The following is a 143,768-nucleotide window of genomic DNA, read 5'->3' as shown; positions in this document are numbered from 1 at the left end:
AGCCATCAGAAAAACACAAAACTCCGATACGCCTACTAGCATGGCTAGAATAAAAAAGTGCTGACAAAAGGAAGCGAAGCGGAAACTCCTTCGCAGTGCGGATGGGACAGAAAACAATCTTAACCCTGCAATTCTGCAAACATGCCGCCATGCAGTAACTAGTAAGCAAATGTTCACAGCCATGGTTTTCATAAGAATCAAAGACAGAAACAACAGAATCTTTGAAGTGTTATGTGGGTTTGGTTCTTACTTGTAAGTCTAGCATCCATTCTGAGTTCATTTTTGTATGTGTCGTGAGGTTAGAGCCTGTTCCTTTGTATGGAACTATTCAATTGTCTCAGAACGAATTGTTGAAAACTGTTTTCCATCCATTGAATGGTCTCGGCATTCTTGTTGAAAACAATTGACCAGGTATCCATGGTTTCAATCCGGACTCTGAATTCTAGTTCCCTGACCTTCATCAGTGCTGCCACATCTTGATTCACTCCTGCTTTATGATAAGTTTTCAAATAAAGAAGTGTAAATCATTCAATTTTGCTCTTTGTTTTCAAGAATGATTTAACTATCTGAGCTTCTTTGAATTTCCATGTGAATTTTAGGATCAGATCATTAATTTTTATGAAGAATTCAGTTGGAGTTCTGATGGTAATTTTATTAAAAGTGTAGATCATTTGAGGAATGCTGCCTTTTGCCAATGTTACAGTCCTGCAGGACTGCATATAGAATATGAATATATATGTATATGAATATAGAATGTCTATTGTTGAGATTTTTAAAAATATATTTATCTAATTTTATTGTAAAGTCAGATATATAGAGAGGAGGAGAGACAGAGAAGATCTTAACGTCTGTTGATTCACTTTCCAAGTGACTGCAACAGATGGAGTTGCACCGATCCGAAGCCAGGAGCCAGGAGTCTCTTCCAGGTCCCAAGGCTTTGGGCTGTCCTCTACTACTTTCCCCGGCTGGAGGGAAGTGGGACCACCGGGATTAGAACTGGCACCCATATGGGATCCTGGCATGTGCAAGGCGAGGACTTTAGCCACTAGGCTACCGTGCCAGGCCCTATTGTTGAGTTTTTCTTTCAGTTCTTCTAATGATGCTTTATAGTTTTTATTGGATACGTTTGACACTTTTGTTAAATTTACTCTTGAATAAACAATCTTTTTAAAATTACATTGTACTGTTTCCTTACTTCCTTTTCATCGTTGCTGTATAGAAAGAGAATTGATTTGTGTCTGTTCATCTTGTATCCTGACACTTACAGAATCTGTCAACTCTAACAGTTCTGAGTAACACTTTAGGGGTTTTCCACACGCGAAGTTATGTAATCTGCAAACATGGATGGTCTTACTTTTTTCTTTTCCAGTTGAAATGCCGATTTCATTTTCTGGCGTAATTATCTGTCTAGAACCTCCAGCACAACACCGAGTGGAAGCAGCGAGAGTGGACATCTCTGCCTTGACCGTGACCCTCTCAGTGGAAGACGCCTGTTCTTTCACCTTGAGCATGATGTTTGTTAGCTGTAGGCTGCCTTTTTCTCAGCTGGATATTTTGGTTTGCTAATAATACTGTTAAGGAATCCTGCATTTACATTCAAAAGATATCTTGGACTCTTTTTCATTTCTGAAAGCAAACTTGCCATTTGCTATCAAGGTTGCCTCTTTGAACGAACAAGCTATAATTTTTTTTAAAGATTTATTTATTTTTATTGAAAAGCAGATATACAGAGAGGAGGAGAGACAGAGAGGAAGATCTTCCATCCGATGGTTCACTCCCCAAGTGAGCACAACGGCTGAAGCTGAGCCAATCCGAAACCAGGAGCCAGGAGCTTTTGCAGGTCTCCCACGCGGGTGCAGGGTCCCAAAGCTTTGGGCCGTCCTCGAATGCTTTCCCAGGCCACAAGCAGGGAGCTGGATGGGAAGTGGAGCTGCCGGGATTAGAACCGGTGCCCATATGGGATCCTGGCACGTACAAGGCGAGGACTTTAACGATTACGCTATCTCACCGGGGCCACAAGCTATACTTAGAGCAAAAAAGTCCTATAGCAGTTCTCTCTACTTTACTGCCTTTTCTTACTGTTAGGGTTTAAAAGGTTTGACCGACAGCTAGAGTACTAACACACACACACACACACACACACACACACACCCTATCTGCTGATTCATTTCCCAAATGCCTGCAATAGCTAGGGACTGGGCCACGTGGGTCTGGAACTCCATCTGGGCCTCCCACATGGGTGACAGGACCACGTACTGGAACCATCATCTGCTGCCTTCCCAGGATGCAAATACTAGGAAACTGGATTGGAGAAGAGCCAGGACTCAAATTCAGGCACGTAGATATACAATGTCTTAATCACGGGGCCAAATTCTCACCCTGCGTATTTTCGTAAGTTGCATTATCTATGAACTTTTTCAAGCTTACAAACGCATACGTAATCTTGATGCCTGGGTGCCACCCAGTGTTCAATTTCTGCAACTGCTGATACTAGAAATTCAAGTCCAACTTCTTTTGTTTTTGATTTATTTATTTAATTGTGTTATTATAAAATCAGATATACAGAGAGGAAGAGAGACAAAGAGGAAGATCTTCCGTCCAATGATTTATTCTCCAAGAGGCCACAAGGGCCACAACTGAGCCAATCCCAAGCCAGGAGCCAGGAGCCTCTTCCGGGTCTCCCATGTGGGTGCAGGATGCCAAGGTTTTGGACCATCCTCTACTGATATTCCAGGCCACAGCAGGGAGCTGAATGGGAAGTGGAGCATCTGGGACATGAACCGACACCCATAGTGGATCCTGGCGCAATCAAGGCACTTAGCTATCACCTGGCGGCCGGAAGTTTTTGTGTGTTTGTTTTTTCAACCCCCTTATGCCGTGGAAGCATGCTGGGGCTGGTGTTTTGTCTCTTGGCTAAGATGCCCATTAAGATGCCTGAACTCGGGCCCAGTGCAATAGCCTATCAACTAAAGTCCTTGATTTGAATGTGCCAGGATCGCATATGGGCACTGGTTCTAATCCCGGTGGCTCTGCTTCCCATCCAGCTCCCTGCTTGTGGCCTGGGAAAGCAGTCAAGAATGGCCCAAAGCCTTGGGACCCTGCACCTGAGTGGGAGACCTGGAGGAAGTTCCTGGCTCCTGGCTTCGGATCAGCTCAGCTCCAGATGGGCTCACTTCCCACCTGGGGAGTGAATCATAGGACAGATCTTCCTCTCTGTATCTCCTTCTCTCTGTAGATATGCTTTTGCAATAAAAAATAAATAAATCTTTAAAACAAAAAAGATGCCTGGACTCGAGCCCCAGCTCCAATCCCTGCTACAGCTTCCTGCTCATTACCCTCTGGGCACCAGGGATGCCTTCCAACAGTAACTGGGTCTTTGCCGTCCGTACAGGAGGCCCACATGGACTTCACTGCTCCTGCTCTGGCCTGGCCCAGGCCCCCAGTTGGTGAGTGACACTGCAGAGGTGAGCTTTCGGTCACTCTGCTCTGTGTGTCTCTCTGCCTCCAAAAACAAAAAGTTGAAAAATAAAAAAAAAAATTGTTTAAAGTGCTTCTAATTCCAACTTTCAGAGTACTTGGGCCATTCTGCTTTGACGCCACTTCACTCACACTGAGACTCGTTCTTGCTCTTCATATCCTGAGGACTTCATTTCTCAGGTCCTTTGGGTGACAGGGGGCCGTTGAGAGCTCTGATGGGCTGTTGAAGAGTTCTAGAATACCCACGGAGTATAAATACAATTCTGAGAAAAGGAAACCCATTCTCTGTTTGCTCTCCCCTGAAAGGCTGCTTCCAAAACATGGTTTGAAAGATGGGGCTGGACTCCGAATTCCTTCTTATGTCAGAGTTGGTCTTATCCCACGTATCTTCAGGAAGGAAGACGAGGCAGGTTCGGCTCATATGGTCATAGAATTGAAAGCAGTTTTCACAAGCCCAGCCCAGCCCAGGAAATGATAAATGAGTTGCAGGGAGAAAATGCCGTGGGCGGGCTAAGAGGCAGGAAAGATGACCTCTTCCACCAGAAATGTGCTAGCAGCTGGCCCGGCTTGTCTGGTATTCTGTGAGCCAGCAGCGGGGCTTGGCCCACGGAAGCACTTGCCGGAAGCAGTTGCTAAGGTGTGCTGAAATTCAGAAAGCACGCTGTCTTCTGTGAGTGTGACGGCGTGAGATGCTTACAAGAGAGAAAGGGCAGATACATGTGTTCCCCACGCTTGTCCGAACAGGATCCTGAGGTGTGGAAGTGCTAGGGTGAAATATCCCTGTGATGTTCAGTCCAGCAGTCCTGGTAAAAGCTCACAGCTTACTATGTGGAGGGTAGGCTCGGAAGGGTGCACACTGATAAACTCTACAATGAAACTGGAAGGAAAGATGGCAAATTTCAGTGAACAGTTTTTATTGTGATAGGATTGTGTCTATTTTCTAAAACTTTGTTTGTGGGATTGCGCGATGACTCAGTTGGCTAATCCTAAGCCTACATGTGTCAGTATCCCATACGGGTGCCAGTTCATGTCCTGGCTGTTCCATTTTCCATCCAGATCCCCACTTGTGGCCTTGGAGGGCAGTGGAAAATGACCTAAAGTGTTGGGACCCTGCACCCACATGGGAGGCCCAGAGGAGGCTCCTGGCTCTTGGCTTTGGATTAGCTCAGCTCCAACTGTTGCGGCCACTTTGGGAGTGAACCAGAGGATGGAAGATCTTCCTCTCTGTCTCTCCTCCTCTCTGTATATTTGCCTTTCAAAAAAAAATCTTCAAAAAAAAGTCTGTTTTGATCAATATCATCAAATAACTTGATAATTTAAGAGAGGCAAGTGAAAAATATGCATTTTCTTATTGTAATTAAGACTTAGCTGCAGTCTTTCACATTTTATCATTACCTATAAAGCCCCAAAGCCTAATAAATGCTATCTAACACCAGATCATTTAAATTACAGTGGGGAACACCTGTGGCCAAACAATTTGTGAAACTGTTAATTTGTGCTTGTTCTAAATTTTCAGTCTCCAGGCGGACCCTGTGGAACAGCCTGGGCACAACCACATCCCATATTAGAGGGCGTGGTTGGGCTTCTGTTTCCATCTTCCTTTTAACGCAGACCGTGGGAGGCCTGCAGGTGATGCCCAAGTTGTTGGGTCCCTGCCAAGCAAGTGGGCGACCCATGTGAGTTTCAGGCCCAGTCCTCCTAGTGGTGGGTGTATAGAAACAGACTTAGCAGGGGAAAGGTGTCTATCATTGAAATAAAATGAAAATAAAATGTTTAGAAGTTAATACAAACTATTTTCCGGTACTCAGGGTTTCCAGATTTCGTGGATTCTTGCCAGCGATCCAAGTTTTCCTGGTAGTTTGTAAAGGCGCAGACCAGCGAAGACACTGGGGTCTTTGAGGATCGGGAAGCTGGGATCCCAGCGGAGGGGAAGGGCTGGAAGAGACCCGGGGCGGAGGAGATCGCCCCAGGCCTTGGCTGTGGAAGGGCTGAGAGCACCTGTGGAAGGCGAGGGGGTCCCAGAGGGCAGTTCTCTAACGGCGGCCTCGCCCTGCCCAGCGGCAGCTGCAACGCTCCGTGCCCGAGGCGGGCTGAGAACCCAGGGCATGGAGAGTGAGTGCGAGTTTGTGGCTTTAGCACCCAGCAGAGGAGTGGGCAGAGAGAAGAGGAATCCAGTGGAAGCACTTAAGGCTGCACTGGGGCTGGCAATACCACTGGAGTCAGAAGTTCTCCAACCCGAGTGTACGCCACAGCCCCGCAAACCCTGGCCAGAAACCGGGCCTGCTGCCGGCCCAGCCCTAAAGATGGCCTGACTAGGTAGCCAGGGTTGAAACCTGAGAATGGGCGTTCCTAGAAGGGTCTCAACAAAGCCTGCTGGTGCTCATCCCCTGTTGAGTGTACTGTGACTGTACTGTGGAGCTGGTCCATCTGCAGGTTCGCTTCCCAATCATGGGGGCAGCGACAGCTGGGAACAGACCACGACGCGATTGGCCCAGACCCAGACCCAACTTCCTCAGTCAGCACTGCTGCCTTGCAGGGTTTACATTAGCAGGAAGCTGAACGGCAAGTGGAGTGGCTGAGGGCTTCAGCCAGGCGCTCTGACCTGGAGGGGAGTGGAGACCAACCCGCAGAAAGGAGGTGAGATGTGAATGGGAGGCAACACGCGAACTGGACTTTGAGAGAAGGACATCGCCATTTTTCGTTTGTTGATTCGAAGGGAAGGGCAAGCAGGCAAGCAAGCACAAAACTTCCAGGTCCCCGCTTGTGGCCTGGGGAGGCAGCGGAGGACGGCCCCAAAGCCTTGGGACCTGCACCCACATAGAAGACCTAGAAGAAGCTCCTGGTTCCTGGCTTCAGATCAGCTCAGTTCTGGCCATTTCAGCTACTTAGAGAGTAAACCAGAATATGGAAAATCTTTCCCTCTGTGCCTCCTCTCTCCCTAAATCTGCCTTTCCAATCCAAATAAATAAATCTTTAAAATTTTTAAAATTTAAAACATTGATTCTCTGATGTGTCAGAAATTTCATTTTGTTTTTTGTTTCCTTTTTATTTTTTGTCTGAAATGAGTTTTCTTTTTCTTTCTTTTTTTTTAAAGATTTATTTATTTTTATTACAAAGTCAGATATACAGAAAGGAGGCGAGACAGAGAGGAAGATCTCCCATCCGATGATTCACTCCCCAAGTGAGCCTCAGCGGCCGGTGCTGTGCTAATGTGAAGCCGGGAACCAGGAACTTCCTCCAGGTCTCCCACGCAGGTGCAGGGTCCCAAGGCTTTAGGCTGTCCTCGACTGCTTTCCCAGGCCACAAGCAGGGAGCTGGATGGGAAGTGGGGCTGCTGGGATTAGAACTGGTGCGCATATGGGATCTTGGTGCGTGCAAGGCGAGGACTTTAGCCGCTAGGCCACGGTGCCGGGCCCTGAAATGAGTTTTCATACATTGTGTGAGATTTCCTTTATTTTTTGCTTCACAATAGAAATTCTATACAATAACCTGTGATGTTTCATCAAGTTGGACAAAGGCTCTGGTACCTCCGTACTTACTGGTTATTAACAGATAACTATGGGATGGGTATGGTACTGCAGATACTGGTCTGAGTCCCAGCTTCCTTTTAATGTGCCCAGGAAAGCAGCATACCAAGCCCAAGTGCTTGAGCCCCTGCCAGCCATATGGGATTCCCAGACACAGTTCCCGGCTAAGTTCCAGCTACTCCATTTTTTGAGTACCTTGGAGGGCAGTAGAGAGCGGTCTGTTTGCTTGGGCTCCTACACTGAAAGAGGAGACCCAGAAGAGACTCCTGGCTCCTGGCTCCAGCCCCGGCTCATTTGGGGAGGGAACCAGCCGATGGAAGACTCTCACTGTTTGTAGCTTTCTTCCCCCATCTCTCTTTCTCTGTAACTCTGCCTTTCAAATAAATAAATAAACCTTAAAAAACAAATAAAACAAAACAAAAACAGGATGGGGGAACTATTGTGATGGATTTGGAAGAAGTTTTATCCTAATACACATGGTACTACTTGTTCATTGTAGGAAATTCAGGAACTATGGGGTCGTGACCCTTACTCCCAGCAGTCTCAGGCCCGCTGCACTCCCCACTCCCCAAGGAGTAGTTTTCCAGGACCACAATCTCTTCTTTCCTGTTATCTGCTGAGCTGGCAACCCCAGGGGCTCCTGCTGACCTCAGTTTAAGTACCTGAGATTGCAGACCATCCTTGTTGACCAGAGAAGGATGGAGTTCAAAGGGAGCCTGATTTTTCTCTCTCTTGCCTTTTGGACCTTACACAGGATTACACCAACAACAAATCTCCATTCCTTGGGACATGCACTGTGGCTCCAGAACCCCATAAGCCGTCACCCCAGACCTCTCAGCTGAAGCCGCAGCTTCCCCCTTGGCCTCCCTTTCTCAGCTTTAAGAGGCAGCAGCTGTGGACAGGCTGGCCCGTCCTCCCATACCTTGCTGGATTCTGACAGCTGGAGGCAGTGTCTTCCCACCTGGAGAACACCAGCGTGGTCCTGAGCCCAACAGGAGCGCTTCCTGTTCTGTGGAAAGAGCGAAAGAGCGCACTTCAGATCTGACTCTGCACAAGCAGAAAGCAAGATGACCGCTTGGGCTGAATCTGGGGGAAGGGCACTTCCAGTTGCTATCTTCAGGTTTGGGCTTTTTTCTTTTTTTTTTTAAATTTTTAAAAGATTTATTTATTTGTATTAGGAAGGTATACAGAGAGGGGGAGAGAGAAAGATCTTCCGTCTGTTCACTCCCCAAGTGGCCACAACGCCCAGAGCTAAATCAATCTGAAGCCAGGAGCCAGAAGCTTCTTCCGGGTCTCCCACGCGGGTGCAGGGTCCCAAGGCTTTGGGCCATCCTCGACTGCTTTCCCAGGCCACAAGCAGGGAGGTGGGTGGGAAATAGGACTGCTGGGATTAGAATCAGCACCCATATGGGTTTTCGGCGGGTGCGAGATGGGGACTTTCACCGCTAGGCTACCACGCCAGGCCCTCTTTTTAAAAATTTTATTGATTTTTATTTGAAAGGCAGAGTTACAGAGAAAGAAGGAGAGACAGAGAGGAAGATCTTCCATCCACTGATTCACTCCCCAACTGGCACAATGGCCAGGAGCCCCCTCTGGATCTTCCTTGTGGGTTCAAGAGCCCAAGCACTTGCGCCATCCTCCACTGCTTTCCCAGGTCATAAACAGGGAGCTGGATGGGAAGTGGAGCAGCCAGGGCCTGAACTGGTGCCCACAAGGGATACCTGAGCTGTAGTCAGAGGTCTAGCCCACTACACCATGGTGCCAGCCCTTGGGATTCAGCTTTGTTCTTTGGAAAAATTAAAATGTTATTATTTCAGTAGGACTGTTCAGTAGGACTGTTTCTGGGACTAAGTATATAAAAAATCACACTGTAGGAATGTTATTTATTTATTTCAGAGACAGAGAGAGAGAGAGAAAAGAGGAGACAGAGACACAAAAGAAATCTTCCATCCAACAAGGCACTCCCCAGTCGGCCAGAATAGCCAGGCCTGGGCCAGGTCAAAGACAAGAGCCAGAACTTGATCCCGGTCTCCCACATGGGTGACATTGACCCAAGCTCCTGGGCCATCTGCCAGTGCCTGGCCAGATGCGTCAGCATGGAGCAGAGCAGCTGCTCTAAGAATATCAGTGTCTCAAGCTGTGGCTTAAGGCACTGTGCCCCAATTCTGGCCCCAGTGAAGGGGTTTTAGGGAGCAGTTATATTTTCTGTATACTTTAGAAATATTATAATAAAATACACATGTCGCAAATGTCCCCTGATAGCCACGTTTGAGGGCACATGCTTCACTGATGACAAATATATTCATGCTGCCAATCTGATCTCCAGAATTTTTTTTCATCTGACTAAGCTGGAGCTCTAAGCCTATGACTCATCTCCCATTTTTTTTAAGATTTTTTTTTTTTTTAAATTGCAAAGACAGATACACAGAGAGGAGGAAAGGCAGAGAGGAGGAAAGGCAGAGAGGAAGAACTTCCGTCCGATGATTCACTCCCCAAGTGGCCGTAATGACTGGAGCTGAGCCAATCCGAAGCCAGGAGTCAGGAGCTCTTTCAGGTCTCCCTTGTGGGTGCAGGGTTCCCAAGGCTTTGGGCCTTCCTCGACTACCATACCAGGCCAAAGCAGGAAGCTGAAAGGGGAGTGGGGCTGCCAGGATTAAAACCAGTGTCCATATGGGATCCCAGTGGGTGCAAGGCAAGGACTTTAGTCGCTGGGCTACCACACCAGGCCCAGATGTATTTGTTTTTATTGGAAAGGCGTATTACAGAGAAAGATATTGTGTCTGCTGGTTCATTCCTCAAGTAGCCACGATGGTCAGAGCTGAGCTAATCTAAGACCAGGAGCCAGGATCCCTCCTAGGTTTTCCCATGTGGGTGTAGGGTCCCAAACCTTTTGGGCCATCCTCCACTGATTTTCCAGGCCACAGGCAGGGAGCTGGATGTTGAGTGCCCTTATGGGATCTAAGAGCATGCATGCCGAGGATTTAACCACTGAGCCACTGTGCCTGATCCAATCTCCCATTTTGTTACCTTTTCCCACAGCTCCTTGGTAACCAGCATTCCCCTTTCTGTTTCTGTATGTCTAGTCTCAGTATTTCGTGTGAGTGACTCACGGCAAATGTGCCTTCTTGGATAATGTCCTCAAGGTGCACCCATGTTGTAGCATGTGTCAGAGTCCTCTTCCTTTTCAAGACTAATTCATTCTCCATTGTTTTCCAGTTTAGCCATTCCTTGACGGATAAACCTTTGGGTTGCTTCCACCTTTTGGATTTGGGGAACATTTTGGTTTGAAGACCTGCTTTTGTGATTTGAAGACAACATTCATTTGGAGAAGAATTTGGAAAGGGTTTCCATGCTACTTTATGGTATTTGTACCACAAGCAGGTGTTCAGATAAAATTCTTTTCTAGTACGTTGAGTTACTGCTGGTGACCCTCTAGTAGCTGATCACTCTCCTAATACATTCCCCAGTTCTTCAGGGCTTCTGGTCCAGCTAGATGTGAACCCTGTGGCAAATTTGGGGTGGCTCAGACAACATAGCAGCATCCAGCATGGGCACAACACTACATGTTTTGCTAATGCTGTGGGATCCATTGAATTAAGCAAGGTCAATGTCCTCCATAGGGCAATGGATGTTCTAAATCTAATAGAAGATAAGGTGACAGGTTTACTCCCGACCTGGAGTCAGGGCAAGAGGCAGACAAAGGGTAGAGTATGTGATCTCCATTCTCTTCCATGGAATCAGTGTGCTAGGAAAGAAGAATGTCACCGAGAGTACAAAAAGGGAAAAAAAAAAGAAAAAGCAGCCGGTGGACATGTGACTTTCAGTTCCTCAGTTAAATCCAGCGCTCTGAGACAGTGCCTCAGCTGCAGTGTCCCCAATGAGTCACTCGCTCATTTGCCAGGTGAACAAACACCAATCAGATGCCTCCGTAGAATGGCAGCCGGAGCCAGGGCAGCCCATGGCTAACAAGTGAGAAAGGCAGCTGAATTACACCCCAGGAGGTAGCACACACACCTTCAGTTTGCAGACTCAGGCCTGGTCAGTGTGGTAAGAGTGGGTAACCTAGATTTTAAAGGCAACTTATCCCAAACTAAACGAAATTCCCAGCAGGGCAGTGTCTTGCTTGCAGGCCTGAGAAGTGTTGGATTTCACACTTCAGCCACCATTTCATCTTTTCTCTGTATAGCTGTGCCTTCTTGTTCTCAACCATCATGCAGCGCAGCAGGTCCCCACGTTCTTACGTTAGCTCTCTCTTCCAGCTGCCGTTGTTGTTATCCTGCGCTTTTACTGCTTTGCCTGGGAAACCTGGTTTCCTTTTCATCTGGCCTGTCTGTGGAGCCTGGTCTTTAACTGAACCTTACTCATGCCCTCACTGCTCATTTCAGTGTGACTACGGTGTCCTCCAGCATTCAGTATCGGCCTGCACCCAATCATACATTGCTTCGGAGCTTCTGTTGACTCTTTTCGCGATGCTACAGAGCCGGTGAGGAGGCTGAACTTTATTTTTTTTAAGATTTAGTTATTTTCATATAAAAAAATAAATAAATCACAACAACAAAAATATTACAGTAGATAGAGAACAACAAGGAAAGCTTGGAACCAGAGAGGAAACAGCGTAGACTCACACATACCTTACTAGGCAGGACACAAAGATAAGTTACTCCTCACTAGGGCATTGGAGATTTCTCTGCACACCCCTCCTAGAACTGTTCTGCACCCCAACTGTTGATGTATGCCTTGTTAAGAGTTATAAGCCAGTTTGGACTACCCTAAAATTTGCCGAGTTCAGTAAAAATGATGTTTCAAAACTATAAACCGGTAAATACTAAAATGAAAATAGACGCGAGACTGCTGAATAGTTCCCTATAGCCATATTAAGGTGTATAGAAGCCAGTTGTTAATAAACTAAAATTGAAATGTCAATGAAGTAGTCACAGGATGTGGTTAAGAACCTGCATCTTTTAACATATTGGTTACTCAATGCCATGTCAATGAATTCCATAATGTTGTAAATTGTTGTGGATGTTATGTTATGGCTTTTCATTGGCCGGGATGATATTCTGCCAGCTCAGTTTTCAGACCAGAGATGGTCTCCCCAAGAAACCGTTGAATGTATCTGGACAATATGATGCTGGACTCTATGCTTGGTTTATGCCTGCATTGAAGGAATCTGTACTGGATTTGAACTGTGATATTGCAACAAGGTGGAGGAATCCGCCATGGGGGGAGGGCACAGGGAAGGGTTGAGGGAATCCCAGAGCCTATGAAACTGTGTCACAAAATGAAATGTTAAAAAAAAAAAAGATTCATTTCTTTTCATTGGAAAGTCAGATATACAAAGAAGAAGAGAGAGAGAGAGCTGATTTACTCCCCACGTGACTGCAAAGGCAGGAGCTGAGCTGACCTGAAGCCAGGGGCCAGGAACCTCTTCTGGGTCTCCCATGCGGGTGCAGGGTCCCAAGCCATTCTGGACTGCCTTCCCAGGCCACAAATAGAGAGCTGGGTGGATTGTGGATGGAGTTTCTGGGATTAGAACCGGCGCCCATATGGGCTCCAGGCGCGTTCAAGGCGAGGGCTTCAGGCTAGGCCACGGTGCTGGGCCCTAGCTGTGTTTCTTAAAGGCACACAATGACCAAGCATGGGTGCTAGGTTTGACATTTTAAGACTTGCTTCCCCAAAATGAGTATTTCTTCATATGTCTCTTTTCTTCTGAAAGTTCCATCAGTGATTTGTCTTGGAACTTCCTCCCCAGACTTGGATCACGTGAGGATACAGCCTGTCACTTGCACTGCCCCCACTCCCCTGTGCTTCTCTCTTGGCCTCACTGTGTTTCAATCTAAGCTTTTCCAAGAATTGGAGCTAAAATTCCTGAGACTGTGCTACTTAAATGACTGCAATTGTGACAAATGAATTCCTTGTTGGAGTTCATCACACCCGTAATTTTGACAACAGAGAGCTGAAGAAAGGTCTCAAACCAACAATGCTGTATTTCATCAAATCTAGGCAGAACCACTGTTTCATGTTTCATTAAGAAGGGCAGAGAATACTGCTAATGAAACATTGACGCTGTCTGAGCTGTAATCCTTAGGCAATGATTGCTCATACCAACCTCTCATTGCCTCGACAGTCCTTTGCTTTATTCTCAGAGCTAAGGCAAGATTGCCAAGCTGACTCAGGTGTGCTTCCTGGCATGTGATAGGCAAGTGTTTCTCAGACTCGACAGTGCACATGAGTCATTCCCAGGTCTGGGAAAGGTTGGAGTTCCACCTGTTCTAGTAAGACCCTAGATGATGCCATTGCTGTTGGTTGCAAGAACAGTCAGTGGGTTGGCAAGGCCACACGCACTCTTTTATACATTCCTTTAACAAACTCCGAACTCTTCCTTATCTACTTGTGGATGCCTCTTCCAGATCCTGTAAAATCCTTGCTTTGTTGCTTGGCAAGAGCACAGTAACAGTTGCTCCTCCGAACACTGAATATTTCCTTTACAGCATTAGGCCTTTCTTTGTATACATGTCTCTTTGTTTCAATATCTAATCATACTGTCATATTTTTGAAGAACTTTTAAAGGATCATTAAGCTGAACGCATTCATTTGGAACAATGCACCCAACCCAACAGAAGTGAAAATAATACACCCCAGTTGGAGGCAGCTGCCCAAGTTGCCTTGTGCCTAAATAAGTGCTATACTGCTGGGAGAAAAGCAGCCAAGAGCTGGCTGGCACTCTGGGCCTGGTTAATGCCACATATGTGTTACCTTTACAAGTGTGCCAGCATAATTGCCTATTCTGTTTTTCTTTCAAAGATTTACTTATTTCTATTTGGGCCCCACATATCTTTAACAAACAACAAGCACAACAACAACAAAATCCAGGGCAGTAGAGGATGGCCGAAAGACTTGGACCTTGCACCCACATGGTCCCAAGGCTCAGCTCTGGCTGTTGCACCCATTTGGGGAGTGAACCAGCAAAAAGGAGATTGTTCTGTTTCTCCTTCTCTCTGTAAATATGACTTTTCAACGGAGAAAAAGAAAAGATTTATTAACAACAAATATTGGGGTTAGGGGTCGATGTGATGGCTTAATGGCTAAATCCTCACCTTTCAAGCACTAAGATCCCATATGGGCACTGATTCATGTTACTCCACTTCCCATCCAGCTCCCTGTTTGTGGCCTGGGAAAGTAGTTGAGGATGGCCTAAAGCTTTGGAAGCCTGTGCCCACTTAGGGGACGCGGAAGAGCTCCTGGGTCCGGATTGACGCAGCTTTGGCCATTATGGTCACTTGGGGAGTGATCAACAGAAGGAAGATCTTCCTCTGTCTCTCCTCCTCTCTGCATATCTGACTTTCCAATAATAATAAAGTAGATGAAAAAAACTATGCTTATATCTGGAGAATAATTTTCCCATGGGAGATGAAGTTAAGAGGTTTGGGAAAATATCTGGTCTTGGTATTCAGTAACACCGGAATTAAGTTGGATATTTGAGCTCTTCGCTCTTCTTGCTTGCTGTTAACAAAACAAAGTTAGGAAAGAAAGACATACACTGCATCTGAAAAAATGTTCTTGCTAATTACATTTTTCCAGCTGAGAAACATTTTCTTCTCAGTGAATTTAATAATTTTCACATAACAGAGGAACTGAAATGAGCGTTTTGTCTGGTTCCTGAAGACATAAGTTCTGATTTTCAGCCACCAGGTGGAGACCAAAGAAAACTAAAGGTGTGTATGTGTGTGTGTGTGTGTGTGTGTTGTGACTTAATACTGAGTCTGAGCAAATCCTGAGTCTAAATCCGGAATAAGGAGAATTTTTGTCTAATGTAAGTTGAGCTGCTGATGTCCTGAAGCAAAAAACCTTCCCAGGTCAAAGGTCAGTTGCAAATGAAGGCAAATACAATTTGTTAAACGCAAAAGAATGCTCCCATTTGCAAATGCGTAGTTCCACTTCTGTTTGCTTTAAATGGACTTGATAAGCTAGTTTGGGAACTGCTGCCATTTTTCCCATTTTCTGCAGAGAATGTATTTTCCAAATTATGTATCAAACAAGTCACCGGTTTTTAAATAACCAGCTGTTGTAAGTTGGAGCCACATGTGCAGCGGTTTTTCTACAGTTGTATATGTAGTGTTTTATAGCAAAATCGAAACATACTACCTTATACCACAACAGAGATATGAATACTTTGCAAAAATCAAAGTTGGAAACAAGTGTATCTTTAAAAACATTTAATTCAAGTAAATAGATTGCCATGCTCTGTTATAGCAAATTAGGGGAGACATAAGATGAAGAGAGAGAGAAAAAAAAAAGAGGAAGAGAGAGCAGACTTGGAGGCGGAACGGAGGCAGAAGCAGAGAGGGGAGCCCCACCGGATGGTCAGATGGGGGCCAGCGGAAACCCCAGATCCAGCGGGCCTCTGGGCTGCGATCCCCAGACTCTTCCACACATCAATGAACCTCCCATGATCCTCTGCTCGAACTGGGGAGTGGGGGTGCTTTCACTTACCAAATTCAAAGTCTATCTTTAAAATTCTTCTTTCTACCACAATGGAAAACTATGAAAGGAATTGCTAGAGTTATCAAAGCTCCCTCTTTGTAGGCTCGGTAGCCTAGTGGCTAAATCTGCCTTGTATGTGCCGGGATCCCGTTTGGGTGCCAGTTGTCTCAGCTGCTCCACTTCCCATTCAGCTCCCTGCTTGTGGCCTGCGAGAGCAGAAGAGGAAGGCCCAAAGCCTTGGGACCCTGCACCTGCGTGGGAAACCGGGAAGAAGCTCCTGGCTCCTGGCTTAGGATCAGCTCAGCTCCGACATTTGAGGCCACTTGGGGAGTGAAACAGCAGATGGAAAATCTTTTTTTTTCCTGCCCTTCTCTCTGTAAATCTGCTTTTCCAATAAAAATAAATAAATTTTTTTTAAAGAGCTGTCATTGGAGGTGAGCTATTTGATATTTCTAAGTAGTTCCTTTCTTTCTATTTAAAAATTTCTTTGACAGAGAAATCGAGTCTGGAGTGCCCCCATCTGCCAGTTAATCCCCCCTCATCCTCCCCAGCACAGTCTTCCATCCAAGTCTCTCCCTTGGGTGGCAGAAACTCTATCCCCAGAGGCACCCCTTTCTGTGTCTGAAGCCTCCCTTGGCAGGAAGCAGGAGCCAGTGCTGGGAGCTGAACCGAGGCGCTTAAAGCTCACTCCTTTCACTGCCTTTAGAAGTCACAGAAATTCTAGTGGTTGTATAATATTTCTGAAACTTAACCTTTCGTTCTCTGTGTGCACGTGCACACACACACAGGATGTGGTAACAATGACACACCTGTATGCCTAGTTAGGCTGTGGAGATGTTCTATGAAAGGAACAAAGAAGATCCCCCTCCCAAGCCCCCTGCCGCCGGGAACCCAGGGTAGCAACAGACCCTGCGTGTCTGGACTGGGTTCTGCAGCTATAGCTCCGTCCACACAGGGGGAAATGGAACTCGACTCAGGGAAATTTAGGAGCCCGATCTCAGTCATGATCACAACTCCTCCTTGAGGTGTCCCTGTTCAGATGACATGCCTGAAGCAGTTGTCACAGTCAGGAAACCTGTCACAGTCTGAACCAGCCTGTATCGGAAAAACCATTCTCCTGGGTACTGTGAATCACCACCATTGACCATAATTGGGGCTTGTGTGAAATCATTTCGTGTGAAAGTTGGCAGCCTTTGACAAAAATGTATTGATGTTCTTTTTCTCCCTCTAACACTTTGGGATTAACAACAGCAACAACCAAAGACGGTGAATGGAGCCCAAAGCTAAAAAGCTAGTACTGCCTTTGTTATTTAGAATTAGCTACTTAACCACTTGAGCAAGACCCTCGGAGCATGCCCCACATCTGGGACCTGGGGTGGGTGGGAGACTGGGTGGGGCTTCTCCCTTAAAATCCCCCTTTACATCAGATATATTAAGGAAACAATACGGAACTAATTGTTTTGCCCATCTTCCTGTAGTGCTTGAACCTTTTTACCCTAATTATGTCAAGATTGAAAAAATAAACAAATTAAAAAAAGAAGAATTAGCTACTTAATTTTTAAGGTGTTGAAAATAAGGCCCATTGCGGTAGCCTACTGGCTAAAGTCCTCATCGTGCACACACCAAGATTCCTTATGTGCTCCAGTTCTAATCCCAGCGGCCTTGCCTCCCATCCAGCTCCATTCTGTGGCGTGGGAAAGCAGTCAAGGACATCCCAAAGCCTTGGATCTCTGCACCTGCTTGGGAAACCCGGAAGAAGCTCTGGGCTCCTGGCTTCAGATCGGCTCAGCTCTGGCTATTGTAGCCACTTGGGAGTGAATCATTGGATGGAAGATCTTCCTCTCTGTCTCTCTTCCTCTCTGTATATCTGGTTTTCCAATAATAAATAAACAAATCTTGGACCTGACATGATAACCTAGTGGCTAAATCCTCACCTTGCATGTGTATAAGGGCGCTAATTTGTGTCCAGTCTGCTCCACTTCCCAGCCACCTCCCTGCTTGTGGCCTGGGAAAGCAGTCAAGGACTGCCCAAAGCCTTGGGACCCTGCACCCGCGTGGGAGACCTGGAAGAGCTCCTGGCTTTGGTTTGGCTCAGCTCTGACCGTTGCAGCCATTTGGGGAGTGTCCCACCCAAGCAGTGAACAGAGGATGAGGAATACAAACAAACAGGGGCTACCTACCCTCAGAGTCTGTGGGAAGCCAGAGCAAGCAGGCGCTGGAGAGGCCAAGAGCAGGAGTGCCAGAGCCATGGAAACACGTGCGAGCCCCTCCCCATCATGGGGCTATATGGGCGCTGGCCAGGGGAGTGGTTACACAACAGTGCAGTACCGTCCCCTCTCAGGATCCAGGTGATAGGTGAGCATCACAGGTGAGCAGCAGGGATTGTAGGTGGTGGGGGAGTGGCTTCCAAGCTTGTGACCCGGAACTAGCTGCCTACCCCACAACATCTTCCTTTCCTCCCCTCCCACCACATTTCAGATAAGTAATAAGAAGGAAACATGAAGGCGAACACAGAGCTGACAGTATGCTCTGTCAGTCTGATATAGTACCTTGGGAATGTTCACTAAAACTATTAAGTTAAAAAAAAAAAAAGGAAAAAAGCAATGAATTAGGCTAGCTCCAGTATAGTTCCAAGTTCCTATCCACATTCTGCTGTTGCATTGTGCAATCAACTAACTGGATTGTTTTTTTTTTTTTAAGAGCAAAATAAACGGTCGGCACGTGGCAGAGCAGTTAAGTGCAGCTTGGGTGCACACAGCCTTTATTCAAGGGCATGGATTTGTATCCTGTCTCTGTTTGAACGGCAGCTGTGTGCTAATGCTCTGCACCCCCCGTTGGAGGTCTGGGTGAGTTCCTGCACCTGACTTTGGGCAGGCTGCCGTCCTTGGCATGTCCATGGAAAGTACATTAGTGCAAGAACCTTCTTGATCCTCTGCCTCTGTTGGTCTGGCTGTCTCTTTACGCTCTCCTGCTTTGCCTTTCAAATAAACAAATATTTTTCAAAAGAAGAAAGACAGTCAAGATGCAGGGTTCGTAGTAAGAATTAAGTCTTGTTTGTAAAGTTTTCCACTTGAAGATGTGTAAGTACTGGGTTCTGATACAAAATGAACTTTCCTGTTGTGAACTGTGATTGAACGTATTGAAAGCAACTGAAACTAGAACGGTGGGTTCCAGCGTGTGCTTTCCGGCGCTCCCCCGAGCTGAGCTCTTTTGAGCTTAATGAATCTTGATGCTGCTTCTCTTCGTTGGGGAAGTTCTCAGTCATCATTTCTTTAAATAATTTCTCTGTAACTTTGTTCTCCTTTTAGGATTTCATAATGTGTATATTGGTTTGCATAATGATGTCCTATAATTCACTCTTTTTTAAAAAAAAATTCTGCTCTTACTGGAAAATTTAAAAAGATCTGTGTTTGAATTTGCTGATTCTTTCTTCTTGATCAAATTTCCAGTTAAACCTCTCTTGTGGATTTTTAAAAAGATTTATTTTGTTTTTATTGGAAAGGGAGAGTTAACCAGAGAGAAGGAAAAAAGAGATATCTTCCGTCTACTGGTTCTCTCCCAAAATGGCCGCAATGACCAGAGCTGAGTCAGTCTGTAACCAGGAGCCATGAATGTCCTCTGGACCCCTATGAGGGGTCCAAAGACTTGAGCCATTCTCCACTGCTTTCCCAGGTTGTAAGAAGGAAACTGGATGGAGCAGCTGGGATATGAACTGGTGCCCAGATGGGATGCCAGCACCATAGGCAGAGGATTAGCCCACATTCCACAGCACCAGATCCCTCTAGTGAAATGTTAGCTGTTATTACTTTCCTTCAGTTCCAGAATTTCTACTTTGTTCCTCTTTCCATTTTCATATCTTTTTATAAACTCTTTTGTACATGAATAGTCACTGGTTTATTCCGGTTGTCTGTCTTGTAATGTGCTGACCTTTTTTCAGATGCCTACGGTGTCAAGCCACTCAAAGATCTCCCCAGCTTTAGAGTTAGTGGCTAGAGATTTCTTCTGTTCATTCCACTGTGTTATGTCTTCCTGATTCTTCATGGTCCTGTACCTTTGCATTGATACACACGCCCTGGAGAAACAGCCCTCTCGCCTCGTCTTTCCGAGGCTTGTTTGAACAGGGTAAGCTCTTCATGGTCATCCAGAGACTCCGAGTCTTTGTCCTTGACTTTCCCTTCTCCCCTCCCTTCCTCTTCTTTTCTTATAATTAGAATAATAAGAGTGAAGTCTTAAATAATCATACTAGAAGAAGAACACAGTGCATTGATGTTATGTGCAATATTTTGATGTTATGTTTTATTATAGAATGCATCACAGAAGCAGACTCTTAAAAGAAAAATACCGTTTGGGTGCTGTGTTATCACATTGCTTAATAGCTGCGATATTGTTTTGGATGAAAATCCTTTATATGTTAGAGTGTTACACGTGTTGCTGTATTTCCTTCACGGAGCACAAAATACAGGGCCCGGCATGATAGCTCCATGGCTAAAATTCTCACCTTACGTACGCCATCAGTGTATCCATCAGTGTCTACAAGTCTGCACAAATCTATGGAAAATTATAGAATTAAGATTTTTTTGAGGTTTATTTTATTTTTATTGGACAGTCAGATATACAGAGAGGAGAGACAGAGAGGAAGATCTTCCATCGGATGGTTCATTCCCCAAGGGGTAGCAATGGCTGGAGCTGAGCCAATCTGAAGCCAGGAGCCAGGAACTTCTTTCAAGTCTCCCGCGCGGGCGCAGGGTCCCAGGACTTTGGGCCATCCTTGACTGCTTTCCCAGGCCACAAGCAGGGAGCTGGATGGGAAGCGGGGCCGCTGGGATTAGAATCGGCGTTCATCCCATATGGGATCCTTGCGCGATCAAGGTGAGGACTTTAACCACTAAGCTATCAGGCCAGGCCCAATACATTCATTTTTTTTATGTGTTGAAATACTTTACTCTTCTAATTCAGCCTTTGAACTAGAGGGCTTAAAAAAAAAACTGAAGCTTTCTTCTTTTAGCCTTTGATCTGTGAATAACTTGTGTGTATATTAGAAGTACTTAATACTATCATAAATGTTGAATAAGAACCTCCAGTGTGTGTGGCAGTAATCTGGCAGTGGCCCCTTATCCTGGCTTGCAGTGAGGTGGGTGTCTGCTGTCCAGCACTTGGCAAACAGCCCCAGTATTTGTTCCTTTAGCTGGAAACCAGTTTTCCTTACTTGTTTGAATTATGGGTTGTAGGTTAAATTACATCTCCCACCCACTCGACCTCTATTAGACTATATATATCCCTACTCCAGAGTATAACTTTATTGGAAAGTAAGATCTTCACACAGATAACCAAGTTAAAATGGGACCATCAGAGAAGTTACACCCTCTATGATTGATATCCGTATATAAAGGGGAAATGCATATAAACATATCCTTCCACCTCCACATAATTGGTATCCTTATGTAAAGGGGACATTTAGTCAGTGGCAAGTCTGGAAGGAAGCCAGTGTGAAGCTGAGTGTGACAGTGACCGAGGCAGAGGTGGACCACACAGGTACAGTGACTGGCTGCTGCAAAAAGGTAGGAAGGGGCAGCATGGAGTCTACTCTGAGGCTCAGAAGGAACAGGGACCTGCCACCACCTTGATCTTGGCCATGGAGGTTCCAGAATTTATTTTTAAAGATTTGTTTATTTTTTATTGGAAAGTCAAATGTATGGAAATAAGGAAGATCTTCTATCCATTAATTCACTCCTCTCGTGGCCTCAATGACTGAGCTGTGCCTATCCAAAGCCAGGAGCCTGGAGCTTCTTCAGAGTCTCCTACATGGGTGCCTAAGGCTTTGGACCATCCTCTACTGCTTCCCCAGGCAGGGAGCTGGATAGGAAGTGAGGCGCTACCCACTGGGCCCAGAGGCTCCAGAACTTTAAGGTAATAAACTTGTGTTTTGTTAAGTCACCTGGGTTGTGTTCGATTATTTTGGCAAACTAATATACTTATTATATAAATCAAATTGTAAAAGTATACATATTGGGCTGACATTTGGCTTCATGGTTGGTTTAGCGTGCTCCTGTGCCGTATCAGGGTACCCGGGTTCTACACCTACTTCCAGCTCTCTGCCGGTGCAGGCCCCAGTCCTGCTGATACAAAGCTGACGGCTCAAGCTCTTGGGTCCCTGCTGGGTGTACAGGAGACATGGGCTGAGTTCTCTGTTCCAGGCTTCAGGCTCAGCACAGTTTGGGCCATTAAAGGCATTTGTGGATAAACCAGAGGATAGGGCTACACACTCTTCCTCCCCCTCTAACTGTAAAACAACTTAAATAGTGTGACACAGGACCATGCCCTTAAATGTTATCCTGTCTCAGCTCGACACTGAAGAAGCTGCTTAAGATGGGTATGAGCCCCAGGACCTCTCTAGTGAGGGAAGAAGGGTCAGTGTTACACCAGGTTCATTAGCTCTAAGGGCTGCCAAGTAGAAGAAACGAAAGCTCCATCGCCAGAGGAATGGATACACAAAAGTACGGTGTGGACATACAATGGACAGCTCCTCCACCTCAGGAAAGAAGGACATTCTAACCCATGCTCCAATTTGGATACAACTGGAGGACATTAGGAGAAATTAAATAAGCCAGTCACATAAGGACAAGGACTGTGCGACTCGGGTGTTTTGTAGTGTCATCTGATTGATAGCGACAAAAGGTAGGGTGACGGCTGCCAGGCGGAGAGAAGCAGGCTCGTGGTACTGCTGGGTGAGAAAGGAACTCTGGGTCTCATACACTTAAAGGACTAACGTGGGCGCAACGTGCTGATAGGAGTACAAGAATGTCAATGTAGGTAGTACCATCACATTTCACACTTGAAAATGCTACTGTGGCGAATTTTATGATGCTATCTTACCACCATTAAGAAAGAAAAATGTTAAGAGACGTTAAAGTCACAGTAACAAGATACAAAGGTGGCCACCTTGATCCAGCCAGGCAAATTAACAGTTATTAAAAGGCCCGGTGCAGGCCCGGCGGCGTGGCCTAGTGGCTAAAGTCCTCGCCTTGAATGCGCCAGGATCCTATGGACTAATCCCGGCGGCTCCACTTCCCATCCAGCTCCCTGCTTGTGGCCTGGGAAAGCAGTAGAGGACGGCCCAAAGCTTTGGGACCCTGCACCCACGTGGGAGACCTGGAAGAGATTCCTGGTTCCCGGCATCGGATCGGCGCAGCACTGGCCATTGCGGTCACTTGGGGAATGAATCATTGGATGGAAGATCTTCCTCTTTCTCTCTCCTCCTCTCTCTATATTTAACTTTGTAATAAAAATAAATAAATCTTTAAAAAAAAAAGGCCCGGTGTAATAGCCTAGTGGCTAAAGTCTTCACCTTGCATCTGCTGGGATCCCATATGGGTGCCAGTTCGTATCCCAGCAGCTCCACTCTCTATCCAGCTCCCTGCCTGTGCCCTGGGAAAGCAGAGGAGGACTGCTCAAGGTCTTGGGACCCTGCACCCGGAAGAAGCTCCTGGATCCTGGCTCCGGATCGGCTCAGCTCTGGCTGTTGCAGCTGCTTGGGGAGTGAATCATCGGATGGAGGATCTTCCTCTCTGTCTCTCCTCTCTGTATATCTGTCTTTGCAATAAAAGATGAATAAATCTTTTTTAAAAAGTTAATGAAAATTTGAATGACTTTCTACGTGATCATATTGTTTGCTAGGTAAAAACCTACACATCACTTAAAAGCCCCTCACACCGTGGGCACCCCTACCCAACATCGTGGAAGAATTTTCTCCAAGTTCAATACCCTGTCTTTCCAACCCAAGAGGACTTTTCTTCGACACAGTCACACCTGGTGTTAGGTTATCACCACAGAACAAACTTGGAGTCCAGGACCTTTGGTTAGCTTGGTGGAGGCTCTGGGGAAGTGGTCCTCTCAGAGTGCTTTTGGTGGCTGGTGTCATTCATGTCCTTGAACTTCAGGACTCAGGTCTGGCATCTCCTGTTGTCTTGCTCTCAGGGGCTGCCGTGTGTCCCTACAGGCTGAGTGTTCATCTTCAAGCCAGCAGCAAGCCTGTCAAAGGTTTCCCTTTCCTCCTGCGTTTTTTTTTTTTTTTTAAGATTTATTTACTTTTATTGGAAAGCAGAGTTAAAGAGGTGAGACAGAAAGACCTTCATTCTGCTGCTTCACATCCCCAAATGGTTGTGACGAAGCTGGGAGTCAGGAGCCTCTTCCAGGTCTCCCACAGTGTGCAGGAGCCCAAGGAGCTGGGCCAGCCTCCTCTGCTTTCCCAGGCGCATTAGCGGAGAGTGCTAGTTAGCATGATTCAAAGTGGAGCACGGGAATGCCAATTGGTGCCCATAAGAGCTGCCGTTGCTGCAGGCAACAGTGTTACTAACTTTGTTCCATTTACTTGAAAGGCCAAGTGATAGAGAGGAGACAGAGGTCTTCTGTCTGCTGGTCCACTCACTAAAAGTCCACAGTAGCCAGGGCTGGGACAAGCCAGAGCAAGAAATACAAACTTCCTTTTTGTTTCCAGTCTGGGTGGTAGAAGCTCATGTACTTGGGTCATCAGCATCAGCTGCCTCCAAGGCACAGTAACAGGAAGCTGGAGCGGAAACAGAGCAGCAGGGACTTGCACAGGGATGTGGGCCTCTTCACGTGCTGCCCCACAACACCCGCCCTGCGTCAACTACTTCTAATGCCTTGGGTTTCTGGCTTCCCTTTCTGCCACCAGCAAGAACAGACTTTCTCCTTTGACAGGTTATCATGTGGATAATCTCCCTTGCTGTAGAACATAACCCCACCGCAGGAGTTGGACACACATTCTATTTCCACTCCCAGAGCAGCATAGAGTTCTGCCTGTCACAACCCCGCTGCTGATTTCTACTGACCAACTAAAGAAGAAGCTGTATTCATCCTTTACAAACTCTTGGAGAACATGGAGGAGCACCTTGCTAGCTTATTCTATGAGGGCAATGTTGGCCCTTGCAAAGACATCAGAGCTAAACTGTGTACCAGCATCCCTCATGAACACAGACACAAAAATCTACAACAAGAGCTGGCATGGTGGCATAGCATGCTAATCTTTTTCCTGTGGTGCTGGCACCCCAAATAGGTGCAGCTGCTCCACTTCTGATCCAACTCCCTGTTAATGTGCCTGAGAAACAGTAGAGGATGGCCCAAGTGCTTGGGTCCTTACACACATGTGACAAACTTGGAAGGAGTGTGTGACTCCCAGCTCTGCGCTGGCCCAGTGCTGGCTATGTGGTAGACTGATCAGCAGTTGGAAGTTCTCTCCCCCGCCCCCGGAACTCTTTCAGGAACAATAAACATATATATTTCTTAAAAATCTATTTTTATTGGAAAGGCAGATACGATTTATGGAAAGCACGAAAGACAGAGAACGTTTGTCCGTCCACTGGTACACTCCCCAAGTGGCCACAACAGTTGGAACTGAGCTGATCTGAAGCCAGGAAACAGGAGCTTCTTCCAGGTCTCCCACGTGGGTGCAGGGTTCCAAGGCTTTGGACTCTGTCCCCTCCTGCTTTCCTGCAGGCCCCGGTCTCCCAAGGATTAACTCCACAGCTCAGCTTGTTTCTCAGAGGGAAACAGGATGAGCAATTTTGGCCTGATACATCTAGCCACTGGCTTAACCGCAAGTTCCTGCTTCCTATTTGTCAAGTTATCTGCCAAGGGATTGGATAAAACTCAAGGGATTTAGGGTGGCCACTAGAGGATTGGATAAACACTGGGAGGAACTCAAGGGATTGAGGGTGGCCACTACTGGGAGGAACTCGAGGATTTAGGGTGGCTCCTTGAGGACTGGATAAACACTGGGAGGAGCTAGGGAGAGTATAAAAGAAAGCCTGGAGTTGCAATAAAGATCAATCTATCATCGATCGGCATTCTGTGTACTGCGTGTTGCCTTGTGTTGTCTCTCTGAGTATTGTCTTTTGTGTAACCCTAGTCCCTCCGCTCGGCTCGGATTACGTGGCGACGCGGGCGTTGCCAACACTTTCCCAGGCCACAAGCAGGGAGCTGGATGGGAAGTGGAGCAGCCGCCCCACGCACTGACACCCACATGGTATCCTGGTGCCTGCAAGCTGAGGATTTAGCAGTTGAGCCATCGCACTGGGTGAGTTCACAATAAATAAATCTGAAAATCTGCAGTAGTGGGCCCGGCGGCGCGGCCTAGTGGCTAAAGTCCTCGCCTTGAAAGCCCTGGGATCCCATATGGGCGCCGGTTCTAATCCCAGCAGCTCCACTTCCCATCCAGCTCCCTGCTTGTGGCCTGGGAAAGCAGTCGAGGACGGCCCAATGCATTGGGACACTGCACCCGTGTGGGAGACCCAGAAGAGGTTCCAGGTTCTCCTCCTCTGTGTATATCTGGCTGTAATAAAATGAATAAATCTTTTAAAAAAAAAAAAAGAAAGCAAAAAAAAAGAAAATCTGCAGTAGTATGTTAATAGATCATCTCCAGCAACATGTATAAACAATCATACACTATACCCCAGTGGAATTTAAGATGAACAAACTATACATAGAATAAAAGAGAAAAACCACACAATCATCTCAATGAGTCATAAAGAGCATTTGAAACAATCCAACATCCATTCTAGGTAACAGTTCTCAACAAGCAAGGAATAGGGCTTGGCAGCGTGGCCTAGTGGCTAAGGTCCTCGCCTTGACCCCATATGGCCACTGGTTCTAATCCCGGCGGCTCCACTTCCTCTCTGTCTCTCCTCCTCTCAGTATATCTGACTTTGTAATAAAAATAAAATAAATCTTTAAAAAAAAAAAAAGCAAGGAATAAAACACCACTGCCTCCAGTGGATTGCATGTGCTTCTGTAAAATCCAGAGCCAAGAACATACTTCACAGTTGAAAACTGAGTGTTTTCTCCCTAAGATTAAAAGCAGAACCAGGATATCTCTTACTACTATTCAACATTTTCCTCGAGGTTCTGGTCATTGTGATAAAGTAATGTCAATTAATCATAAAACCACCCATATCAGAAAGGAAAACATTAAACTGTGTGTTTTTGAATACAACCCCCCACACACTGTTGAGACTAATAAATGAGGGCCTGGCATGGTGGCCTAGAGGCTAAAATCCTCTCCTTGAACACACTGGGATCTCATATTGGTGCCGGTTCTAATACCGACTGCTCCACTTCCCATCCAGCTCCCTGCTTGTGGCCTGGGAAAGCAGTTGAGAATGGCCCAAAGTCTTGGGACCCTGCACCCGTGAGGGAGGCCTGGAAGAAGCTCTTGGCTCCTGGCTTCGGATCGGCATAGCACCGGTCGTTGCGGTCACGGTGGGAGTGAATCATCGGAAAGATCTTCCTCTCTGTCTCTCCTCTCTGTGTATCTGCCTTTCCAATTAAAAATAAATAAATAAAATAAATCTTTAAAAACAGACTAATAAATGAGATTAGCAAAGTTTCAGAGTGCAAGATCAACATGTAAAATGTAACCACGTTTTTAGATATTAGTGATACCGAGTCTGAAAAAGAACCTGAAATATTCCATTCAGAAGAGCCTCATAAGGAATAAAGGAAGTAGGACTATGTTTAATGAGATGAATACATACAGTGCACTCCTCGCAATTTTCCCCAAACTGGAGGAGTAACAACTTCAACACAAATCCCAGCAAAATACCATTTATTAATATTATTATTGCTAGAAAGCAATCAGTAATTTTAAAATAGAAATGAAGAGCACTGAAAATCACCAAAACAAATTTTGAGAAGAAGGAAAAAATCTTGGCACTTAGACTATCCAACTTAAACCCTTGCTACAGGAAACAATAGTTGTTCTGGCATAAAGTTAGACAAATGGACAAATGGGATAAGATTCACAGAGTTTTCATTCGCATTGTGAAACCTTTACAGTTATAGACGTTTTGTTTTGAAATTTTATTTATTTATTTGAGTGAGAGGTCAATTGGATTTCCCTGTGTAAAAGAGTAAATTTATAATCTTACTACATCTTGTATACAAGCTCAGAGGGGATCATAAACAATTGTACAAGCTAAATAGATGCAGTTTCTTGTAGAGAACAGAGGAGAAAAATCTTTAGTACCATAAAATAGGGGAGGAATTTTTTTCTTAGACTCAAAGAACAAAAACCATAAAAGGAAAATCTAGTGAATCATTTTTATATATTTTTATTGCAAAGACAGAGTTATAGAGAGGAGAGACAGAATTTTCACCTGCTGGTTCACTCCCCAAATGGCAAATGGTGGCAGCGACTGGAACTGAGCTGATCTTAAGCAAAGAACCAGGAGCTATCTCTGGGTCTCCCACACAGGTGCAGGGTCCCAAGGCTTTTGGCGGTGCTCAACTGCTTTCCCAGGCCACAAGCAGGGAGCTGGAAGGGAAGCGGGGCTTCCGGGACTAGAATTGGCGCCCATATGGGATCCTGGGGCGTTCAAGGTGAGGACTTTAGCCACTAGTCCACCACGCTGGGCCTGAGCCAAAGATTTAAACAGATATTTCACAAAATAAGATATGTTAGAAAGCAGTAAGTGCCTGAAAAGAGGTTGACATTATTAGGTGTTAGGGAAGTGCAAATTAAAATTGCAAGGGCTATTCCTTTGAAGTCTAATCTTAGAAGGTGACAAAAAGCAAATTCTAGTGAGGCTCTGGAACAGCTGCAACTCTCAATGAGAATATAAAATTATGTCAATACCTTGTGAAACAGCCGGCACCCTTTTATCATGTTAATATGACACCACACTTAGCCCAAGTATTTAGCCAAGATAAATGTAAACGGTATATCCACACAAAGTCTTAGACATAAATGCTCATGCAACTTTTTTCATAATGATCCCCAATTGGAAGACATTCAAGTATTTGTCGGCACTCACAGGCAAATGTGGCACAACTCTACGGAGTACCATTTAGCAATACAAAATTAATTACTGATACAGAAAACCTCGTACGGAACAAAAGAAGACATGACCAAAGGATTTCACTCCTACAAAATTCAAGCCAAGTAATCTGTCAAAGCAAACAAGTAAGTAAAATGGCCCAAGGCAGAAGATGGGTGCAACTCAGCACAGGACACGAGAGGGAACTACTGCTGTGATAGCCCCGGGTTCCCTCCTGGCTTTGGATGTGGGCCCCTGGCTCTGGACACCTGCCATTTCTCTTGGAACCATTGATCTAGGTGGGACTCTTAGTATGTACCTTATATCTTAATCAAATCGATTAAAATATAGTAAGAGGATATTTTACATGTTCCTTTGCTTTGATTAATCTACTTGGATTGTAAGAATTGAATGTATTTTGCTTTTGTATCTATACAGTACCCCCTGGAGTAGACAGCTTAGGTAACTAAGAGGAACAGAGCAACACAAGGAGGTCAAATAAAAGACATGCAACTCTTTGACATCGTATTATTGGACAATTACCGTATTTGTAGGATAAAGGGAATCTGTTTTTGGGCTAAGAAACTGGATGTCTGTGCTCATATATTTGTGTTAATTATAAACCTCATTTCTTCAAAAATTTTTTCATTATTTATTTGAATGGCAGAGCTACAGTGGGCGGGGGGGAGAGTGCACTTCCATCTGTTGGTTCACTCCCCAAATGGCTATAATGGTGGGAGCATAGCTGATTTGAAGCCAGGAGCCAGGAGCCTTTTTCTCCGGGTCTCCCACATGGGTGCAGGGTCCCAAGGGTTTGGGCCATCCTCAACTGCTTTCCCAGGCCACAAGCAGGAAGCTGGATGGGAAGTGGGGCCGCTGGAATTAGAATCGACGCCCATAAGGGATCCTGGGGTGTTCAAGGTGAGAACTTTAGCTGCTAGGCCACCACACCAGGCCCTATTTTGTTTAAATCTTAAAGGAGCCTCTGTTTGATTATCACCAGCTGTGTGTACTTATAACTTGAAACTCTGGGATAAAGGGTGTGCCACTCCTTAACCTCATTCTTCTAATGAGTCTCAGGTTCAGGAACTCTGCCTGCTCCTACAAACTTCACATTTGAGGGAGCCCTCACTTGAAGTTTCTCAGCTGTCCAGCTCAAATGTTCACCACTCAGCTCCTGCTCTTTAAGATTTGGACCCCTCCTGCTGTGACCTACCTAGGTGGTCTACTCTCAGACCCCTGTGCAGGTCTCAGGCCCCTGCTGCTGCTTCTCTTGCTCCCCTAAGGGCCTGTCACCCTTGGTGGCCACAGTTGCCTCTTCAGGGTGGGGGCTGCCTTGAGGGTGTGATGAACCGGGCTGAGAAGCCTCCCAGAGAGCAGCATTCCCAGTTGAGTCAGCCTTTACCTGCAGCTAACCCGGGTCGTGCTGGGGAAGCCCCAGGCAGCAGAAAAGCCAGTGCTGACAGGTATGGGACTCAAGGTTGCTGGAAGCCATGGTCAGGTCTTCATCAGTCCCAGGCTGAAATAAGCTGACCTTCCCAGGAAGGGAATCCTGTTCCATTGTTTTCATGGAGTCCTGCCAGGCAGAGCGGGGAGACAGTGCTTGCTGAGGAAAGTGGGTGAGTGAGTGGCTACCAGGAAGGCCACACAGCCCCGGGTTCTTGTGCCAACTCCCTGTGTTCTAACGCTAATTATCAACACCTGAACTCCTTGCATTCAAGGGAAGACCAGAAGGATGATCCAGAAACGGGCCTTTGGGGCTGGCATTGTGGAGTCGTGGGTAAAGCCGGTATTTGCAATGCCAGCTCTCCATACGGGCATTAGTTTGTGTCCCAGCCGCTGCTCCACTCTCAGTTCAGCCCCTTGCTAATGGCCTGGGAAAAGCAGCAAAGGACGGCCTGAGTGGCCCCTGTCACCCACATGTCACAATCATGTGAAGCTTATGGCTCGTACTTTGACCTTGCCCAGCCCTGGCTACCGTGCTCATCTAAAAAGTGATCCAGTGGGATGGAATCTCTCTCTCTTCCCCTCTCTTTGTAAGTTTTTCACATAAATAAATGAATTACATTGTCTTAAAGAAAAAAAAAACAGCCTTCATGGAACACAAGGCATGGTTAACAGTGGGTTTATCACAAGTGCTTTGTTCGTCATGGCCCTGCTTAGAACTCACCTTGCAATGCTGAATGTCCTTGGCGTTTCAGTAGACTTTCTCTGGCCTGTTGCCCACTTGTAAAGAAAACGTGCCCAGTCTTCAGGGGGCAGGAAGTGAGTGCACGAAACTCCCCTGCTGGCCTGGGTCATTCTTTGCTGCCTGGCTCCTCAGGGAACCCTGATCTGCTTTTTCCTTTTCGCTTCTTGTGAACCGGGCCCCACTCTGCCCAGACACAACCCCCAACCCCTCACGGATCACCCGACCCAGAAGTAACTCCAAGCTCCAGCAGTTCAACAGATGCAGCGGTTCAAGTCTTTACTTCCTGTCATCAACAACTTGTGCTATTATTACAGGACTTCTCCCTACCAACATCTCAATCACTGCATCCTAAATGCCCATACTGTATTCTTTCTTCCCTCTTTCTAGAATAAAATGCCAGACTAAGGCTTCCTATATCACTCCATATTTATTTATTTTTATCCCTTTCTAGAAACTCATTTATTCTTTCAAGATTAAAAAATGAAACAATTGAGTCCTGGTCTTTCATGTAGGAATCATGGGGTACCCAATTAAGGTAAGTTTCTCTTCAGAGAAGAATTTCATCCATGAGTGAGAAGGGTTAGTGGGTCCAGAAAGACCGACCAGTTCTGCCAACATCATAAAACAGAAATTACCAGCTGACACTTGATAGCATATAAATATCACTTATGAATTGCTTTTGACAAACATGAACCTGACCCTGATTAGGATCTAGACCTAATTTTTAGGAAGTACAAGAGAAAAGACTATAGGAATGCAAGCAGGAAAATTCAGTCTGCAGGACACACAATCCAGATGTTTAGAAATTCAAAATGAAAAGATTCAGAACCATGCCCACCAGTTACCATTCCTAGGGACTATTTTGGTTCAGGGTCAAATAAATGCACGATGAGAAATCAACTAGCAGGGCCTGGCGGCGTGGCCTAGCGGTTAAAGTCCTCGCCTTGAAAGCCCCGGGATCCCATATGGGCGCCGGTTCTAATCCCGGCAGCTCCACTTCCCATCCAGCTCCCTGCTTGTGGCCTGGGAAGGCAGTTGAGGACGGCCCAATGCATTGGGACCCTGCACCCGTGTGGGAGACCCGGAAGAGGTTCCAGGTTCCCGGCTTTGGATCGGCACGCATCGGCCCGTTGCGGCTGACTTGGGGAGTGAATCATCGGACAGAAGATCTTCCTCTCTGTCTCTCCTCCTCTGTGTATATCTGGCTGTAATAGAATGAATAAAATCTTAAAAAAAAAAATTTAACTAGTGGAGAATCAAGATGGTGGAATAGGGTAAGGACACGTTTATGCGGACGGAAAAACATTTAATCAGGATGAAGCACAGAGGACATATTTCAGGAAATAGGAAGGGACAGAACAACAGCAGAGGGGTACCTGGAGACTGACTGATACAGGAAAGCAGCGGACACAACGGTGCGGTGTTGCAGAGACTGATACTCCAGCACGGCGTTCTGACCTCCACCAGCATCCGGAACTCCACCAGCAACCAGGTGGGAAGGGACTTTCACTGAGAGCTCGGGTGGTGAACCCAGACAAAGAACTGTCCGTTCTGCTGGTCCGTTTGATTTGACCAGGAGCAGAGACAGAGCAGCAGATCTCAGACGGGCAGTGCGAGAACAGCGTGGATTTCACAGCCCAGTCAGCTCCTTAGAGCTGAACTGGGCGCCATTTTCTGAAAGGAGGAAAGGGCAAGGGAAGGGACGGAGCATGCGCTGAGCTGGGAGTGAGCTCATTTCTGTCTCTGGGAACTGCAACGACATGGCATTCTACGGATTCCACCCAGGACAGGTCTGGGTAGCCTTTGGATCTGACGGCCAGCAGATCAAGAACTGTAGTGGTTGTATATCAGGCGCTGTTTTGGGCACTGTGGCAATAGCTTTGGGACTGCAGGGGACAATAGCGAACTGCGCATGTGCTAATCTCGCGAGAACTTGCTGAAGTCCGTGATTGCACTGGTAGCACAGGAAAATAATACTGACTCTGGCAGCATACCGGTCAAAATAGGTCCGTGTGGCACCCAGACCTAAAGTTCAACAGGTTCCAGCAAGATCAGCGCCACCAACAACCTAACTGTATAGGACACCTGGTGTCTCTCTAATCCTGGGACCTGCTCCAACCAGAAGTGGGAGAAAGGTAGCAGAGACAACAGTGCAGCCTCAGCACGGTATCATAGGAGGTGGAGAGTGGTGAGACAAGAGCTGGGGCTGTGGAGACCACGGTGGAAATCTGACGTAAGAACCCTGACCTGGAACTCGCTGGATTTTGTGGCACAAATGGCTGCAAGCAAAAAGTTGTGTACCAAAAGCAATAAGAAAAATCGCATCGTAGGGCCCGGCAGCGCAGCCTAGCAGCTAAAGTCCTCGCCTTGAACGTGCCAGGATCCCATATGGGCGCTGGTTCTAATCCCAGCAGCTCCACTTCCCATCCAGCTCCCTGCTTGTGACCTGGGAAAGCAGTCGAGGATGGCCCAATGCATTGGGACACTGCACCCGCGTGGGAGACCCGGAAGAGGTTCCTGGTTCCCGGCTTCGGATCGGCACACACCAGCCCTTTGCGGCTGACTTGGGGAGTGAATCATCGGACGGAACATCTTCCTCTCTGTCTCTCCTCCTCTCTGTATATCTTTGTAATAAAAATAAAAATCTTAAAAAAAAAAAAAATCGCATTGGGCCCTGCGGCGTGGCCTAGTGGCTAAAGTCCTCGCCTTGAAAGCCCCAGGATCCCATATGGGCGCCGGTTCTAATCCCGGCAGCTCCACTTCCCATCCAGTTCCCTGCTTGTGGCCTGGGAAGGCAGTCAAGGATGGCCCAATGCATTGGGACACTGCACCCACGTGGAAACCCGGAAGAGGTTCCAGGTTCCCGGCTTCGGTTCGGCGCATACCGGCCCGTTGCGGCTGACTTGGGGAGTGAATCATCGGATGGAAGATCTTCCTCTCTGTCATTCCTCCTCTGTGTATATCTGGCTGTAATAAAATGAATAAATCTAAAAAAAAAAAAAATCGCATTGTAGACCTGTGGGTGACAAAGCTTAGAAACCTGCCCCAAGGAATTCAAGACTCTGCTAACCAGAAGTGCAATGACCAAGAGCAAAAGAAAAGACAAAAGCACAATGAATATTAATGAAGACTCTCCTGCAAAGGAGCAAAACCCTATGCCAACCTCAGAGTTAACTGAGGAAGACATCGAGAAAATGAGGGACACAGAATCCGTAAGACTCATTTTAAAGATTCTGATCAACAAATGAGAAGCTCATGCAAGAGTTCAAAGAATTTAAGGAAGCAATAAAGCAAATCAAGGCTGGTATATCAGAAATTAAGAACACAGTAGAGCAAATTAAGAGTACAGTGGAGAGTCTCCAAAATAGAATGAAGAAAGCAGAAGAAAGAATCTCAGAATTGGAAGATATTTCCTGTCATCAGGACGAAGCAAACAAAAAGCTGGAAGCAGAGCTGGATCAGGCCAAAAAAGAGTATTCAAGAATTGAAAGACACTATTAAGAGGCCAAATATAAGAGTTATGGGAGTCCCAGAAGGTGCAGAAAGAGAAGCTGAGTTTGCAAATGTATTTAATGAAATAATAAAGGAAAATTTCCCTAATCTGAAGAAAGAATTGGGAAACAAGTTCCAGGAGGGGCACAGAACTCCCAACAGGCCTGATCCAAAGCGATCTTCACCACGACATATGATAATCAAGCTCTCTTCAATCGAACATAAGGAAAATATCCTGAAATGTGCACGTGAAAAAAATCAATTGACATATAAAGGAATGCCAATTAAGCTCACAGGAGATCTCTCACAGGAAACTCTACAGGCAAGAAGAGAATGGAGAGACATATTCCAGATTCTAAAAGAAAAAAATTGTCGGCCCAGGATAACATATCCAGCTAAGCTTTCTTTTGTCTTTGAAAATGAAATAAAATTCTTCCACAGTAAAGAAAAGCTAAAACAATTAGCCTCTTCTAAACCTGCCCTACAAATGGTACTTCAAGAAGTTCTCTTGACAGAAAAGAGGAGTGGCACCCACCAAAACCAAAGGCAAAGGTGAAGAATATCCCAGTAAAATGACAATAGAAGATCAAACCAATGAACAACCCATTCCTAAAATGACAGGACCAAAGTAACACCCATGTATATTAAACTCTGAATGTAAATGGCTTAAGCTCAATCAAACATCATAGATTAGTAGACTGGATTAAATAAACAAAACCCATCTGCTTAATGTCTGGAGGAGACACACTTCAACAAAGATCAGCGGAAACTATATCACATGGGTTTTGTTGTTTTCATCTCTTCAAAAAACTTCCTTCTGATTAAATCATTGAATGACTCGTAGATCATGCAGTGGCATCATTTTCTTCAAGAAGGTTCTTGATTTTCATTTCTTTAGCTACACATTAGTCATTTAGTAGCATGTTATTTAACTTGTTGATGTTGTTAATTTCTTTTTTCTCCCGGAAGTTGATTTTGTTTTGTGGCTCTTCATTTAAGGGGATGTATAGTAACCGTGCAATGGAGACTGTCATATCTAGTAACATGTCATTTAACTTCAGGCATTGTAAATTTCTATTTTTCTTTTTATTGTTGATTTTGTATCATGACTTTTCATTTAAGGGGATGTATAGTAGCTGTGTAATGGAAACTGTCATGTCTAGTAACATGTCATTTAACTTCATGGCATTGCAAATTTCTTCTTTTCTTTCTATTGTTGATTTTGAATCATGACTTTTCATTTAAGGAGATGTACAGTAGCTGCGAAATGGAGACTAACATTCACATGTGAGGATATAGTGTGGTAAGCATTTCTACTTCCAGACAAAAATAGACTTACAATAAAACTGTTTACTATATCTTTTTTTTAAAAAGATTTTATTATTATTATTGGAAAGCCGGATATACAGAGAGGAGGAGAGACAGAGAGGAAGATCTTCCATCCGATGATTCACTCCCCAAGTGAGCCGCAATGGGCCAGTATGTGCCGATCCAAAGCCGGGAACCTGGAACCTCTTCCGGGTCTCCCACGTGGGTGCAGTGTCCCAAAGGTTTGGGCCGTCCTCAACTGCTTTCCCAGGCCACAAGCAGGGAACTGGATGGGAAGTGGAGCTGCCGGGATTAGAGCCGGCGCCCGTATGGGATCCTGGGGCTTTCAAGGTGAGGACTTTAGCTGCTAGGCCATGCCGTCAGGCCCTGTTTACTATATCTTGATAATAGGATTCTGGACTCTTTGCCATTGTCTATGCCCGCAATGATGGACATATGACTGAGTATGAAGAACTATATGTTAGTAATGATATAGAGCAACTGGAGGGGAGGGAACTGGGAAGGGGATAAGGGAAACTGTATTAAAAAATAATAATAATAATAAAATGTATTAAAATATATATATTAAAAAATGAAAATTGCTTTATGCTAAAAAAAATCAACTACTAGGAAAATGTAGTTGCTGGCCAGATTTTAAGTGGTATTACTGATTCTGAGATGGGATCATGCTGTTGGGGATATTAATATTTCTTAAGAATCTTTAGAAACACATGCTGAAAAAATATGGATTAAATCTACCTTGAATTTCCTTCAGAACAATGCAGAGGTTCATGGGAAAATGGGTGGGAGGGTAAATGATTCATGATTGGTCAGGAGTAGCTAAATGTTTAACCTGGGTGATAGGTAAATGGAAACTCATTAGGCAATTTCTGTAATTTTTGCAGAAAGTTGAGAATTTCCACAAAAGATGAACTAGACTGTAAGGTAACCACTGGAACAATGGACATGGAATACAGAATGAATAATAAAACGATCCATTTAATAAATCAGAAATAACCTAGAAAACATGTTAAGGAGAAAATACAAAATAAATAGGTAGATATGCATATAAATCTAACAGTAATAAGAATTAATGAAAATGACTAAATGAATCTATTCCAAGACAAATTGAGCCAAACATTTTACTATTGTTATATACCTTTTATATGGGAAACTCCTATAGTTGAAAAGGAAAATAGAAAACTCTTAGATTCATCAAATGATAGTAAAGAGAAATTAGCTAAAACAGGTGAAAGAAAGTAAAAACTGAAATGTGTGAGCTGGAATTAGCAGCAAGATGGCCACTGGAGAGCCTGGCAGCAAGCTTCCATGGCTCCGTGGGGCCTAAATCAGGCTGAGCTGTAATAAGCTCCGCAGGCAGTGGGGTGAGGAGGCGGCAGACAGGCAAAGAGAGGGCAGGCATCTCGAGGCAGAAGGGGGGTGATTACTGAGGTAAAGCCAGAGCAGGGCAAAGAAGAGAGAAGTGGGGGAGCAGAAAGGTTCCCTAGCACGCAGACAGCCCCACAGCTGAGATTTCTCTACTACACACTGCAGCTTCCTGCCGCTGTGGTTTAACCAAAGGCAGGGGTCATCTCTGGCTTCCTTGGGCTCCTGCTACTCAAGTGCTGGCCTCTGATTGAGTTGCCAGCTCCAGATTCCGTCTCAGGCCAGTTTGAGCTTTTGTGGGCATTTGCCACATGATTCAGTGAATGAGAGCTCTCTTGGTCTCTGAATTCCAAAAATAGAGAGAATTCCTGAGAGTAGAGAAAGCTGAGGATGCTGAGAGCCAGGGCCCCACAGGAGACATCAGCGGAAGACAAGAAGATAACACCTGTTTTCTTTTATTTCTAATTTATTAACTGGTCATTTCACAAACAGTATATGAATGCATATTCAAAAACATCAAACAGTACAGTTAAAGGTAATGCACACCACCAAACTATCGTGAACTGTTTGGTTAGTATCCTTCCAGAACTTCTATCTTTATATAATACACGAACATGTACTTAAGAAGTGCAGTACACAGCATTGAGTGCATTTGAATGTGTGTAGCATGTGATTGAACACCAATGGTATTATGTGTTGTCCTTTAACTTTTTTCCTGCAAACTTTCAATAAAAACGTTGTATTCTGGAGAGCTTCCCATGTCAGCACATCCAGGTGTCTCCTATTCTTATCAATTTTGAAGTGAATTTCCACACAAAAAATTTTGCATGGAACTAGATTGTGTAATGTATACCGTATTCCACCCTTTTGATGGGCATTTGCTTTTTTGTATTTTATAAGCAAAAGTGCAGTTGACACCACTGAACAATCTGCTTTGCGAATCTAAGTGTTTCTTTCGGTTAAATGTGTTAAGAATTCAAATGACTGCGTCACAGGGTATGCTAATTTTGAATTGCCATAGATAGTATCAGGTTGCTTTTAAAAGGCACCATACTGATTTGTACACTTACCATAAGCCCTTTAGGATTTCTTGTTTTTCCACACCCTTGCCAGAGCTTAACTTACACGTATTTTTAATGCTTACCAATTGGACCTGAGATCATGTCTGTGTTCTAGTGTATAACTTCTTGATTTTGCCGAGGTGGAAATTCTGTTACCACATATTTATAAAACTATTTGCTTATGTGTTTTTACAGCTTTTAATGTTTCAAAGGAATGTCCCATCAAAAAGTGACAGACTCATTATTTCCTTACTGGTTTGAAATGTCATTTCATCATTTACTCAGTGTATATTTGTGTTTACTTCTGGAGCCTCAGCTCTTATAAGAGAATTTTTTTTTTGGCTACAGGCACCTGAGTTATTCTTGATTCACTGAATGGGAGCGGATTTTGTCAGCCAAGATTGACAGTGGTGCTTCTGAGACAATTGGTGATATAATTCCCGACACACAACTCCTGTTCTAGTTGAAGTTTGATCTAAATCAGCTCCATTAGCTACAGACTTAACATATTAAACATGTGTAAACACCTCTTTCAGATAGTTCCTCCTCTACAGGGGCCATCTCAGAGGCTTTTACCAACTCCCCTTTTTCTAAAAGTTTTATTTGAAGGAAAGCTGTTTTGGTGATTTTTAACTTGCTTCCTGGCAAAAGGTTTTCACATGGCAATATTTCTGTTGATTTATATGAACCTTTTATCAATGACATGAGGTCTACACATTATGATATATATTTAGAGTGAAGTGAAATAGAGCAGAATTGCATCTCAGGAGTGTTTTTTGTCCATGCAAGTATACCACCTGATAGTGATTAAATAATAAAAGTAGAATTCAACACTGATTGTATATCATCTCTTGCCCAAGGATGGGGCCATGTCAGGTTCCCTGGCCGTCCAGAGAAAGCCTCAGATGTGAGCTCATCTACAGACCCTTGCTTGCTTTTGAAATGACAGCGAGGCCTGTGATCCTTCCAAACTGCAGTGGCCAAGAGTGTTTTGTAGAAGTTATGTGGAAATACTGCAGGAGTGCAGGAGACTCACGTGCACAGGTGGCTTGAGCTTTTTGGAGGGCCAAGTGAAAGGGCAGCATTGCCTTGTTTTGAGTCAGTTATTCTTAGGGTCTGAGTTAGCACACCCTTTGTTTCCCTCCTTCAAAGGGATGCCTGTTCCTGAAGACAAGGTGTTGGTCTGTAAACTTGAGTAAGTCTGGTCCCATGGTTTCAGATGGTCGGGAAATTTCCCCTAAACTGCCTAACTCTATAAAAGTTAATTCACCATCCAGGTATATAAAAGAAATGCAGTCATCAAGTGCACTGTACCAATGCAAAAGAGCAACTCTTTCTCCATTACTAATCTCAAAAGGCTTTATTTTTTGATGATTCTGTTAAAAAACAAAAAGGATGTCTGTGAACTTACACTTGCTTTGTATAGAGCCCCACTCAGTATTTCTTGTCTGTGAACACAGCAGGTCATATCAGTCCCACTCTACTAGGTCAACAGCCACGAAAACGTTTGCATAGCAATTCTCCTATCTACAAAGGAGATACATGCATTAAAAGAGGTCTTGGGACAGCAATGATATGAACTGGTATAGAAAAGTATTAGGGATGTATCCTGGAATGTCCCAAAGGGTAGATAAAGCTGTATATGTATTACTAGGGAATAAACTCAGTATTGCTAGAAAACAGAAAATTGGATCAGTAGGTGCTTTGCGGCAGAAACAATGAAAAGGATGGCCCCGTTCTGCACAGACAGGGAATTTATGCAGAAGCTGCCTGCTGAGATCAACCTTTGTCAAAGCATGAAAAGCAAACGCCTAGAAAACCTTCCTCACTCAGGCTGTCATTATCTGCAACAGGGCCAGACCCCTTCTCCTTTACAGGGAGCAGGGGAAAGCTCTTACAGCCTTTGGAGCTCTGCTAATCCTAGTCACTACAAAAGCATTCAATTTTGTTTACCTTTAGGGTTAAATTTAGAGAGGAATAAAGTGACCACCAAAGTGCTTCTATTTTTCCCCTACCCTCTTGTTCTTGAAATTCCTTGAACCTGAAACAAAGGCTTTCATTCCATAGAAATACAGTCTCAAACTTTAAAGTATGAATCCCTCCTCGCCAAGGGGCAAGAAAACAGGGCACCTGATGTAGGGAATGGCTTGATCCTCCTGGAGGGGGAACTAGCACAGTGACACACAACAAATTTCCTTCCTGAGCTTCACAAAATTGCCTAACTTTGCCTTTCTAGTTATCTTTTTTGGATCACTTGCTGTATCTCAATTATTTCTTAGCTTCTTTTCAGCTCTGTTAATCTAACTTCCATCTGGCACCATGCCCCATTCCTTAAAATCACTGGTTTCGGAACAGATGCCAAAGCCGGGAAGGTTGATGGGGAGTTGTGCCGCCTCCCAAGGAGCCTTGTTTGTTCATGCTGTCCTTTAATCATCCCTGTGCTTGGCAAGTTCTTATCCTGGGCTAACTGGATCTTCTAAGACGCAGGAGTCACCTTTCAGAAAACCTACCCTGACAAAAACCATCCACCCTGGAGGGCATAAAACGGCCAATATTCCTTGCTGAGTTGAAGCAGTTGGCCTGTCTATAGCCTGGACTTTGTCCTTTTATCAGAATTATCGAACAGAACAGAATCCATTTGTAGCCACTATGCTATAAAACTTTTTTTTTTTTTACTTCAAGATCATCTTCAAGCGAGCTATTTTATTTCTGAGTAACAAATACTATTTCCATTAGTAACAGACATGCTGATTAGTAATGTTGAAACTTAAAAGTATTTCACACTGATTTGTGAAAGTTCTCATAATGGCAGGGACAGTCCCCACTATCACTGGGGACTTGCTTGTAATATATACTGAATACTTCTAATTAGAGTATTAGAGATCAACTTCAATAAATTCAGTTTTAACTTAGTTACATTAAAATATCCGAACACTTAATGCCTCCCACTCCCTACTTTTGTATGCATGTCAAACTGTGATTACATTAGAATTATTTTAAATGGATTTTCTTTGGGGAAGGTAGGCCTAAATCATAATTGTATTCCTGAATCAGACAGATTCTTGACTCAACAGTGCTCCATGGTCATTGTACCGAGAATGTGAAAGCAGGCGGCATTCCCATGTACTTTCAACCTGGTACCTGGGCCAATGATCCCCCTCTGCAGGGCAGGACACCCTAGTTCTCCAAGGGAAAACCATAGAGACCAACCAGTTGGACGCATGCTTGAGGTTTCCATAAACAGCGTATCGGTGAGATGCTGGAAAGCCTAAGAGTTGTCTCACTCTAAATTTGTTTTCATGTTGGACAGTGGGTGTGTCTCCCGAGGGCAAATCTGGATGCAAAGGCTTCCTCGCACAGCATTTCCTGGGTGAGGGGGAGGCGGGTGCGCAGGCTCTAAGGACGGACGGACGTATGGGAGAGCAGACACCAGAACAATTTTGCGCTTCTGAATATTGCACGAGAGTTGAGGATCTTCTTACATCACTGAAATGAACTTTATTAATATTTAAGGCTCTTGAAACATATTGCCAAGTTACTTTCATAGTACACAGGAAAGCTTGTCTTTCTACACTGCCCTGTTTAACAACAATTTGTCAAGAATGTGAATTCACATCAGGTTCCAAGTGCAAGCTGAAACTTCAGGAACTGCCATTATTTCTTACGTGAGCTACCCATGCTTTATTTCCTTTACATTTTCTTAAATGTAAAAACAGTAACAATTGCTTAGTCTCAACTTTAATCCTTCATGTATCAACCAATTCCTTGCTGAAAGCTATTATTCTTAATATAGAGTTTGTATATCTTCAGAATCAAAGCTTATCTTTTATTTCCACAAAAATTCCAGCTCCCTTCTGCTCTAGTTTCTCTGTCAGTGTGCCACACTGGTAGTGGTACGGAGGCACAAACCTTTGACCATTTAAACAGCAAAGTCTCCCATTTTATTTCACCTACGGTGGACTCAGCATCTCACTCCACATCCTGTGTACTTATTCCTTTTAATTATTTCTAATGTAAATAATGAACATTAAAAAAAATCTGGTAACTACACATCTTGCAGCACAAGAACATAAAACATTTGGGCAATCCCACGTACACCCTGATTTTAGGCCTTTTGTTTGTGGCTAACATGGTTTTTATTTCAAAACAGACACAGAACGCTTACCCCTCTGACACGGAGAGCTAACTAACCGAGTCTCCTCAAGTCCTGATTAGCTAGCTGGCGACAGACACAGCGTGTGTGGGTTTCTACAGGCACCTTTCTGAATTCAAGTAAAAGTTTTGGTAGACAAGGATTTCCTATTCATATCATTAACATAATATGAATATTGAGTACAAATATTGCTCACCATTCTTGCAATCTTTAAATTATCTTACTTTGAAAATTCAAGAACTATGATTAAGTCACTAATAACAGAGGTTTTCATTTAAGTAATACTTTGAACTATGAAAATACAAACCTAGTCAAATTGTGAACACATATGGACCCAAATATTTCAACAAAACTGCAGTTTAATTTCAGAAAATGTGTTAAAATATATATTTATACATCAATTTCTGACATACACTTAATGTGTTAGTATACACAAAATGATGCTTTTTCTTGAAACTGTATTTATGAAATGTACATTTTAATTTAAATACTCAGTATACACTGCACTTAATCTGCATGTTGCATTTATTAAATACATTAAAATCTGCAATGTAACAAAACGTGTTCTGCATACGAAATTCGAAACACCATTTTAAATGAACAAAGGCTGGCTCACTTCATGGTTTTTTACACCTAGTGTATTGCACACTAGCTCAGCTCCAGCAAACTACCTGTCCGTTCTTTTTGATTTGACATTGTTCACAGACTAGTACACTTTACAATAAGAGTGCTGGATAAAAACATGAGGTACGAAAGTGGTTCAAAGATTATAGGTCATGCAGATCATGCTAGACAGCAAAGAAATTGTGACCAAGGAAACACTAAATAAAAATACATAAAGAATGTGCATTATAAAAAAAAACAAAAACAAAAACAAAAAAGAAAACTCCATTACACAACTTTGCTTCTTTGGTTACAAAGTAGGTTGAACAATTTCACAGCTTTTTATTCCCACCCGAAAAAAAAGTCATACGAAATGTCGAAAAGCAGAGGAATCGTGGCAATTTCTCTATTAGAAAGTAGAAACAAATGAACAAAGTTTTCTTCATCAAAATAGCCCAATTATTTATTATATCACAATAACTGGTGACTACCTGTACAGTTGCACTAAGTTCTTCATACTTACACTATACAAAATTTACATTCAAGCTGGCTCTTTACTACTGGAAATAAATACCAAAGATAATTGCCATTAGTGTTAGAAATATGCCAGGATTCTTTTGTTCAATTATTGCCTAAACGGTTTATCTATTAAATGCAATCCTGTCTCTCAATCCCTTTACTTATACTTAGAATCAAAAAAATTTAAAAAGTTCTGTGACATTGTTCATGTACATTATGAAAATAGCAGCCCTGTAATAAATAAAACACAAATAAATGAAAACTTACTTAGGCAATGTTACTGATAGTGAAAGACAAGTGGCTCTCTGGGTGAACTGTTATTTATAATGTGACAGGAAGGCTCCAGGCAAACGCATGGGAAAGAGGAAACATGGGAGAGCCACCAGAATTCTTAACGATCCCGTTCATGCGCACCAGGGAAAACGCAGACTGCTCGCTTTACTAAACCCCATCTATTATTTTCCTCGTGTACTGATGACACAGAACTGGAAACCAACAGTGGTGTGTGACATCTCAGAGAGGAAAAGCTCCTGGAGAATGATTGTCTAATACTGAAAAGGCCAAACACACAACCGAAGCATGGCTACTTGCGTTCGTACAAAGTGGAAAGAACACCAGTGGCACACAAGGATAGGTTGCTCTCAGTTTTTGTCTTGCCGAGGCGTAAGGAAGCTTTATGCTGAGGAGACATTGGGCTGCTGCGGAGGCTGCTGCGGAGGCTGTGCTGTGGCTGCCTGCTGTTGGGAAGTGCTGCCAGGATTGGCCGGCGGGGCTGGGAGTTGGGATAACTGATCGTTGTTGGACAGAGATTTTAACAGTGCATTTTCTCGTTCAAGTAAACAGTTTCTTTCAACTAATTCTTTTATTTGTTCCTTTAGAACTTCCACTTCTTCTCTTACTGCATACATCAAATGGCTTTTCACCAGATCCTGTGGGCAAAAAAATTAGGAATGTAAAAAAAAAAAAAGAAAAAGAAAGTTGGAGTTATTTGCTTCTAGCCTACATGGTGCCTTATAAATTGTGTTTTTATATTAGTTTTCCTGCTCCTGTTTTTAATATTCTTCCTGGGTCTTTCCTTGGCCTATGGGAAACAAAGTACAAACATCCACTTTCTGACTAGAGCAGGAAGGCAGGATTTGCTCACGGTAGAAATCAGAACCAAGAACTACCATATTTTTTAACGCTGAATAAACAGCGCCTGAAATGATCAAATGACGACAGAGCTATTCCGCTGACGTCCTCACTTCACACGGGGGCTGCCTACTCTGAATACTAAAATCTTCTGGGAACATCCTCCTTCAAGCAGTTCTTCACAATGAAGAACTTATTTTTGTTCCAAATTGGAAAAAAATTCATTCAACTGGTTTTCTGAATTAAAAATTCTCATTGTCCTTGCTTCTTCAACTAAATCACTACTAAAATCTATCATTTAGTTATCTTTGGTTTCAAGAAGTTAGATGTATGTTTTTTGGAACTGACAGAAAGCAGGTGCTGCACACAACCAGTAACCTACGACCCGAGAGACTGTACATGCCACTTACCATTGCTTGTTCTATTTTGTTGTCAATGGCTACAACACCTCCCCCAGACGCACTGGAAAAAATGAGAATATTTCAGTAAATTATTCTAAAAAAATGTAGATGTCCTTCCAAATTTAAAAGAATGTAAAAGACAACTGGTTTTACACAAAGTTAAATACAGTGATTTAAAATAGCTTATTAAAGTCTATTCTCACAAGTTTAGTATTCATCAGAGCTTTCATTTTAAAAGTGAGGGTCTCAGTTAATAGATAACTTTAAAAAAAACTCAGTGGTTTCAACAGTTTTTAATTCACATAGGTTATATCTGTGTGTGTGTATATATACATATTTTTTTCACACATAAATGCTACTTTAAAAATAATTTTTAATTCCTGGAGTTTCCAATTTTAAGTAGTCTTAACACATTTTGAAAGAGTTCTGTCTTTATCTCATGAATGTCACTAAATCAGTTCAAACTGCCTTTCATGGTTATTTATTGATTAAAACAGATGATTTTTCTTCTATAAAATTTATTATTTGGCTTTTAATTTTTCAATTAGTAGAACTGGCTTCTCCAAATAAATCAGATGGTTTTTGTGCAGGACTGGTTAACAAGCTTAACATTCAGGCAGACCCACATGCTTTGTATGTTTTACTTGCTGCAAAAACCAAAACCAAAACCAAAGACACCTTACAAGTTAAGTGTTTTAGATTAGTTTTTCCCTGAAAGTACCGAAAGCAATTTAGGTAGTAAATCCACATATCGTTTTAGCATTTATATGATGACACAGAATACTGAACTGTCCTCAGAAGTTTCTATTTTGTCATGGAATAAAAATTTACATTCTGTTCTTGGGATTTTTATACATTTTGAATAAGTTACTAGAGCTAGTATTTAAAAAAATAATTTTTGCAAATAAATATCTGGTACTTTACTATATCAATACAAAAGTTAAATTTTTTTTTTTTCAAAATATTATTCCTCTTCATCAAGTATCTTGTCTGGAAAGATGTTAGATAGAATGTTTTACACAGATGGTGTGCCACTGTAACATTCTATCAGATGTAGGCCTGGAGACGCATTTACATTATAACCCGGGAAGATCTGGTTGTAATCCTGGTTCTGCTATTCGCTTCCCCTGTGACCTCCAGCAGACCTCTTTACCCTTCCTGGACCCTGGTTTCCCCATCTGAAAAGTGCAGAAGTTGGTGTCAAAGCCTCAGTGAACGGCCCGGCCCGCTTCTCCATCCCTCACATCCCAATCCCAGCTGGCAACATAAGCCTGTCTACATCAAGTATAGCGCCTACTCCATTTGCTGCAATCTTACAGAAGGGATTCTGTATATCGAATAACTGAAAAGACATACATCATTAACACATATTTTATACATGTTGGGCTTTAAATGTTTCTAGAGTTGTGTAAAACAAAGTATGACTACACAGAACTAAAAACCACAGAAGTACATAAACCACAAGCTTTAATGTAAATAGAGTAGCAATGCCAAATACCATATATTTACCGCAAATACCAACTCTAACCTGGCAAAAAAAGTGACTGGTTCAGATATCCACTTCAGAATCTGAGATTGTATTTTTCTCTTCCATGTTAGGAATTTACTTTATTTCAAGACTTTTGATTCTTTAACTCATCTGGTATAAATGAACTACTTCAGGGCCCAGCATTGTGGCTCAACAGGTTAATCCTCCACCAGGAACTGCCAGCACTCCACATGGAGTTCATGTAGCAGCTGCTCTACTTCCTATCCAATTCCCTTCTTGCGGCCTTTGGCAGCAGAGGATGGCCCAGTTCCTTGGGAACCTGCACCCACGTGGGAGACCTGGAGGCGGCTCCTGGTTCTGACCACTGTGAACCAGTAGATGGAACATCTATCTGGCATTCCTCCTCCCTACATATCTGCCTTTCTGATAAAAACTAACAAATCTTTAAACTAATTAACTGCTAACTCACTAACAGTTTCATATGCCATCAAGCAACTGAAAAAAAAATACTGCTTCATGTTTTTGATAATTAAAATTATCAGCAAATTATCCAAATCATTCTTACAGATAAGGAATGATATTTAATGCTGACCTAACCAACCGTTTTTCTGATTCAAACAGGCTCGCAAGGTATAAACGGATCATACTGGAGATGTGCATCTGTTAATGAAGTATTCACCTCTGCTGACTGCTATGCACTAACAGAATCTGTTACACATACACTGGCATTACTACAATGACTTGTGACTAAACAGAAGCTATTATTCAAGAATGCACCAATCTATTGCAGTGGGATCAAACTTTAGTGTACACTGGTCATTCAGAGATCTTGTTAAAGCACATTACTGGGTAAGTTTCTGATTCAGGAGGGCAAGTTCCCAGGTAATGCTGATTTTGCAGTCTGATCATGGTTTGAGAACCACTGGCTTATAGAAATCAAAGTTACAGGAGAATGAGTACAAAAACAGAATTCTATTTTTAAAATCTCTTAGCTGAGTATACAAAATCTTCATAACTTGACCTCTGTCTTACAAGGTCTCTTTTCCTCTTAGACTGCTGGCGGTTTGCTGTGTAAAAACCTTGTGTAACTCTGCAATACCTGGAACATATGTTCTGTCAGGTTTCCTTGGCATCACAGAAACTGTTCACTCAGCTTGGAAATACTCACAGCTCCAAGTTACCTGGCCATCTCTCATTTTTATGCTCCAGTGATCTCTTCTGATTTCTTAAGGTAGGGCCAATCACTGCACCCACCCCTGGCCCAACACTCACAAACTCTTACAGTGCAGGAGGGCTGTTTCATACATACATTGTATAGATTCTGGAGAACATGTAACCTTCCTCACAGCTCTTTCCATCTCAAATAAGGATTATATGTCCTTATTCATAAAACTACAAGGATTAAATGAGACACAATATTTGTGGTCCTTGGTACGCTGAGCACTGAACAGCTGATAGTAACTTATATTTTATGCTAGCCCTAATGATTCTGTTCAAGACTAGACTTCTTCAGGGAGGCTTCACCTCTGCTCCACTTCGTGAGGAAGGACAAAGCGCCTGACAGGGGCTCAAGTCCAGATAAATAGATCTGCAACAATCGATGGCTAGATGAGCAAGCCACTCACATATTTCAAATTTAGATACTCTGGCTGTGGTAAAATCATAGTCTGGATCACAAGGCTCAGCATCACCTGTGTACTTGTTAGAAATGCAACTATTCTGGGGTCTGGGTGTGACGAAGCAGGCGGAACTGCCCTTTGCAACGTCACCTTTTATACTGAAGTGGCCTCCCAGGTAATCATCCCTTCTACCTCCCTACTCGTGTGTGTGGAGACAGACACTGGTCCAGGTGTGAGGCCCTTGCACCCTGGGGGACTAGGTAGGCTCCTGGTCTGGTCCTGGATCAGTTCTGGCCTTAGTGGTTATTTGAGAGAGAACCAATGGATGAAAGGTCTGCCCGTGTCATTACACCTTTCAAATAAAAAAAGGGAACCATGTGGACTCACAGTTGGGGTGGATCCTGATCATCTACTTGAATAAGATCATCAGGTGATTTCTGATAGAATCTAAGTACTGGGAATCAGTGCTTTAAATTGTCAGTTTGACAGTTAAGATGCCAACAGGGCAGTCTTAAAGCAAGTAAGAGAGTACTCTATGTCAAGATCCCAGAACAGTGTTTCAACTGTGGTCCAACAGTGGTTCACTGAGGGGAGCAAGGTTTTCTATTGTGCTGTTTCCTTCACTTGAATGTTTTATTTTGCTTGTCTTTTTATTATTACATTTACCAGGTAACATTCTGATGGTTAATCAGTTTCTGAAGTTCCTAAGGGAAGGCTTTTTTTTTGTACTCTTAATATATTATGAGGCTCCTCATAATGACTATACCATAAAAAATCAGATACTTCAAATTAAGACCGTCTCATACCCACACAGCCTGCACATATGCAAGCTGAAAGAGGCAGTCTTTAATCCAATGTTCTGATTCTTGCCACAGAAGCCGAGCAGGATGGAGTGCTCAGATTCTTCTTGTTTTCAATTTCCATTATGGTAAACTAAAGCAGCGCTAACTAAAGCAGGAAAGACTGCTTTTTTTTTTTTTTTTTTTTAAAGGAGGAAACTTTTCAGTGGGCCACTCTTTTTTTTTTTTTGGTAAAGATTTTATTATTATTGGAAAGCCGGATATACAGAGAGGAGGAGAGACAGAGAGGAAGATCTTCCATCCGATGATTCACTCCCCAAGTGAGCCGCAACGGGCCGGTGCGCGCCAATCCGATGCCGGGACCAAGAACCTCTTCCGGGTCTCCCATGCGGGTGCAATGTCCCAAGGCTTTGGGCCGTCCTCGACTGCTTTCCCAGGCCACAGGCAGGGAGCTGGATGGGAAGTGGAGCTGCCGGGATTAGAACCAGTGCCCATATGGGATCCCGGGGCTTTCAAGGCGAGGACTTTAGCCGCTAGGCCACGCCGCCGGGCCCGGTGGGCCACTCTTTTAAGAATAAAATCAAACTGTGATTAGGATTTACAGAAGGATCAAAAGTTGGGAATATGGAGGGAATAGACAAAAATATAAAACTATGAAAAAAGGTAACGACTATGTAACATTTATATTATCATTTCCATCTACTGAAGCCACTGCCAGGAGGAAGCAAATGGGATTGAATTTAGTGTTTGAAGCGAACTGCAATCACATTCATGTGAAAAGGAACCCCACCTTCCGCGGCCCTGAAACAGCCTGCTTGTTAGGCTACTCAGATTTCTCTTTCTAGCAGGCTCTCGCCATAGCTTTTTCTTCCAGGTTCCATTTCTAATCATGAAGTGATCATTTGTGACTTGAGTGCAAAGACCAGAGGCCAGGGAAGAATCTCCGAGCTTGAGGTGGGGCAGTGGCTCAATAGGCTAATCCTCTCCCTGCAAGTGCCGGCATCCCGTTTGGGTGCCAGTTTGTGTCCTGGCTGCTCCACTTCTAATCCAGAGTCCTACTTATGGCTTGGGAGGATGGCCCAAGTCCTTGCACCCCTGCACCCGTTCAGAGGCCAGGAAGAAGCTGTTGGCTCCTGGCAGCCTTTGGGGAGCAAATCAGAGCATGGAAGATCAGTCTCTCTGCACATCTTTCAAATAAAGATACATAAACAAAACAAAAAACAAAACAAAACCAAAAACTCCCGAGTTCAAAAAATAATGTCGATGAAGGCAAGGGGTAATCTAATTTGATCTCACATTAAAAATTAAACAAAATCAGGGCCCGGCGGCGTGGCCTAGCGGCTAAAGTCCTCGCCTTGAAAGCCCCGGGATCCCATATGGGTGCCGGTTCTAATCCCGGCAGCTGCACTTCCCATCCACTTGCCCTGCTTGTGGCCTGAGAAAGCAGTCGAGGACGGCCCAAAGTCTTGGGACTCTGCACCTGCAAGGGAGACCTGGAGGAAGTTCCTGGCTCCTTACTTCGGATCGGCGCAGCACCAGCCGTTGCGGCTCACTTGGGGAGTGAATCATTGGATGGAAGATCTTCCTCTCTGTCTCTCCTCCTCTCTGTATATATGAATTTGTAATAAAAATAAATAAATCTTAAAAAAAAAAAAAAGAAAACAAAATCAAAAACCAAACTTCTTTCAAGATAATTCTTTATCTGCTGTAACGCAGACAGAAGCATTATGGGTATCTGGCTAGGATCGTACACTTTTTTCTTTTTCTAAGTGGATATATTTTAAGCTCTTTGCCTTCTTTTTGATATAAATGTTAATCAACAAAGCATCAGGGAGAGGAAAATAATACTCAAGGAAGAAATCAAGGCTAAGTAACTTGCTCAAAGATTGTTAGGGACAACATTCAAACCTAGCCCAATGTCAAATGCAGGGTTTTCCTTCCACAACTGTAGGACTGCAGAAGAAATGAGCTATAATAATCTAAAATAAATCCTGAGTTGTGTATTTGACAAAGAGTGCTTTAACTAAGCACCAAATGTGAGTTGCAAAGCATAAGCATGGATCCAAAGATGAAACCATGTTCGTAACACAGCATTTATCTTATCTAGCACTTTCCTGGAAGAGGTTCCACTCCGCGAATAAGGGAGGGAACTTCTTGGAAAAGGCACTTGCTCGGTGATCTTTGGACAGCCAGAAGAGTTCACCTATTCACGAAGCTCAAATTTGTTTTGGTTTGTCAGAAAGCTAAGGTTGTTTTAAAATTCTTTGGATTTGTAAGTAAAATAATATAAAACCCCTGGCTTGCTATAATAAAAGGTCTTTGAGACCTTGGTATTGAGTCACAACTACAATTAAAAACTTATTAAAGAAACAGTCTAAACTATTCACATCTTTTTTATAATAGGAACTCCTCTGAGCTGGTAATCTGATGTTTCATTCTCAAGCTCCCTTTCTCAAAAAGCAAATACAATGGATTTTTTCAAAGTAAAACGGAGCTGCAACTCTTCCTGCTGGCCAACCCTGCCGTAACATCATTGTTACCAAAATGCCTCAATTCTGACCTGCATATTTCATTTGTTCGCTAAGAAACACAAAGAGCAAATTAGATATAACTTAGCAAGCCTGTGAAAGTCAAACATACTCAGTATCTACTACTTTCTGTAAGAGGGGTCTATACTTGCAGCTTAACGATTAACTTAAGAGCACCTAAAATCTAAGTCTAAGTAAAATACACTCTGGTCAAATGCAAATCTCTATGATTAAGAATAAAATATCAGACAAGATAATGGTAAAATAAAATCAGAATTCAATATTTTATGTGAGTACAATAAAAAAGTTCATAAAAAATCAAATTAAAGTTAAAAACCAAGGTTGGGCTGGGCAATTGGTCTAGCAGGGATGAAGCTGTTGGGGCTGCCCCTCGTGTTACTCCCAGCCTCCTGGCCAGGCACATGGCACAGCCTAGGAGGCAGCAGGCAAGCGCTCAGGTCTCTGGGTCCCTGCCACCCACATGCAAGACCAGGGCTGTGCTCCTGACTTCTGACTGTGGACTGGGTGAAGGATTTGGACAGTCAAAGAGCAGATGAGAGATCTGTCTTTGAAATAAACTTCAAGATTATTTTAAAAATAAGTTCATTTTGGTGCAAAAAATATGAAATCCATGCAAACTGATCTTTAATTTTCTCCAGCAAAATAAACATCTTCCAATTTCATTTTTCCATGAACTTTCTGAAGTGCTGTTTCATTCTAACAGCTGATTCTACTAATGTAAAACAAATATTGCTTAACTTAGAAAACTCATAATAATGCCATGCGGCAAATTTTATTAGTCATAAAATAAGTAATTTTAAAGCTATTATTAATCTTGGGGAAAGCAGATTAAAAGGCTACTTAGAAAACTTAGTATTATTTTCTAAAGTAGTCAATCTTACTAGAGTAAATAAATCTTATACCAAGGGATGATTAAACACTATTAAACTATTCATAAAATGACTGATAACTACTGTTAGCACCTCTTAAAAAGAGGTGAATTCATGAAATTTCATAACATATTGTATACTTATCTAGTTAGTTTAAAGTCAAATTCGTGGTGGTGAAAAAATATATTTAACAAGAAGAAAAAAGGATGTATATATTGGAGCCTGCCAATGTCAGTTTCCTGGATTTGTTACCACACTAACACTAAATATTAGCACTGGGGGGGGCTCGGCAGCGTGGCCTAGTGGCTAAGGTCCTCGCCTTGATCCCATATGGCCGCTGGTTCTAATCCCGGCAGCTCCACTTCCTCTCTATCTCTCCTCCTCTCAGTATATCTGACTTTGTAATGAAAATAAAATAAATCTTAAAAAAAAAAAAAAAAAAAAAAAAAAAAGCACTGGGGGAACAGGGAGAACTGGGTAAAAGTACAGGGATTGTCTGCACTTTTTTTTTTTATTTCAATTTCTTGTGAGTTGGTTTCAAAATAAAAGTTTTTTTTTTTCTAAAGATTTACTTATTTTTATTGAAAAGGCAGAGTTATAGAGAGAAAGAGGGAGAGAGAGAATCATTCACTGGTTCACTCCCCACAAGGCCACAATGGCCAGAGCTGGGCTGGTCTGAAGCCAGGAACCAGGAACTTTTTCCAAGTCTCCCATGTGGGAGTAAGGATCCAAGAATTTGAGTCATCCTCAACTATTTTCCTAGGCCACCAGCAGGCAGCTAGATCAGAAGTCCAGCAACCAGGCCTCAAAATGGTACCCATGTGAGATACTTGTACCACAGGTGGGGGCTCACCTGCTAGACTGAAGTGCCACCTCAAAAACTTTTTTTAAAGGAAAAATTTATATGCTAGAAAAATTAAATCCAAAGCATATATGTAAAAATGTATGAAGTAAAAAGAAAGAATCTATGAAGTCAAAAGTATCTTTCCTAACACTTTGTCCAGAAAGTCAATCATACTGTTTATATTAAGGACCTTAAAAACAGTCCAATTAGGAATAAATTCTATAATACTCCAGGGTGGGAAAGGCAGATATATTTATATACCTGAAAATGTAGGGGGAAAAAAAAAATCAAACATCTTCCATATTTTCCCTAAAATATAAAGTACTTCTAGAAACTTAAAAGTTCAAAAGCACAACAACAACAAAAAAATTTAGCAAAATGCCACTGAAAATTCAGATAAAAAAAATCCAACATTTCATTCATAATAAAAAGATTAAAACTAAATGGAATATACTTAGGACCAGTGCGTGGCCTAGTGGCTAAAGTCCTCACCTGCAACACGCCGGGATCTCATAGGGACACTAGCTCTAATCCTGGCAGCCCCACTTCCGACCCAGCTGCCTGCTTGCAGCCTGGAAAAGCAGTCGAGAACAGCCCAAAGCCTTGGGACCCTGCACCTGCAAGGGAGACCTGGAGGAATCTCCTCGCTCCTGGCTTCGAATCAGCTCAGCTCTGGCTGTTGTGGTCACTTGGGGAGTGAATCATTGGATGGAAGATCTTCCTCTCTGTCTCTCCTCCTCTCTGTATATCTGGCATTGCAATAAAAACAAGTAAATCTTTAAAAAAATATTTAAATGGAATATACTTTTTTAACATTTCCTCTTTTTCTCCTTGTCCCCTCCACATTTAGTCACTCTGACCCAGCAATATTAAATCTGGAAACTTGTCCTACATTTTGCATTCATAGGAAACAATGTATTTAGAAGGTTACTTATTATAGCACTGCTTATACAGCAAGGCTTCTCATAAGGATCTACTTAAATAAATAAATTATGGTACAACCACCCACTTATTTGAATAGAAGGCACCTATAGAAACCGAAGCCTTTCTATATATTGAGATGCGAATCTTTCTATATATTGAAGCTCTCAAAGGCAAAAGACAGAAGGACAGAGGTTACCGCTTACTGGGGAGAGTATGTGTTTGTAGGGTGTATTAACTGTGCACAGGTAAACAGAAACTAACATAGCACAAATGGGCGGAAGAGCTGGAAGTGAGAGTATTTTCATTGCATCTTGGAGAATAGTAAGAATCACATTTCAAAATGAAAATGACTCATGAAGCAGTTATCCTATCTAGGGCAAATTCTAACCAATCAATAATAGGTTAGATAACATCCATTATTGCTATTTATGCTTATTCCAAGTAAATCTGGTAAGCAAATAGTGAAAATTTATGGTAAATACACATAACACAATAGGCTATTGTGGGATTCCAGGATTTTGGTCTAGTGGTTAACCTGCTTGGGATGTTCTCATCTCAAGGAGTGCTTGCTTTGAAGCTACGACCCAAATGTTACCTAACGTGGACCTTAGCAGGCAGTATATGGAAGACCTTGACAGTTCCTGGCCCTGGCCTCAGTCTGCCTCCTACTCACCACTATGGGTATCTGGGGAACAACCAGTGGATGGGAAATCACTGCCTGCCTGCCTCTCAGAGCAATTTTAATGCATTTCAAAGCAAATATAGTAAAAAAAAAAAAAAAAAAAAAAAAGATTCTGACACAGTTCTTTCTTAAGTCACTGAAAGAAAAGGTGCTGGCTTGGTGGCTAAATCCGTCTTGCACATGCCAGGATCCCATATGGGTGTCCTGCCTGTTTCACTTCCCCTCCAGCTTCCTGCTTGTGGCCTGGGAGAGCAGTAGAGGACGGCCCAAAGCCTTGGGACTCTGCACACATAGGGGAGATCCAGAAGAATCTCCTGGCTTCGGATTGGCTCAGCTCCAGTTGCTGTGGCCACTTGGGGAGTGAACAAGTGGATGGTAGACCTTTCCGGTTCCCTCCTCTTCTCTGTAAATCTGCCTTTCCAATAAAAATAAACCCATGTATATATATATATATAAAAAGTCAGACCAAAATGGGGCTGGTGTGTGGTGCAGGGGTAAAGTTGTCACCTGCAATACTGGCATTCCCCAATGGAACCAGCTGAGTCCTAGATGCTCCATTTCTGCTCCAGCTCCCTGCCATTGGGCCTGGGAAAGAGTGGGGAATAGTGCAATCAGTTCATCTCCTGCAACCACAGGGGTGGCCTCGAAGAAGCTCTTGGCTTTAGCCTGGCCCAACTGAGGCTGCTGTGCCATGTGGGGAGTGGACCAGAGGACTGAAGAACTCTGTCTTTGTCTCTTCCTCTGCAGTGAGCCACTTCTCAACAATTAGCTGATCACAGCAACAGGGGGAAATAAATTAAAATTAACCCCTCAGATACATTTTTAAATAATCTTAAAAATTAGTTGGACAAAAATCCTTTCAATTGAAATATTCAACATGGAAGCTAAAAGAATTCAGTCTGGAAAAACTGAATACTGATACAAAAATGAAATCTGCATAGAAATTGCAGTATTATAATCTAATATTTTCAAATAAAGTATGAAAGTATAATTAATATCCTGTTATTTCAAATTAAATACTTAAATGTTATAAGAACCTGGAACTGTACCTAATTAACAGAATTTATGCACTAGTTAGTGGTTTCTTGTCACACTAGTATTAGACAAGATGTGACAGGATAAAGAGGTTATTTTTTTTCTATGAGTCATTCTGAAATAAAGCACATCAGCAAAGCAGAGTAGGAGCAAGCATCTTCCCAGGTGCTAGAATGCCCACATCACGGCAGGCTCTATTGAAAAAGATCTCACTGTGCTGTTCAGACAGCAGTAACTAGAGAAATTACATACTAATATGTTACTGAGGAATGAAGGATACATAACCAACGTTTAAACCCAACTGAAAATTAGATACTTTAAGTACCAGCTGCTTCTGGTTCTTCCTGCAGCCTGGCAAGAAGGTACAGCTCTGACAGTCCCTAGACACAGCCACACCGGCAGTGAACGGGAAGGGAGAGGAACAGCACAGGATCTCAAGTTTCACCAACTGGTTTCTACCATACCCTACAATGTAGAAAAAACTGTAATTCTATCAAAGAGGAATGGAGTGCAAGGCAGTTTCATGTAATCATTCCAGATATTTCAACACAATTCCTTTAGTCTGCTGGTGCAGAATCAATGAGTTTCTAAAGGCATCAGTTTAGTGATTAAAGTGTGTATTAACTGAGCAAAAGATCAGTATTTTTCTTTTTTTTTTTTTAAAGATTTATTTTATTTTTATTGCAAGGTCAGATATACAGAGAGGAAGATCTTCCGTACGATGATTCACTCCCAAAGTGAGCCGTAACAGGCCAGTGCTGTGCCAATCCGATGCCGGGAACCTGGAACCTCTTCCAGGTCTCCCACACGGGTGCAGGGTCCCAAAGCTTTGGGCCTTCCTCAACTGCTTTCCCAGGCCACAAGCAGGGAGCTGGATGGGAAGTGGAGCTGCCGGGATTAGAACCGGCGCCCATATGGGATCCCGGGGCTTTCAAGGCGAGGACTTTAGCCACTAGGCCACACCGCCAGGCCCTTTTTTTTTTTTTTTTTAAGATTTTATTATTATCGGAAAGCCGGATATACAGAGAGGCAGAGAGACAGAGAGGAAGATCTTCCATCCGATGTTTCACTCCCCAAGTGAGCCGCATCGGATCGGTGCACACCGGCCCGTTGCGGCTCACTTGGGGAGTGAATCATCGGACGAAAGATCTTCCTTTCTGTCTTTCCTCCTCTCTGTATATCTGACTTTGTAACAAAAATAAAATATTAAAAAAAAAAAAACTGTCTCCAAAGTCTAGGAGAAATAATTTTTAAAAAACCGTCAAGAGACTTTCAAAACCGGGCCATGCGGCTGGTGTTGTGGAGTATCAAGTTAAGACTCCACCTGCAACCCCATATGGGACCTGGCTGTTCCACTACCTGCTAATGAACTTGGGAAAGCACCAGAAGATGGCTCAACTGCTTGGGTCCCTGCACCCACGTGAGAGACCTGGAAGAAACTCAAAGTCTGACTTTCACCCAGTTCAGCCCTAACTGCGCAGCCATTTGGGGGAATAAACCAGCAGATGGAAGATTTTCTCTCTTTCTCTTTCTAATTCTGCCTGCCCTCTAATCCCCCAGCAAACAAACAAACAAACAAAACAAAAATAAAATTGGCTAAACTTAGAGGAATTATTAAGAGAGCACAATGAGGCTTTTTAAGGAAGTGGTTGCTTGTTTCCGATTTTGACTGAAGGGAAGGCATCAAGTGAAGTCGTCCCTTAATGAACAGAAACTGTTTCAAGGGTTTATTTATTATTACACTTCACATGTGGGTGGTATTAAGCATACCATTAAAAAAAAAGAAAGATGGAATACAATTTAGAGGATGTGACATATATTTAACTAGTTCAGCACCAACTGATGATATGTTGGGGTGGCCATGCCAGGCGAAGATCTAAGAAATTCATCGGGCCCGGCGGCGTGGCCTAGCGGCTAAAGCCCTCGCCTTGAATGCGCCGGGATCCCATATGGGCGCCGGTTCTAATCCCGGCAGCTCCACTTCTCATCCAGCTCCCTGCTTGTGGCCTGAGAAAGCAGTTGAGGATGGCCCAAAGCTTTGGGACCCTGTTCCCGTGTGGGAGACCCGGAAGAGGTTCCTGGTTCCCGGGTTCGGATCGGCATGCACCGGCCCGTTGCGGCTCACTTGGGGAGTGAATCATCGGATGGAAGATCTTCCTCTCTGTCTCTCCTCCTCCTGGTTATATCTGACTTTGTAATAAAAATGAATAAATCTTCAAAAAAAAAAAAAAGGCCTCTAAAAAAAAAAAAAGAAATTCATCAGGTGCGTACACCATCAGGAGTTGAAAGGATATCACCGGAACATGGTAAAACATGAGGAAATCTTTCGAATTTTTAATTCTCTCTGATACAGCTTAGGTAAAGAGCCTGCAAGCCTTTTTTTATTTCTTGTTGTTGCTTCAATATTGTTATTCTCAGAGAAAAAAAATAGGCATCCAAGTAAACAGAAAAATCACATTAAGTTTGAAGGAAAGAATAGAGCTAGAACTCCACGGAGTATTTTTCAGGTTACTGTTCCCCAAATTCAGCAAGTCCATATATTGATCATGGTGCTAACAGCATCACAGAAGAATTCACAAGAAATGAAGTGCACTTCAAGAGCTCTGGATGACTTTGTGAATAAACATAACTTTTATAGTAGAATAATGGATTTATCCAAAAATTGAGTAACCATTTAAAATTGAGTAAGGCTTATTTGTACAACTACAGATCTATTGACTACTTGGTTAGGAAAAACTACCTTATTCTCCATGCAACCAGAATTTAATATATAAAAAAAAAAGAATTTAACATAAAGGAATGAAGTGAAAAAAGAAAGGCAAAGCTATCTCCACGCAAGAAAAGACAACCAAGGCCTGCAGGGTTAACAAGCCAAGTCAGAGATGATGCAGTGAGCAGACCTTTAAGCAGGTGGCAGACAAGTGCAAGCTGCAGGTGAACTCGTATGCCAAAGTCTCCACAAAGTCACAGGTATGTCACTATGCTGATCGATCAGTTCACATATAGCCCTGAAGTCCTTGAATGAGCACCACAATTAATAAACAGGAAATGAGGATTTCTTTGGTGTGATCTGATGCTAAGGAATGCCTCCTTAACATTTCGGAAAAAAGAACTTCACTACTACATTTGTACTAACATTCATAACGTATGACTGTGAACTGAAATCCATATTCTTGAATAGGGCATCTATGAAAAAATTACAGAACACACTCAGTTCAATGTTTTCCTAGAATCTACAGTATAACATGCATATGTTATCCTGTATAGTATATAATACATATACTTATGTATACTTCAATTTTGAGAGCCAAGACACAGAACTCCTATCCACTGGTTCACAATCATGGGGCACGGCTGGGGATGGGCCCTAACCGGAACCAAACACTCAATTCAAGTCTCCTATATGGTGGCAGGAACCTAATCACCTCCCCAGCTAACTCCCATTAGCAAGCTGAAATCAGGTGCTGAAATGGGGCATCAAATAGAGGATGCAGGTATCCTATCTAGCATCTTAACTGGGAAGTTAAACATCTGTTCCTCACATTCTTTGCTATGCTGTAAATGATGGCAATCAGACATCACATTTTAAGATGCTGTGTTACACTATATATATATATATATATATATATATATATATATATATATATATATATATATCTGAATTAGCATGTTACAGTAGCCATAAGCGATCATGGAATCCATAAGGAATCCTGTGATCTGGTTTCTACATCTGATGTTTGTTTCTATTTATACAAAAATATTTTCTACTTTTTTTTTCTTGATATCAAGTTTTGTCATGCTACATTCCAGAAAGATGTCAATGTTATTTTAACATGTGTCAAATGCTGGGAGACAATGTTTATGAGTTTATAGTTTAGTGCAGGAGATAAGTTAAATGTGCTAAGTATTAATACAGTTTCTACAGAACATTTTTAGGGGCACATAATAAAATCTAGGATCAGCAAAAATTATTTAATAGAGCAACTATAAGTTTATTGGATAGGAAAAAGAATATATATATACATAATACATATATATATATATTTTTTTTTCCAGGTTTCACAAAACAAAACAGTACGTGCAGTTGACAACATCTGAAAACTCATGTAACAGAGATAATTGCAGTATTAGCTTAGCTTAGCTTTTAAATAGTTTAAGAATGACTGAAAACTAATTTTTTTATTGTGATTCCAACTACTAGTCAATGAGGGTACTTCAAAGGGCTCAGGTGGGCCTGCTGAGACAGCCCAGTGAACCAGTGCATGAAAGATCTTTCTCTGTCTCTGCCTCTCTGTAACTCTACCTTTCCAATAAAAACAAATAAATCCTTAAAAAAAAGAAAGCTTGAGGAAAATGGGTAGGTATTAAAAGATATTTTGATGCACAAAAATTTGGACACCTACTTTTTTTATAATATAAATTTTTTTTCTAATATAAATTTTCTATGAGCTCTTTGAAGAACCCCCACATATGTAAACATTTATACAGCTAAAGTCCTTGCCTTGAACGCGCCTGCAACCCATATGGACACTGGTTCTAATCCCTGCCACTCCACTTCCCATCCAGCTCCCTGTTTGTGGCCTGGGAAAGCAGTCGAGGACGGCCCAATGCACTGGGACACTGCACCCGTGTGGGAGATCTGGAGGAGTTCCTGGCTCCTGGCTCCGGTTCGGTGCAGCACCGGCCATTGTGGTCACTTGGGGAGTGAATCATCGGACGGAAGATCTTCCTCTCTGTCTCTCCTCCTCTCTGTATATCTGACTTTGCAATAAAAATATTTTTTTTAAAAAAAAAAGAGAATACAGAAACACAGGTAATTACTGTGTTAAAAACTTGCATTACAGCTTCCTGTTTCTGTGCCTGAGAAAGCAGTGCTGGGCTCCTGTACCACGTGAGAGACATGGATGGAGTTCCTGCTTCCTGGCTTCTGTCTGGCCCATGATAGCCACTGTGGTCATTAAGCAAGGGAACAGATGACCTCTTCCACCACAACAGATGAAGGAGGAGCTCTCTCTGTCCCCCTCTCTGGGCAACTCTGTAATTTTAATTTTGAAGACAAAATATATTACTACTAAGCAAGCTGGAATATAAATGTATACCCAAAAGACAACTGGGGGCCAGGGGAGGCTGGCATTCCATACAGGCAATGATTTGAATCCCAGATGCTCGATTTCAGATCCAGCTCCAGCTCTGTTACCCTGAGAAAGCTGCGTAAGGAGGCCCAAGTGTTTGGGAGAACCAGAAGCCTCTGGCCCCTGCCACTTCTGCCACTGGGGAGTGAACCAGCAGAAGTTCTCTGGCTTGCTTTCAAAAAAGCAATCATAACTTAAAACGACTTTAGAGTTGTTCATATTTTTAATTATAGCACTAAGGAAATATTTATACCTGATTTGCAAGCTATTTAAATTTAACTAAATAGTAAACAATTTTTTATAATGTGATTTTATTTTAAGCATTTTTTTTATTATGGGTTTAAGCCATATTTAAGGACTTTTTAATAAAGATTTAGAAATAGGAGAAAGTTGCAAAGTTTGAAACTTATTTGCAATTAAAATTAAACCTACCAAAAGGATACAAAGTAGGTGCTAGATTGAAAACCTATATATATCTTCCCCCCAAAGAATTTTTTCCTGATAATCTTTTAAAATAGACATAAAAAAGAGGCTTCTCAATATGACTATTCACAACTAAGGGAAAATGACAAACTCTTACATAAGACTTATGAGGGCTTTTTAGGGGGAGGATGTGACAAGCTTTGTATTCCACTACCTGGCCTGCAGCTGAAAGAAGTTTTAACAGGCTCTGCTGGCCATTTTTTTCTTGAAAATCTAAAAACTAAAGGGGGAGCTCCTCAATGGTTATGCTTAATACTACTGTAATTCCTGGTGCCTTCTAAAATCATGCATATACAATACACATACACATTTAACTGTTTATACTGTAAGCATTAAATCTGAACAGTATTTCCTAACAATAAACATTAAGTAGGAAAATACACATTTATTTTTTTGTCAAAAACATTAATTAAAAGATGATGAGCTAGTTACTCCAAAAGAACTCAAATTTATGCACTGATATCTTCACAAAATATAAAAACTGTCCTTTAGCTTAACGTTTTCTGGGATGACTCTGTATATGCCAGCTTACTGATTCAGAGAGCAAGTTCCTGTTAGAAAGCTAGGTCTGAATTATAGCTGCATCACGCAATGACTATGTGACTTGAGCAAGTTACTTAACCTCTGTTCAAATGTTCAATTTCCTTCTCTGTAAACAGAATTTTGACTGTAGCTATATGATTGCTGTTAATGTTAAATGGGGCAATATGCCCAAAATACAAAGCATAGTGTTTGACAAAGGACCATTCGGTAGGAAATACAACATTGTGGAAAACTCAGTCAACCTTTAAATACAAAGAGTGACAAGATGAAAATTCCGAAATATCTATGGTTTGATTTATCTCAACAATCTAATGGTCACTTACAAGCTAGTCTTGAATAAATATCAAAGTTACAGGATCAATGTATTGTTAAAAATGTATTTCATTAAGACACGTACATACTTGGATGCCTAGAAGGATTATCTTTCAGACAAAACGTTCATTAGCAATACTATTTTTGAAAATAGACAAATGCAATTGTCTTTCATGGAAAACTGAATATAAAAAAATCCTTCTCCAAGTTACACATTATTCATGACTCCCTAAGCCCAGTCACTAACTACTACACATGGATAAAACCTACTGGAGAGAAATGAGAAACCATTTCCTGATTACCTAATGTGTAGGTTTATGATTGAAAGGAAGAAAGGAAGGGAAGGAGGGAGGGAAAGAAATGGAAAAGTATAAGGGGGCTTCAAAAAACTAATGGAAAATTATAGTATTTTGTAATTCGATTTTTCCATATACATAGTAAGTCCCTGTACAGAATAAGAGACAACTTACTAATTCGTTGTGTTTACTTTCTCATCAGCACTGGCTGCAAGTAAAATGGTTTAGGAAACTGTTCTGAACAGGAAATCATGGAATATCACTAGCAGAAGCAATTTAGAAAATTATTCAAACAACAGAATGGGTATGCACATGTATGTATAAGGAAGAGAATAACATAGCTCTGGTTAGGGTAAGTTAGAAATAGATACAGTGGCCTGTTCAACTGACATCAACCCCAACCTTTTCGCTTTTTTGGAAAATAAGTGATTAAAAATAATTTTTATATACTTGAAGAATGTGTATATTACATTTTGATGAAAATATTAATATTACAGGTATATGACGTTAGACATATAATTATTCTATTATTTTTAAAATGTCCCTTACATATATATATATCTGAGCTGTGTAAAACAAAGCAAAAAACAAGGCAAGTTAAATTTATTTTATTTTCTTCTAAATGGGATATAATTCTAAGAGAGATTAATTTCTGGGGCACACAAAAATGTATTTTGACTTCCAACATTTTCATGTGATACTGGCATCTTCGATACTTTCAATGTAAAAAACCAGAAGATTTTGGCCTTGAAGGCATTTAGAAGAAAAATGTCTTACTAAGAGGACAAAATCCCCCACAGCAATAAAATTCATTTAAAATATTTTGTGAAGAAACTAGATGCAATTTATTTTTACTTTAGACAGCAAAGACTGGTACGGATAATTGATTTTATTGATATTTCTCAAATATCTCTTATGATAGAATTTTGAAAGTATTTGGGCTTTTATATTGTATGCATCTACTGTAGATGCAACAGCAATATTTAAGGAATCTTACTGCAATACAGGAGTTTCCTTTCTTTTTAAAACTTATATATTTATTAAACACCACTGTAAAGAAATGGCCTTCAGCCTAAGACTGAGAATTACATATGCCAAGTATTTAAAATTTCAAGTTTAACTTATATTTAATACTATACTCTTAGTTATACAATGAGGTCATTTTGTTCATAAATATTCATCTCAATACAATAACATCAGGTATAATACATAAAATCTAATCCATTAAGTCTTACCAATTTATGACCTGATGAGACACTCTTGTGGACAACATTCAGTCCTTAGAAGCTAGAATAACCCTCCAACCATGTGAGGGCATCACAACTTTTAAACTTTCCGCTTTCGATCATTATTATGTCACATTCCTCCTCCGATGCTGAATTCTAAAAAAAATTCTAGCAAAGAGTTTAAGTAAATAAGTGTTTTAATAAAATAGCCTTTAAAAATCTTTTATAGCAAAATTTGTTTTACCAATTACCCAGCTGATATTTTGCACTTTATTTTTTAAATACAAAATAATTTCATATTTGATCTAGGTACTTCAAACTTTAAATTTCAACATGGACTTTCAGGCCATCAGGAAAACTTACTAGTAAATTGGAAAATGGAACCAATTAAAGGTTTAAGATCAAGATGCAGACAGTGTGATTTAATACCATAACCTGATATAGACAACATTGTAGTTCTACAGAATTGCATGTGAGTTCTATTATTTAGTCCATATCTAAATGTGATTTCCAGGCTCACAGCATAACTGGTTGGATCAGTAACAACCTATACTGATAATTTAGATGCTTAGGATAGCATTAAATTTCTATATTTAAATCTCAGACTGTCGTTTCTATTCCTTTTCTAAAAAAAATAGACAATATGATAATAATAATATATCATATGTCTGATATGGTAGACAAAACAATGTTATTATGTTCAGCAGTGGTCTTACTGCTTATCCATGTAGGAGTGCGGGAAAAAATGGGGGTAGGATGATGGAATAGCAGCAAAAATTTCTTAAGAATATCATCCTAAATGTATTAGGATTTTGCCACAAAGGTTTCAATGGGACATTTATTTTAATGCTTGAAGAGTAATATTACATTAACATCTGTCTGATAAGCATTAGCATTTTTAGTTGCCAATAACCCATAGAAAAGGCAACACATATTTGGAAGCAGTGTTTTGCCTACAGTAACTGCCTAAATAAAATGACATAATGGGGCAAAAGGGAGGAGGGGGGAAGAAAGAGGCCATTATTGAGGAAGATCAATGTGCACAAAGCTCTGTAGCAAACTCAAGGCACTGTAGAGGGAATTCTGCAGCTACCTCAACAGATACTTGACTCTGTGTGCAAGTTATGCTATGATGGATTTAACTTTCAATGGAACTCTTCCATGATATGTAGTCATCGAGAAGTCTCACACAGTCTAAAGAAGCATTAGGATTTTTCTGGTGTACAATTTTTGACCTTTCCAAATGTAATCTCACAACACATTTGACTTCAATAAAATCATATATTTTATTATTATTTTTGGCCAAGGCACTGCAATAAGACCATCACCTGGTGAAGGCAGAGATCCATACTCTGAGGATAAGCTCCAATTTAGAGTTGTGGTCTGAACACATCACCAAATATGTTCATCAATTTTTTAATGCAATTCTACTAACCAAAACACTTGCTTTTTTCATGTGGTGATGTGCTCTCATGTGGGACAAATCTCATGAGAAAATACAATGCACAGTCATACCTACTAAAACAAATGCCTCCTAAACAGATTATCCTTCCGTCACATTCTTGTCTTCAAGGCTTTGCGGAACGGATCACGTGAAGAGCAGATTGTTCGACCTTTTGTTACATTTGTCTTACGACAAATGCCCCCAAAACCTTCACTGGACAGAACTAATATGCCACATAAAGCAACTTCAGTCATCTTACTATGAAGCTTGTAGAAAAAAAATGTTAAAGGGTGTGTTTGCATAATACAAATGTATGATAAACCCACTGTTAAAGAAAACATACCAAAAAATGGAAGTTTCTAGATTAAATTTTCCATGAACATGCTTTTTAAAAAGAAGTTGTTACCAAGCATAGGGGTCTTACTGGACGAATTTGCCACTGAACACCCAAACACAGGAAATCCTTACTAAAAATCTGAACTGAAATTTGGTAACTTAAGTGTTCATAGATGAACAGTTAAAATTATTCAGATAGCCACTAAAGTTTCAAGTTAGAAATCTTAAGAAAGAATATTTACTTAGAAATTTGTACTAAAGTAGGGCTGGTACAATGGCATAGCAAGCTAAGCCTCTGCTTGTAGGGCCAGCATCCCATATGGGAGTTGGTTGTAGTTCTGGGGGCTGCCTGCTAAAGGCCTGGGAAGGCAGCGGAGAAGGGCCCCAAGCCCCCGGCTTTGGATAGGCCCAGCCCCTGGCCATTTGTGAAGTGGAACTTTCTCTTTGTCGTCTGGGAAGGAGCTAGAGCAATCTGTCAGTTACAATCCTCTCTCTCTGGTCATACCGCTATCAGACCAAACACTTTCAAACATTTCCTGCTGCTGCTTCTTTTGACCCTTCATTATTTTTCCATTTGTGCGGAGGAAAAGTCTCATTTCAACTGAGGAAAAAGTCTTATTTAATAGTGTTTGTAATGCAGTCCACCAAGAACTAGACCACAGTTTACCATTTTTACTTAATTTGACTTCATGGGAAATCCATATTAATAGCACCAAACAATAAGCAGGAAAGCAACACAGTGGATTTGTAATTATAAATAACTATTTGAAAGCAGACTGGCTCAATTAAAGAAAGTTCCTAAAAGAACTTGTAATATGTGTTTGCTTAGTTTGATACAAAATTTTACTACCAGGCCTAGTATGTGGCCTAGCAGCTAAAGTCCTCGCCTTGAATGCCCCGAAATCCCATATGGGCGCCGGTTCTAATCCCGGCAGCTCCACTTCCCATCCAGCTCCCTGATTGTGACCTGGGAAAGCAGTCGAGGACGGCCCAAAGCTTTGGGACCCTGCACCCGCGTGGGAGACCCGGAAGAGGTTCCAGGTTCCTGGCTTCGGATCGGCACAGCACCGGCCGTTGCGGCTCACTTGGGGAGTGAATCATTGGACAGAAGATCTTCCTTTCTGTCTCTCCTCCTCTCTATCTGACTTTGTAATAAAAAAACAAATAAATCTCAAAATCTCACTACCAAGCGTAAAGCACATTTCTTTAAAAATAGTCAAAAATTTCTTTAAACTATCTACTAATCCAGCCATATCTTCACCCTGATGGTAAAAGGTTCACTACTCTGTATTGGGAAATTCTATTCATGATAAATGCTTTTACTAACATCAGAATGATTATTACTCTTTTAAATGGAAAAAGGAAAGAAAGCAGGACAATTTTGCATGACTCCAATGTTAGTTATTCGATACATTATATACTGGGGGGAATGAGTATAGATAAATCAAAAGCGCTTTTTAAAAAAGTTAGTTGAGGGCCCGGCACTGTGGCCTAGCAGCTAAAGCCCTGGCCTTAAATGCGCCGGGATCCCATATGGGTGCTGGTTCTAATCCCCGCAGCTCCACTTCCCATCCAGGTCCCTGCTTGTGGCCTGGGAAAGCAGTCAAGGACGGCCCAAAGCTTTGGGACCCTGTACCTGCGTGGGAGACCCAGAAGAAGCTCCTGGTTCCCGGCTGCGGATCAGCACAGCACTGGCCAATGCGCTCACTTGATACTTTTTTTTATGCCTAATCCAAATGTACCCAACAGAGTAACAATAATGGAAAGGCAGTATGCTTCAAGAAATTAACATACAAAACATACAATCACAAAAAACAATGTTAAAATCCAAATACACATTAAAAGTGTAAACATACTATGTAGTATATGCATTATTTCAAAAACAACTCTGAGATCATTAAGTAAATTACGTTTATAGTCCTCAATCTTTCAAAACAAGAAAACTAGAAGAAAAAAAAAGCAAAGCAGGTAGAGGTCAGGTATGTATTGATGCAAATATATGCAATTAGGACCTTGATGCTTGGTTCCCTGGATGTGCCTCTGACCCTGAGCCCATTCAGAAACAGGCAACAGTAAACACAGCTTTCACATATCATCACAAAATACACCTCTGAGATTTGATATCTCTTCTTTCTTGAAACAAATTATGATCACTCTAGAAATACATCTAATAACACTTTCTAGTTCTAGACTAAGTAAGCAATATCTAAAAAAGACCAGATGATGTAAATAAACCCAGAATTTTCTGAACCAATGGCTACCAGGTCTCTGTGAGCAGGACTGAGCTCCATCAGACACTCCAACTCTCTTCCCCTCCTTGTCTCATTCCTTCCAGGAGTGTGCAGGACGGGGAGAGCAGAAATGCTTTATTACCAAGCAGGGAAGCACAAAGCTATTTCTGACCCAGGTAACATGTATTTAGAATACTTTGCTATCAGGAGGAAACATCTAGCTACTGTGGATATTATTAGTATCAATTCTTAAGAAGTCAGAAAAAAATTCAGTATGTGGTATTCAGAAACTGCGTAGTGGGCAGCCATGCCATTCACACATACTTATGCAGCACACCGTTATTTTGGGGGCAAATATAAAAGGATTAAAACCTGAAAAACACAACTGAAGTTACTAACTTTTTTAGTATTTACAATCACGGATCTTCAAATTCTGAAAGCAAACTGGAGGCAAATGGGCATAAGAATGCTCCTGCCTCAGGGTATTTTCCAATGGATTTTCTAAATCACCACCACCTGCTTCTATAAATTTTGTTCTCTCAAATATGAAAAATATTTTGGAAGTGGTGAACTAAAACCTAAACACAGAATTTTAGATCGGGCTAATTAAGAATTTTCTATCACAAAATTTAACAGTTCTTCATTCAAAAATAATGTTAACTTGGGCCCAGCGGCGTGGCTTAGCAGCTAAAGTCCTCGCCTTGAACGCCCCGGGATCCCATGTGGGCGCCGGTTCTAATCCCAGCAGCTCCACTTCCCATCCAGCACCCTGCTTCTGGCCTGGGAAAGCAGCCGAGGACGGCCCAAAGATTTAGGACCCTGCACCAGCATGGGAGACCCGGAAGAGGTTCCAGGTTCCTGGCTTTGGATTGGCGCGCACCAGCCCGTTGCGGCTCACTTGGGGAGTGAATCATCAGACGGAAGATCTTCCTCTCTGTCTCTCCTCCTCTCTGTACATCTAACTTTGTAATAAAATAAATAAATCTTTGAAAAAAAATAATGTTAACTAGAATATGGTTTTCTCCTATCCTTGTCTAATTGCCTTTTTGTTTTGAAAACAAAAAATTTAAGCAATTCTAACGTGGGGCCATAATGGTGGCATAACTGGCTAATCCGCCTGCCAACATGGCATTGCTCACAGGCACCTACAGGGTTATGCCCGGCTGCTCCGCTTCCCAATCTAGCTCCCTGCTTTACAGTCTGAGAAACCTGCAGAGAATCACCAAAGTCCTTGGGCCTCTGCACAAACATGAGACCTGGAAGCAGCTCCTGGATCCCAAATGGCCAATGCAGCCATCTGGAGAGTAAACCAGCAGATAGAAAATCCCTATCTCTTTCTGCCCACTCTCAAAGATTTCCAAGTAAAATAAAGTAAATCTTGAAAATATAGTAATTACAATCAATACTCTTTTCTCTGGCTCTCCAAATAAAATAAACTAATCTTATAATAATAATAATAATTTCAGGGGCCCTAGCCTTGTGCCTAAAATCCTCGTCTTCAATGCATCATGATCCTAGATGGGCACCATGATCTCAACTGCTCCAGTTCCCATCCAGCTCTCTGCTTGTGGCCTAAGAAAGCAGTCCAGGATGGCCCAAAACCTTGGGACCCTGCACCTACGTGGGAGACCCAGAAGAAGTTTCTGGCTTTGGACTGGCTCAGCTTTGGCCATTTGGGGAGTGAATCTCTGGAAGGATGATTTTCCTCTCTGTCTCTCCATTTCTCTGTACATCTCTTTCCAATAAAAATAAATCTTTAAATTCTCCAAACTATCCTCAGGTTTAAATAAAGAGTTCTGAGTTTAAAATTTTAAATTGTTTGGCTTGGTGTGGTAGCATAGCGGCTAAAGTCCTCACCTTGCACTCGCTGGGACCCCATATGGGCAGTGGTTCTAACCTTGGCAGCCCTGCTTCCCATCCAGCTCCCTGCTTGTGGCCTGGGAAAGCAGAGGAGGACAGCCCAAAGCCTTGAGACCCTGCACCCACATGAGAGACCTGGAGGAAGCTCCTGGCTCCTGATTGGATCGGCTCAGCTTCACTTGTTGCGGCCACTTGGGGAGTGAATCACCGGACGGGGGATATTTTCCTCTGTCTCTCCTCTCTGTATATCTGATTTTGCAATAAAAAAATGAATCTTTAAAAATTTTTTTTTCAAATTATTCAGCACTAGACTGAAAAAAACAAAACACCAAAAAGATGTCCAAGGCTGTCCTGACTCATCAAGTTTAAGTCACTCATTTCCTTCTTATTTAAAGAAGCTTTGCTACTGATTTCACAGAAAAAAACCGTTCAGCGGCCCAGCACAGTGGCCTAGCGGCTAAAGTCCTTGCCTTGAACGCCCCGAAATCCCATATGGGCGCCGGTTCTAATCCCGGCAGCTCCACTTCCCATCCAGCTCCCTGCTTGTGGCCTGGGAAAGCAGTCAAGTACGGCCCAAAGCTTTGGGACCCTGCACCAGCATGGGAGACCCGGAAGAGGTTCCCGGTTCCCGGCTTTGGATCGGTGTGCACCGGCCGTTGCAGCTCACTTGGGGAGTGAATCATTGGACAGAAGATCTTCCTCTCTATCTCTCCTCCTCTCTGTATATCTGACTCTGTAATAAAATAAATGAATCTTTATAAAAAAAAAAAAGAAAAAACTGTTCAGCAAGCTAGCTTCACACACACACACACGTGTTTTGTTGCATTCAAAGTCTTAGTTTATTTAAATTCCATTTGGTAAAAGCTGCAAGAATTTTTTTTTAAAGTGAGACCTTACTAACCACGCCAATCTTTTCAACTGCTTCTCAAATCTCACCTTGAAAATAATAAGCAAGACCTCTCGGAATAGGTTAAGGCATTTTAAATCAAAAAACGCACTAGATAACTAAGAAGGAAGTGGGAAAAAAATAAGCAGGAGCATAGAGGGTAAGAAGCTAAGAAATAATTGCTCATTGCCAATTCTTAAGTCTGGAAATGTGCTCAAAATAGATGTCAGGTGTCCTACTTCTCCTAGCCATGGAAAACCCAAGAGACAACTACGAACCAGCAAAATGCCACTTCAAGCAATGAACCAAGATCTAGGGTCAAAAATCTGGCAGCTGACGAGCCACGTAACAATACATAATTTGTGAAACAATTTTTTTTTCAAGATAATTAAAACTCTTAATTCACACACACAAAATACACAGTAAAAAATTAAAACAAATCACAGTAAAGGACACAAATATACTTCTTTCCATTCTAAGAAATATACCTATATTAATATCTACATTTTTTTTTCATGACCCCTCCTTCAAATTTAGAAAAATAAGGTTTCTTCCCAAATAAGATTTCTTCCCCAATTTCACCTAGATTTTAGGCACCATTTCTTTACATGTCTCCAATAATAAAAGGTAGGGAGATGAACTTTTTAAAAAAATTAGTTTACTCACAACACTGTTCTGCCTCTTCTACAGAAACATACATTTTAAACATTTTTGAAAGTATTTATTTTCGTTACAAAGGCAGATTTGCAAAAAGGAAAGACAGAAAGGTCTTCCATCTGCTGTTTCATTCCCCATATGGCTGCAATGGTCAGAAATTAGCTGATCCAATGCTAGGTGCCTCTTCTGGGTCTCCCACATGGGTGTGCAGGATCCCAGGGATATGGGCAATCTTCCTCTGCTTTGCCAAGACAAAAGCAGGGAGCTGGATAATAAGTGGAGCAGCCAGGACACATACCACTATCTATATTGGATCCCTGCTTTTGAAGGTAGAGGACAAGCCTGCTGAGCCATGACACTGGCCTCAAATTTAAATAGTATTGCAGGAGACTAATCCAAGTGTATATTCATATAAGACAGGGAAGAAAAAAAAGCACAGGTGTCTAAAAACTAAATGTAATCAGGTGATAATATGCTGGGGGGTTCTTGGGTCAGGTACATGAAGGACATTGGTTCAACGTGCAAAATCTAAATACGAACCATATACTACTGTTACCATTGAGTATATCAATATTAAACATCCCAAAATTGATATGCTGTTGGTATATAACAAAATAATCTTAAGAAATATTTGAGGTTAAAGGGATACTCACAAATTACTCAAGAAATTTCTAAACCACTAGGATGGTAAGGCAAAGAATGTAAACACTGAATCTTAGTAAGATTGTTCTTGGAGTTCTTTGTACTATTCTTGCAATTTTTCTGTATATTTGAAATTAAAGATTCAAATATGTTCTCTGCTTTTGGGTGAGGAAATAGCACGGTCAGAATGTTCTAAGAACAGATTTTTTTTTCTATTTCAAACAGTGACTCAGACAGACAGAAAGTATCATCTCTGCTGGTTCACTCCCCAAACGCCCACACAGATGGGGGAGGGCAGGCTAGCACAGGGTCGGGAGCTCCCTGCAGGTGTCCCCTCTGGTGGTGGGAACCTGAGACTGAAAAAGAAACACAACTCTAGAGGTGCTTTAACTCCCCAAGTCGGAAGAGCCTGCTGCGACCTAACCTCACACGCACAGCTGTATGCTCCGAGTATGGCCTATAACTGAATCAAATTATCCTTCAGGAACTCTTCTATCATTCAGTTTGTAACATAGGAGACACTATTCTCTACAAGTTATTTTACTGCCTGGCACCTGATAAGGAAGAATTCTCTAGTTCTTATGATGCTGCTGCGTTGCTGTGTTATCTACGGGGGAGGGTTTATTTATCACCGCCATTTATGGATATTTTTATTCCCAATAAGCTGTCACATAATGATTAAATGGAATGTGGGATCTTAGACCGGATTCTGGAACGGAAAAAGACATTGAAAAAGGAGAAAACTTCAGGCTGGCATGGTGGCAAAGCACACTAAGCCTCCGCATGCTGGTTCAAATCCCAGCTGTTCTACTCCCAATGCGGCTCCCTGCTTATGATCTGGGAAAAGCAGCACACAGCACTCCAGGTCCTTGGGCCCCTGCTCCCATATATGTGGGTGACTCAGTAGAAGCTCCTGGCTCCCAGCTTCGGACCATCCCAAATCTAGCTGTTGCAGGGATATGGGAAGTGAACCAATGGATAGAAGGTCTCTGCCTCTCCTCTTTCAGTAACTGCCTTTCCAATAAACATTTTAAAAACTTTGGAAAAAAAAAACCTGGCAAAGGGGTAAAATTCAAGTAAAATCTATGGTTTGTGAATAGTATTATATCAATGTTAATTTCCTAATTTGATAACCACACTGACATTGTACAAGATATGAATATAAGTGAAAGCTAGATGGTGGATATATAGGAATTTTGTATTAATGCAACTTTAAACACAAAACTACTTAAAACTTTAAAAAGCAAAGAAGGGCAGGAGAGTAGTAGGCACATTCTAAAAGGTCATCTAAACTACTTTCTAATTTCAGGCCTGGCGCAATGATTCAGTGCCTGATCTTCACCTTACAAGTGCGAGATAACGGGCGCAGGTTCGTGTCCCAGCTGCTCCACTTCCCATCCAGCTCCCTGCTTGTGGCCTGGGAAAGCAGTCAAGGACGGCCCAAAGCCTTGGGACCCTGCAACCACGTGGGAGACCCGGAAGGGCTTCCGGCTCCTGACTTTGCACTGGCGCAGATCCGACTGATGTGGCTATCCAGAGAGTGAACCAGCGCATACATCATCTCTGTCTCTCCTCTCTGTAAAATCTGCCTGTACAATAAAAATAATTAAAAAAAAAATTCTTATTCTGGGACTCGCGGCGTGGCCTAGTGGCTATAGTCCTCACCTTCAATGCGCCGGGATCCCATACGGGCGCCGGTTCTAATCCTGGCAGCTCCGCTTCCCATCCAGCTCCCTGCTTGTGGCCTGGGAAAGCAGTCAAGGACGACCCAAAGCTTTGGGACCCTGCACCTGCATGGAGACCCGGAAGAGGTTCCTGGTTCCCGGCATCGGATTGGCGCAGCACCGGCTGTTGTGGTCACTTGGGGAGTGAATCATTGGACAGAAGATCTTCCTTTCTGTCTCTCCTCTCTGTATATCTGACTTTATAATAAAAATGAATAAATCTTCAAAAAAAAATTCTTTTTCTGACTTTTGGCTTCTGCGATTATTGTTAATACCAGATGTCCAAAAACATAATGAAATGTAATCAGAGAGTAACTCATGTAAGCACTAGGCAATAGGGAATATATTTAGACTGGCTAAGAAATGGCCTGGGATCATCCTTAAGATACTTACACGTAGTTACCAGGTGAGAATATATAATTAGGAACGATCTCCATCAAGCATCTCATATTGTGTTCTTTTGTATTTAGGTAGTTCAGGTCTACAACAATGTAGAACCATACAGATAGATGCAGGGTGAAAGAGCCACACAAAATATACGGTGCATGATTCTACTTACAGAAAATACTCCTAGTCAGGCTACGGAGACAGAAGGGCCTGGGACGAGGCATGAAGAGATCATGAAGTAAACTTAGATCCTGTATTTGATCGTGGTACTGGTAACGCAGGTGTTGTTAGACTGAGTTGTATTTAATTACGGTGTACTTCTTTTTTTAAGATTTTTATTGGAAAGTAAGATATACAGAGAGGAAGCTCTGCCTGAAATTTCACTCCCCAAGTGACTGCAATGGCTGGAGCTGCACTGATCCGAAGCCAGGAGCCTGGAGCCTCTTCCGGGTCTCCCACGCGGGTGCAGGGACCCAAGGCCTTGGGCCGTCCTCCACTGCTTTCCCAGGCCACAAGCAGGGAGCTGGATGGGAAGTGGGCCTGCCAGGATTAGAACCGGCGCCCATATTGGATCCCGGCACGTTCAAGGAGAGGACTTTAGCTGCCAGGCCACACCACTGGGCCCTACTTTTCTTATAAAACTTAAACCTCAATAAAGATTTTACAAAGTTCTGTCACCGGAGCCAGTATTGTGGCATAGCAAATTAAGCCTATGCATGCAACACTGGCATTCCATGTAAGTGCCAGTTTGAGAACCCCTTGCTCCACTTTTGATCCAACTCCCTCCTAATGCGCCTGGGAAAGCAGCAAAAGACAGCCATCTGTTTGGGTCCCTGCACCCATGTGGGAGACCTGTAAGAAGGTCTGAAGTTCTGGGCTTCAGCCTGGTCCAGTCCTGGCTGTCACAGTTATCTGGGGAGTCAGCCAGTAGATGGAAGATCACTTTGCGCCTCTCTCGCTGTCATTCTGACTTTAAAATAAAGGAACAAATAGCAAATCTTTAAAAATAAAATCACTATTTTGGAATGTTGAAAGGCTACTACTAAAAACTGACTTCAAATTACACAATCTCTTACAAAACTAACTATGGATGGTGCATTATTCACCTTAATTTTTTTGAAGATTAATTTTAAGTTGTTAGTTTCTACTTTTATATTTAAAGATGGTTTTACCTCCTGAGCCACTTTAACATGCCCAGAGTGTGATTATTTTAAAATAAGCTTAAAATAAAATTAAACATAAACTTTAAATTTAAACCTAAAATTCTGAAAAGTTTCAGTTGATTTCCTGCATATGCACCTTACAAATGAAAAATAAAGGCCAAAACCATGATAGCATTTATAGGAAAAGAAAAAGGAAGGCTTTGTAATAGCTTCAATTTTGGTATAATAACTGACAAAGCACTGGATATTGACGTAAGAAGTGTTCATATATTAAATACTGAATATTGACGTAGGGAGAATAAGACAGACTAACAAGAAGCATCTCAACTTGTTAATTCTAATTCAGAAGGAAGGGAAGAAAAGGGCATTAGAAAAACTTAATGTAGAGAAAGGTATATTAAATTTTAATTAAAAGAGATTCTCCTGGGCCCGGCACTGTGGCCTAGCGGCTAAAGTCCTCGCCTTGAATATGCCGGGATCCAATATGGGCACTGGTTCTAATCCCGGCAGCTCAACTTCCCAGCCAGCTCCCTGCTTGTGGCCTGGGAAAGCAGTCGAGGATGGTCCAAAGCCTTGGGACCCTGCACCTGCATGCGAGACCCGGAAGAGGATCTGGGCTCCTGGTTTCGGATCGGCACAGCACTGGCCGTTGAGGTCTCTTTGGGAGTGAATCATCGGACAGAAAATCTTTCTCTCTGTCTCTCCTCCTCTCTGTATATCTGACTTTGCAATAAAAATAAAGAAATTAAAAAAAAAAAAAAAAGATATTCTCCTGAATTGAAATAATTAACAGGAGACTGCAATCTTTCAAGAAAGGCAAAACAAGGGATCTCTGAGGTATTTAGGGCAGGTGTTAATAAAAATTGACAAGGGCTAAAAATGCTGTCCCAACTGAAAAGGATTCCGAATATTCACAAACAGGACCCTGGGCTGAAATACGGTTATCCAACAACACTGGTAGTCAACCTTAGGCCTCAATGCAAGCAGATAATGCAGTAGATAGTGTGAGGGACTCAGTTCCTTAAACCGCGGGATAACTTTACCTATTAGAATCATCTCGGGCCTAGTGGCATGGTCTAGTGGTTAAAGTCCTCTCCTTGAATGCCCCGGGATCCCATACGGTTGCTGGTTCTAGTCCCAGCAGCTCCACTTCCCATCCAGCTCCCTGCTTGTGGCCTGGGAAAGCAGTTGAGGACGGCCCAATGCATTGGGACCCTGCACCCGCGTGGGAGACCCGGAAGAGGTTCCAGGTTCCCGGCATCGGATCGGCACGCATCGGCCGTTGCGGCTCACTTGGGGAGTGAATCATCGGATGGAAGATCTTCCTCTCTGTCTCTCCTCCTCTGTATATCTGCCTTTCCAGAAAAAAAAATAAATAAATAAATCTTTTTAAAAAAATCTCTGAAAAAAAAACTTGCTAAATTAGTAAAATAATTTTTTTTTTAAAGATTTATTCATTTTATTACAGCTAGATATACACAGAGGAGGAGAGACAGAGAGGAAGATCTTCCATCCGATGATTCACTCCCCAAGTGAGCCGCAACGGCCGATGCGTGCCGATCCGATGCCGGGAACCTGGAACCTCTTCCGGGTCTCCCACGCGGGTGCAGGGTCCCAATGCATTGGGCCGTCCTCAACTGCTTTCCCAGGCCACAAGCAGGGAGCTGGATGGGAAGTGGAGCTGCTGGGATTAGAACCGGTGCCCATATGGGATCCTGGCGCGTTCAAGGCGAGGACTTTAGCCTCTAGGCCACGCCGCCAGGCCCAGTAAAATAATTTTTAAAAACTTAATTTATGGTAGTAAAATATGAACAAATGATGTGGTGAGGTACAAAACAACGCAGAGTTATATTTCATATTTTTCAAGGTTTAAAAAAATCTTGGACCCTTGTCTGCAATGAATAAATAGTCCCACAGTACTTTAAGAGCTGACAGAAGAGCAAGTCACGCTGTAGATAGTCAGAACTCGTAAAGCCCTTACTGCTCTTTTTTAATCAACTATTAAATAAGCTAGTTGAAAACTTGAAAGGAAGGTAACTCAGTTTCTGCCAGGTTAAGCCTGTCTTGTTTGTACCAACAGGCTAACTTACAATGAAGAATGGCTAATCTAGAATTTAAAAGGTTCTATTTTGGCATTAACACACTACAGACAAGTATCTGTTAATTTCTTTGGCTCTGGTCAACAGGCTCCAAGAAGAGAAAATATTTCCAGCTCATGAGGAACTACAGATAGAGCAACTTGCCTCATTTCTGATACCTTAAAAGTTTCTGGTATTCAAAAAAAGAGAACAAATAACGAGTATTTTAGCTGTAACAACAAATTATGAGTAGGCAACTTCAAAGGCTGCTATAAAATGAAAAGCTCAAACCTTTTATTATCAGATCCAAATTATAAGAAAAAAAGTTAAATCCTTTCTACACTGTTTCAATGAAAATAACACATTCATATTAGTGTCACGGCAGCTCACAAAAATTAGCTATTTGCAAGAAATCGGTGCACATGTGAAAACTACTCTTTCTACATTTCTAAAGACTTATTTTTTGCCAGGTATAAAGTACACCTTAAACTTCATTTTCTCGCTGTATGTGGTAAACTATTTAAGTTATGAAACTTTGATACTTATTTCATGTGCTAATTTACATTTATGCAATAATTTATACTACTATGGCAGAACTATTTGAAAACTGATTTTATAAATAAAGTACATCAAATTTTTAAAGCTCAAAACATTTCTGATAAGGAACACAGTATCAGACAGATATTTTGTCAGACAATGACTTCAGAATGACACGCGCCAGCCAATCAAGCCCAAGAACCTAAAGCATCTTCTACCACTGCCAGGTCATGTGGCCCACGTTTTGCTATTACACATGCATTGAGCAACAATTTTTTTCTAATAAAAGAGGTGGAGTCCATGAGCAGTATCTAGAATTATGCCAGAAGACACAAACGCATTGCCAGGCAAGAGTTAAAAAGAAATCTAGCAAGCTCTCCATGGATTTTAAATGCTCTTTGCACTCATATTAATTAAACACAGAAGGACAGAGCGCTAATAAATATTCAGCAAAATAATCCAATAGAGCACATACTACTTTAAATGTGTTAAGCAGAAAGATAAACCAAATCTTTTCAATTAAGTGAACTCGACAACTATATCCTATATTTTAAAAAGTTAAAAATAAAATCTTCTCTGAGAAAGCAAATTATTTTAGGAGTATGCACGTCAATAAAGCAAATCCAGTGAATTCTAGTAAACAAAATGTATTTAAATTTCTTTCTAAAAATCAAATGACTATTTTCGTGGTTTGGTCTTGCCCCTTCTCCAGTTTTTTAATTTGAGATAAAATCTTGCTTGCATTATGACAGCTTTCATAGAGAAACTTTACAAATGAGCATAAAACCAAAAATACTTTTGCATTAAAATATGTTGGACTTGTGGCTATTTTATAGAATATCCGTTAAAAAGTACATTGCACAAAATGCACTAAAAAGTAAAGTATGTTTATATTCTTTACAAAATATACATTAGCCTTTTGGTTTATATTGCTGCTTTGTTCCATGCTAGATACCCCATGGTTTCCCCTCTAAAAAATAAATAAACTTCAGTATTAATCACAAGAAACCAGTACAGTGCAAAGCAGTTCATGCATACACTTTCCCATGTATGCATTCCATATGTTACGGAAGTATTCATACCTATCCCAGAGGCTCTTTGATTCCTGAAACGTGTTCAAATGGAACGCTTGGTAGAAAGCAGTTGAAGGATTCCTGTGAGATCCGAGAATCAAATGGAAATGAGGTTGAGAATGTACAGTAACATCACCACTTTCCAAAAAAATAAAAAAGGAAGATTTTAAATTTCTAACACCGTGTAAACTGCTTTCATAAAATCAAGAGAAGAAAAATCACATAAACTTGCTCAGAACAACACTGAAGAAATTAAAAACCGGACAAAATCCAGGAGACCCCCAATGGTAACTCAGAACCACAATTCTAGAAGAAAGATAACAGAAAAAATCAGATATTAAGCAGCATCTAATTCTCTATGTGGGTATATATGAATGTGATCAGTTCAGAGTTTGATCAACACTAATGTGTATCAAATGCCTTTGGTTTAACATTTAGCAAAGCAGTTCTCACATGAATTTTTAAGCAAACTAAGCCATCCCTTCACAATACAGAAACTCCTCTTAGGATTTATGAAATGCAGGAAGGACTTATTAATGAACAATCAAGAGTCCTTTCTCACGTTTGATTTAATCTATTTCCACTTTTAGAATCCAACATATATGTGTGATTTCTCTAAGCACAGGGGAAAAAGGAAAGGGCACTTAGGTACTGCAGTAGGAAAGCAGCTTTCTAACACCTCGCCTGTGTCAAAGGTAGAAATCTGTCTACCGTAATTACCACTCAGTTCTACCATTCCTTAGGGGCACATCCCCAGGACCACCACCACAGAATCCTAATGGATGGGCTCACGGGGACAAGTTTCCAGTAGAATGATCCACTTCATACTTCAGGAATACTTAGGGAACTTAACTTTGGATAAATCTGCCCCCTAGCAGGCCTCTCTCTTCTTCACTGTTTCTATAATCTCTCCAATTCCCCAAGCTACACAGTTGGGAGCAAAACAAAAACCTGCCATATATCACTTTAAAAGCTCTTCACTCAAGCAGTAGCAGAATCATAACTACAGTTAGGAAACTGCTTATTATATTTCAGAATGGCCCTAAGAGCTAGGTGCTATTACTCTCCTCATCTCAGAGATAAAAAACCTGGGTCAGATCATAGAAACTTGCCTGATGTTAGTTAGTAGTGACAATCTGGTCCTAGAATTTATGCTCTTAAACCACTAAACACACAGCAGAGTTATACTTGGACTGTGCTGGCTCTGTTAAATGGGAGTAACACTCTCTAGTCTTGTAGGACAGTGAAAAGACTAAGTATTCAGCTTTAGTTTTTTTTTTTTCTTCCCAGCATACAGATACAAAAAACAAAACAAAACAAAAAAGAAACAAAAAACAAAAAAACCATCACCAACAACAAAAAACCAAACTTGGGTTCCAATACAACATGGCAGTTCTGAGGCTCTCTGGTGCTGCAGGCTTAGTTACAGCCTGCGATGCTGGCATCCCTTTTAACTGTGCCAGTTCAAGTCCTGGCTGCTACACTTCCAGCCCAGCTCCCTGCACCTATGAGCAGCAGAGATGGCCAACGTCTTTGGGCCACTATCACCTACGTGAAAAAACCTGGCTTTGGCCTGGCCTACCCCAGCCGTCACAGCAATGCGGGGAGCAAACCAGTAGATTGAAGACCTCCATTACTTAGCCTTCCAAACAAAATAAATCTTTTTCTAAGTCTCTGCAGAATTAGCATAATCAGACCAACTACTTAAGAGGTATCCAGCATAACAATTAAATATCAATGGTCATGAAACACCAGTGCATATACAGAATTCCATTATTTCAAAATTCAGATTTAAAGACTCATTATGTTGTGCCACAGACTGAATTAAAAAAATATTTTGAGAAAGCATTTAACAACTTAACCAATACATATGGATCTGTCTTTTTAAAGATTTATTTGTTTATTTAGTTATTTATTTTTATTATAAAGGCAGATTACAGAGAAAAGGAGAGAGAAAGATCGTCCATCCACTGGTTCACTTTTCAAGTGGCCGCAATGGCTGGAGCTGAGCCAACCCAAAGCCAGGAGCCAGAAGCTTTCTCTAGGTCTCCCATGTGGGTGCAGGGTCCCAAGGTTTGGGCCATCCCATAACTGCTTTCCCAGTCTACAAACAGGGAGCTGGAAGGGAAGTGGAGCAGCCTGGGACACTGTCATCATGTGGGATCCTGGCACATGCAAGGTGAGAATTTAGTCAGTAGACTACTGTGCTGGGACAAGGGATCTCTTCGATAATCCAAAATGAGAAGATAATCACCAATTGTCAGAGTATCAACAAAGCCCAAATCAGCCCCCTTTTAACCCTAAGTTCTCCAAGGCAACCAAAGGCACTGATTCGACTTGCCAATAACCAATAAAACGTTAAGAGGCTTCTAACAACTACTTGCTTAGTGTTTTGCATACCCTCAAGATATACTTATTTGCCAGGCCACTTTTCACCATATTAGAACTTAGCATGGCAAATAAAATGAACACCGACTGAAATTTCTATTTGGCTCACTGCTCTATCCCTATACCCCAAAAATCACATGGAAACCAGTTTGCCATTTTCAAAGGAGACTTCAAATTTAAACTAGGTGACTCTAAGAGGAATGTAGTACCTATAAAACAGCAACAACAAATGCTAGCAATTAAATTTCATTAAGTATTTACAATATATTTATGTAATTCTTAGAAACACCTTCATATACTTGACTTTGGAAATGCAGCTATTTAATATGAATCAAATCCAAATGCCCAAGCAAGTTAATTCCAAATGTAATCATTTGACTTAAGTTACTGAAATTTCAGCACTTTGTAAAATGTTTCTCATTAAAGAAAATGTAAAAAAGGTATCCATATTCAGTAGTAAAAGGGAAAACAATCCATGATGGTAAAAGACAATAATTGCACCAAAGTCTTTAGAACCTGCCAATTAGGCCAGCACTGTGGTGTAGCAAACTAAGCCGCTGCCTGTGGTTCTGCCATCCCATGTGGGCACCGGGTGTGTCCCAGCAGCTCCACTTCCCATCCAGCTCCCTGCTTATAGCCTGAGAAAGCAGCAAAGAACGGCTCAAGTGCATGGGTCCCTCCACTCAGCCAGGAAATCTGAAGAAGCTATTAGCATTGGACTGCCCTAACTCTGGCCCTCGTGGCCTTCTGGGAAATAAACCACTGGTTGAAAAATTTCTCTGTTTCTTAGAAATTCTGACTTTCAAATAAAATAAATTTTTAGAAGAAAACTTGACAATAATAGCCAATATTTCTACATATATTGAAAATGAAGAACTCAAAGCACATAGTATGTGCTACTGTTTCTGACTATTTTACCTGGAATGTTCACTATAAATGAGGATTCTGTAGCAAATACTGATAACAATAATTACTCTCCAAACATTGACTAATGGGCAGACTAAAAAAATCTGGGAAACCCAGCTTGTCAAGAAATTTCAAGGTCTCAGAGAAGAACCCTCTGTAAATTCTGAAGGGCCAATCATCAAAGACTTATTAAAATTAAGAGTCCCAGGTAAATCTTGTCAACTGGATCATTTCAAGGTTACAGGTGTTTGCTTGCTTTCAAGCCTGAAGAAAGGTGTAATTTTAAAATGTATTAGAGAAATATTATGTCCCACAAACACCTCAAAATTAGGTTACAACAAAAACTGTGGAAGCTTAAAGGGTGAGGTGTTTGACTTCTGAACTTACTAAACACCTTATTTTCTCTTTTAGACATTTAAAGTCCACTGCAGAACCCTCTTAGGCGGGCATCGATACAAGAAGCAAAGCCACCGCCTGCAATGCTGGCATCCCATGAGTTCAAGTCCTGACTGCCTCACTTCAGATCTGGTTCTCCACTAAAGTGCCTAGGAAACTAGCAGAAACCGTCCCAAGTTCCTCAGCCTTTGTACCCTGGTGGGAAACTCTGATGAAGCTCCCGGTTCATGGCTTCACAGCCGCCTGGAGAGTGACCCAGCAGATGGTAGATCTTTCCCTCTCCATCTCTTTACCTTTCAAATAAATCAATCTTAGGACAAAAAAAAAAAATCAACAAGGGCCATTTCCAACATTGGTATCCAGGTTAACAGATTAAAGATTCCTTAAGGGTTACAATACAACAAATTTGCAGCTACATCAGCTTTTCCTTCTCCCCATCTTATTGTCCACTTAATAAAACAAGACTTCTGACTCTGGGAATACCCCCAAAGCAATGGCTTTGGAACCAAGGTTTTAGTATGGATTATGTCTTATTATTTAAAGATTGTGACTCAACTCACAGCCTCACAATCCTCATTTAAAAAGGGGGAAGAAAACATTTCTTACAGGTTATCGAAAAGATTAAATAAGATTAGATATAGACAGGGTCTGACACAAACCTGCTCCTTGTTTTTAAATAAGATTATAGTTTCTACACAGCTGTGTAAAACTCAACTTTTAGTAAAGCATCTCAATATATACTAAATGTTTCACCATAATTAAGGCTTTACTGAGGTAGAGCTACTTATACTAAACTAGCTAGCATATTCCACTGGATAAGAATTCGGCCTTCAGCAGACTCAAAGATCCTCCAAGATTTTTCAAAGAGTACTAAAATATTTCCAATACACAAAGACCTTTAACAGTAAGATCTTCAAGAAATGTACTTAACAGCAATTATAAATGTACTACACAAACCTACATTTCTTATCATGTCATTTAAGTCCTTTGCTCTGGTCAAAGTGATATCACTTTCCAAATATGAGATTTTCACTCTTACATATCATTACACAAGTTTCCTTCATCCATGGTTTGTAAGCTCATCTCTTTTAGGATTCAGTTTAAGAGTCTCAGAAGAAAGAACAATGTGTTGCTTCTGAGGACAGAAAACAGGTGGCTAAAAAACACAGATGGCAGGCTTCCAATTTATGCTGTTTTGTGTATCTTAAACTATATAAACATATTACCTATGCAGAAAACAATTCTAAAATAAAGTCAATTTATTCTCTCTCCACCCCAATCAGATCTGATGTTCCAAATTGTTTCCAGTAGCACCTTGTATTTTTTCATCATGGCTTAAAATGTCAATCAAATATGCATTTAGCACTCATTTGCATACAGCCTAAGATGGTGGAGAGCAGGACAGTCTTTTCTGTGCGTCAGTCCTTCCTACTCAGCACAGCACAGGCTGAATGACTGCCACTTTGCTGCTCTAAATGTTTCCGTGAACATTCAACCTGTTAACTACTTAATTCCATTCACTATTCAAAAGGTTTAAGTTAGCGGTTCTCCATCATATTTGAAAGCAGGGGACCAGGGGCTGGCGTGATAGCTGAATGCCTATATTCTGGCTGTGCATGCGCCAGGGTCCCACATGGCTCCAGTTGTGTCCTGGCCACTCCACTTCCCAACCCTCCACTTGCTACTTATGACCTGGGAAGATGCTTAAAGCCTTGGGACCCTGCACCTGCATGGGAGGCCCCAAAGCAGTTCCTGGCTCCTGATCAGCTCAGCCATTGCGGCCACTTGGGGAGTGAACCAGCAGACAGATTTTTCCCTCTGAATCTCCTTCTGTGTATCTGCCTTTCCAATAAACACATTAGCAACAACAAAATGAAACAACCCAAAGACTAGGGAATCACATATTGAGCTCATGGACCAGACAGAACCTTAAAAAATCTGACCAGGTTCCAACTGCTGACTTCATACTTTGCAAAAATCGAGTGAAGGCAAGTAACCTGATCAGAGAAACCAGCTAACTGAGCCAGAATTCGAATACAATTTGCCACATTCCTTACAAATGGACTGTTTGGCCTAACTTGGTACTTTTTCTCGGACTCCATCCATACTGTACACGTAAGGACACTTTCAGATCAGCAAGAGATTCTTGGTGTGATGTGCAGCATGCAGAGTGACCTGGAAGAGCAGTCTGGACACTGTAACATTCATGCCTCTTGCCACACGTTATGTCACGCTACCACTGTTCACAAATAACTTGCACACCTCATTTAATCTTTTCACCATTCTTCATACGGAAGAAGCAAGTCTTAAGAGTGCTAAGCAACCTGCTCAAGGTCAAATGCTTCCAATGCGTAGCACAGTTGACTTTTAGCCCAAATGTGCCTGACTCCATTGCCTTTCTGTAACTGCCATCCCACAAAGTCGATGCACAATTAAATACCTTATCGATTTTATTTGATCAAAAGAGTCTTCCTCCCCTTTATTTTTGTTTTGTTTTTGAAAACCAGGTAGACAAAGCAAAGATCTGAGTTTAAAAAATCACTTGGTCAAACTGAAATCTAATTCTACTTTAGAAACTAGTGTTGCTTTAAACTCTGCTTTGGAAATCCTTTACTCACAAATTAAACTATTTGTGTAATTATAATGCTAGTTAATATTTAACATAAGAACATTTAAAAGTATACCAAGCATTATTTACTGTAATTTACACATTGACCACAAAGTCTATTAAACAGAAGAACTGTTTAGTCAAATTTTAGTGAGCATTTTTAAGAAGCTTTGTGAGCTCAAATAATTTAACATTTAGATTTCACTTATTTGTCCAGTGTCCTGATAGTAAGTGTATGATGTTATAAGTATGCTCTTACTAAAAAAAAAAAATCTTAACTTGGTTATCTACAGATTTTTCAGTTACCCATCATAACAAATGCACAACTTAAAGGATGAGAACTCATTTTAAAACTAATGTTAGGATACAAACAAATACAAATCAATACTTACATCTGATTCAGGTTTTTAAATCTGGCAAATAGGGACCAGCACTGGAGTGCAGAGGGCCAAGCCACTGCCGGTGACGCCAGCTCCTCACTGAGTCCCAGCTGCTCCACTTCTGGTGCAGCTCCCTGCTAACGCACCTGACAAAGCAGCACAAGATGATGGCCTAGAGGGCTTGGGCTCCTGCCTCCCTCATGAGAGATCCACCCACTGGGCCTGAGTCCTGGCTCCCTGGCCAGTATGGCCACTTGAGGACCAAATCAGAGGATGGAAAATCTGTCTCTCTTCGCTCTCTCTGTAACTGCTTCAAATAAAACAAACAGATTTGTGTAGCAAGCAATTTAGAGTAACACAGATGAAATTCAAGTTACCAGACTTGAAAGGAGAAATTATGGAACTATTTTGATACAGTAGCCCATCAATAAACCCTAAATATTAGCCAAATCTGAAATATATATATTCAAATATAACTTATTAAAGTCCCAGAACGATGTGTAGGGATAATTCAGATTGGCCGCTGTTCCTAAATCTTTTTTTTTTTTAAAGATTTATTTATTTTATTACAAAGTCAGATATACAGAGGAGGAGGAGAGACAGAGAGGAAGATCTTCTGTCCAATGATTCACTCCCCAAGTGAGCCGCAACGGGCCGGTGCGTGCCGATCCGAAGCTGGGAACCAGGAACCTCTTCCAGGTCTCCCACGCGGGTGCAGGGTCCCAATGCATTGGGCCGTCCTCGACTGCCTTCCCAGGCCACAAGCAGGGAGCTGGATGGGAAGTGGAGCTGCCGGGATTAGAACCGGCGCCCATATGGGATCCCGGGGCCTTCAAGGGGAGGACTTAAGCCGCTAGGCCCTGTTCCTAAATCTTTATGAAAGAGAAGCACTTCTGGCCCTAAACTATCAGATTAAGTTTATTCGAAATAACGAATAATTGATACATCCAAAACATTAGACAAATGATTCAGAAATGCATGTTCTTCGTGAATGCAATGATAATTACACCATCTCCAACAGTATCCTGTAATTAGTGAGTTTAGTGTAAGAAAAACCGAAAGTTAAAAGATTTATTCCAATTCAGGGACTGTACTACAAGTGCCCTTTAAATATTGCCAATTATTAACATTTCTTATTAAAAAATCTGCTCTTCTCATTAATACGGAATTACTTAAGGGACTCTTATTCAGGGTACATTTCACCAGACAGACCTGCTTGTGTAAAGCCTCTTCTTCCTCATGCTTTAGTTAGAGATGCAATCAAGACAAATGCAATTAAGAAGTAAACAGCATCTCTTTAGAAAAGGCAATCCACACTGGTCCTCAAAGAACCGAACAAGAATGAGTCTACTGTCCCTCAGCAGCAACCACCTTTCCTATTCCCACTGCGACCATTCTCCACCTCACCCATGTGTTCATTTTCTGGCCTGACTAGCCACTTCCAACTCTTACCTGAATCCTCTCATACTGTTGGAACAGCTATGCCTTTACTCCGATTCACTGGGTTTGTCATCTGCCTGGTGGGGCTGAGCATGTCTGCTTCCAGTTTTTTCTGGTTGCAGAAAAAGACTCCATTCCAAATCAGCAAGAATCCATACATCCAGTATCTATCTCCCAATTTCCAAATCAATGTTATCAGAATTCTGTATTCTCTTTATTCACAGGAAGGACAGAACATAAGCACTTGTACTACCTGTCCTGTACTGTAAAGCAAGCTTCTCATGGTAAGACACAGGGCAAGATCTGTTTTCCTCCCTGCCCCACCTCTCCTTACATTTTCTGAAATATTAACCCATGTTTGTCCTGAATCATTCACCTCACATGAATTTTTAAACATGTATATCCCAGTGAACATGAAAGGACACATTCCTCCTGACACAGCCCTTCGTTTCAGGATCTTGAGGCACTCTGGGAAATAGTCAGCTTGTTTAAAAATCTATAATTTCCTTAAGGATAAATTGTATTTACTAAGTTATATTTTAGTAATCATGAATGCACCAAATTGTTACACTAAAGAATGTCTTACATAGTTAGGACACTGATTGCTAACTTCTAGGTAAAAATACTTTTGGAGAAGCATAACATGGTATTAGGTAGATGATTTCCACACGGACTGTCAAGCTTTAAGCAAAATTGTCTCCAAAATTCAGTAAAGATACATAAAGCTTCCAAGAAATACAGTTCAAGTGAGCAGTAGTTCCCACTTTTACATTAACTGCAGTGAGACTTTCACACAACAGAGCTCTATGAGGTACCTCCAGGTTTCATGCTGAAAAGTGAAAGCTCTATTTTCCAGCATACATTCATATCATCTTCTCAAGAAAAAAATACAAAAATGCAAAAAAAAATCCACTGTCTCATACCAGACACGTTGCTTGAGAGTCAGAATTTACAATTCGTTCTCAGTAGTCAATAGCAAACTACACAAATAAAATCATTAATAAGATATAGAGGTATTTCCACTAAGGGATCCCTACAATCAGGTTTTCAACAGTCTTTTGGCTGCAGCTAACCGTTCACAATTGCAGCCATTCATGCAAGTTCCTGGAATGCAGCCCACAGAGTTCACACTGGTCAGCTATCTATGGAAAGCAAGCTGTACTGTGTCCCTTCTAGGGCCAGTAATATTTTGTACCTTGCCTATCTACATAAAGGGGGAGGCTATTAAACGTGTAGTTTAAACAAATTTTTTAACATTCGGTGCAAAAGTGAGCAACTTTTTATGAACCCTATTTTCAACTATGATTAGACCCACCAGATTACATACACTTGTCACTGGTAAGCATAAATCATTCTACTGAGAAAGCCTAGATAGAAACACATGCACTTTACAGTAATTACTAAGCTGTGGCAATGCTAACAGTGAACTTCTTTGCATACAAAACCATCAACTCTTTTATAATAGTATTACATATGTATTAAGCTAAGCCCTGGCTCTTTAAAATTGCAACAGAGCTTTGTATTAGGTAATGGAACAAATAATGACATAGTTCTCAGTCTAGATTACGCATTTTCCTTTCTTCTCTCTAAGAAACACACCAGATTTACTGAAGTTTCACTTTTTTTTTTTTTTTTAAGAAAAGCACTTTTGGTCAAAGGTTTTTACTCACAGTTACTCAAGACTTCTGCCTTGGATCTATGTTACATAGGATCAAAAAAAAAAAAAAAAAAAAAAAAAACTAATCCAAAATCACCATATCAATATTTTTCAGATTGTATTGTGCCTGCAAAAGTACTCAACTCGGAAATTTTAAACATACATCTACAAAGCTGCATTATTTAATTTTAAGCATAATACTTGAAAAATGCTCTGCCTTTTACAAAGGGCTTTCCATTACAAAATGTTTTTCTACTTAATGATTTATTCCTTCACCAGGTGTGTTGGTCCAGTGACAGTCAAATGTGTAAGATTACATCTTGGAAACGACCATGTTAATTTAATAACCAATGGAAAACTATAACAAAATTTAGAAATGCACATCTAATAAGCAATGCCAATTTTTAAGGACTGGGGTGAGGAAGTGCCATGTTTAAAACCGAGCTGCACAAGCATCAGAACCCTTCACTGGATGGACTGTGGTCATTGCTAACAATTGGTACAGTATGCCTGTAGCTCAGTAGTATGTCTGACTCAAGATTACCAATTGTCAACACAGTAAGAGGAAGAATCAATGCAACTCTGATGTCCTACCCTAAAGAGTGTACCTCAGAGTTCCCACATAACAACACGGTTCTCTGCTTTACACCATGTCATCATCTTAAACTTCTGAGGAATGTAATTACACTTGCTGAAAATGGAGAGGTGTGAAGAGGAGGGATAATACATTCTTCACCTATAGATGTACTTAAATATAAAAAGGAAGGGATATTGAAAAACCAGTCATTATTTCATGAAGAAATATGGGACGGTTTATAGAAAGAAAGGAAATGATGAAAACAACAGCTTCTGGTACATACAAAGGGGATGATGCCCCCTGTTGACTATTATCACAGGTGAACAAAAATTCAATCTGGTTTTTGATTGTGCCCTGTGTGTGAAACTCGGAGAAACTAGGGAAGAAGAGCTTTTGTGTAGTGGCCTGTAGAGTATCAGTTCCTGTATTTGGTAGTCCCATCCACACAAAACGTCTAGCTAGCTGGGTTCACTTATGGACACGTGGTGGGCTCTAAGAGTTCTCAAAGTGGAACACTCACCACAAGCAACTCACCTACAAAAAACATGAACTTCGAATTACAAAAAGCAGAGAAGATGAATGAATTTCAATGAGCATTTTTTAAAACCAATAGAAGTATATAACAAAAACACAAGGCTGCTTAGAAATAAGAAGTTAAGAATATGAAAGAACTCAAGAAACAACAGAAAAGCTTTCAACATCTCATTGCATTCTACATATTTAAACCTAAAATTTTCTTAAAAAAAAAAAAAAAAATCCCAGGTAATAAATATCTAACCTGTAAAATACCTGAAGCAGTCTCTGTAATTTACAAATGTGGTAATGTGAATTTTTAAAAATGCACTTTGTCAAATTTGTACATGACATTTCCTCAAAAACCACTAACAATCCTTATTAAACCACAAGCAAACACCAACTGCTGTGGAATTGGTGTAGTGATACACCCATTTTCACTGAAGAGGCATCCCCTCGACAGAGGGAGCCGGTCACTAGCGTGGACATTTCTGCTATAAACTTACTCACTGTCAAAAATCACAGCTTTTTTTTTTAAACCGCTGAAAGCTCTACCCAATACCTTCTTTTCCAAACAGAAAGATTCACTGGGACTTAGGAGCATCTTAGATTGTTGCCTACACAAACGAAAATGGTGACGCTGGAGGAGTTGCTGGAAAGCCTCATTGAAAGGCGGAACTGAGCAGGGTGTGGAGAGCCAGGGTGGACCTTTCTCCATCACCCCTGTCCAGATGCCCGGGGCGGGCGGGAGGCCTCCCACAGGTGCTGCATCACCAGAGGGCCTTCTGGGTTTCCAAAACGGAAAGCTGGTCAAAACTTTTTAGGTGTCAGCCTCGAAACTCACACTGACAAGCCTGCTGTCCGCATTCCAGAGCAGGGGACAGGGCACGGGACGCTGGCCTCCTAGCTTGCTGCCTTTAACTCCCCAGGCTTAAGCTACAAGTAATCCTGCTCAATCAACAACGCTTCAGCCCTACGCATTTTCAGGACCTCAAACACCTCTGACCAACCTCATCAGCTCGTTTTTCATTCCGACATAAGCAATCAATTTGACCAAAGCACAAACTAAATTTTAAGAACCCCAACTGAAGAACTCTCCCAGAGCTGCAAGGTTTGGCCAAGCGTCCCTGTTGAACATCGAAAACCAAGGCTGCCATACCTGTCCTCATCACCGTCAACAGGAATCGCTATGCCGAACACGGAGGTGGCGAGGCTGTTCATGGGCGTGAGCTGCAGCGGGTTGGCCAGGGCGTCTGCGGCAGGGGGCTTCGCGACAGGCTTGTTCTCAGCAGTGAGAGAGAGTGGTGCTTGAGGTAGGGGTTCAGACTTTCTCCTAGTATCGTCAGCTGGCCCGGCCAGGGGCTGGGCTGGAGTCTGAAACTGGCTTAAGTCAGACTGTGGCAGACTCGTGGGGGCGCTGTGCGTGCCAGGCGCCAAGGGCAGGCCCGCGTGCGCCAGGCTGCCCAGCTGCTGCGCCGGGACCAGAGGCGCGGGGACATTTGGCATAGTAACAGAAGTGGTAGCCACACTAGGCACGCTGGGGGCGGGCACGGCTGCAGGCACGTTGGCAACTCCGGGCACCAAGGCGTGAGGGCCGCCAGGCAGGGCTGCCAGCTGCCCAGTGCCACCCACGGGCGGCGCAGGCACCACCACCGACTGGGGCGGCCCCACGCCCCCCAGGGCAGCCTGGGGCCCCGGCCCGAGGACCATGGCGTCGCTGGGCTGGGTGGGGGCGCCCAGGAGCGGCGCGCCCACCGAGGGGGCGTTGTGGCCGGGGGCCACGGCAAAGGCGGCGGCCGGGGGCTGCGCGGGGCCGGGCGCCTGCAGGCCGCCTACGTGCTGCTGCGGCTGCGGCTGCTGGGGCTGCAGGTACTCGCCGGGGCCCGAGGGCGCCAGCACGTGCCCGGCCGCTCGCGGAGCCTGCGGGTACACGAAGGACTGCGGCGGCGCCGGCGGCGGAGGTTGCTGCTGCTGCGCCACCGCCGGGCCCGGCTGCGGAGGCAAGGCCAGCGCCACCTGCGCCTGGGCTACGTTGGCGCCAGGGCCCGGCGGGGCGCCCTGCGGCTGGCCCGGCAGCGCGGCGGCCACTGCGGCGAACGGCGGAGCCCCGGGCCCGGCTGCGGCCGGCGGCTGCTGCTGCTGCTGCTGCTGCGGGGCGACGCCGAAGGCCGGCGGGCCCGGGGCGGCCTGGCTCGCCTTGTCCGCCGGGGGCAGCAGCTGTGACACAGCAGCCAAGGAGCTGTCAGGGCCCGAGTCGGGCCCGTGCGCGCCCTGCACCGAGGCCACCAGCACCAGCACCGAGCCGCCCGTGGCGCCCAGGCCGCTGTCGCGCTCGGCCGCGGGCTCCGCGGGGCTGTTGTGCCGGATGCAGTCCCCGGAGCGACTGAGCACGCTGCCGTCCGCGTCCCGCTCGTAGTACTCCATGCACGTCCACCGGCCGCGCCGGTACGGCTCCCCGCTGCCTTGGTCCAGCTTGATGACGCGAAACCGGGAGCTGCTGCAAGTGGCGGGGGGCGGAGGCGGGGCGCCCGAGGCCGCCGGGGTGCCCGAGACCGGGGCGGCCGCCGTCACCAGGCTGCTGGCCAGGGCCCCGGCGACAGTGCGCGCCGGCACGGTTCCTCCTCCGTTGGCCGGAGCCGCCGCCGCCGCCGCCGCGGCCAGCTGCCCATCCAGGAGCAGGTTGGGGGACACGGCCCCGGGGGTCTCCGCCTCGCCGACGTTGTTGAGGGTCTCTTCGGAGGAGCTGCGCTCGCACGCCTCTTCGGGCCCGTAGTCGGTGGTGCGGGACACGTCGAAGATCTCGGAGGAGACGTCCTCCGTGCGCGACTCGTCCGGGTCGTCCAGGCTCTCGGTGTCCTCGGTGATGCTGCTGGCCACCTGGGCCGTGGTCACGCTGGTGATCTGGAAGCAGCTCTTCTTCTTGGCCGGCATCTTGGACATGGTGAGGACGAGGCGGGAGGGTGCCGGGGCACGCCGGCTCCTCGGGGATCCCGCCGGAAGCGGCGGCCAAGGGCAGAGGCGGAGGCACAGCACGGGCTCCCCTCGGCAGAGACACAAAGTCCGGGGCGGAGGAGTCACGGGCCGGGCCGGGCGGCGGGCGCTCGCCCAGACATCCTGCTGCCCGCGGTCGGCGGGTGCCCCTCCGGCCGCTCCTCCCTCGGCGGCGGCGGCGCCTCGATGCGAGCGAGCCCCGCGGCGGCGGCTTCCTGCCTCGCCCCCGGGGCCGCCGCGCTCAGTCCGTCCGGCTCCGAGCCGCCCGCACGCTCAGCAGGCCCGGGTGGGAGTGGGAGGGCGACGAGGAGCAGCAGCAGCAGCAGCAGGAGGAGGAGGAGGCGGCGTGAGGGGCGGCGCTGCTGCCCCGCTCGGGCTCCTTAGGACGCGGCCGGCGGCAGCGCGGAGGGAAGACGAGCAGGAGGAGGAAGAGGAGGAGGAGGAGTGGCGAGGCCGGAGCCCAGAGAGTCCAGATTGCGCTGGGAGCCGCGGGCCGGCGGCCCTCGGAGCCCGGCTCTAGCCGGAGCCCGGCCCCAGGGACATGGTGGCGGAAGCCCGCTCCGGGGCGAGGGGAGGCGGGCTCGGTCCTCCCCGCGCAGGGGGAGCCACCCCCGCGGGCGGCGGTCTCGGCCTCCCTCGCGCCTCTCGGGGAGGAGTGAGGGGCGGCGGCGGGCCGGGCGAGCGCAGGCGCTCCGGCGGGGCTGAGGGAGCGGAGGCTGGCTTCTCGAACTCCTCCTCGGTGCTCCCGGCCGTAAATCCTGGAGAAACTGAAATTCAAACTGCTCAAGCGGCGGCTGCAGCGCCCTCCCCTCGGCCAAGATGGGGCTGAAATGGCCGCGCCAAGGATGCTGGGAGGAGCAGCAGTCCCGCCGCCGCCGCCGACTAAAATGCCGCCGCCGCCGCAGCTACCGCCAGCGCCGCCGCTCCGTGACGCACCGGCGTCGTGACGTCACCGCCACGCCCCCTCCGGTTTCCTGCAGCTTCGCGTGGAAGCCGGGGGTGGATGGGCGGAGCTAGAGGCGAACACACAAGGGGAACGGTTTTTTTTTTCTTTCTTTCTTTCTTTAAAATGTTTTTAATTTAAAATTTCGCTGACGGTTCTGTAAGGGCTGAAGAGCTAAAGACCGTTTGTGAACTCCCGGCGCGGAGAAGCTTGCAGTTCCGCTAATCTCATGATTTCTGTTTGTTCTCTGAGACCCTGGAAGCCCGGAGGTCATGTGCTGTGTGTAAATGTTTAGTGAAATCTTGGTGATAGGAGGGCGATAGTCGCGGGGGCCTCGCAGGGGGAGAATTAAACGGGATCTAGAGGGATCCCGTTGGAGGAGCCGACTCAGTTAAAAAAATCTTGAAAATAAATGTTGAGCACCACAGTCAGGACAGTGAGTTGTAGAGACGAATAAGGATGATTAACCAAGTAAAGCCAGACAGATTGAGTCAGAAAAAACGATCCCTCAGCCAGAAGGTCTGTCTCCAACAATGGCATCAGGGGAGGGTTCCTGGCCCAGGTTGAAGTCAGTTTTAAGAAAGAATAAGGGTTAACGAACGTAATCCTGATTGTCTTGGATCTGCTGTGATTCCAGACTGGAAGAGTTCATGTACACTCTGGAAACTTTTTACTTTCTGCATGAAAGCAACCTCATGACTCCACAAATGTGGAACCTGCTGCATGGAGTAGTTAGAGTGCTTTGGTTTATTCTGAAGCCCTTGATTGGAGCCAGGGTGATCATGGTTTGAGTTGGCCATGAACAACCCTGAAGGGTTAGGAAGTACCCTTTCCTGGTACAGAGAATAACTGTGAAGGTACTGGCAGTTTAACCACTTTGTAGCTACCCTCCAGCAAAAGAAACTGGGAAGGCCATTCTTTTAAAGGAACAGCAACAAAACAACAAATAGTGTAGCGGCTTTCGAATTCTGATATGTTAAAAAAAAAAAAGTCATCATTTAGGTAAAATCTTAAAAAGCCTTCCTAGAAATCAAAATTTTCTAACTACTACAAATTTAGTAATTACATCATGATAACTTACACAAATCATTGTGTTGTCTGTGGCTTTGCTCAGTGCTTGAGTCTTGGAAGAATAGAAACCCTTCTTACCTGAAAAGATTCTGATAATTAAAAATTAGAGAGGATACGGTCTGCTCTTCATTGTAAGTAATGTATAGATAAGTCTTTCAGCTTTATGTGAAACCATATCCTCGAAACTCAGTGACTGAGGTCAGGATGTGAAATAAGATCACATAATAATATCCTTGTTTCTGAAGCTAGTGGGAGCGCAAAGCAGCAAGGTGTAATACTATGCTGCTGTTGGGGCAGAGAGCTAGAGCAATGTTTCATTTCCCCTAAATCTGTAATCTAACAATTGTTCAGGATAGCTTTCCATCAGTAAGTTAGATGAACTGATTACATATAAAATGAATGTACAGCAGCTTATTTAATTTTTCATTTATTTACAACATTGCTCAAAGTGCCATTGGTCATGAGACTTTGAGGAAAATATATGCCTACTTTTCTGATTATATTATCTTACTTGTTTCTAAAAGATTTATTTTTATTGGAAAGTCAGATACACAGAGGAGTGACAGAAAGATCCTCCATCTGCTGGCTCACTCCCCAAGTGGCTACGAAGGCTCCAGCTGAGCTGATCCCAAACCAGGAGACAGGAGCCTCCTCTGGGTCTCCCCACGTGGGTGCGGGGCCCCAAGGCTTTTGGGCCATCCTCGACTGCTTTCCCAGGCGCAAGCAGGGAGCTGGATGGGAAGTGGAGCAGCTGGGATATGAACTGGTGCCACCATGAGATGTAAAGAAAGGACTTTAGCCACTAGGCTACCGTGCCGGGCCCTACATTATCATATTATGGAAACATTTTGAATATGTGTCATGATATTCTTGAATCACACATTTAAAGGAAAAATCTTGGTTATTTGTAAGGCCATTTCTACTTAAAAATATATAAAGTATTTGTTAGGAAATGAAAGTAAGGATGAAGCTAATTTAGACGAAGTGAAACTCTAAATTTCTGGTAAAGAGGGTGGGTATGTGAAAAGACTTTTTAAAAAAGTTTATTTAATTTTTCATTTATTCACAAGATTGCTCAAAGTGCCATTGGCCATGAGACTTCTGGAAAAATATATGCTATATGCCTACTTTTCTGACTATATTATTTATTTTTAAAATTTATTTATTTTTATTTGAAAGTCAGATATACAGAAAGGAGGAAAGACAGACAGGAAGATATTTGGTCCACTGGTTCACTCCCCAAGTGGCTGCAACTGAGCCTATTTGAAGCCAGGAACCAGGAGCCTCTTCCAGGTCTCCCACACGGGTGTAGGGTCCCAAGGCCTTGGGCCATCCTCTTCTGCTTTCCCAGGCCACAAGCAGGAAGCTGTATGAGAAGCAGGGTTGCCAGGATTAGAATAAGCCTCCATATGGGATCCTGGTGTGTGCAAGGTGAGGACTTAGCAGCTAGGCTATTGCGACAGCCCATGAAAAGACATTTTAGGAATAGCATTTATAAGATTAAAAAGTTCCTGGGCCCGGCGCGATGACTAAAGTATAAAAATGACTAAATTATAAAAATCCTCATTGTTACATGTAAGTGTGAAATCGTTGTTCAGAGAAGATGAAAAATGGCACAGCATTCTTTAAAGCATTAAAAGCTATGTAATTCACAGTTGGCTTTCAAAGAGTTAAAAGTCTTTCATTGAAAGGACAGGAAGCAGGATGTGCATACTGGTCCCTGTGCTCCGCATGAGCAATATGGTCACCTCATTGCAGGAACTAGAGAAATCCCCGCAGGTTCGCTGGGCTCCATCCTGGCACCCCGACATGGAGTTTGTGGGATTCCTTTATCACTGCTGCCCGGAGTTTCCACCTTGTCCTAACACTTGCTGCTTCCTTCAAAGACTTCTTCCAACAGTGTATGGAAAGCACATTTAGGAATCTTACTGGGAGCGGGGAGGGGAGAGCCACTTCAAAACTAACAACTATTTCCAGTGTTGGAGAAAGAAATAACAGGATGACAGCAAGACGTTCTCATTTGTAAACATCATACCCTCAAATTCTACTAGATTATTATATAACAGTATCGGTACCAGATGGTGAATTATTTCATAATCACAAGCTCCTAGAATGTTAACTGCAAATATTCAAAAAAACCTGACTTTTTATTTGCCATGAATGTGTATTATATTTAAAGTAAGGAAACATTTTGGATAGAAAAAAAAGTACTTTAGTCAAAAGTAAGCAGCTTCCTGGAGCAGGCATTTGACTCAAAAATTAACAAACCGCTTGGGATGGCTGCAGCCTGTATTGGAGTGCCTGGAGTTGAGTCCTGTCTCCACTTGAATACCAGCTTCCTGGTAACGGATGCCCCGGGAGGCAAGGTGGCCTAAGTGCTTGTGTCCTGTCTTGGGGAGTGAAACATCGGACGGAAGATCTTCCTCTCTGTCTCTCCTCCTCTCTGTATATCTGCCTTTCCAATAAAATAAATAAATAAATAAATCTTTTTAAAAAAATCATCTCTGAAAAAAACTTGCTAAATTAATAAAATAATTTTTTTAAAGATTTATTTATTTTATTACAAAGTCAGATATACAGAGAGGAGGAGAGACAGAGAGGAAGATCTTCTGTCTGATGATTCACTCCCCAAGTGAGCCGCAACGGGCCAGTGCTGTGCCAATCCGAAGCCGGGAACCAGGAACCACCTCCAGGTCTCCCATGTGGGTGCAGGGTCGCAAGACTTTGGGCCGTCCTTGACTGCCTTCCCAGACCACAAGCAGGGAGCTGGATAGGAAGTGGAGCAGCTGGGATAACTGGCACCCACATGGGCTCCCACTAGCCACTAGCTGAGGCTTGACAATGTCTTCTTAAAAAACTTTTCATTTGGTGAATGAATGTAATTTATTAATTTAAAAAACATATATATTTGTTTGAAAATCAATTGAGGGAGAGAGATCTTCCATCTGCTGTTTCACTCTCCAGGTTGCCGCCATGGCCTACACTGGGCCTGAGAGCTGGAGCTCTTCTAGGTCTCCCACGTAGGTGGCAGGAGCCAAAGCACGTGTGCCGTCCGTGCTGCCTTCCCAGGCACACCCACAGGGAACTATATTAGAAGTGGAGCATCTGGGACATGACCTGGCGCCCATATAGGGTCTGTGCATTGCAGGTGGCAGATTTACTTCTTACACCACAATGCTGGCCCCTGAATTTTAATTAGCATCTAAAATATTATTTCTGTTGTTCTACAATCTAGCATAAATGCAAAACTTTAGAGCAACATAAGTAGAATACCAATGCAAGACTATAATAGTTCTCTGGGGGTATTTTTTTACACATTTTATGTGGCCAGTTGGAATAAAATTAAAGAGATTTATAATGCCTAATTGAAGAGATCAATAGTAATTTTTGGTTTTGCTATAAGATTGTTTTGTGATTGCTGACAAGTTTGTTACTCTCTCAGTTTCCTGGTTAACTAAAAAGAAATAACATTGTGGCAATAACATTATCAGAAACAGCTCTTAAACTACCCAACCCTCTGAAAGAATGTTGAAAAAAAAAATTAAAGTGCGGCAGTGCTTTGGTACCTGTAGGAGTAAAAATAGCAATTCCATGTGAAATTAGTGGCGATACCATTTTTAATATCATTTGTTAAGAAGCAGTTACTAAATATTCATGATTTTATGAGGAAACCTGATTCTGAAACAGGCGAGTTAGTTCCTTACAATCAGTTGCATATCATTTGATAAAGTGAACCGTCATCTGTTCTCATATGGGTATGAGTGTGGTAAGTGCACCGATGTAATTACATATTGCTTAGAATAGTAATTTATGTGTTATTTTTTATTTTTATAGAATTTTAAGTTGTGACATTTGCACTCACTGAAGATCACTGAAGGAAGCTGTCAGTCTCTGGCCATCTGGATGATAGTTCTCTATGCATTAGTATTAGCTTACAACATTCTTAAAAAGAAGTGTTTGTAGAAACGTCTATAATCTAGACTTAGTCATGAGAAATTGTCTGAATGTTCTTGAATGAAACCTGAAAGCCATTCTAACCCAGCTGACTGGATAACTTTTAACTCATAGGACACAAAGGTTTAAAGGAACAGATAATATCTTGACTACCTCATATTCTCAGTTATGTTGAATTCCTGAATAACTAGCTCTTTAATCTCTGGGAACCGAACACCTTTTGCATTTAAATTTGTAATACCTGAAATCCTACTTTTAAAGCCTTTATACTCATTAAAAGTTCAGCCCGTGATTTGTATTTGCATACAGATTTGAGTGCTCACTTAGAGTGGACATATAATGAGCTACTTCTCTGCAAATTAATGCTCGCTCCCCTCCCCCGCCTTAACCCAAGATCTTTGAAGGTGAACAAAGCCACTCAACTACAGACCGAGGGGGAAATGCAAAATCAAGATGAAAACTTAACCACAGGGTTGTTCCAATTTTGGCCATCAACTCCCTAATGCAAATTGAGTTCGAATTTTATTTCAACACCGATTTCATGGCATTTGCTTATTTTAAACTAAATAGACTAGACACAAGTATATTTTTCTTCTTCAAATATTTAAAATTCTTACCCTTCATTATTTCTGGATTTTGACACTAATCTCTCCTCTTTGCAGTCTGGATGTGTTTATTCAACAACTGATCTAACCATGTTTTTTCTGTGTTTGGTTGATGTTGTATTGATACAATGGTTCTAATTCTTCAGGAAAAGAAAATTCAACTCTATCCTACAAAAATGCCTGTTTTCAAGAAAAATAAAAATATGCTGCTGATTCATTCAAATTATTCAAATATTAATCACTGAATTTCTTTAAGCTTAATACATATGTTAAACTAGTTAACATTATATTGCCTTTGAAATACTTTAATTTGACATAAAAATTCTCACAGTAGCATCAAATTTATGTTTTGATTAAGTCCCAAATGTGATACTAGCCTTACATGTTGATTTGTTCCACATATATTTAGAAGGCTGCTATATCCTGGCCTCTTTGCTGGACTTGGAGAAACCAGTTATGAACTACAGAACTGGAAAATCCTCCTCATTGACCTTACATTTTGGAAGAGGAAATAGACACCAAAGAAATAAACAAATAAATGTGGTCATTTCGAATGCAGTCATGCCTGTGCAAACATCCTACAGACTGCTTACACAAACTAAGGTAGCTATGATGTCACTAGGCAAGATAACCTTGTGGGATCACTAGCATTTATACAAGCTGTCATTGACCACAGTGTCATGGATACATGATTGTATAAGTTAAATGTTAAGAAGAAAGGAAATAAGACAAGGACCCCCCATGCCATAGAGCTGTTCTGTATGAGAGGCTCTGAGGAAGAGCTTTTTGAGTCAGGATAAACATATCAACAACATGTTAGGACTGGAGTTGTGGGGAAAGCTGCTCTGTGCTGTGGAGGGAGTTTGGGGCCATCAGAGCAGTAGGCAGGGACCAGCTCAGGACCTTGCTGGCCACGTGAAGAGGTTATTTATTTTATTTTTTTTTTAAAGATTTATTTATTTTATTACAAAGTCAGATATACAGAGAAGAGGAGAGACAGAGAGGAAGATCTTCCGTCTGATGATTCACTCCCCAAGTGAGCCACAACGGGCCGGTGCTGTGCCAATCCAAAGCCGGGAACCAGGAACCTCTTCCGGGTCTCCCACGCGGGTGCAGGGTCCCAAAGCTTTGGGCCGCCCTCGACTGCTTTCCCAGGCCACAAGCAGGGAGCTGGATGGGAAGTGGAGCTGCCGGGATTAGAACCGGCGACCATATGGGATCCCGGGGCGTTCAAGGCGAGGACTTAGGCCACTAGGCCATGCTGCTGGGCCCGAGGTTATTTATTTTAAATGTAACCGATAGTCACAGAGAGTTGTAAGCAGAAGATTAACATCTGATTTACCTGTAAAAGAAAACTTTTTTTGTCTTGTTAAGCTTTAATAGTTTAGACTATGGTATATGTTATGATTAGAAAGATCTAAAAAAAAAAGAAACTTATATAGCCAAAGATTAGTTTCTCTGTATAGGATTTTAACATTTGTGTCATTCCAAAATGATAGAAATACTCGACAATCTATATGACATTTCTCCTTTTTTTCTTTCTTCTTTTAAAAAAAGTATTTATTTATTTATTTTAAAGATTTATTTTATTTTTATTACAAAGTCAGATATACTGAGATGAGGAAAGATAGAGAGGAAGTGGAGCTGCCGGGACTAGAACCAGCAGCCATATGGGATCAAGGCGAGGACCTTAGCCACCAGGCCACACTGCCGAGCCCAAAGTATTTATTTTTATTTGAAAGAATCACAGAGAGAAGAAGAGATAGAAATCTTCCATTCACTGGTATACTCTCCAAATGGCTGCAATGGCTGGAGCTGAGTGACTCTGAAGCCAGGAGCCAGGAGCACCTTGCGGGTCTCCCAAACGGATGGCAGGAGGCTAGCCACTCTAGCCATCTGCTGCTGCTTTCTCAGGAGCATTAGCAGGGTTAGTAGATCAGAAATGGAGCAAGCCAGAATTTACTCACTATACCAACATGCTGACCCCAAGATTTCTAGTACATAGTTATTTTATTGCAAAATAATTAAATATCTGTATGCAAAATGGCATACAGGAGCTAATGTGGCAATACAGGTTAAGCTGCTGCCTGTGACACCAGCATCCCACATGGGAGATGGTGTGAGTCCAGGTGTTTCATTTCCCATTGAGTTCCATGCCAGTGGCCTTTAAAAGCACCAGAGGATGGTCCAGCTCTCTGGGCCCCGGTACCCATGTAGGAAACCCAGAGGAGCCTCCAAGCCCAGTTCAGGCCATCATGGCCATTTAGGACTGAACTAGTGAATGAAATATCTATCTCTCTGTCCTCTCTGTTACTCTGCTTTGCAAGCAAAAATAAATAAATGTTAAAATAAAAGCAAAAGAACTTTTTCTTCATAAAATCTTAACTCTAAATCTAAGAACACTCTGAAGAGTTCAAGTATTCATTAAAGGTCCAGAGACAAGGGTCCCTTATGGAAAATATAACGGATGTGAGCACACATTTTGCTGTTGCTGGTTCTTTATTTCTCTCTCCTTCCTTCCTTGCTTTCTTAAGTTTATTTATTTTTATTGGAAAGGCATATTTACAGAGAGATGGACAGACACAGAGAAAGATCTTCGATCCACTTATTCATGCCCCAAATGGCTATGACATCTGGAACCGACCTGATCTGAAGCCAGGAGCTTCTGAGTCTCCCATGTGGGTGCAGGGTCCCAAGGCTATGAATCCTGCTCTATTGCTTTCCCAGGGCACACACACAGGGAGCTGGACAGAAAACAGAGTAGCTGGAACACCAGTTGATGTCAACATGAGATCCCGGCACTTTCCATGGGAGGACTAGCCAATTGGGCCCTGGCCCCGGGACCTAGGTATTTCCTTTATACTTGCTTATACTTTACTTTACTTTACTTATGCATACACGAGTAAGTTTCGTTTTATGAAACATGCAAAGCAAGATCTGAGTGCTTCAACAGAGACAGGGGTGTGTGCCATTATTACCTTATCTGAAACACACAAAGGGAATCTGTTTCCTGGTTGAACATGTGACAAGAAAAACCTAGATGTCTGTACTACAGGCCCCAATGTAAATTCCAAACGGGATGAAAATGTTCTTATCTTATGCAATAATTTTGAAATCTAATGGTTATTGTTAGAAGGAATTGAGTGTTTTATAATAATGTAAAACTATAAAACACTCAGAATAAAGAGATTAGATGCCAAGGGTATTTCACAAATTTGTTTACAAGGGATTAAGTGTTCCAATATGATATTTTGGTAAATTATTTTAAAATGGAGATATTTTACAACTCAATTATGAAACTTACAAATGCAAATCATGTGGCCTGTGCTGTGGCTCAGCAGGCTAATCTTCTACCTTCAAGGGCTGGCATCCCATATGGATGCCAGTTTGTGTCCCAGCTGCTCTGCTTCTAATCCAGCTCCCTGCCCATGGCCTAGAAAAGCAGCAGAGGATGGCCCAAGGCCTTGGGCCTCTGCACCTGCTTGGGAGATCCAGAAGAAACTCCTTGCTACTAACTTTGGATCAGGTCAGCTCTGGCTGTTGTGGCCATTTGGGGAGAAAACCAGTGGATGGAAGACCGTTCTCTCTGTCTCTTCTTTCTGTAAATCTGCCTTTCTATTAAAGACAAATGAATCTTTAAAGCACACACACACACACACATGCCAATCATACTATTTAAAAATACTACCTTATTATGGGTAGAAGCACATTATCCAAACTTTGTAACACACCTTATTAATGACTTTTACTTCACTTAAGATGTTAAACATTGTTATCATTTGATGCAATTATAAAATATTAAATATGGTAGAACATCAAGTAAAAAAAGTAAGCAAAACTGTATCTCATCTTTGAAATAAAATTATAGGTAGGAAAAGAATTCTGGGAGAAATACAACTGAATTTTAATAAAATTATCTCTGAGTGATAAGACTACAAACTTTAAAAAAAGTAATTTTTTTCAGAAATGTTCACTTTTTTTACAATGAGCTTTTTTGGGGTTTACATGTATAACCCTTTTTTAATAGGGATTTATTTATTTTTATTGGGAAGGCAGAGCTAGAGAGAAAGAAGGAGAGATAGAGATGTTCCTTTCATTGTTTCACTGTGGAAATGGGCAGAGCTGAGCTTATCTGAAGCCAGGAGCAAGCAGTTTCTTGCAGGTCTCCCATGTGGTGCACCGGCCCAAGGACTTGGATCATCTTCCACTGTTTTCCCAGGCCATCAACAGGGAGCTGGATCAGAAGTGGAGAACCTGAGACTAGATGCCCATATTGGATGCTGGCACCACTAGCTGAGGCTTAACTTACCACATCACAGCATTCACCAGTTACATATACTACTTTTTTTTTTTTTTTTTAAGAAATACCCATAGAGTTCAAGTTGGGTCAAAACTAACCTTGTAAAGATAGAGCAGTAGATAAAATTACAGTCTTAGTTGTGGGATGATACTTCATAAATATTATCCAAAGATGAATTGCCCCTTAGGGATATTATATATTTCAGTAGCGTCAAAGATAACGTTAGGAGGCAGGGGTTTCATGCAACATTGATGTCATCTTGAAATGCCCACATCTCTAATACTCTGCTTCAGATCCTGCTTCCTGCTAATGTGAGCCCTGGGAGGCAGCAAAGGATGGTTTGAAAGTGTAGGCTCCTGCCACCCACACTGAACACCTGGGTGCACTTCCAGGCTCCTGGGTTGAAGCCTGGCCTAGTCCCTGGCAGTTTCAGACAGTTGGATAGTAAGCCAGCAGATTGAAAAATCTCTCTGTCTCTGTGTTTCAAATACAGTGAAAATAAGGAAATAAAATTTTTGAAAAGATCATATTAAGAATAATTTTCAATTGAATCGAGCTAATTTTAAACTTAGAAGCTCTAGGCCTGGTGCGATGGCTCAGTGACTAAATTCTCACCTTGCAAGCGCCAGGAACCCAAATTGGCTCCCATTCATGTCCCAGCTTCTCAAGTTTCCATCCAGCTCCCTGCCTGGGAAAGCAGTCAAGGACAGCCATAGCCGTGGGACCCTGAACCTCAGTGGGAAACTTGGCAGAAGCTCCTGTTCTTGATTTAGGGTTAGCTCAGATTAGCTAAGCCGTTGGGGTTAGCTGAGAAGTGAACCAGTGGATGGAAGATCTTTGTCTCTCCTTTTGTATGTAAATCTACCTTTCCAATAAAAACAAATCCTTAGTAAAAATAAACTTAGAAACTTTTTAGAATTAATTGTATGAATAAAGGACTCTAGAGAGGATTTAGGACATAAAGAACAGAACAATAAGTGAAATAAGTAAAGTTGGAAGCCTGGGCAGTCAGGAAACTTGTGCTGTGTTGCTGGCTCTGCTGCTAACTACAGCCGGTGGCAGGTCCGGACCTCTCTATATCTCCGCTTCTTCACTGTAAAGGAAGATGGCGACTTTTTTTTTTTTTTTTTAAACATTGAGACTATATAAATTAAATTAACCAAAGGGCAAGTCTGTATTCTTGGTTTGCACAGACTCTTGGCTGGTTCCACGTTTCTGTTGTGTCCCTGCTCTCTGATGCACTCCTCTCCATTCCAGGACTGGCGGGCTGTGACCATCACCAGGGATGCCTTATTTTCTGGCTTCCAGTTGGGCTCCGTCAGTGAGAGCTGCTGGCAAGGGATCAAAGGGCAGGGTAAGAGAGAGCTTGGGGCGTTTCTTTGCCACCTCCCACCCCCTCCCAGCTGGGCTGAGTCTGGCAGGCATAGCATTCCTGAAGCTCCCTGCAGATCCTCTGCTATGGTTTCAACTGTGTGGGAGCGCTTCTTCCACTGCAAGTATTGTGCAGGCATCCCAGAGGACTAGCCGATAAGCACCCCAGTGTTCCCCGTTAGGTCTCAGCTCTGCCCGTATTTCTGTCATTGTTTGCAATGGTTTATCCTCAAAATTCCGTTCGAAGCCTTGCCCTGTCAGGACAAGTGAAGACAGCCAAGTCACGTAAACGTTTCTGCTTCCCATAACATTGCTCAAAATGTAATACTGCCCATCTTCCTCAGATGAGGAGCCAAAATCCTGACACTAATCTACATGATTTGTGCTGTGTTCACTGCTTTGGCCGCAGCAGGCTCTGGACTGTTCTAGCCCACCAAGGTACTTCTGCTTATTGCAAGGTCCCTTCTGCTTGTTCCCCAAGGTGCACCCTCACCTCCTTCAAGTCTCGCCTGATATGAAACCTTTTAGCGAAGCTTATCCTGACTGATATGCAGCTTCAAGAAGTACAAGTGAAAAAAATGAAGTGAAAAATAAACTTGCTTTGATAGAAAAAAAATCCGAAATTCAGGGAGAGCTTTTTCATAATACATACATTTGCATGAACTTTTTGAAGAGTCCTCAAATTTAAAACTGAAAGCACAACCAAGGTTCTCAATAAATATTGTTTAAAAAAATGAACTTCCCATTGTTATGTTCTGTCACGTTTTTGGCACATTAAAATATTTTGAGGGGCTGGTACAGAGGCTCAACAGGCTAATCATCTATCAGCAAGCGCTGGCATTTCATGCGGGCACTGGATCCTGTCTCAGCAGTTTCACTTCCCACTCAGCTCCCTGCTGATGGCCTTGGAAAGCAGTGAAGAATGGCCCGAATCCTTGGGACCTGCACCCACATGGAAGACCCAGAAGAAGCTCCTGGTTCCTGGCTTTGGATCAGCTCAGCTCTGGCTATTGTGGCCACCTGGGAAGTGAACCAGCAGGTTCTGCCTTTGCAACAAAAATAAACACGTCTTTGAAAAGATTTTGAATACTTGGTACACTATCTAGCTTAAATTGCATTTGCTTTACAAAGAAAAGTCTAGTTAATAGGGTCACGCTGAGGGTAAAACTTCCTTTTTTTTTTTTTTTGCTTTTTAAATGTGGGTCTATTAATGAGCCACAAACAATACTAACAAACTGTTAGGAGAAAAAGGCACCATTTTGAAGTTAGTGTCCAAAAGATACAGATAATTGAATACCTAAGTTTTTTTTTAAAAAATGTTTTTTAATAGACTCCTTGGGTTTTGTTTTCTTCAAGTGTTTGGTTTGGCTATTCTCGTTCTCATCAGGGCTTGTATTTCCTAGCTGGCCTCACTCTGCAATGGGAACAAATATCTTGCCCTGTGATATTAACTTTCCATTACATCCTGATGCATTTGCAGTTCCAGAGGCAAAGAATTTATAGTTGGTACATGAGATGTGGCACCATCATGTAAAAGAAGCCAAGTTTGAAAACACATTTTTCCTTGGTGCCAATACAGTTTCAGCTTAACGAGAACTCAGAAAAATCGGCTAATGACCAAAACTGAATCATTGTTAAAACACTGTGTTTTGGCATGACATAGCTGGTGTTTCTAGTTGGTTGATAATTTTCATAGCAACCATGGTATTTGTCACATCCTAAACGCCTTTCATTAGAAGCCTGTGACCCCTTGGAAGCTCATTAATACTCTGAATACATTTCTGAGCATTACGAAGAATAATCTGCCAATTTTGCTGATGTGCTGTGGTTGCACAGAAAGTACTTCACATGCCCGACATGATTTCTTAATCATTCTCCAGCTAAGTAGGGAATTGAGTTAATGTAGCAGACAGAGCTTGAGAAGTATTGCAACTCAATCCCCGAATCTGTTGGGTCAGATTACTCAACTGAATTGTTTTATTCTTTTCCGAAAAAGAAATAAATGGATTGTGTGGGTTACTTTAATAGTAGAGTCACTATTAATAGTCATACAAATTATGTGGCATCATATTTCCAAGAAGTTTGGTTTGTTTCCTAATTTCATTGTGCTCTGTGAGATTTGTTTTTGATAGTATATATTTTAGTTTTGACCCAAAAGTCAAGGGCAAAGAGTATTAAAAATAGCAGCCAACTACTGAAGGAGATCATCACAGATCTACTGACGCTTACATCTCTGGTCCTAACTTGCGCACATGTAATACCTTATGCTTGTCAAGCTTTGGCCATGGCTCAGTTCATTTGCGACCGACAACCTAATATCTGTGTGACCCTGGATAAATCACTCAACCTGTGGCTGTGGCTCGGATTTTGTAAGCTAAGTTTAATAGTTACTTCTCCTCCTAAGTCTATAGGAATGCCTCAGAATTAATAATACAGTAGGTCAGTGCGCTGTGAACTCCTGAAAAGAAAGGTGTTATTATAAATGAGAAATTTATTATACATCTAGCTAAGAAGGTACAATATCCAGAGACTTAGTAAGTTGACGTTGTTTCACTTCATTGGTCCCAAGAAATATATATAACCATGAACTGAAAGGATTTTATAGTTTAGATAAGAAGCAGATTTTTATCATAAAGGATAAAATATTAATTAATGAACAGATAATAATGCTTTAAAAATTATTTAGGGCCTGACACAATGGCTCAATTGGCAAGCACAGGCTGTAGTCCTGGCTGCTCCATTTCCCTTCCAGCTCTCTGTTTATGGCCTGGGAAAGCAGCAGAGGATGGCCCAAGTCCTTAGAACCCTACACCCATGTGGGAGACCCAGAAAAAGACTCCTGGCTCCTGACTTCGGATCAACTCAACTCTGGCCGTTAGCCATTTGAGTAGTGAACCAGCGGATGGAAGGCATCTCTTTCCCTGTCTCTCCTGCTCTCTGTAACTCTGCCTTTCAAATATAAGAAATACATACATTTTAGGGCCCAGCAGCATGGCCTAGCAGCTAAAAGTCCTCGCCTTGAACGCACCGGGATCCCATATGGGCGCCGGTTCTAATCCCAGCAGCTCCACTTCCCATCCAGCTCCTTTCTTGTGGCCTGGGAAAGCAGTCGAGGACAGCCCAAAGCTTTGGGACCCTGCACCCGCGTGGGAGACCCGGAGGAGGTTCCTGGTTCCTGGCTTCAGATCGGCGCAGCACCGGCCGTTGTGCTCACTTGGGGAGTGAATCATTGGACTGAAGATCTTCCTGTCTGTCTCTCCTCCTCTCTGTATATCTGACTTTGTAATAAAAATAAATAAATCTTTAAAAAAAAAGAAGAAATACATACATTTTAAAAACTGGATATTTTGTAAGATGTCTCGATTTGAATGAAATTATTTTGCCTAGCTCCTGAATTTTTAAAAAATTATTTGTGGTTACTAAGCAATTCTAACATCAAAAAATAATCTTTTGAGTTAACATATTTTATGGGAAACTGCCAATAAATACAAATAGAGAAAATTATGTAATGAATAACAATACTTATATATTCAATTACATCTAAGAAAAGCAGGAAAAAAAAAGGCCAGCGACAGAGGGAGATGAAAAGAAAGAGTGTGAAGCAGGCGGTGTGGCTGCTTTGTGATGAATGTATCTTGAATCTCTACAACTCCCTGCGAGAGGCAGTATTAACACCAGCTTAGAGATCGTGAAATTCAGGCAGAACTTCCTCAGGAGGGTAGGGTCAGAGCCACATTTGGAAGGCCTCTGAGTCACATCCAGGTCCGTGTTCTCTCCAGCATTCCATTTCACAATTTACAAACCACCACGTCACAGATTCTCAAACTCGGCCAGGAACTGCTTTCCGGGTTTTTGTTTTGCTTTAAGGTCTGGCTGGTGGGTGGAGGGGGTGGGGCAAGAGGGACTGAGCCTGAGCTGGCTGGAGGTGAAGGGAGGGGCAGCTGATAATGAGGGTTTTTTTTTTTTTTTAAAGATTCATTTGTTTATTTTGATAGGTTCTTAACTAGGAATGGTGTGGGCAGGAGGTGCAAGTTGCCAGGGGCCAGTGCAGATTTGGGGGCGTGCCAGTTCATTAGGCTGCTCTTGTGGGTTGGATAAGGTTCCCTCAACACTTTCTGGTCCCTTATACAATGGAGCAGTGATTTGACAATATTAGATAAAGAATTGTAGTTTCCTGTTCTTAAAAGGATGTTGGTGGTATGTGTTTGTTTGTCATCTGATTTCACCTTAAATGAAGAGGCATCTTTATCGGGAATGCTTGTGTAACTACCTTGGAATTAGGCTCTCTAGGATCAGAGTCAGTAGCCCAGTGGAATTCCCTGGATACCAGGCAGGGTTAGTAAGCTGCTACGGCTTCTGCCCTGGAGAGGAGGACCTGGGGTTCTGGCCCCAGTTCTGCAGCTGCCAAGCCATTTCGCCACAGTGCACCTCTGTTTCCTTTTTGGGAAAATCAAGAGACTGAACTGGGCAGTTGCTAGACCCCTTCCAGCCCTTCTGACCTGCAGTTGCAACAGAACAAAAGTCATAGCTTAGCTCTTCTAGTGGAAAAGGAACCAACTTCGCTCTCAGCAAACTCTTTATTTGTAAAACAGTATTTAATGATCTTACATTTACTTGAGGGGTAGGGGAACGGAAAAAGAGAGAGAGCAGGAGTTCTTATCTACTGGTTTATTCCCTAAATGCTGGAAACCCCTGGAGCTGGATGATGGCTGGCCCAGAGCAACAGACAGGATTCATTTCAGATTCCCCAAGGCAGGTGAAGGGGCAGTGCGGGAATAGCAGGAACCAAACTACTTAAACTATCTCTGAATCCAGGCACTCTAAACCCAGGGACTGGGACATGTCTATTTCTTCCTATAAAGTTTGGTGTTGGAGAGACTGAAAGTTCGTAAGTACTGTAGACATGCTGTGTGGCAGATCAGTTAATATTTCCAAGCACTTTGTTGTTTCAGCAGTACTAGAACATATTCCTGTAGAGTAAAACTTTTTTTTTTTTTTTTTAAGACTTAAGATCTGGAAATCTGGAAAGGAAGATTTATAGAGAGGAGAGACAAAGAGAAAGATCTTCCATCCATCGGTTCACTACTCAAGTGGCCACAAAAGTCAGAGCTGAGTCAATCTGAAGCCAGGAGCCAGGAGCTTCTTCTGAGTCTCCTATGTGGGTACAGGGTCCTAAGGCTTTAGGCCGTCCTGGACTGCTTTTCCAGGCCACAAGCAGGGAGCTGGATGGGAAGTGAAGCAAGAGGGACACAAACCGGTGTTCCACATGGGATGGCAGTGGATGCAAGACAAGGATTTAGACACTAGGCCCTAGGGTAAAACTGCTAGAGCTCATTTTAATTTTATATATCATTTTGAAACTTAAAGTAAATGACTTGTTCAGGGCATCTTATTTATTTATTTATTTACTTATTTTTTTACGATTTTTTTTTTTAATTGGAAAGGAAGATATACAGAGAGGAGGAGAGACAGAGAGGAAGATCTTCTGTCTGATGATTTACTCCCCAAGTGACCGCAATGACTGGAGCTAAGCTAATCCAAAGCCAGGGGCCAGGAGCCTCCTCCTGGTCTCCCACGCAGGTGCAGGGTCCCAAGGTTTTGGGCTGTCCTCGACTGCTTTCCCAGGTCACAGGCAGGGAGCTGGATGGGAAGTGGGGCCTCCAGGACATAAAATGGTGCCCATGGGATCTCAGGGCTTGTAAGATGAGGACTTTAGCCACTAGGCTACTGTGCTGGGCCCTATATTTATTTTTTAAACCACAAGTAATTTTTTTATGCATTCCAAAAGTTATGCTCTATCTTTAGGAGTTGTTTCAGAGATAATTTCTTACTATGTGAGATGGATGGAAATATTATAGTGTTTCTGTTATTTAAGACATACACCTAATTGTATTGAATACAGTGAATATATGCTCAATGTTTTAAGTTTTACTTTTGTGAAAGATTCATAAGTTTGTGAATGGGTAAGTAATCTTGAAAAGAGCATTGAAATGCCTAAATTGTACGGAAATGGAGATTCAACTTCTTTTGGAGTGGTAGATCACTTGCTCAGTAGATCAACGGACCCATGCTGAGTTCCTGCTAACTTGCAAAGTGCAGCACTAATTGTGGAAGTTATGAATATGGGTAAGATATGCTGATTAGCCCAGGAAAGTAAAAAACCAGTAGAAGATGCTAACATGCTAACTGGAAAAAGAGCTTAAGGACCAGCATTGTGAGCTGCACAGGAAGCCACTGGGAGTGCTGTACCCAGGATGTATGAAAGGCCGCGGAAGAGGATGTGTGTGGGTCACTGCTTCCCTTGGGGAGGCCCCATTGGAGCTCCTGGCTCCTGGCTTCACGCTGGCTGTTGAGGCTATTTGAGGAGTGAACCAGCATTTAGAAAAAATTCTTCTAATGTTTTGCTACCGTATAACCATATGAACCTGTGAGGTGGGGTTATTTTCTTCATTTACCTGTGGGGAAATGGAGCCTCATGGAGCCTGTCGTTGTAATGATCAACTTGTCATTACTTGTGCAGTGGCTGGAAACGTGTCCACTTTTTTTTACTCTGTAGCTCCAGTGTCCAGCACAGAATGGAGCCGGCACGTACTAGCTGCTCGGTATACATTTGAGGAGTTAGTAAATATTGGATTAGTAGTAGTTCTGAGAAAGAGTGGTCACAGATAAGCACTAGCAGCACTGTTTTCTTACCCTTCCAGCAAGTGTTCTTTCACTACCCATCGCTGCTTCTTTAATTATACCTGTTTAGTACTAACAGGATGCATGCTTGAGGTCTGGAAAATAATTATGTACTGCCTAATTTTTAATAAGCGAATAGCTTGCCTTTGAAGAGCAGAAGTTGTAAAAAGACTAGATAAATGTCCCTGAAATCAGATCTCTTGAGTCAGTACCAGAAGCATTCTCTTCCTTATTAAGGAATCATAATGTCATACATGTATATTATAAGCATTGTGATAGTGTAATGGTTTGGAATAACTTTGAGTTGGCCAGTATATTTAATGCGTTCTCAGTAACTTGAGTGACAGGTGAAACTCAGGATGGCGGATGCTGTCAGGGTTCTTTTTTTTTTTTTTTAGTTTTATTGTATTGTTGTTGACAACGTTTACATAGTTAATTATGGTTAAAAAAAAAGGTTCAAGGGGGATAGGGAAGTGGGTAATACTATTATGTCCATATTGTTTCCATCATGTATCCGAGGTAAAGGGGAATATTGAGGGAGAAGCCCCACCCGGTTTCCCGCCCACCCCAAGTCCCGGATGTGGGGCATGCTCTGAGATATTTGCTCAAGTGGTGTTAATAGTTCTGCAGTTATGAATCGCTGCTAGTTTCGCTCGATGAGGTCGTCCACTGATTGATATGGTCCATCATAAAGTCTCCGTTTGCCCCATATTTCGCTGCCAACAACATACAGCTGAGATGAATGATTGACCTGTTCTGTCTTCTGTCTTTTCTTGGTTAGAGTTCTGAGTCCAGCAGTTTGATTGGGGAGATCTCCAAAGAAACTTTGAGGTATTCCCAGACTAGATTCCTGTATGTTCTAGCAAGCACAGGGCCCGGCACAGTCCATCACCCCGATCAGCTGATGGTTTCAATTGCTGGGTTGGTTCTGTTTTCAGTCCCGAGTTGCACTGGAACCAATGGGTGTTGCAGTCCAGTCTGGTTCTGCCCAGCACATACTCAGCCCTTACATCAACCAGTGGGAGCTGCAGCCTAGTTGGGGCGACCCACAATAACCCCCACCAGGCCCGCCCCCTACCCTGGTTAGCCAGTATGTGTAGCAGTAGACTAGTCTGTCCCCTATTCCATTGGGCTCTTGTACTTGTCACTGGGTATTAAAGCTTAAGAGTCAGGGTTCTTAGCACTTCAGGATGTAAGAAACGAATTAAAAATGACCTTGAAAAAACTAGAGTTTCTAATCCTGAATAGGAACACAGGCAGGCAGGGAAGACAGACAATATACAACTGTGATGGAAATGGATTTAGAATTTTGCCAAGTGCAGAAATTACACAGTAATTCTTGCTTTCCACTCTTCAGATTACTATTGGAATACTCTTGTCAGTCTTGGGCCTTACAGCTTAAGACATCTGCAACAAACAGTATGGGATTGAGAAGATATAGAAAATAATGGAAAGGTAGAAATTTGGGCAGGTGAAAACACAAAGAAGTTGAGTTCCAGTCATGTGCAGATTCAAAAATGTTTTGTCCCACATCCATTTACTCTCACAAGTTACTTGAGGCTGTGTTCTGCCAAAAAGAGGGGATGGACAAGAGAGAGGAAAGATAACCGATCTAAGAGGCAGGCCAAGGGGGCTGTCAGGGCACCGGGAAAGGAGACACTGGGTGGCACATGAGCATCTGGGGTCCTCGCCACTGTCCAGCCGATGCTTGTCACAGGAGGTGAGAAAAGAGAATCTTTTTTTCCCAAGCACATTAAAGAATTTTAAAATATGAATATTTTATGAAAAAGTCTGGCTGGCACTGTGGGTAAAAGCACCGCCAGGCAACACTGGTATCCCATGTGAGCACTGGGTTGAGCGCTGGCTGCTTTGCTGCTGACCCAGCTTGCTGTCCATGCAGCTGGCAAAGAAGTGGAAGCTAGCCTGAGTGCTTGGCTCCTGCACCCGTGTGGGAGAGCTGGAAGAAGTTCCTGGTTCCTGGCTTTGATCTGGCCCAGTTCTGGCTGTATTTGGGGAGTGAGCCACAGATGGAAGGTCTCTCTCTTTCTCTCCCTCTTTAACTGCCTTCCAAATAAGTAAATCTTTTTTTTTAAAGATTCATTCATTTTTATTGCAAAGTCAGGTATATACAGAGAGGAGGAGAGACAGAGAGGAAGATCCTCCATCTGATAATTTACTCCCCAAGCAGCCACAATGGCTAGAGCTGGGCTGATTTGAAGCCAGGAGCCAGGAGCCAGGAGCTTCTTCTGGGTCTCCCACATGGGTGCAGGGTTCCAATGCATTGGGCCATACTCGACTGCTTTCCCAGGCCACAAGCAGGGAACTGGATGGGAAGTGGGGATGCCAGGATTAGAACCGGTGCCCATATGGCATTTTAGTGCATTCAAGCTGAGGACTTTAGCCACTAGGCCACACCGCCAGGCCCCATATAATAAATGTTAAATAACTAATGAAAAGTTTGAGATTAAAGTTTAGGGTTAAATTAATAATAACACATAGAATATGTGATACAACAGAGAAAAACCAGCTTGAGGGAAACAGAAGTTTGAGCCAAAAGGGGAAAAAAGGAAACCTTATAGTATAGACACTATAGAGCTTAGCATCGATAACATTTACATACCCACAATTATATAAATATCAAATAGTAATGTAACCAAAATTATGGCATACTGGTACTGAGTGGATAGAGATGGGATTGGCAGATGGAGATGGAGATGGTGGTAAGAGATAGCTGTGCTTTTGTATTCTACAGTGACAAGTCACAGAAAACACCTACATCTGAAAAATCAAATTAACAGCTTAAGCAAATATGGTCTAAAAGAATTGTGGAAGCGTGGGCCCGATGTGATAGCCTAGTGGCTAAAGCCCTTGTCTTGAATGCACTGGGATCCCATATGGGCACCGCTTCTAATCCTGGCAGCTCTGCTTCCCATCCAGCTCCCTGCTTGTGGCCTGGGAAAGCAGCTGAGACATCTTGTTCAGGGCATCTTAGGGAACCTGCACCCGCATGGGAGACCTGGAAGAGGATCTGGGCTCCTGGCTTCAGATCGGCACAGCACTGGCTGTTGCGGTCTCTTGGGAAGTGAATCACTGGACAGAAAATCTTCCTCTTTGTCTCTCCTCCTCTTGTATATCTGCCTTTCCAATAAAAACAAGTAATAAATCTTAAAAAAAAAATTGTGGAAGCATCACAATCACCAGCTAAACAATCAGACAGGTAGACAAGCAAACAAACAAACAACTGGCTAAAAACCATGGATGTAGTTGCCTTTGGGAGGGGAAACCATATGCTGGGGAGAGGCACAGGGGACCCTCACTTTTTACAAGAAACCTTAACAATTGCATTCGTTATACAATATACATTGTTTTGATTAAAATAAACCAAAATAAGTAAAATTATTTAACTATTATTTAGCATTGAGTTGACATAAAAACAAAAGTTAAGAAGTAACCTCATGGTATTCCAACGTGGGGAAATGGTTCTTTTCACAAGGAAATTTTGGTTGGATGCTGCTGGGGCTGAGGGAGGGCTCCGCAGGCATCCTCAAGCAGGCGAAGTATTTCCTTTCCCGGAGCAGTGCAGACTCGGCATGCAGGCTCTGTAACGTGGCACTGTTCGTTGTGCAGCTGTGGAGTCAGGCCTGGGGGTAGTCTCTTGGTTCATCTGGGCCTCTGGTAGAGATGGTCAAATAAGACCAAAGGTCAAATTCCAGCTCAATCATATGCTGTGTATGTGAACTCAGAGAGGTCATCTAGCCTCCTTAAGCCTTAATTTCCTCATCTGTAAAATGGGACCATGTGGGGGCCTGGCGTGATAGCGTAGTGGTTAAAGTCCTCACCTTGCATGTGCCGGGATTCCATATGAGCGCTGGTTCTAATCCTGGCAGCTCTACTTCCTATCCAGCTCCCTGCTTGTGGCCTGGGAAACCACTGGAGGACGGCCCAAAGCCCTGGACCCTGCACCCATGTGGGAGACCTGTAAGAAGTTCCTGGCTCCTGGCTTCGGATCGGCTGAGCTCTAGCCATTGCGGTCACTTGGGGAATGAATCATCGGATGGAAGATCTTCCTCTCTGTCTCTCCTCTCTGTGTATCTGACTTTGCAACAAAAACAAATAATAAATCTTTAAAAATAAAATGAAATGAAATGGATCATGTGATAGCCAGCCTGGAGCAGAGCTAAATGACTAAGTGAGTTTGTAAGAGAGCTTGCCGATGCTCAGAAAGTATGAAGTCTTCCTCTCAGGCACAGTGATCTCTCAGGTTCAGAGTAGAATCCACTTTAACTGAATTGTATGTCGATTTCTTCTAATGTAATCCTGTGGATTTAAAATATCTATTTTTAACATCTATTCATTTCATCTTTTATATAGTTTGAAACAACCAGTTCTTTTTTTATTTTTTAAGGATTTATTTATTTTTATTGAAAGACAGATTTACAGAGAGAAGGAGAGACAGAAAGATTTTCCTTCTGCTGCTTCACCCCCGAAGTGGCTGCAGTGGCTAGAGCTGAGCTGATCCAAAGCCAGGAACCAGGAGCTTCTTCTAGGTCTCCCATGTGGGTGCAGGTCCCCAAGGCCTTGGGCCATCTTTTACTGCTTTCCCAGGTCCCAAGCAAGGAACTGGATGTGAAATGGGCAACCAGGACACGAACTGGTACCCCTATGGGATCCTGGCACATGGAAGGTGAGGATTTAGCCACTAGGCTACTTTGCCAGGCCCACAACATGTTCTTCTAGCCTACTCGGGTGTGTTTTGAAAACACCTGATTTGGGCCCTGGCGGCGTGGCCTAGCGGCTAAAGTCCTCGCCTTGAAAGCCCCGGGATCCCATATGGGCGCCGGTTCTAATCCCGGCAGCTCCACTTCCCATCCAGCTCCCTGCTTGTGGCCTGGGAAAGCAGTCGAGGATGGCCCAATGCATTGGGACCCTGCACCCGCGTGGGAGACCTGGAAGAGGTTCCTGGTTCCCGGCTTCGGATCAGCGCGCACCGGCCCGATGCGGCTCACTTGGGGAGTGAATCATCGGACGGAAGATCTTCCTCTCTGTCTCTCCTCCTCTGTGTATATCTGGCTGTAATAAAAAATGAATAAAATCTTTAAAAAAAAAAGCAGTATGAGGTGAGAGGTGAGGAGTGCAGGGGCTGAGCTTCCCCTCCCCCCCCCAATAAGTAACAAGGATGACAGGCTCTGAGATCTGCTTGTCAAGAGAACACGGCTGGTGTTGGGGACTAGTTAGGCTGCTAGGTAAGGGATACAGAGATGGCGAGTCGTGGAAATAAGCATGTCAAGAAGAGATGGAAGTGGTTATAAGTCATCTGAAAATGTACAGTCCCATGTAAAATCAGAAAGTTATTAATTAGTGATACTATCAGTCATAACTTGGAGTTTTTTGGTGACAGCTCCACCCACCCCAGCTTCATAAATACACTCTGATCAAACCATTGTCTGGCGTTGTCTCCATCACACATCCCCCTGTGATCACCCCAGATTTATGATGGAAGCCTATTTGTGGCACAAGCTCATTTTTGCCTTTTTAAACATCATAAACTCAGATCGTGGCTTAATTTTCTTTAGGTGCCTCCTAGAAGTTGATTAACTTCACTTTCAGCACAAAAGTGAATGCCGGAACACTTGTGGAATTGGTAACACGGTGAATTTTAAGGATGTGGCTAAAGAGGCCAGTGATTTTATAGACGTCTCCCTTTGATGAAGGAATTGATGAACTTACCACTGCATTTTCAGCATTCCAGGCTGGGGATAAAATGGAATCCAGATCGAATTGCTTGGAATCTTCATTTTGAAGTACCTGTGAATAGATAGGTAAACATTTATAAACACACATATTTGGACTTCACAGTGTCTTAACATTTTGATCAAATATTTGTAACTATGCTAAATCCATCAATGAGACAGCTGAGGAAATCATTTCTGGAAAATTTCTTACTGTTCTTCAGGGTTCCCCCAGGCAGGAAGCCACAGGAAATAATGCATTGTGGCGCATGTTTCCCTGCAGGGTTTGGTGTATCAGTCATTGTGTGGAATTTTGCTTTCCAGCTGCCTGGAGTTCACATTTTTGTACTTGCCTTTTCCCCTCCAGGATAATTTGATGAAGTCAGTTCCTCAGAAAGACAAAAATGTCTTTTCATTTTTTTTAAGGTCAGATTCCCCGGCCCCTCCCCCAGTGGAGAGCTGAAGTTGATTACAAAGAACAAATATAAGTGGCCAGAATCATTTGGACAAATGAAAAAAAGCCATGATTGCAATATGAAATAGTCATCCAATGATGTTAATCATCTACAATACAAGCAATTTGGGTAGAGTGTTAATAAGGTTGGATCAGCTTAAAACATGCTGAATTAAAATCTGGAATTGGGAAATGAAAACCAATTTTCTTTTTTCTGAGAGAAATTCCCCATTTTGAAAATTAGGTTATGATTTCTGCCTGCCTCTCTCACTTCTCAGTATGCTTCCTTTATTAGGAGAGTGAAACATTTTCCCTGTTCTCAGATGGGAAATTAGTGGGATAAATTTTTTAAGTTAGAACTAACTCAACTTATGTACCTCTCCCCCTACCCCTCCTTTTTGAAAGCAAGTGTTCAGCCTTGTCTGCACGTTAAAATCAACTGGGGATTTTTTTTTTTTTGAAGAAGCTTTGCTGCTCTGGTTGGTATGGGCTGGAGCTTAACCGTGCACATTTCTTCAAACCTCTTGGGCTGAGGGCTGACTCTAACATACGGCAGAGTTCAGACCAATCATTGACCTCTCCTTTGGAAAGTTATCCCCAGGTTCTTTCAGAACCTGCAGAACCTGACCACCTATCCCCGGCTTAGAGTGTTGCTGGATTGCTGGGCCAGTCAGGTGCTGCTGATGTGAGGCCCTCCTGATGAAGGCGTGGCAGAAAATAAGAACCTCCCTCCACCTCTTTAAAAAAAAATCTTGTTCCTTAATCATACCTATTTAAAAAATATGTAAAAACCATATTCGTATGACAGCTTGGGAAGGGGGTAGACAGACATTCTTGTGATTACAAAGGTCCCCTCGTCCTCTGCTTTGCGTGAGAACAGCTCAGATTGCAGCTTTTTTTTTTTAAATATTTATTTATTTTCATTACAAAGAGAGACAGAGAGAGAAAGATCTTCCGTCCGATGATTCACTCCCCAAGTGATCACATGGACCAGTGACCAGCGCTGCGCCGAACCGAAGCCGGGAACCAGGAACCTCTTCCGGGTCTCCCTCTTCCAGGTCTCCCACACGGGTGCAGGGTCCCAATGCATTGGGCCGTCCTCGACTGCTTTCCCAGGCCACAAGCAGGGAGATGGATGGGAAGTGGAGTTGCCGGGATTAGAACCGGTGCCCATATGGGATCCCGGTGTGTTCAAGGTGAGGACTTTAGCCGCTAGGCCACACCGCCGGGCCCGTTCTGGCTATTTTTAAAGTATGAAAGTAATTCTTATGTTTAAAAAATATGTACTGTGGGCCCTGGCTCCTGGCTTTGGATCGGCTGGGCTCCAGCCGTTGAGGTCACTTGGGGAGTGAATCATCGGATGGAAGATCTTCCTCTCTGTCTCTCCTCCTCTCTGTATATCTGCCTTTCCAGTAAAAAATGAATAAAATCTTTAAAAAAATGTACTGTAATATAGATGGAATGACATAGTATCTGGAATGTTCTTTAAGCTAATATAAGAATATATTTAATAATAGAAATTAAAAAAATAATTCATTCATTTTTATTGGAAAGGCAGATTTACAGAGAAAAGCAGAGAAAGATCTTTGGTCCTCTGGTTCACTCCCCAAATGGCCACAATGGCTGGAGCTGAACTGATCTGAAGCCAGGAGCCAGGAGCTATTCCAGGTCTCCCACATGCAGGTGCAGGGTCCCAAGGCTTTGGGCTGTCCTTGACTGCTTTCCTAGGCCACAGGCAGAGAGCTGGATGGGATGTGGAGCAATGGGACCTGAACCAGCTCCCCTATGAGAAGTGAGTGATTGCAGTCAGAGGATTATTTTGTTGAGCCATGGTGCTGACGCCAGAAATGCTTAAAAATCTAATAGAATGAGGAACTGAATGGAGGGTGAGTGTGGCATGATCAGACAGGATTTAATTGCTGAATTAGAAAACAGAACACATGGAGGTCACAATTCTTAACATTTTTGATTTTTTGCAATAAGAATCAAAAAAGTCTTTTGGACCATTATGGCACATATATTTAGAAACAGCTCCCCCAGTTCCAATACAAGGTGGGCACCACATACCCGCATCCATTGATCATGAACAGTGTGCAAGTCTGTTTCAGCTACGGCCTATGGGAGTGATTCTGCTCCTTCCAAGGCCCCGTTCCACCTCCTCCCTCCTCTCCAGCATCACCTTTGTCTCTGCTCTGCACACCCCCCTCCCCAGCCCCAGGCTTCCATCGCAAACTGCTGAGAACCCCTTCTTGGTTGCATCTTCCATTTGTCTTTGTGGTTTTCCTACCAAGTCCTTTGCTTCTCTGCGTCACCCGGAGACGCCCTCAGACAGCAAACAGCACACCTGCCTCGCATGCTCGACTGTCTTCTCACCCCACTAGACAGGTAGCTGCCCGGCAATCCTGAACCAGTTTCAGGGATGGAAAAGCAGCTGTCTTCACCTCCTGGCTTTGGCCTAAAGGTTCCTTTGTGTTCAGCTCACAAGCTTTCTTTTTCTTTTCTTTTTTTTTAATTTTTATTAGAAAGGTAGATTTACAGAGAGGAGAGACAGAGAGAAAGATCTTGCATCTGCTCTTTCATTCCCCAAGTGACTGTAATGGTCAGAGCTGAGGTGATCCGAAGCCAGGAGCCAGGCGCTTCTTCCGGGTCTCCCATGCAGGTGCAGAGTTCCAAGGCTTTGGGCCATTCTCTACTGCTTTCCCAGGTCACAGGCAGGCAGCTGTATGGGAAGTGGAGCAGCCAGGACCACTGCCAGTGCCCTAATGGGATCCCAGTGCTTGCAAGGTGAGGATTAGCCATTGAGCCATCGTGCTGGGCCCAGCTCACAAGCTTTCCAGAGGGAGTTTCAGATATTTGGGGATCGGGAGGTGACCTTTCTGCTCAATCCTGCCCAGGCCAGTGGAAACCACCTCATTCTCCACTGTCCTCATCTCATGAGAATGAAAAATCTAGATGCACATTTCAGGGTTTCTGTTGGGAGAATTCCTGAGGATGCCTTTTTGGTTTTTTGTACTTCTTGTAAATGTACAAGTTGCTTTGAAACTTTCTGTAGTTGTAACTGATCCCTGATACACAGTGAATTTTAGGGTTTTCCTGTTCCTTGGGCACAAGACAGCTGACCTGCATAAGCCATAGTTGTTCTTTTCTAGCACAGACATCATGTGGTTTATAGGTGAGAAAGGTGGCTCTCCCTTACTTGGACAGACTGTCTCGGTTTTGGTGTTTTCCTAAACACTTTCTGGTTCCCCCGTTCCCGGCATGGCTATTAGCTATTGCATCACCACTTCCCTCTCCCCTACTGCTCTGTGACCTACCACGTGGACACGTGAAGAGTGCTGGTCAGTGGGGACAAGCTCACAGTGCAGGGTTGGCAGCTGCTTCATTCTGACCTATAGCTCTGCCTGGGCTGAGGAGGCTCGGAGAGGAGTGGAACAGGGAGGTGGAGGACAGACACCTTGCATGTACTGAACTTTACATCAGGTGTTCAAGATGTTTAAGTGATAGAAGAACTATTGATATGCTTGGATTTTATGTGCAAGCTGCAGCAATTTTTCAGACACTTCCTAAAATGAGAATTCTCTGATATTGAAGAGATCGTCATTTATTGAGCATGTTTGTCCAAGATTACTTTACAGCTCCTCAATTATACATTTCATGTAGTTCATATCTGGTTGATGTTCCAACTCAAATTTTCCCCCTATTTTTTGAAAAACTGAGTTACAGACAGAGAGACACACAGAGAAAAAGAGACAGAGAGAGGGAAAGGAGATGTTCCATTCACAGGTTCACTTCCCAAATGACCGCAGTGGCCGGGACTGGGCTAGGCTGGAGCCAGGAGCCAGGAACTTCCTTTGGGTGAAAGCTTAGCCTATCATACCAGGCACCTGTCTCCAGAATTGACTCTAAAAATAAAATAAAATTAAAACAAGGGGGAAAAAACAAGCAAACAATAAAATGAAATTAGTAGTTGAAAGTGAATATTGATTTTTTAAATTTTGAAAAGATTCACTTGAAAGAGAAAGAGATAGAGGGTAAGGTGAAGGAGAAAGGGACTTTGTGTTATCTGGCTCACTCCCCAGGTGGTTGTAATGGCTGGGACTGGTCCAGGCTGGAGCCAGGAGCCTGAAACTCCATCTGGCTCTTGCACATGGTATCCAAGCTCTCAGCCCATGTTCCCCTGCTTTCCCAGGAGCACTAGCAGGAACTGGATCAGAAGTGCAGCAGCCAGACTTGAACCAACAGATACATGAGTCGCAGCCAACACAGGTAGTGGCTTAATCTCTGAGACTCAATGTTGGCCAAAAAAAAAAAAGGAGAATTTTGACTGAAGGCTTCCATAAATGCATTTTTTGGGAGGCTTATGTTGATTCTAGATAACATTGATGCTGATCTCATTAGGTATAGATAGTCAGATAAATAATTAAGATACTTTTCTACATTTGAAGACCAGTGGGAGTGTAGCAAATTATTTGATATTTATCAGAGGTACCTTAGTTTGTGAATAAATAACAGTATTGACATTTATTGTTACTGTACTAATGGCATTCATTTTCTTAGTGCCTTTTTTTCAGATATCTCATACTTTTAAAGTTGTTAGGAAAATATGAACTTAAGAAGAGCATCTAACAAGGTGAGAGTAATCAAAACTTATCTAGGAAGTGAGTTCTATACATTTCAATGATCCATACATGGATTTTATTGCTGAAATGTACCTCTCCATGTGATTAAAAGAATCATTTTGTATGGTGAATCTTATTTTATTAAAAAAAGGATACAATCAATCTCCTAAGTGGACTTAACCTATTGTAACGGGATGGATTATTTGGTCTAATACAGCCTGACTTTGGAGAAACTCTTTATTAGTCTTATTTTCAGCTACTGGGAAAATGTCATTGGTTTTAGTCACCTTCAGGTATGTTTTCCCTCCCTCTATTAGTACCTGCAATACTATGGAATTTCTTGTATTTGATTTTTAAAAACTAGTCTTAAACTCCAAATAGGCCTGCCATTTACAATGGTTGTAAGCAAGATAGTTTTGCAATGAGTAACCTTCATTTTTTTGCACTGGGTTGAACAGAAAAAATGAATTTTAATTTTAAAAACTTGATTAATCTATGTACAAAAAGTGCATCTGAAATTGACTTTAATCTTTAAGAATAAAGCTTATTTTTCAACAGAACTTATATTAGTATCTATTTGCACATACATGTCTTTACATGGGTTAACTAATTTAGTTTCATTGAAATTGAAGAAGAAAACACATGGCGAAATTAGATTTCCCGAGACGTTTGCATCTTTTACTTTTCAGGTGCAAATCAAATTATGTATTGTATGTATTTTCACAAATCATATCACCTTATTTATTTAATGTGCCCAGTGAGCAAAATCAAAGTGGAAACCACAGCAAGGCCAGTGGGATGCGTTGAGTGATTTAGACCAGAGCTTTCCAAAATGTGCTCCACAGAATGCTGGCTCAGAGAATTAATGCTGAACTGTGTTCAAATCAAACAAAACCAGGGAAAAAATACACAGTGTTCAAACTAATTTGAAAAATAAAACTGACCCAGGTTTTCTAAAAGCTGAGATCTGGGGAGCATTCTACATGCTACCATGCCCTGTGAGTGGCCCAGTACTAGGGAAGGGGAGAAGATGTGTTTCTCAAACTGATATTTCAAGTTTGGAATCTTTTTCAGTAAATGTTGGCTTTAGAAAACTGCTTTGCCTTAGCAGTCGAGGACGGCCCAAAACCTTGGGACCCTGCACTCACATGGGAAACATGCAAGAAGCTCCTGGTTCCTGGCTTCGGATTGACACAGTTTTGGCCATTGTAGTCACTTGGGGAGTGAACAAGTGGATGGAAGATCTTTCTGTCTCTCCTTCTCTCTGTAAATTTACCTTTCCAATAAAAATAAATAAATCTTTAAAAAAAATTAAGGAGAGGAATCAAGATGGCGGAATAGGGTAAGGACACATTTATACAGATGGTAAAAAAAATTAAGAAAGAAAGCTGCTTTGCCCTAAGGCAACCAGCATGGTCTGACTTCCCCTCCCAAGAGCTCAAATCTGATGTGACCTCATGATCCTGATACTGTCTTCTGTCTTATATTTCTGGAATAATTTCTATATGGGAGAAATTTGAGTTACTTTCACATTTTTTTAAGATTTATTATTATTATTTTTGAATTGAGACACAGAATTATACAAAGAACGGGAAAAACAAACAAAAATGTCCCATCTGCTAGTTCACTCCCCAAATGGCTGTAAAGACTGGGGCTGGATCAAGCTGAAGCCAGGATCCTGGAATGCCAAGCAACTCTCCCACATGGGAGCCAGGGGCCAAGGACCTGAGCCATCCTTCACTGCTTTCCCACGCCATTAGCAGGAAATTGGATCAGAAGTGGAGCAGCTGGACCTTGAGCTGGCATTCAACCCAGTGCACCAGAACACTGACTCTGCCATTCTATTCTTCAGGTAGATCCCACCCAGCTTCTTCCTTCCTTCAAGAAATATGTATGAGCTCTCAGCATTGCCCCAGCTTTGCCCTTGACCTTCCCAGGTGGGGCTGGCTCTCATCAGTTCTCTACTGGTCTTAGACCTCTTTATGCAAGGCTGTCCTTCTCCTCCCTTCATCTGCAGCACATTCTATAATTTTATTACCTTCATCGCACGTAATGCTATCTCAAAGTATTTATTTTTGCATTCATCTGTTTAGTAATTGTTGGGTTTACCCACTGGACAGTAAGTCCAGAGACATCAGTCTACTTGTTCGTTGGTTTGTAGTTCTATAACACTGCTCAGCATACAGAAGAACTTTTCTGGGGCCCAGCCTCTGTGGTCAGGGAGAGAGATAGAAACATAGGCTTTCATGGGTTACTGGTTCTGCTTGAGGCAAAGCTGGAATGTTCTCTGCGTCTGTGTGTACAGAGAGAGTGGTGGGTAGGCAAAGGGTATCAGAGCAGACTCTGCAGGCAACCTCTGCATAACCTTGAACGTCCAGGAAGACAGTGTGATGGATGAGGAAATAGCCCAGGCAAGCTTTGATAGGGAGTCAGACTATTCAAATTCAAGTGTTTCAGGGGATGCCTTTGGCAGAGTGGAGGAATGGAGATCAGCAAGACAGGCCTGGGAGGTTGTCCTGAGGAGGTGGGACTTTTCTGACTTTAACAAGGAATAGTAAAATAGAAAAGATTGTGACCATGTTCAAATTAATATTTCATTTCTGCCAGTGGCAAGAAGGGAGTGGGGAGACTAATTCAAAGTCTTTGAGATCAAATAGAATCAATGATCTAGTACTTAAGAGATCGCCTTCCAGGGCAGACATGACAGTTCAATTGGCTAATCCTATGCATGCAAGTACCAGCATCCCATATGGGCACTGGTTTGTATTATGGCTGCTCCATGTCCCGTCCTGTTCTCTGCTTGTGCCCTGAGAAGGCAGTAGAAGACAGCTCAAAGCCTTGAGACCCTGCATCTGCATGGAAGGCCTGGAATAAGCCCCTGGTTTGAGGCCTCATGTAGGAGGACATTGTGACCATTGGTCAGTGACCGTAGTCAGCGAGCACAGGATTACAGTTGATGGGACAATATTTGTATGATAAACAACTGAATGGATGTCTTGTGTGTGACTGATTGGATATCCTTTGCATGAGAACAACTGTATGGCTACCTTTTGTATACCTGATGATATCATTTGTATAAGAACAGTTGAGTGGGAAGTAATATACAAGGCAAAAGGACTTCCAAACTAAGGCATAGAAACAGCTGATTGGGCCCGGCGGCGTGGCCTAGCGGCTAAAGTCCTCACCTTGAAAGCCCCGGGATCCCATATGGGCGCTGGTTCTAATCCCAGCAGCTCCACTTCCCATCCAGCTCCCTGCTTGTGGCCTGGGAAAGCAGTTGAGGACGGCCCAATGCATTGGGACCCTGCACCGGCATGGGAGACCTGGAAGAGGTTCCCGGTTCCTGGCATCGGTTCGGCGCGCACCGGCCCGTTGCGGCTCACTTGGGGAGTGAATCATTGGACGGAAGATCTTCCTCTCTGTCTCTCCTCCTCTGTGTATATCTGGCTGTAATAAAATGAATAAATCTTTAAAAAAAAAAAAAAGAAACAGCTGATGTAGTCCACATGCAGCGCACAGGTGTTGTAGCCTTGCCTAGTCTGGTCTGTCTCTGTCCCAGCCCACGCTCTCCAGTGGGAGTAGCTGTCCGGCGAGGGGACCAGCCCCTTAATCCCCCTACCAGCTCTGTCCCTCCCTTCCTGGATCTCACGTGTGCTGGTTGGGTGCTGCATTCATATCCAGTACAGGCAACCATGCCCTGGCATTCCATAATGTGTACTGGTTTTGTTGTGACCAAATCCGGCTCATCCCACACTCTGTTCTGGTGATCAGGGAAAAGCCAGGCTGGGCTGATTATTCCTGCAGGTGCAAGCATAAATTAGAGTGGGTGAGGGATGTTTGGGCATAGCCGCAGAAGCTGGCACTGGGGACTAATTCTGTCAAGTCAAATCACAGAACCTCATAAAGAGTGCATAAACCGGGACAGAGAGACCTGGGAGGGAAAAAGTGGGTTCCCCCTTCTTGGGTCACTAGTCCCGTGGGAGGGCATGAAAACTACGGCGGGGGCTGGGATGGCTAGATAGAGAGGCACTCAACAACACCCGTGAGGGCTGGATGGTTGAGTTGGTTAGACAGAACTAAGCTTTAATACCCATTGACAAGTGCAAGAGCCAAATGGGATGGGGGACAGACTGGTCTTCTGCTACACATACTGGCAAACCAGAGTAGGGGGCGGGCCTGGTGGGGGTTATTGTGGGTCGCCCCAACTAGGCTGCAGCTCCCACTGGTTGATGTAAGGGCTGAGTATGTGCTGGGCAGAACCAGACTGGACTGCAACACCCATTGGTTCCAGTGCAACTCAGGACTGAAAACAGAACCAACCCAGCAATTGAAACCACCAGCTGATCGGGGTGATGGACTGTGCCGGGCCCTGTGCTTGCTAGAACATACAGGAATCTAGTCTGGGAATACCTCAAAGTTTCTTTGGAGATCTCCCCAATCAAACTGCTGGACTCAGAACTCCAAGAAAAGACAGAAGACTGAACAGATCAATCATTCATCTCAGCTGTATGTTGTTGGCAGCGAAATATGGGGCAAACGGAGACTTTATGATGGACCATATCAATCAGTGGACGACCTCATCAAGCGAAACTGGCAGCGATTCATAACTGCAGAACTATTAACACCACTTGAGCAAATATCTCAGAGCATCCCCACATCCGGGACTTGGGGTGGGCGAGAAACCGGATGGGGCTTCTCCCTCAATATCCCCCTTTACCTCGGATACATGATGGAAACAATATGGACATAATAGTATTACCCACTTCCCTATCCCCCGAACCCTTTTTTTTTAACTGTAACTAACTATGTAAAGATTGTCAACAACAATACAATAAAATAGATTTAAAAAAAAAACAGTTGATGGTTCTGTTGGTGAACTAAGTATCTCTACCCTAATCCTATATGACCCTCAGCATATAAAGTCTGTTGCCCCTAATAAATTTTGGCTATTGATCATCAGTCAGTAGTCCAAGCGTGTTATTATCGGCTCCGTGTACCAAGTCCATCGCTGCAGGATAGCGACAGCCTCAGATTGGCTCAGCTCTGGCCAACTGTGGCCATTTGGGGAATGAACTAGAGGATGAAAGATCTTTCTCTCTCTCTGTGTAAATCTGCCTTGCTCATGGCTCTTCCTTTGATGGAAAACATCTTTTCGTCCATCTCTGTATGCCCAGCATGTGTGAATAACTATTCCTGTGGGCCAAAGACTGCCAACCAAGTGTACAAGCCTGGATGCATTTTGTGAATGGGAGAAATACAAGAGGAGAGTATCCTGGTATTTGTACATTTGCTCTGGGCATTGGGGGCTTTGTAGAACTGTGTGATGCTTTGTTATTTCCGACATGCAAGAAACTGTGTGAAACGCTTTGTTTACAAAGATTATGTCTCGTAACTCTTACAATTAGCTGTGTGTCACCAAACCACAGGGCTAGTTCTGAGAGGTGCACTGTCAGATGATTTTGTTGGATGAAAACCCTGGCATGTGTGGCACAGTGGGTTAAGCAGCTGCTGTTGACACTTGACTCTTCTATGGGAGTGTTCTTCTGAGTTCATGACACTCTGTTTCCAATCCAGCTCCTTGCTAATGCACATGGGAGGCCAGGATGATGGTTCAAGTATGTGAGACCTTGCTATCCACATGAGAACTAGATGGATTTCTTGGCTTCTGGCTTTGGCCTTTCCCAGCTTTGGCTGCTAAGGCCGTTTGAGGTAGTAAACCAGTAGGGTAATCCTCTCCTGGACCCCCATCACTCCCTCTGTCATTGCCTTTCAAATAAATAAGAGGATACATCTTACAAAACAACAACTACTACAGTACTACACTGTCACTGGGCAATAGGGGTTTTTCTGCTCTATGTTAATGAGACTTTATGTAGCACAGGATACATCTCTGTATTAGGCATTACTATTAGCTTTATGTTATGAATTAACCAACAAATTTGTAAATAAGTTGCTGAAAGTCATTCTACCATTCGTAAAGATTAGAACTGGAATCTTGAAGATTGGCACTAGACCAGTAATAGCAGCATTATCTTGTAAATAGCATTTGGCTGACACTCAGTACAGGTGGATTCTAGTTAATTATTAATAGCAACCATATATTCAGTAAGTAAGATAGGTGTTATCACCCCCATTTAAAAAGGTAAGGTTACTATGGTTTAGAGGGTTTACATTAACTACCGGCCACACAACTTCAGTTTTAATCCAGGTCTGTGTGAGCTGCAGTCAAAGATTTCAACACTGGCAAATTCTCCTTCAGGCGGTTCAGGGTTTCATTTATTTGAATGGCCTGTGACTTTAGGTTCTGAGGCCCCGGCTTTGTTAACTGGAAAACGATAGAACTGGGCTGACTGGCATCTGGGATGCCGTCTGCTCCAGCATCTGAGAGCCCCGCTCAATGTCTTCACCTGTCACCCGACTTCAGTGCTTTGGGTTAGCTCCCTCAAATGAGAATTAAACTCATGACCTGGAGAGGCAGCTTTCAAAGCAAGCATGGAGGCAAGGGCAGAGGACTAGCTCTCACCCAGCTGGAAACTTACAAAAAGCAAGGTGATGATGAACTCAAAGCTGAGCTCCTTACAGCGAAAGCACTGGACAAGAACGCTGGAGAAATGACCTTGACGTTCCAAGGCTGCTCAGAGAGCCCGTGAGAATCACAGGGAAATAGTAAAGGATGCTGCCAGCTGGTGCATGTGGCAAGTGTGGCTGGAAATGGGATTCAGTGAAGAAAACCCAGGACACAGAACATGGTCTAGAGAGACAACATTGTGTTGGGAATAAAGGCAGAGACAAGTAGGTCAGATGGGTGATACCTGATCAAGGTAGTTTCTCTGAAGTGGGAAAGACACATGCCATTTGGGGACATTTCCTGGGAAATGTTTTTGCAGAGAACCTAGGCTTCTGGACACAAATTGTTGGGAAAGCTTTTAGAGAGAAAAGATGTAGTTTGTGTTTATATTGCTCATTATATCACATATATTTGCGACTTTGGAGGGTGTAATTAGAAATTTGCCTTTCTCAGGCCCGCCGGCGTGGCCTAGCAGCTAAAGTCCTCGCCTTGAACGCCCCGGGATCCCATATGGGAGCCAGTTCTAATCCCAGCAGCTCCACTTCCCATCCAGCTTGTATTGGGACCCTGCACCCATGTGGGAGACCCGGAAGAGGTTCCAAGTTCCTGGCTTTGGATCGGCGCGCACCGGCCCGTTGCGGCTCACTTGGGGAGTGAATCATCGGACGGAAGATCTTCCTCTCTGTCTCTCCTCCTCTCTGTATATCTGACTTTGTAATAAAATAAATCTTTAAAAAAAAAAAAAAAAAAAGAAATTTGCCTTTCTCGCGTTTTCCTATTAGGGAGACCAAAGGATAAAAGATGCGAAAAGGTAGGTTTCGAGGGAGTGAAAAAAAATAAAAGGCTTAGTAGGCACATGATAAAGAAAAAAAGAAATCCCAGAAAACTTTGTTGTACAATCCCTGCACAATACAATTGCAATCGAGTAGGAGGGGAAGCTCCGCTCCCAAATCCTGCAGGCCTACTCTGTTGCTTAACAGTCTCAGAAGTACTCAGGCATAGACTCAGAAACATTCTTATTGCTAGTTATTTAAAAGGTTAGAGTTCTAGTTTATACGATATTACGATATTATTACACGCAGCTAATTCCCGCAACCTGGTTCTTTACCGTGAGCTGAAAACACCAGGCGTAACGAGGTATCTTAGAAGGTTTATTCCAGCGGGGCAGGAACTGGGTGGGAGGGACGGTGGTGCAGGGAAAAGAGGAAGCGGAAGGGAGGCCGGAAGGAGAAGAGAGAGAGATCCACACCTGGGGGCCTTCTTGTCTGCAAAGGTGTGGCGGCGGGGGATTGGGAGGGATCGAGGGCAGGCCCCAGGCGATTGGTGCCTGAGACTGTCACAGGTGATTGCCTAAGAATGATTGGTAGGGGGGCGGGGTTGGGGAAAGCGGCTGGAAGATTGGGGCGGGATTCCGGTTGGAATGCCAGGTTACATCTGATTGGTGGATGGCTAGACCGGCGGGAATTTCGTGAGCTGTGAGGAAGAGCAAATGGCGCCGGATCCAGGGTCCAAGGTAGGATATTCGAAGAACTCCTTACACTTATACTGTAGTGCTTTGTCATGTTGTCAACGTGATAGGATGTAGTTCTTTTTTTGGAAGGCTTCATATAGTCACATTTTAAAAATGTGGGTCTATAAATTAAAGATAACCATTTCATTTAGCTTTCTGCCTAATTTTTTCCACACAGAATGAGGCTCATTTAGGCAAGGAAGTTTAACGTATTTTAGAGAGGCTCCACACAGGCCAATGAATGTAAAAAATAAAGAGACATATTGGCATGCAGAGAAGGGACTAGAAAAATAAAATTTCCATTTCCAGGGTCCCAAAGACTATGAAATCAAGCTCTGAAAATCTGCCCCGACCTAAGCAACCAATCTTCTTTGTCACAACAAGCAGTCTGTATAGACAGAAACAGGGATAATAAGCTGGTTTAGGGTAACGGTGACTTAATGTAAGACAGCTCTCCAGAGGCAAATGCAATCTTAATTGTAAGGAGTTATTCCAATATCCCTCCCTGGACCCGGCGCCATTCCTTCTTCCTCACGGCTCACGAAATTCCCGCCGGCCTAGCTATTCACCAATCGGATGTAACCTGGCATTCCACCCGAGAATCCCACCCCAATCTTCCAGCCCCCTCCCCAACTCCGCCCACTCGCCAATCATCCCTAGGCATTCACCTGCAGGCGCAACCCCCTGGGGCCTGCCCTCAATTCCTCAATCCCTCCCAATCCTCCGCCCCCTACACCTGGCCGACAAAAGGCCCCCCCAGGTGCGGCTCCTCTCTGGTCTCTCTGGTCTCTCCCTCTCTCTCTTTCCTCTGTCTCTTTTGTCTCCTTTGCCCGCTCTTCTTTGCTCTCCCCTTCTTCCTTCTTTCCTGATCTTCACCACCTCTACTCTGTTCCTGCCCCATTGGAATAAACCTCCTAAGATACCTCGTTGCGTCTGGTATTTTCAGCTCACGGTAAAGAACCAGGTTGTGGGAATTAGCTGCGCGTAATAATATCGTAATATCGTATGAACTAGAACTCTACAATCTTTTAAATAACTAACATTAATAAGGTAGAAATTTGAGACATTTCGTAAACGGTCAAATATTTGGAGAAATACGGAACTCAGTTCAAGCAAAGAAGCACACATAGTACAGTGCCTGATATTCAGTACATCTGCAGTTAAGTCTCCCTTTTCTCTCTTTACTCCTAAGTGGTGAAATCTGTGTGCATCCTGCACCTTCTAATACTTTGGTTATGCTATGAATTGGCAAAGCAGATAGTTAGGTTTAAGTATGCTGGAAGACTTACAGCTCCACAATATAATGTTATCTCTATCTGTAAAGTCCAAATGTCCGTTTTCCCAGGACCAAGAAGGAGAGACACCATAAATATATAGATATTAAATTGTGTGGATCATTTCACACTTTTAAAGGTACCACTCCTTAACTATGTGAGAAGGGCTCACATAGTGGTATAGCTGGCTAATCCTCTGCCTGCAGCACTAGCTATTTATATGGGCACTGGTTCAAGTCCTGCTGCTCCAGTTCCCATTCAGCCTATGGCCTGGAAAAGCAGCTGAGGATGGCCCAAAGCCTTAGGCCCCTGCACCTACTTTGAAGACCAGAGGAAACTCCTGGCTCCTAATTTCAGATCAGCTCAGCTCTCGCCATTGCAGCCACGGGGGATGGAAGACCTCTCTGTCTCTCCTCCTCTTTCTGTTAAAACCCAACTTTCAAATAAAAATAAATAAATCTTTTAAACTGAAAAGAGAACGAGAACCAAGTAGAGGTAGAGGGAAACCCTTTTTGTGTCCAAGACCGTAATTGGAAGTTGTGATTTATTTTTCTTCTCTCTTTGGGCAATTCTCCAACCCATTCCTGGCCTACATTTGCACATGAATGCATGCGCATTGGCTCACCTTTCAAATAAAGCTTCTTACTTGCTGCTCCTTTGCATTTATCTCTGCTTGGAATTCTCATTTCTGTGTGGAACAAGAATCTGAAATAAGGATTAAAATACGAAAGGCACATCATTTTAATTAGATGAACATCAGGCTTATTTAAAACTACGCTAGGAAAGAGAACGAACACTTGCAAAAGCAGAACAAGCTCTTTTAGGAACAGGGTAAACATACTAATTGAGCATTAGTTTCAATTTTTGTTTGTTTGACAGAGAAGTAGTCAAGAGTCAGACAATTAAAAATTGGCCCAAAGTCATACAGCTCTAAAATGACATAGTTGGAGTTTGTCGCTAACCCAAATTATGTTTTTTTTTTTTTAATTTGTTTGTTTTTATTGGAAAGTCAGAGAGGAAGATCTTCCGTCTGCTGATTCACTCTCCAAGTGGCCACACGGCTGGAGGTGAGCTGATTTGACATCAAGAGCCAAGAGCTTCTTCTGGGTGTCCCATGGGGGTGCAGGGTCCCAAGGCTTTGGGCTGTCCTCAACTGCTTTCCCAGGCCACAAGCAGGAAGTTGGATGGGAAGTGGAGCTGTTGGGATTAGAACCGGCGCCCATACGGGATCCCGGCACAAGGAAGGCCAGGACTTTAGCCACTATATTACTGTGTGGGTCCCCTCAAATTATATTCTGTATAAAGCCATTCAATCCTAAAATTATTCATGCAAGTTATTAATGGATAGCTATGAGATGGGAGCCAGTCTAGTTACCTGGCTTATTCAGTTTAAGTATAGAAACATTCTTTCTCCTATCCCCTACATGTGTTTAAGTAAAATAATAATACTGTTGTTATTCTTCTTATGAAGATAGTAAGTTTATTTGCACGGAAAAACATGAACAAGGTATGGTGCAAGTATCCCATATAGGTGCCAGTTCAAGTCCTGGCTGAACCACTTTCCATCCAGCTCCCTGCTAATTGTCTGGGAAGGCAGCAGAGGATGGCCTAAGTGTAGAGGCTCTTGGACCCCTGGGGCAGACCTGGCAGAACTCCTGACTTTAGCCTGGTCTAGCTCTGGCCACTAAGGTTGTTTAGGTCCTTCTCCCTCTGTAACTGCTTTCTTTCTTTCTTTCTTTCTTCCTTCCTTCCTTTCTTTCTTTCTTTCTTTCTTTCTTTCTTTCTTTCTTTCTTTCTTTCTTTCTTTCTCTCTCTCTCTTTCTCTTCTTTCTAATTTATTTATTTTTATTGGAAAGGCAGATGTACAGAGAGGAGGAGAGACAGAGAGAAATAGCTTCCATCCAATGATTCACTCCCCAAGAGACCACAATGGCAAGTGCTGAGCCGATCCGAAACCAGGAGCCAGGAGTTCTTCCGGATCTGCTACATGGGTGCAGGATCCCAAGGCTTTGGGCGCTTCCTCGACTGCTTTCCCAGGCCACAAGCAGGGAGCTGGATGGGAAGCAGGGCCACCAGGATTAGAACTGGCACCCATATGGGATTCTGGTGCGTTTAAGAAGAGGACTTTAGCCACTAGGCCGTGGCACTGGGCCCAACTTTGCTTTTCAAATGAATAAATAAACCTTAAAGAAAAAAGTGAGCAAGTAAAAAAAAGGAAGAGTCATCAACTCCTGTCACCCAGAAATAACTAGGATGCACATTTTTATGTATGTCTTTCATGCTTTTTTCTATGCTGATACATTTCTGTATTAAAGATCTATTGATTTTTTTTTTTTAAGATTTTATTATTATTGGAAAGCCGGATATACAGAGAGGAGGAGGAGAGACAGAGAGGAAGATCTTCCGTCCGATGTTTCACTCCCCAAGTGAGCCGCAACGGGCCGATGCTCGCCGATCCGATGCCGGGAACCTGGAACCTCTTCCGGGTCTCCCACGCGGGTGCAGGGTCCCAATGTTTTGGGCCGTCCTCAACTGCTTTCCCAGGCCACAAGCAGGGAGCTGGATGGGAAGTGGAGCTGCTGGGATTAGAACCGGCGCCCATATGGGATCCCGGGGCTTTCAAGGCGAGGACTTTAGCCACTAGGCCACGCTGCCGGGCCTGATCTATTGATTTTTTTTTAAAGGCAGATTTACAAAAAGGAGAGACAGAGAAAGATCTTCCAGCGGCTGGTTTGCTCCCCAAGTGGCCACAGTGGTCGGAGCTGAGCCAATCCGAAGCCAGGAGCCAGGAGCTTCTGACAGGTCTCCCAAAGGGTCCCAAGGACCTGGGCCATGCTTTGCTACTTTCCAGGCCATAAGCAGGGAGCTGTATGGGAAGTGGAACAGGTGGGACAAAAAGCAGTACCCTATGAGATGCTGACAATTGAAGGCGGAGGATTAACTTACCACAGTGCTAACCCCAATGCTTTAATATATTTAATATATTTTAATAGATGTTGAGCAAATCGAGATTTACAAAAGGGGATCACATTGTACATACTTTATTTACAAACTGACTCATGCTTATCTAAGTAAATTCAATATCAAAGAAATTTTTCTGCCTTATGGTTATTAGGACTTGCTAATAAAATCCTGATGAACCCATTGGCATCAATAAATGTTATAATATTCACTAAATTTATTGAGGATGTCAGAAGGGCAAAACTAATCAGAATGTGAAATTTTATTTATATTTACTAAAATAATATTTATTATTTGAAACATAATAGCCTAGTATCACACAAATTTGATTTCCATTGCTATTATCAATGCTGAAAGCCTGCCTAATTGTATTTCCTTAGAAACTGAAGTTTTTAATTTCTTTTTGTATTTTTTGCTTTTGTTTTGAAGTTTTTTTATTTGAAGGGCTGAAAGACAGAGAATGAGCTTCCATATGCTGGTTCATTTCTCAAATGCTTGCAACAGTGGGGTCTGGGAAAGGCCGAAACTCAATCCAGGTCTCACATGGATGTCAGGGACTCCAAAACTTGAGGCATAACTTGTTGCTTCTCAGGCAGGAAGTTGAATTTGGGAGAAGAGTCAGACTCAAACCCAGGCACTCCAGTACAAATGGCGTCTTCATCCTCTGTGTCAAAAGGACGAGTTTTATGTACCTTCCACCAACAGTAAACAGCATCCGAATAACCTGCTTTTCACACATTATGAACTTTGGATTATCTCTTATTATTGCATGAACCTGGCTGAGAGAAACAATATGCAGCAAACACTCAACATGACCCACTGCACAGATGCGTCTCCAGGGTCATCTGCCCTGGAATCAGACAAGGTCTGGGGCTAGAATGTATTTATCCATCTTGAAAGTTTTCGCTGTTTTAAAGATCCCTATCAGATTCAGGTATGTGAAAAATCATCCTACAAATCACATACAAATGGTATCCAGGGCAGTGTCTACCACACCGCTCGAGGCCCCCAGCATTAAATCTGTGAGAAAATTGGTTTAGAATTCAGAGTCAGAAAAGCATGTCTTGCCAAGGAACCTACATGCTTCCTCCTTTATTGTAATTCAGTGATATTACTCACTGCGATTACTAACCTCTTTATTCCCAACCAGGAACCTGAAAGCCAAATTTGATGCTAAGAACACATTTAATGCTCAATATTAATATGTCCTTATTTTCCATTTCCTATTTTTTTATTTTTCAAATTTTCATTTTTTAAAAAGATTTATTTATTTTTATTGCAAAGTCAGATATACAAAGAGGAGGAGAGACAGAGAGGAAGATCTTACATAGGATGATTCACTTGCCAAGCAGTCACACTGGCTGGCGCTGAGTCAATCTAAAGCCAGGAGCCGGGAGCTCTTCCGGGTCTCCCACACGGGTGCAGGGTCCCAAGGCCTTGGGCTGTCCTCAACTGCTTTCCCAGGCCACAAGCAGGGAGCTGGATGGGAAGTGGGGCTGCCAGGATTAGAACTGGCGCCCATATGGGATCCCGGTGCGTTCAAGGTGAGGACTTTAGCTGCTGGGTCGTGGCACTGGGCCCCAAATTTTCATTTTGTTATTCTCATTGTTGTATGAATACATACATAAAACAATTCTTTCATAAGTTTTGCTTTTCTATTAACATGATGAAAGCAAGCATCTCCTTTGTTAAATATTGTGATCCACTGTATGATTATTTTTGTTGTTGAACTCGATTTGCTCTGTGTGTGTGATTTTCATTTTTGTCTTGATCTTTGGAATTTAGAAAATGTATCACACTATAGCTATTAATGATTTTGCTTTTCCATTGGCGAAACTTCTTGTCCTGAGGACTGAAACTTCTCTTTGGTTCATATCAATTTTCTTGTGTCATTTCTTGGATGATTGCTTTCCTTTCGTCTAACCTATTATAAAGATATTTGTTTCTTGGAAATGAACACTTTTCAGGTGACCAGTTCCTCTGGTTTGCCTGGAGCTTGCCCAGTTCTAGCGCAATGAGGATGGTGGATCAGCCTGCATTTAATCAAGCTGTGAAGTCTCTCAGACTTACAATAACAGAGGACTTTCATATCATGTTGAATCCATCATAGTCTGATATTTTTGAAAATAAAAATAAATAAAATTTAAAAATAAATGCAGAAAAGGACAAGCCCAAGTTTAGAAACCATTAGTTTCAACCTCTTATAATCCCTCTGTCACGTTGCTCTGGAATCTTTAAATGTTAACTCTCAACTTGCCTGGGTAGCTTGTCAGATCTGCTGTCACTGACTGGACCCTTTTTTGTAGGAGTAGCGCTGCTCTGGGATTCCCCTGGTGTGCTCTGATAACCCCTGGCACCATCTCCAGCCCACATTCCGATCTCTGCGGCCCCTGCTACATTCCTCCTTTGTGGGCAGACAGCTTGCATTACCTGGAGCTGAATGCTGCTGGAGGGGTAGGGAGGGAATGATGCCAGTGTTTCCGGCTGAGCAACCACTGCACTGAGCTCCTTATGCTATTGTGTTCACTGGGTTTTTTGGGGACCAGAAGAAATGGCAAGAAAATTTTAGCTGTGGTTGTTTGGAAGTAGGGTGGGATTGTGTCATCCTTCCTTGTTTTTTTGTGCTTTTCTTCTTTGCCTCATAGGTGTTAGAACTAGAAAAAGAATAAGAATTATTGTAACAACTGGTACCGTGGCATAAGCAGTATCGCCCTCATTGTGGTTTTTGACTGATTAAGGGGCCCTCATTCCATTGTAGTTGAATTGTACGATGGAGGCCAGTTTGTGTGAGAAAATGAAACACTAGATAATCCTTGGTGTCCTTGAGGAATGAGCCTGTATTCTTACCCCATTTGGGTTGGGAAAACCATCAAGAGATGATACTGACTAATTTTAGAAGACAGTCAAGGAAATTGGCTGTAAATTTCCCCATAAAGAGTAAAGTGCTTGTTTTTCAAAAGACCTGTGATATTGTCGAGTTTCCTAACCACCTTTGTGTTTCTCTGAAACTGGAATAACTGGAAGTGATCACTTACAGTATGAGTGATGGAGCCCTGACTTCCCCACCCAGACAGCAGTGCCGTTTGGGAGTTAATCACTGCTTGAAAGTGACTGATGTGTAATGTACAATATGACCAATTTAGCAGCTAAGCAGTTTCATTGTGATCTTGGTGTGAGTGGAATTCCTGTCACCTATCCAACAGTTAAGTCATATTGCATAACTGTGGGGTGACATCACCGTGCAACAAGCTTATTGGCTGAAGGCAAGGGAAAAAAAAAAGTTTCCTGGACTATAAGCCTTTCCGGTATCTGACCGAACAACTTGTGCTGTTGTGGCAGTCCAGCCAAAGAGCCAAGTAAAAATGTGATTTGAAGCGGTTAGCCTTAATGTGTTGTCGGAAGCCCTGCTCAGAGGCATATGGGAAGATTTGCCAGTGTACCCGGTTATGAAGTTTCTTTTCTTTGGGTGGGACCGGTCATTAAGGTGTTGGGTGAGAACTGAGACAGTGATAACAACCTTCTAACGGCAGCATGCTATTTTCCTGAGAACTTTGCAAAGTCCGTCCCTAGAAGGTATAATTTTTAAAATGCAGTTCTTCATCTGCTATACACATCGACACTGCAGGGATGGTCAGCTGGGACCCAGTTGAAAACCGGTTGTGGCTTTAGCCTGGCTGATTTCCAAGGGATCTGGTAGCCTGGCTTCACCGCTACAGAATACACAAGCTTTAAGTTTAAATAGTTGTGTAAAATATTCCCTTCAGAAATGCCTTAAAAGTCAGTTATGGCCATTGGAATTTATGATAAGAAGGGCTAACATTTATTATCTACTGAACACCAGTGTTGTAATATATATATATATCTATGAATTCATTCAATCATAGTAACTACTGTTACTATCCCAATGCATAGATGAGGGAACGGAGCTATGCGATCTGCCTGCTGATGGAGAGGGAAGCCGGGATCTGAGCCCAGACAGTTCCCTCCCCAACCCCCAGAGCACATTCTTACCTCTGTCTCCTGCATGTTTTGTAACAACAACAAAACAATTACTATTCTTACTACTTCCAACTACTGAATGCTGCTTACGTGACATGCTGTAAATTACAACCATTGTATCCTTGCATCAACTCTGTGAGACAGAAACTGTGCTGTTATTATCTCCATCGGACAGATAAGCAAAATGAGGCCCAGTGAAAGTCACATGCAGAGTAGGTTACAAAGCAAGGATCCAGCCCCCCACCCCTCCCCTGCCCGCCCGCGGCTAGAACCAGATCCTATGCTTTGAAGCACCACACTACAGTTTTTTCAATGGTGGTTGTTTACTGAATACCAACTGGTAGGTCTTCCTCACAGTAGTCTTGTGTGGCAGCTATTATTAATCCCAATTTGTAGATGGGCAAAGGTATTTCAGGTAAGTTGCCAGCTTGGAAGTGACTGAGCCAGGAGTCTTGCAGGTTCATCAGACTCTACATACCATACCACTTCTCAAAAACCCCAAGCTACAGCTCCCATTCTGGTGGCAGAAGGTAAAATTGGTAGGGACTGCTGTCTCAGCACTTCTGCCTTGGTCTGGGCATCACCAAAGGGTAGAAAGACGCTAGAAGACCTGGATCTCAACAGTCACCCTCCCATGGGAGCACCCTCTATTTGTGGATTCTGGGTGACCTCCTAAGTGTGGTCAGACTTCTCTCTCTCCAATTTCCCATCTCTTCCCATTCTCCGCAGTATCTTCAAACTGCATTCCTCCTTCCTCTTTTCTTTAGCACAAAACCTCACACAAGCTCAGGCCTCTTGCTTTGTAAGTTTCCTCTCCACCCCTAAGCTTCTCTCTCTGTAGTACGTGCTCAATTCTCTGGAATGTAGCCACCCATAAATATGACACACATTTTCAAAGGGCTTGAGAAATGCATGTGATTAGTGAATTTCATTTTGTTAAAGAGGAAATGTATCAACACTGCCCATGTGTAAACTGTTAATTTCATAGTATGGGCATGCTGTCTTCAAAAGTGTACTAGTTTTAAAAATTTGAGATTACAGTGAAAAGCAGAAACAGATTAAAAAGCAGATTGAAAAACAATTTCAATATGATAAAAGTCTTTACCCCAGAGTTTTAAGGAATAAAAAGCCCCTGTGGTTCATTTGAACTTACACTCTATTAAAACGAATCAAATGTATCCATTGTTTCATGTAGGAAATATTTATTTTGGGGAGGTAGAGGACAAAAATACATGCGATATAACTTGCATGTGCTTACAGGCTTAAGAATGTCAAATACCCCAAGAGTGAAACAAATTGTGAGAGAGGGTTTTTCCAGTAAGGAAAGGAGAACTCCCCAGGGAGTGATCACAGAATCTTGAAGGAGGAGAGACTTGGCTGGAACTATAACTGGTAGAATTACAATAAGTTGAAATTGGAAGTTAGGCAAAAGACAGTCCAGACAGGGAACTCTGAGACAAAATGAGAAGATGAAGGCAGCAAGCCATGGATCCTGCTCCAGGGTACACAGCCATTAAGTTTTATGAGAGTCTTCTGTAAGAATCTGCAAAGTCGGTTGATTATTTGTTCTGCCTGCCTATCAGAGAATAGGATGCACTGGGAAAGTATGAGTCATTCTAAAATTAGAAAACTAAGCATCTTATCAAGTTGTCATGCTTTGAGGTGGCCATCCCCCAGGCACTGGAACCTCTCTTTACTAAGGCAGTGGGGCTCAACAGAGCCCAGCAAGTAAGCCCTTTTAAAACTCACATAACCCCATGGCCATGAAGTCTGATTACTCTCAGTCATCAGACCCCTTCAGTGGCCTCAGGTCCCCAGTCTGAGTTTATTTCCTAAAAAATGATGAAGATGCCTGGATAAAAGAGCAGGGAGAAAATGAACAGGGGTTTCTTGAGGGTTTTGTGACTCTAATCAGTGTCTGCAATGAGATGAGATCCTAATGGTTATTTGTCCTTATGTGCTTTGGGATATGGTCTGGAGGGCATCATTCATTCATTCATTCATTCAGACTTTGAATGAGTCTCTACTGAGATTGTTGACCTCCGAGATGGTCCCAATAGTCCCTGCCTCCTGATCCGGGTGCGTTGTGTGGGGCCGGAGGATCTTCTGTCGAATGATTCACTCCCCAAGCGGCTGCAACTGCTGGTGTTGCGCCAATCCAAAGCCAGGAGCCAGGAACCTCTTCCGGGTCTCCCACGCGGGTGCAGGGTCCCAAGCATTAGGACGTCCTCAACTGCTTTCCCAGGCCACAGGCAGGGAGCTGGATGGGAAGTGGAGCTGCCGGAATTAGAACTGGCGCCCATATGGGATCCCGGTGCGTTCAAGGTGAGGACCCTAACCACTACGCCAACACGCCGGGCCCGATGAATTCTTGTACTTTCTGCTTTCAGCTTCCTCAAAGGTTGGCATTTGATAGAATTGCAGCGCAAGTTTAAAAATCAAAGCAAGAACATCGGTACAACATTTTCAACTAACCTAGCAACCTTGCTCAGATTTCACTGATTATCTGGTTACTACCCATTTTCTGGTCCAAAGTCGGGTTTCGCGTTCAGGCATCTTGCCCCATTCGTCTTATTTAATCTGGAGTGACATCTCAACCCTCTCTTGTCTTTGTGAATGTTGTTGAAGAGTACCACCTGGATCATTTGTAGACTACGCACCAATGTGAGCTTCTCCTCTCTTAGGTTTGTTCAGGAGGGAGTCAGACATTCTTGGCTCAGTACAACAGAAGTGATGTTACGTATTCTCAGTGCCTTTATGCTGAAAGTCATATAATATTGGCATTTCTTCTTATTGATGCTGTTAATCTTTGATAAGTTGGTCAAGGTTGTTTTTTGACAAGTCTTTACAGTGTAGAATTATTAGGATTTCTTTCATAAAAATTAAGTACATTTTTGAGAAGCTACTCTCACTTGTCAAACTCTCACTCAGTAACCTTAAAATTGCTAAAGTAAAATTAAACTACTGATGCCTGAAATAATGACTTTGGTATTTGCTACATGATGAAGCGTCACATGACTTTTCTCTTAAGAGTATAATTTTTTTCATTGGCCATTAAAGTTAAAAATCTCTTTCTGGATGCTTCTTTTTAGTGCATACTTCATGAGTATAGAAATCAGGAGAGGCCCGTCTTAATCCTCAGAATCTGACCCAGTCTCCTTGTCAGATGCAACCGCACGAATCAGTCATGAAGAGTGTTCTTCTTAAGGTGTTTTTTAGCGAGGCATTTCCAATACCTTTTTCTGTTTCTCAGAAACAATTGTGACTTTAATCTTGAAGAGTTCAATGTGAGCAACATTCCCGAGCCGTCCAGCTTTCCCTTTGACTTTAACCTTCTCCTGGAGAAGTTGTTTAAAATTTCCAAAATCAAAAATACCGTCTTCCTCAGGATGAGTGAAGTCCAAATGAGATCTCCAGGTTAACTTGTTGGCTCTTTTGTCTTTCTGTGGCACCATCTTGACAGACCCAGATTTCTAATCGTGTCGTCTCGAGGCTGTCAAGCCTGTGCATAGCTGGCTGTTGGCGCACAGCGAGTTTGGCTGTTCCTGGTGATGCCAGTCTTCCTGGAATGCTAGCTAAGTCTTGGCTGCTCTGCTTCTGATTCAGCTCCATGCTAGTATGTCTGGGAAAACACTGGAAGATGGTCCAAGTGCTTGGGATCCTGCACCCGCGTGGGAAACCAGGACGGAGTCCTGACTCCTGTTTTTGTCCTGGCACAGCCCTGGCCATCGTGGCTCCCTTAGGGGTGAGCCTTCTGATGGAAATCTTTCTGTATTTTTTCTGTTTTTCCCTCTCTCTGTCACTCTGCATTCCAAATACATAAAACAGATCTTTTAAAAAGCCTATTCACAAATTCTTTGGTGCTCTATCCTTAAAATAAAAGGAACTTTTGAGGCTGGCACTATTGTGTATCAGGTAAAGTTGTCACCTGCCATGCCAGTATTCCTTGTTGGCACTAGTTCAAGTCCTGGTTTCTCTACTTCTGATCCAGCTCCCTGTTGATATACCTGAGAAAGCAGCAGGAGATGGCCCAAGTGCTTGGGCCCTTGCACCTACCATTACCCAACTCCAGTTGTTGTGGCCATTTAGGGAGGGAAGCAGCAGATGGAAGATCTCTGTCTCTCCACTCTGCCTCTACTCCCCTCCTCCCCTAATAACTCTGCCTTCCAAGTAAATACATCTTAAGAGAAAATAACAAATGGAACTTAATCCCCTCTTCTTTGTGAGTTGTGCTTGGGGCATCTTTCAGAATAAATAGAATATGCCAGGACCTGGCATGATGACCTAGTGGCTAAATCCTTGCCTTGTATCCACTGGGATCCCATTAGGGTGCGGGTTTGTATCTTGTCTGCTCCGCTTTCCATCCAGCTCCCTGCTAGTGGCCTGGGGAAGCAGTAGAGCACAGTCCAAAGTCTTGGGATGCAGTGCCCATGTGGGAGACATGGAAGAATCTCCTGGCTCTTGGCTTTGGATGGGCTCATCTCTGGCTGTTGCAGCTACTTGGAAAGTGAATCAACAGACAGAAGATCTTCCTCTCTGTCTCCTTATCTCTGTAAGTCTACCTTTCATTAAAAGAGAGAGAGAGAGAGAGAGAGAGAGAGAGAGAGAACACACCAGACATGATTTCCAAGGCCAGATCATGAGATACTTAGTTCACTTTGCGGAAATCAGTAGATACATCATGAGAATGGTCAGGACAGCCCCGTGGAGGTGTTCTGTGGCCAGGCACCGAGGCCTCCTGCCAACAGCCAGTGTTGACCTGCAGACACGTACATTGAATACCTTAGAAGTGAACGCTGTGGCTTTGGGTAAGCCTCTTGTTGACTGTATCCCTGGCAGACAACTTGATGCAATCTCAGGAGACTGAGCCAGAACTGTCCAGTGAAGGCACACCCAGATTCCTGACCTACACAAATGGGTGTGTGAGACAATAAATGTTTAGTGTTTTAAGTCACTCTGTTTTGTGTAATTTGTGATGCAGAATGAATTGATGAATCCACACTGATGGATAGGAAAGGCATCAAGAGAAGTGAAGCCTAAGACAGAAAATGTATTCACTTGCTCCTTATTTGTCCAAACCCATTGGGTAGGCATACAAATTAAAATGATAGTAAATGCCTATTTTTCACCAGAAGCTAAAATTAAAGAGTCTAATAGTATGCTATGTCTCATACATTGCTGGTTAGAACATAAATTGGTCCAGTTATTCAGAAAGTTGTTTGGCATTACCTAGTACTGGTGAGTGTGAACATATCACTGGATTGATACAGAATGTCCTCCCTGAACTTGCATACAACAGAAATGTCACACATACACATCCAAACACATCCAAGCAAGTGTTCACAGAGGTGTTACTTATGATAGCTTAAACTAAAAGCAACCCAGGTACCCATCATGGTAGAATGCATACACACCTGTTGTGCTTTGATTCACTATGAATACCATATGTAAATGAAAATCAGCAAAATACAGTTAGAGGCAATAATGTG

At 43.0% G+C, this 143,768-nt stretch overlaps 1 protein-coding gene and 1 pseudogene across 2 annotated transcripts; both read right to left on the bottom strand.

The window, feature by feature from the left end:
- Positions 1-42,267: 42,267 nt before the first annotated feature.
- Positions 42,268-92,420, bottom strand: TSC22D2 (TSC22 domain family member 2). 2 transcript variants are annotated; one of them, XM_058661431.1, is made up of 4 exons: positions 90,409-92,420; positions 78,394-78,465; positions 44,573-44,624; positions 42,268-43,960 (listed from the first exon to the last, which is right to left on the bottom strand). In XM_058661431.1, exons 1-4 carry the CDS (start codon positions 92,187-92,189, stop codon positions 43,706-43,708), a joined length of 2,160 nt encoding a protein of 719 aa, XP_058517414.1. In that variant the 5' UTR covers positions 92,190-92,420; the 3' UTR covers positions 42,268-43,705. The 2 variants fall into 2 exon arrangements, with proteins under 2 accessions (XP_058517414.1, XP_058517415.1); XM_058661432.1 differs by lacking the exon at positions 78,394-78,465.
- A 42,399-nt stretch (positions 92,421-134,819) lies between these two features.
- On the bottom strand, positions 134,820-141,734 carry LOC131479776 (large ribosomal subunit protein eL22-like 1; annotated as a pseudogene).
- Positions 141,735-143,768: the final 2,034 nt, after the last annotated feature.

This window comes from Ochotona princeps, chromosome 3, assembly GCF_030435755.1.
Source record: "Ochotona princeps isolate mOchPri1 chromosome 3, mOchPri1.hap1, whole genome shotgun sequence".
NCBI classification, from domain to species: Eukaryota; Metazoa; Chordata; class Mammalia; order Lagomorpha; family Ochotonidae; genus Ochotona; species Ochotona princeps.
The sequence above is the reverse complement of the archived record's forward strand: the minus strand, read 5'-3'. Positions and strand labels throughout refer to the sequence as shown.

Coding starts and splice junctions, on each gene's coding strand:
- TSC22D2 (XM_058661431.1), bottom strand. CDS start 92,189: ATGTCCAAGATGCCGGCCAAGAAGAAGAGCTGCTTCCAGATCACCAGC. Junction 78,466..90,408: donor GTTGACGGTGATGAGGACAG/GTATGGCAGCCT, acceptor CGGATCTCACAG/GAATCCTTCAACTGCTTTCT. Junction 43,961..44,572: donor ACAAAATAGAACAAGCAATG/GTAAGTGGCATG, acceptor TTTTGCCCACAG/GATCTGGTGAAAAGCCATTT.